The sequence below is a fragment of the Ascidiella aspersa genome, chromosome 3 (genome assembly GCF_963924565.1).
Source record: "Ascidiella aspersa chromosome 3, kaAscAspe10.2, whole genome shotgun sequence".
NCBI classification, from domain to species: domain Eukaryota; kingdom Metazoa; phylum Chordata; class Ascidiacea; order Phlebobranchia; family Ascidiidae; genus Ascidiella; species Ascidiella aspersa.
The window spans coordinates 22,871,624-22,991,776 of record NC_139449.1 but is presented as its reverse complement, the minus strand read 5'-3'; the positions used below and the strand labels follow the sequence as shown (position 1 = coordinate 22,991,776).

The 120,153-nt window shown below is 37.2% G+C and overlaps 8 protein-coding genes and 1 pseudogene across 10 annotated transcripts; 5 read left to right on the top strand and 4 right to left on the bottom strand.

Annotated features, from left to right (window-relative positions):
• Nucleotides 1–24,640: 24,640 nt before the first annotated feature.
• LOC146160922 (uncharacterized) lies at nucleotides 24,641–32,150 on the top strand. Its single transcript, XM_083384003.1, has 8 exons — nucleotides 24,641–25,231; nucleotides 27,501–28,084; nucleotides 28,451–28,655; nucleotides 29,037–29,228; nucleotides 29,376–29,489; nucleotides 29,621–29,769; nucleotides 29,948–30,210; nucleotides 30,380–32,150. Exons 1-8 carry the CDS (start codon nucleotides 25,046–25,048, stop codon nucleotides 30,820–30,822), a joined length of 2,136 nt encoding a protein of 711 aa, XP_083240129.1. The 5' UTR covers nucleotides 24,641–25,045; the 3' UTR covers nucleotides 30,823–32,150.
• Nucleotides 32,151–32,242: 92 nt separating this feature from the next.
• Nucleotides 32,243–34,439, top strand: LOC146160921 (uncharacterized). The gene is made up of 2 exons (XM_083385432.1): nucleotides 32,243–32,499; nucleotides 32,669–34,439. The coding sequence occupies exons 1-2, from the start codon at nucleotides 32,247–32,249 to the stop codon at nucleotides 33,109–33,111; spliced, it is 696 nt and encodes a 231-aa protein (XP_083241558.1). The 5' UTR covers nucleotides 32,243–32,246; the 3' UTR covers nucleotides 33,112–34,439.
• Nucleotides 34,440–35,458: 1,019 nt separating this feature from the next.
• LOC146160920 (DIS3-like exonuclease 2) lies at nucleotides 35,459–52,140 on the bottom strand. 2 transcript variants are annotated; one of them, XM_083383603.1, is made up of 24 exons: nucleotides 51,774–52,140; nucleotides 50,208–50,309; nucleotides 49,720–49,885; nucleotides 49,387–49,491; nucleotides 49,048–49,185; nucleotides 47,492–47,590; nucleotides 47,086–47,206; nucleotides 46,430–46,545; nucleotides 46,051–46,208; nucleotides 45,276–45,420; nucleotides 44,993–45,101; nucleotides 44,127–44,347; nucleotides 43,414–43,611; nucleotides 42,389–42,525; nucleotides 41,908–42,013; nucleotides 41,738–41,815; nucleotides 41,074–41,160; nucleotides 40,252–40,399; nucleotides 39,253–39,392; nucleotides 38,416–38,520; nucleotides 38,073–38,138; nucleotides 37,871–37,926; nucleotides 37,373–37,499; nucleotides 35,459–35,740 (listed from the first exon to the last, which is right to left on the bottom strand). In XM_083383603.1, the coding sequence occupies exons 2-24, from the start codon at nucleotides 50,279–50,281 to the stop codon at nucleotides 35,678–35,680; spliced, it is 2,763 nt and encodes a 920-aa protein (XP_083239729.1). In that variant the 5' UTR covers nucleotides 50,282–50,309; nucleotides 51,774–52,140; the 3' UTR covers nucleotides 35,459–35,677. The 2 variants fall into 2 exon arrangements, with proteins under 2 accessions (XP_083239729.1, XP_083239728.1); XM_083383602.1 differs by lacking the exon at nucleotides 51,774–52,140 and adding an exon at nucleotides 50,424–50,628.
• A 5,150-nt stretch (nucleotides 52,141–57,290) lies between these two features.
• LOC146160919 (neuronal acetylcholine receptor subunit beta-3-like) lies at nucleotides 57,291–65,330 on the top strand. The gene is made up of 13 exons (XM_083385051.1): nucleotides 57,291–57,411; nucleotides 57,558–57,693; nucleotides 58,398–58,474; nucleotides 58,541–58,655; nucleotides 58,793–58,980; nucleotides 60,152–60,304; nucleotides 60,752–60,885; nucleotides 61,283–61,337; nucleotides 62,188–62,301; nucleotides 63,360–63,530; nucleotides 63,601–63,747; nucleotides 63,806–63,953; nucleotides 65,038–65,330. The coding sequence occupies exons 1-13, from the start codon at nucleotides 57,295–57,297 to the stop codon at nucleotides 65,328–65,330; spliced, it is 1,848 nt and encodes a 615-aa protein (XP_083241177.1). The 5' UTR covers nucleotides 57,291–57,294.
• Nucleotides 65,331–67,081: 1,751 nt separating this feature from the next.
• On the bottom strand, nucleotides 67,082–69,874 carry LOC146160918 (aldehyde dehydrogenase family 3 member B1 pseudogene; annotated as a pseudogene).
• Nucleotides 69,875–81,422: 11,548 nt separating this feature from the next.
• LOC146160917 (3-oxo-5-alpha-steroid 4-dehydrogenase 1-like) lies at nucleotides 81,423–84,286 on the top strand. Its single transcript, XM_083385526.1, has 3 exons — nucleotides 81,423–81,629; nucleotides 81,868–82,086; nucleotides 83,881–84,286. The coding sequence occupies exons 1-3, from the start codon at nucleotides 81,423–81,425 to the stop codon at nucleotides 84,265–84,267; spliced, it is 813 nt and encodes a 270-aa protein (XP_083241652.1). The 3' UTR covers nucleotides 84,268–84,286.
• A 4,254-nt stretch (nucleotides 84,287–88,540) lies between these two features.
• LOC146160916 (E-selectin-like) lies at nucleotides 88,541–95,397 on the bottom strand. The gene is made up of 15 exons (XM_083385050.1): nucleotides 95,349–95,397; nucleotides 95,122–95,207; nucleotides 94,657–94,758; nucleotides 94,100–94,217; nucleotides 93,288–93,425; nucleotides 92,746–92,872; nucleotides 92,469–92,563; nucleotides 91,990–92,178; nucleotides 91,127–91,318; nucleotides 90,591–90,777; nucleotides 90,086–90,196; nucleotides 89,767–89,842; nucleotides 89,544–89,619; nucleotides 89,262–89,422; nucleotides 88,541–88,759 (listed from the first exon to the last, which is right to left on the bottom strand). The coding sequence occupies exons 1-15, from the start codon at nucleotides 95,395–95,397 to the stop codon at nucleotides 88,541–88,543; spliced, it is 1,926 nt and encodes a 641-aa protein (XP_083241176.1).
• A 6,273-nt stretch (nucleotides 95,398–101,670) lies between these two features.
• Nucleotides 101,671–106,965, top strand: LOC146160915 (b(0,+)-type amino acid transporter 1-like). Its single transcript, XM_083385049.1, has 9 exons — nucleotides 101,671–101,767; nucleotides 102,250–102,501; nucleotides 103,032–103,238; nucleotides 104,474–104,610; nucleotides 104,949–105,096; nucleotides 105,603–105,790; nucleotides 105,949–106,059; nucleotides 106,342–106,437; nucleotides 106,750–106,965. Exons 1-9 carry the CDS (start codon nucleotides 101,671–101,673, stop codon nucleotides 106,963–106,965), a joined length of 1,452 nt encoding a protein of 483 aa, XP_083241175.1.
• A 330-nt stretch (nucleotides 106,966–107,295) lies between these two features.
• Nucleotides 107,296–114,366, bottom strand: LOC146160914 (uncharacterized). 2 transcript variants are annotated; one of them, XM_083383610.1, is made up of 10 exons: nucleotides 114,296–114,366; nucleotides 111,819–111,922; nucleotides 111,106–111,251; nucleotides 110,444–110,605; nucleotides 110,243–110,373; nucleotides 110,015–110,117; nucleotides 109,774–109,905; nucleotides 108,614–108,699; nucleotides 108,385–108,471; nucleotides 107,296–108,292 (listed from the first exon to the last, which is right to left on the bottom strand). In XM_083383610.1, the coding sequence occupies exons 1-10, from the start codon at nucleotides 114,304–114,306 to the stop codon at nucleotides 108,193–108,195; spliced, it is 1,062 nt and encodes a 353-aa protein (XP_083239736.1). In that variant the 5' UTR covers nucleotides 114,307–114,366; the 3' UTR covers nucleotides 107,296–108,192. The 2 variants fall into 2 exon arrangements, with proteins under 2 accessions (XP_083239736.1, XP_083239737.1); XM_083383611.1 differs by lacking the exon at nucleotides 114,296–114,366 and having other exon boundaries at nucleotides 111,106–111,247; nucleotides 111,819–111,892.
• Between the last annotated feature and the right edge of the window lie 5,787 nt (nucleotides 114,367–120,153).

Sequence of the window (120,153 nt, the reverse complement as noted above, 5' to 3'; positions counted from 1 at the left end):
ATCGCCCGTCGTGCAAATCGCATTAGTGTATTGGTTTCACCACGCTGTTTTAAATTCACATTAAAATCAGCTTAGTTGAAACTAGTGTTCAACTCTCGAAAAGTACCTCTGTACGAGCTAAGAGACGACTTATTAAATTTACCTTTTTGACCGCTAGGTGACAGGCAAACGCAGAAGTCATTTTGTAAGATTATGTGCGTGCAACCCGAACAGGATCATTTTAAAGACATCTGTAAAGCTAAGATACGCTTAATTAATCAATGCACATATTCGCCTAAAAAACAAAACAATTGTGAGCGGGACTTGGGCCTTGCTTCAAATACAACCTCTTGGAAAAAGTTGTGACAAACGAAGCTTTCCATTCCCTTGGAAAAAACAATACTGACAATATGTTTACTGCCGTAATGCCCCTGAAAGTATCGGATTTATTTTATTATTGTAAAAATATTGCAAGCTATTGGGAAGGAATTACATCTTGAATTGCTGCACAACTATGAATTCCTGTGGTAAAATCCAAATCTCCTTTTTTTGTGATAATAAAAATAAATGTGCGTCCAATTACTCCAATTTATCACTCTCACACGATGCACGATTTGCAAATTTGGTGTTTAATAAACCATATACTATGCTTTCAGATGAAGTATTGCATTATGCCCAATAAATAAATAATGTAATCTGTAAAATTTACATGTGTCTTACTGTGGACCAAGAGGTATTCAAAACTAAATCGCACAATAATTGTAAATATTGTGGAAAGTTCATTACACATGGATTATTGCATGGCGTTAATTAAAACGCAAATAACACACCTCCGGGAACGTCGCGGCACAACTGGCATCGTCTCGCGGTACATTGGTTGCGGAGCACTGGTCTAAAAACGTGACACATTCTGTATTTTAAGAAAAAGGACCTAAGGCCTAGACGAGATGCACATCCCTTTCGACAAAGTGTGGAATGTTTTCGTACTTGATTCGAACTCCAGAACGTGACTGCGACAGACATTTTGCTACAGAAGTGCTTTAATAACGCCATCCGCTGTTTATTACCAGAAAGGGACTTGGTGAAATTCGAACACGACTTTAGAGGATTTACTATCATCGTAATTAGATATCACGTTTTATAATAATTCACCGATAATAATACGGATTAGCACCTGCAATTATACGACAAGCCACTATGTATGTAAATTACTTTATGGGCATTAGACAGCTTACCGAGGTTCCTTAAACGCAGGACTAGTCGCAAATGAGTGGATATTGTTTTGCAAGCAACATACGCAACTGTTTTAAATCAATCTGTCACGAACGAAGTTTACTTTTCGACTTAAGTAAAATAAACGCATTTATAAAAAAAAATTATCTTTTTTAAGCTACTATACCAGTTAATAAGTTAATGTTGTGGATGCAAAAGCCGCACAATTAGTGCAGCCATAAGGCGATCCAAAGCGTCGTTATAAAACACAAGATGACCATCATCGTCATCAACAGACAATCAATTGGGTTGCCAAACAATACTGAGCAGATAGTTGTGTGGACGATGAGCAAACAAAAAAGTTGCTAGAATTTTACGTTTTAACGTTTTCGTCCACTCATAAAGGCTTCTAGTACATTGATTAATGCGTAGTGGCAATAGCGCATAAAGGTAATTATTAAAGAAATACAGAGCACTGCCATCGTGCCTTATCACACGCGAAAACACTGCAAATAAAGCTACAGGAATTGCCGAACTTTAACACGTTGTGGTGATAACGTTTTAAAGCAGGTATACATATATAGCAACTTGATAAACATTGTAATGACCCCTTTGCGTGACATGTATGTTTGTGAGTCGCGGTGAGGTAATTTGTTAAATCAATTTGAGCTTAGCGTTTTTGAAACGTTCATGTGTACCTTTGATAATTTATTTAAATTTCGACGTAAATTTATAATAAAGTCTACCGTAACTGCGCGCACGACGTTTGTATTTTTAACAAAAAATGTATAACACGTGTGAATCTTCGAAATATGAAGATAGGGCCATGGATATCCTATATGCTCGGTACAAAAGATTCATATTTTAGAAACACAAACCAATTACAAATCAAAATACTTTAAAGCTATGTTTATTTATGTAAAGCAGTGCTCCTAAAACTACTTTAGGGCGCAATCACTTTTTGCAATATATTTTTTTATTGGGACCCACTTTTGCCGAGAATTTGTTACGGTGCAATTGTCGTACTCTTTTAACCTCGAGAGCAGCGCACGAGACCTCCAAGAACGCCGTGGCGCACCAGAGTGAAACTAACGCAAAACGCTTTTTTGACAGGCCATTCTTTTAATTGCTTGTAAGGCTTTATTGCATATCCCACAGATTTGTATATCGTCAAAGCACTGTGGGGTTTATTTTGATAAATAAGATAAAGCTAGTATAAAAACAGTAAAACATACATGTTTTATGTTTCAATATTTTTATTCATTTGCCTCCTGCGATGCACCAGGCAACCTTGCATGGAGCAACAGTATAGAGAGGCGCTATAGTAGGGTATGACAGACAAAACCAAAAACACAACGACAAAATGCCATTTAATTACAACAAAACGATTTATACAAAATATTGAAAGGTCACTAAAAGTGCACGGCCACCTAAAAGAGTTTTGCGGTTGACCAATCGAGAAGCACAAATCACAGTAGGCTTATTTGTGGGCACAAGCTGCAATTGGAACATTTTTGCAGTTATTTCCTATGTAACGAAAACTCGAAGAAAGTATATTTTACGTTTTCTAATTTTTGTTTTAAAGTTTTATTGGTGTCGAAACAAACTCTTACAAGTTTGATTGTGGTTAATTAAATATATTAAATCACAAATAAAGGATAGCAGGATGCGATAAAAACCAGGTCCATAGAAACGTTGGAAACGTTTTTATGTCTTTATTATTCAAAACTTGGTGTATCAACTTTATTTTTTTACTTAATTTATTTTATTTTTTTTTACAACTTTATTTTTTTTACTTTTATTATTTAGATACATGTTATATACCGAGCAACAGCATTATTTTTAAGTTTTACAAGGATGCTTTTATAACAAAGGCAAAAATAGAAAAGTAAAAAAATACTGTAAAGTTGTTGTTACCATTAGCATGCTTCTATGTACGATGTAGTATGTGTTGTTGATGAGGTTGATTATCGCAACTTATTAACCTCCATGATGAATCCCTCATGTCGGATCGCATATACCATTGGTAGGCAAACTTGTTTTTATCGCAGCCCAAAATGGTCTTTCTAGAGCTGTTCACTACGTAAGATTAATACGGAAACAGGGTAAGATCAGAATTTTGGTTTGGTTGTAGTTTGCAAATAGTTCGTAGGCCAGTAAAAATGGCCCACATTTTGGCCGCGGCTCACAGTTTGCCGACCACTGGTATATACGATATATTTATAATCACCAATGGGCATTGTTGTAAACAACAAGTCATTTCGAAATCACTTAAGTCTTAAGTCTAAGTAATTTTAAATCCAAGTTTAAGTCATTGTCAAAGAATTAGTCAAAGCATTTCAATAAAAATATTATATTTTATAAAAATTGGTTTGGCGTGTTAAATTCGTAGCCAACAATTAAGAAGTTAACATTTATAACGTATAAAAAAAAAATTGGCTTACATAACACAACATTACTAAAATGTATTGGGTTAAAGGTCAACTTAAGTCAAGTAATTTGTGTAAATGTTTTCTGTCAAGTCAATTTATTTTAAAAGGGTGACTTAAGTACACTTTAGTCAAAGTAACTTTATGACTTAAACCACTACTACACGGTCTAAAAACCATGTCGTCGCACCATTCCTAACATTCTTAAAGAAATTGTAGGATTGCTGGTTTCGTCTTTCAACGCTAGATCAAGCCACCGGATCTATTTTAACAATCGTGGGTATACATGATATGCATTTACAGCGTCGATGCGAAGAATTTGACAAGGATGGCAAAGGTCAGTGACAGGATGTATGCTTAACACTTCAATGATCTAAATCGACCTTTGGATTAGCAAGGGTGAACAACCTATGCGAAACACAAACACACACACTAATTGAGGATCGAAAGATGTTCAATTAGCACAATTGAGCAAAACAAATCTTCAATATTAAAACGTCAGTTTTGAAACAAACGGTTGTGTAAACGAAGGACCGAAAGTACTTTGTTCCACGTAACGTTGATCATTGTTTCGCACAAACAGTGCTAATTGAATACATTAAGAAATTGCAGAGTGAAATTTCAAACGAGAATACTTAGTATATTTATTAGAATACATTGCTAATGCATTTTTATTGATACATTTTGTATTTGACTGCATATAAAAGATCAGTTTTTTAACCATTTACGCCACCCTAAAGTTTTGACAAAGTATTTTATCTCTTCCAATCAAACCTTATTAATGCCTAGCTTAACGTGATGGAGAATAGTAGAATTGTTGTTGATGATTTGTGTATATTTTTCAAAGCGCGTAATTTCCATCGGATTTGTCGTTTATGGTGAATAAAATGTATCAATTTTCAAGTATCAAAAATCAAAATTACTTTTGTTGGTGGTAAATTCCAGTTAAACTTACTATTTGCAGAGCATCATGCATTGAACAGCTACACGTAAACCAAATGCACAAGTTTCTAAAAATATACTATCGTGCGTGTCCACGAAGCGCCCTTCAAGGAGATCAGGAAACATAAACAAAGAGAAAGTGAAACCACGTTCCCCAAATACCACATTGCACTGGGAAAATTCCGATATGCCGAATTGTCTTGACTATCAGATGTGAAATGTCAAGCATGTTGGGTAGGTATGTACACAACAGCACCAACACAGGTTTTAGCAATGTCAAATTATGTTTGAGAAAGCATAAAACGCAAATGACATTATGCATGGAAAAGCAAACTTAGCTACTAGAACAAAATCATAAAATAAGAGAAAACTTTAGGAGAGTTTCGTTAAAGCCACGTCGATTTTTTTAAAAGATTAACTGTGATGTGACGAAGTTTTAATGATTAAAAGAAACAGACACCATGATTTGGAGCGTGGCCTCAAAGAGTCACATATACCAAAAGGCGATAAATTCACAGTCGTATACTTCGTACCAACTCTCAATAAGATTAATCCATCGATGTCGTTCACATTTCCAGGGATCAAGCAAAAGGCAAGTAATCGCCCATCGTCAATCGGCGAAAGGGCGAACCGAATTGCGTCGCTATTCAAGGTCAAAAGTCCGTGTGATGCCGAGCGGGTGTGAGCGTTTTTTCCATTTTGTCAAGACTCTGTCCAAATGCGGGGTGTGGCCTTTTTTGCATGACAATGCCGAATGGAATGCCAAGTTGCGTGCGAGATAGCCACCCCTATAGTGGCGGTCAGATGCCCCAGACTTGCCGCTGCTTGCTGAAAGCGTTAAGATTCCCCCGAATTCGAGGAAGAGCGATGCTTTGCAGCTTTACCCGCTTAGTGTCACTAAAGAGTTTGCATTTGTAAGTCGTCGGTATTTGCCGTCGGTATAAATGACACAGCATCCGAAACCTTATGTGATTTTGCGTGTTCGGCCGATATAACTTGACTGCACTCTCTTCTCGAAAATGTAGGTATTCAAGTAACACTGTCATAAATAAATCACAAATATCATTATGCGTAATATTTAAAGAAATATATTTTAATGATATTATTACATTAAACCTTGATGAATTTCAAATAGTTAATTGCAGCCAATTCCTATTTTAGAAAAAAATACAACTTGTTTTAGAAATTAACAACAGCATTTTGTTAACGATGGGCAGGCTTTCATATACCGTACTTGGTTTACAAAGAAAATCACGCCACGCTACCCAAAACCTGACAAAGATATTTTTAAATAAAAAGGTTTTGTTTGGAAAACAACTTTCCCGGTCTACCCATTTATTTCTGGATCGATATAATTTGAAAGGGCTAGCATTCAATTTTTTAGTCTTTATTTCTTGGACATCCTTCGGCTGTTTTTATTGTCGCCCTAATGCAGCAGGTTCCCTATCCCGTCGTCTATTTGCGCAATTTCCCGTTCGGCAAAAGCGTAATTAAAAAGTAATTATTAAAGAGTTGTGTGCCGAAGATAATACAAGCAACCCGCGTACGCGTCAAAGTGTCGCAGCCCAACGTCAAGTCGCCGATAAATTAGTCCTTTCGTGTTTTGCGCAGCCGGTATCTGGTGCTTGGCATGAACCCCTTGAGTGAGTTATCGCCGCAGCCCCACTCGAGCAAACCTCAAGTGTCCCGAAATGACAACAGCGCGCCTCCGGTATCAAACCCTCTGTTTAGATAGCAATATAGACGTCGTATCTTTGTATCGGCGACGGTTGAGAGAGGCGCGCGAAGGTAGGAATTTGTTTTTGAGCGACATCGCGCAAATGCCCAAGCACATCATTTAGCGCCTTGTTGTTGATTGCGTCGAATGCGTAATAGCGCCCACCGCACGTGTTGTTTTTGAGCGACATCGCGCAAATGCCCAAGCACATCATTTAGCGCCTTGTTGTTGATTGCGTCGAATGCGTAATAGCGCCCACCGCACGTGTTACTTGCGTTATTTAAAATAAATTTCGTACGAATATGACATGGGTCTAGAGTCTAGACTGTAACATCCAAGCTTTGACCGGTTTCCACCGTTTCTCAATTCTCTACGGTTCCTTTGGCGTATATGGTGTTTTCTTTCTTGTTGTAGGATAATATATATTTAGCGTTTTTATTTTGAGCACAATAGTTATATTAAAGGAATTTGCCAATTTAGTAACTATAGCGGCCTTTCCCGTTTGACGGTGAAGTTGTAAGCCGAAATAGAACGCTCATCGAATAACTTTCAGTAACATCTGATTTGTAAACTATTTTCAAGTGCTTTGATGACATGATCTTCACACTATATCTTCATCATTTATTTATTTGTTTTGCTTTTTACGCCCAAAGCCAATTTTGCTTGAACTATACCATTATTTAGTGTTCAAATACTATTACAATCAATCACCCAACAATTTAATGCTTAGTGGTCGGGACCTCGATATTCTGTTCAATTTAAATTAATTTAGAAAGTGGATTAATAAAGATTAAAACTCTGCGTATACATGTTACAAACGAGACGTACATTTCAGTTTAAACAATATTCGAGAAACTATACAGGGTATCGGTATTAGGAATTAGCGCAATGTGCACGTTTTCAGTGAATCATACTTAGCCGTGCGTTAAGGTTAAGCGATCAACCACCACTAAACAAAAAAACACAAACTGTATTTCGTAATAAGATTTTTCGGGAAGAACCAATAACGATTTTTTCGCCTACTGACTTTAATGAGCAAAATATCTCAGGGATTCCGCAGATAGTTTTTCGGCTTCCCCCAATAAGCACTTAAAATCAGATTTGAAATTCCGATGAAATACCCGGAATCATCTTTTTGCCAAATGGGATGACACTGTTATTCGCGGTTCAAACGTCTTAGCTGGAACGCCTATTATAAAAATCTATATAATCACAACGTTAAACATGGGTCCACCCTGCGCATTTTAGGTTTTATGCGCAACGTTAGGTAAGTATGCCAGCACTATTGCGAAGAAAAGCTTTTGGTGAGCCAAGGCTATCATTGAGGGGCCTCTGGTAGACGGAGACCCAGCCTTGGAGTAAGACAATATTTGCGCACTCTTGACAGTGCCTATTCGAGAGGCCGTCCTTACGGCGGATGCGGCGACCCCACTTCAACCTATAACACAAACCTGCCATGTCGCGGAGTTACCCAGCGCTGTCGCAAGACGATTAGCCACCCGCCTTACCCCTAGCATTTGCCGTCGCATCAAACCGAGCACAAAACTGTTTGCAATTACTCGTGATAAGCCATTTTTGTTGGCGGAGGCTAACCAAGAAACCATGTGTGTCTGGATCGAAAGGCGAACAAACGAGATAACGCTTTGCGGGGGTTTGGTCGTGTGCTGGCCAACGCCCAAGGGGTTATCTTACTGGGAGTAACGCCTGTTTTTAAGTGCCTTAGTCAAACATAACCATATAGGCACGTGCAATTTTTTTTAACTGGTGCGATTTTACCCGATTGTGTACTGTCTCTCTAAGGGTTGATATGCTTTTATTTGCTAAAATTGGATAGATTGTCAACGCAGCCACTACGTGTTATCGCCCAGATGTTATGCAAGTATACGGGTTTTTGCAAACTACAGCAAGTTGTCCTCTTTTCTCCCTCCCTAGCTTTCTCGAGAAGATGCAAAGCATTCTTGTGAAAGGTAACCTTTTCAAAATACAGGGGGATGTACTGGGGATGGAGCGAGCTCAACGGAAATCCCGCTGGAATTGCTGGGTTCGCTAGGTGCCGGCTTATAGGGATCTCGTGGGGCAGTTGTTTGTGCGGCCGGGCGTCGATAATGAAGGTCCTCCGCACAATGACGTACACGGCATCGGCACTTGCCCACAACTTGTAATCGCGAAATGGACATTTTGTGATCCTTTGTGCGCTGAATAGAGGCGGTAATTCGAAGAGTGCGTGAGAGCAGTTTATATTTGGGTCGCTTGAAGGTGAAGTTTGAAAAAAATACCACTTGTCTGTATCGATTTGGCATTTCCAACGAAAAAAGCACAATTCGCCGTTATAATGACCATATACACCAAACATGTCAAAGGTAATGTTAATATGAATATTAAACATTGAGGTTTCTTGTGTTGTGTGGAGTAGTAGCATCATTTTTGTCGAGCTGTAAATATTGCATTATCTCTTATAACGTCATGTGTAAACGGCACCAGGTTAAATAAGCCAAGCGCGCTGTCCTTATGTTTTCCGTCGCTCTTTCAATATTGCGGTTGGACAGATATACACAATTCATTATGAGCGTGTTTTCCATTTACACATAAAACAAATCGTTTACCCGATTTCCACGTAAGAAAAACACAATAATTTTAAACACATAGGACGCTGTTACAATTACCTTGTTAACAATATTTTTTGTATACAACCTAAGTAAACCGACTGATTTAATAAAACGACATGAATCATTATCTAAATAAATTGTTACTTTTAATATATATTTCCATAACGTAAATTAGACTCACTTTGTATTTTAAAGACATAGGTTTTGCAATTTCCCATTAAAAGTGTATGAATCGACACTTACATTAAAGAATTACCCGATAGTAGGGGTCAGATATTGCCTAAACTAAAACGTGAAAGAGTAAGTTCTGCAATATAAAATATTTTTTTTCTTCTGTATTCTAAAGCAGTGTTTCCTAATCAGGTGAATATTTCACTCCAGGGTGAATAACATTTTTGCAAGGGTGAACCAACCAAAAGGGGTAAATAAGGGTGAACCGTCAGAAATGGAAGATAGCTTGCGAGAAGGGTAGATATTCTGGGTGATCAACCTGTTCAGTAAACAGGCGAGAATTTGTTTATAGACAAGAGTATACTGAATATAGATGCTATAGGAGTGACCAAAACTAAAAAAGTAGAAGCACTGTTGTAAAGGACACTGCCAGCACTATGTGGCTCATGCACTTTGGATTTACGGAATCCACGTTGAGTCGTTTACATCACAGCACAGCCCGCTGCCACAGGCGCTAATAACGAATGATTTGTTTGTGACGCCGACGCGTCATTAAATCGCGCATTGCGATGAAAGCAAGCAAACATATGTCGACTCGTATTGCGGAAGACGAAGCGATTATTTGGCTTGCCACTTCATTAGATGGCGACGAACCGCAGAAATATCGAAAAACGCCGCCAATGTTTAATTATAATTGATTAGGAAAGGTATGTTCTGTTTGTGTATTTGGGAATAAATTCGATAAAGCGATTTAATTAGTCTTACGACACTATACGTGTTCCTGTAATATGTATTGGCACGCAATCTATTAAGGAGATAGTAAAAAACGTAAAGCTGCAATTGCTGTTAAAAGTAATTTCTTTTGCAAAGCATATTGTTAGAAAACTACATGTTTATTGTAAATACAGAATTAAACGGGAATCACCAGTTCAGTTTAGCGATGAAATAGCAGGAAAATTGTAAAACCTTGAAACGAATAGCACCGGAATTAATAACTTTAAACCCCGCGCCTATTTCGTGCTGCGTAAAGCCTGGTATCAGCTTATTCGTCACGCAAGCTCCTTTAAACGGCATGAGCTTTCCTGAACTTTCCATTAAGGGTAGCGCCACGGGAGACTTTAACAGCAGGAATGCGGAAGAGGCAGCAAATATAAGTCTAATCCGCTTGGCTCAGAAAGTTTTTATTTTCTGTAGTTTGTTCTTATAGCAATGATTGTAAAAGAACAATAAACTATATTTATGCGACAAATTATATTTCTTCTCAATGTTACGGCGCGCCTCACATTTATTATTCCCATAATACACCATAGCCTATTTCGTCTTCCTATTCCTTTGTCTATTATACCCTGGATTGGGGGGGGGGGGACAACGTTTTACTCTTTACCACCAAACGCGAATTTGTGCATATCGTTTTTATAAAATTTCACATTTACCTTACAAAAGCTAAACAGGCAACAGCACGAAACAAATGACGCATACTCCATTTAAAAACTGCAGCTTGTCCGCAATGACAAGCAGTTTGCAGTGTACGCTTGGGTAGACTGTCATCGTTTCTCTTTAAACAAGTAAACGATATTAAACTCGAAAAAATATTGTTTGGGCTCTTTTTTCAAATGTAAAAACATTTTGCTTACGTGTGGTGGTTCGTCGGATTAACTTGCTAATATACTTTGCCCAAATGGATTACTCAAGAAAAGGGCAAACAGGCACCAACCAGTACCCCTTGTGGCACTATTACCCTTTGTAGTCTTTCACTTTTTAGTCAAGAAAGAGAATGATTATCTATAGTTTATTCAGTGTGCTTACCTGATGTTTAACCGACCTCTTCTGCTCATTAAAGGTTAAGCGTCAGTATCCGTGCGGAAAACAGGTAAATATATGCGTGTTTAAAGCCATCGGAAACAAGTTCGACTTGTTTTACGTGGTTAATGTGCTGCGCATAGTCGAACCGCACCCACAACAATTACCAAACATTTTCACATGATTTTTCGATTAGTTTATTACTCATCTCCAACTTATTTTTCAGCGATGTACAATATAAACCAACGGCAAGTAGGTCATGCTGTGCTAGAATCGGGAAAAATTATATTTAAATCCATCGTAACACTACAATCAAATATATAGGCTTGAGCATTTACGTTAAAAACGTCAAAGTCTGAGTTCTAGTGTTTCAATTTAAAAACAAGCACCATCTATACTTTCGCAGAATTTTACAAAAAACAGATCCAATGTTTCAAGTAATGAGACACATAATAAAACTGCACATTGCTATAATCCGCAAAAGTCAATTGTGCTACATATTAATAAATTACCTTAAAGATAAGAAATAAAAAGATGAATAATTTAGCCTACTAATTCATGTTTGTTAATAGGATTGGCTGCTAATACTCTTTTTTCAAATCCAGATATTAAACCCTAGGCGTAATATTATCCAGTAGGCAATGTCGAATTGAGTTGCTCCTACCACATAATTGACAGGCTTATACCGAGTCTTACTATTTGTTTGCGCTGGTCTTATGCAAATCCTAGATTAAATAATAAAACGATTTCCCAGTGCCCTCAAATAACTCCAGGCTAGTCATGTGAACAAATCACTGGGCTCGAAACTAAAATCGAAGAAAGTGTTATAAGAGTGGCGCAATAACTCATCCGAATAATGACGTTGCAATAAAATAGTTGAATTGGCAAGTCTGCATAAGAGTCGACAGAATTAAATACACAATGTTGCAAAAATACGAAGCCAAAACAGTTAAACGGTTTCTGAAAGGTAGTGAAGGTTTAAACGTGTTTAGATACGATTGTTTACCGGCAGAGATTTTTCGAACGACATTAAATGCAGCCATTTGGGTTTGCGTAAACAGTTTTAAATTACATTTAAAAAAACAAATCTTTATGTCCGACTTCAAGCAACGCTTGCCGGAAACTGTGGTTGGATAGTCGTTTCTCTAAGCTGTTTTAAGGATTAAATGGAATATCTGAGAAAAGGTCAGTTTTTTTCCACAGTTATTGGTCAACTCTAAGTCCATTGGCCGAACCACGTAAATGTTGCACCATTTTGTCGTCCTGGCGAGCATAATCGGTTTCAACTACCTTTGGTAAGGCAAACCGCCCGAGGCATACGGCGAATCTTTAGCTGCGCATATAGGTACAAAATCCATCAGCGGCGAAGTCCTATTTACTACAGGCTAAGTCACAACGACGAACAACGCAGGTCGTAAATTGCGTTCCAGTCGCTTGCAAGGTAATTGCGCTGTTCGTTTACCGAGCAGCACAACGTGATCTTGCATTTTGACGTTGTTATGTCGAAGGGAGAGAGTTGTTATTTGGATTTTTATTTCTTCACAATATGTAAGTCGTAGCGCAAAGGTATACGCCTGAATATAAACAGAAAGATTTTAATATACAATCAGCGTATATCGATTAGTCTAATTGTAATAAGGATCGATTCGTTAGCAATTTAAATAACGTATCCATCAGCAGCAAGAGTCTACTCAGAAGAGGCAAACAAATTAAGCTGCCAATTTGTGCCAGATTTTGTTGTCAGTTAGCATTCTAATGAGATAAAGTTTATGTGCATGGATAAAGCACCCCCATACAGATTTTTAAAACATTACAGCAGTTAACCGTGCAGTGTCGACATTAAAAAAGTAAAAAAAAATGTTATAAGTGTTGCTTTCATTTTGATGTGATTTAATATAACAAAGTTCAAGCGTTAATGCAAATATGTAGCCTACAAATGATGTGCAAAATCCAATAGATACGTTTTGTGCATTTTGCTGACCGTACGATGTACGTTAACAAAAAAACGCTCTAAAAATGGTGAAGTATTTTAAAATGGCTCGTTCACAATTGAAAATTTCAAAGCCACGTCGCGCATGCCCAATGAGTTACAAACTGTGGGATAGTGCTGATTCATATTTTCGCACGAAACAGGAATGCCCGGTTTTTCAAATTATTGGAATTTTTTATGGATTATGCGACATGCTTGGACGAATTGCAACAACTGGCTAGAACTTCTATATGATTTAAAAAAAATTGTTTTGTGAGATAAGAATTAAAAAAAAGTAAATATTTGAAAACTTTTAGTAGAATTTGGTTGGTTGGTATGAGAACGTTTTGTATTTACGACGTTAAACCATGTTGATAGACTTTAATTATTTATTATTGCAAAAAAATTTCAACATCACACTATATGAAAGTAACTCGGTTCTGTACCAAAGGATGCAGAATGTGATGTGTGGTACTTCCCGAAATGACGTTGATCCAACGCGATGTGGACGATTTGTCATCTTTCACGGGAAATTTTCTTTCCCTATACCGTCAGCCGTCAGCAGCCAAGCGAAAAAAACAGCTTACTATTTTTTTCTCCGAGTTTACGATTGTGTTTTTTTCGGTTTGCTGTCGGCCCGCACAATGGTGTTTACCGCGTATTGTTTTACGCGAAGAACAAACGTTCTGATTGACGTTTTGTTTCCGGAACGCCTGGCATGACGTTGATGGTGCGTGGACGACCCCGCTATTGACGGAACGGTTTTCATTTGCCGTTCACGTTCTTTGCCACGAAGAATGTTCTCTGGGATTCGCACCAACCGCGAGGCGACAAATCTATTGTTTCAGGCGGGAAGGGAAAACCGTTGTTTTGAATGGAGCGTGGTGATTTATTACCGCGGTTTTCAGCGAGTTTAACTTGAAAGTGGTTTGTGAAGCTTCAGGTTTAGTGTTGCTGTTGAAAGAACTTTACTACAAAGATGAAAAGTATAGATTTTACGGCATTCTTGTCTGCTTTTGTACCATTCAATTTTATCGACAAACCAAAATCTTTTTTTCCGCCATTTAAAATTATAATCAGCAATTGGTAACTCAATTTAACGCAACTCTGAAAAAGGTAAATTGAATTTTACACGACTTTGAAAAGTTTCCTTAGGGTTAATATACATTTCCTCTCCCCCAAACTTACTACACCTCAGTCTGTTTTACTTTCAAAAAACTGTCAGCCACGGGTCACACGGCGTTGAAAGGCTCCGAGAAGCCCCTGCGTTCCCAAATACCCCGAGTTGCGTCACGCTACGCCCATGGTCTAGCAGCAACTTCATTGTGCGCCGGGGAAGCCTGACTTATTTCGGCTCGCGGTTACGGTTGCCATAGCGACCGAACGTAAAACAAACACGAACTTGGGATGACGAGTTGGGCAATATACTATTGTGCGCATCGGATGTCGAAAATAAAGTCGAATTGAATGTAGTGGGGTAGCGCGTCTAAACGGGTGCGGTGTAAATATTTTTCGATTGCTTGAATTGGAAATCCCTACCTAATGCTTCTTTCACACAATGTTATTTAGCTACTTTCTGTTGCAGGTAAACTCCCCGCCACATGACTTGTTTTATATAATTTTACCAACAGAGAGATATTTGCTTGGTCCAAACTATTTATTTAATACTATTTTCTCTGTTGAAAAATTACGAGTTTAAATATCTTATAGCATGAATCAAAGGAGGATTTACATAGTAAGTGAATGAGTGTGTAAGTATTACTACGCGAAAAGGTTCTATATGCGGTGTCATCTCAGAATTAAAGGTTTTGAATTTCACCAGAAGACTGGGTGAATTTATTTTGCGTTGACTAAACTGGTGCATAACGTAACGGAATGACAAAACGAGTGGTTTACAAAACATAAGTTTAAAACCTGCCATTTATTTTGAAAATGCCTACCACGCAAACGACATAACTGGGGGCGGACGAAAAGTTTGTTTTCCCCGCAATTAAGATAATTGCTGACGCTACGTACTTACGGTAGACATTTTTATGTCAAAGAGGACGTTTGATCTCCCGTAAACAATTTAATGGCTTGTAGTATATATTCGAGGATTGAGTTACTTAAATTCTGGTTCTTTGCCCTTTTCACGTATTATAGAAGTTTACAAAATTATTTGAGTAAATGCGAAAAAAACTGTTCTAAATGCAATACAGCTTTTGCGAAAAAAACTATTGTATTTACCCTTAATCTGCGTTCGATCGTGCGTGGCTCGCTGGCATTCCCACGCATGTCGAATCCCCCGCAAAGGCGCTATACGACCGCAAATTTAAACAACAAACTCAACCTCGAAATAAATATAATATAGCCCAAGTCGTAACAAATTGCAAAACGCGCACCGTGCTTTGAACGGCTGCTGGGTCGCTGGCACACAGGCTCCATGCCTACACAGCCTCACAGCTAATTAAATTTGCCCGCAATGGTATTTTAGGTGACGGAACGACATCAAACATAGGCAAAGTGCAATAGTGTGACAAAAAAGCAACAAGTTGGTCTTGCTAAGTGAATGACCAGCTCGCATGGCAAAACGGACCTAGACATCAATTGATCTGTACCTTGTTGTTTTGCTATATGACCGTGGATAAATCGTAGTCAAAATATGGCCATGGCCTTATTTAATCGTTAATGTAAATTATGATAAAAAAGGATCAAGTCGTTTGTAGAGCATCAATTTAAAGCAGCTGTCGGCGACCTACGGCCCGCGGGTCGGATCTGGCCCACGAGTCCATTTCAAATAGGCCTACTTTTTCTCTATTTTACCTATACGCAATTGGGAAAGTTTTCGCGCTGCGCGCCAATGATCTTTCTACGTTTGGTTGGTTTACGTTTGGAAGCTGTCTTTTAAAATCGATCAGCGTTTCTATACCGTTGCGCTGTGGAAGGCTGCCAAATGCGTCGCGGACAAACGGAATACGTAATTAAAAATATTGGGCATATATTTGTTAACATTTTTTTTATTTTCGGCAAAATAAAAATTTGCAAGAAATAAGAAATGCCGGTATAAAAAAAAGTCGCGCTCCTTCGCTCGCCAGGTGCGCCCGGACACAAAAAGATTAATAACACTGAACTACATTAATTATGAAGGTTATCTCGTTTCTTCAAATTAGTTTTATTACACTTTTCATTCGTAGTATCGATGACGACCTGTGGACTCGAATTTTAAACCAAACAAACGCTTCTTGTACACTTTACTGCCTCCGTAAGCAATTAAATACATTTTCTAAGTGCGTGAAAAGATACGAGGCCCGCCTGATTAAAAGTTGTTATAACATTTTAATAGCACAATTCTTAAATAACATTTTGTGTTTGGTTTTGGCCCGCGACTAGCAAAATGTTGCCGACCCCTGATTTAAAGCGTCCGGTCAAAGATAAAAGAAATGCCATCCTGTGTTGCATTATAGATTGCCTAAAAAGTGTTAACGCAAGTGTTTTCGTTTTTTGTAAATCATACACCTCCCATAATTTATAATAAACTATTTGTATCCTAATGTATTAAAATTTGTAAAAAAAATAGGAATTTGTTTAAATTGATTGTCATGCCTTCTAAGACTCTAAGTGATCCGTAGCAAGTCACTTATAGCTTGGCACGTGGATTCAGTCCCATGCGCACGTTGTTCTTCAGGCTGCGAGATTCCGTGAATTATACACTATCATAATGCATGCATTTCGGCTTTATCGGCGGTTAATTACACGTGGAGCAATCATTTCGATAACTTATCCGACAAGAATCCAACAACGTTGGCCGTGTTGTCCGTAGGTGGTGTTAATTGCCTTAATAGTCGCTGGCCTGAGTGCGAGACTAAGTGCTTAGCTGTCAGGCTGATAGGTCCATTGTTGCGAGATCAGTTCTTGTGTTCAGGATGAGAATGCGTGCACGATGTGAGCCAATCGCGGTAACTCGATACTCGTGTTTACTCGGATCTGTCTCAATCCGATATTTATCCGTGCCCGGGACAAGTCAACATTGCTGTGCGCAACCCGAATAGGTTTAAAAGAAACAAGTATGGCAGGAACGTCGGAGTGGGAATAGCTGTTTACTTTCGCCGAGTAAAGAGAAATCTAATATATTTGGGAGTTACTTAAATTTCCAAATCCACTGACGTAATGGTTACTATAGAATAGATGATAAAGGCAGCCAATGATTTCAGATCTGAATTTCCTTATATTCATAGGATAACTATACGAATTGCGTAAATACAATTTCGGAAAACGAAGAACTTTAGATCATTGTTTTCGAGAGATGTAATGACAATATCTGTTATAAAAGTTAGTTACAAGCATTTTATTGCATATAACTTATTTTTAACCGTCTACGTAAAATCATGACTTTATCGTCATTTTGGGTCGTTAAAATGTCACGATAATTTAATTTCCACCTCCAAGGCGTTGCTATGGCGCCAAAAATCAACAGAGATATATAAACCGGGCGCAGTAAAAAGGCCACGTCCACACATCTCTATTGTGCCGATACTTCGTCGGTAGTTTCGGTCAGCTTTGCTCGACTTGACTTGAAAGAATAGAAGCGTGGGGACCGATTCGAAGTGCGATGGGGCAGCCAGCCAGACCCATTCAAGACGGCAACCCAATCCCTACTAGCCACTTGTGCGGGGGCACGATCGGCTCATTGAGGGGCGGCAATTCAACACTGGCCCCCAGCAGTTGCTGCCTTTGTATTGATAGCGCATACAGTCGACGATCCAAACACGCAGTACCTTGCGGGCTTTATCGTTCGCCACCGGACGTGCAAATGCTTAAATGGCATGCAACCGTGTTTTGCTTTTGGCATCGCCTGCCGCTTTAGATGCGGGCGACGAGAAGCTTCGCTCGGTTTGACCACAAACAGATTGGGAGCCCAGGAGTCAAGAGATGCAGCACGCAATCGTTCCAGGATCGGTGCTTCTTTTTAAACTGCAAATTCAAGAACACCTGCAACATTTTACTGCGGTTTTGGATGGTTTAACTTTAGTGTATTCTTTGACAATTTTTTTCTATAGCCCTTGATGGTTTAATTGCAACCGATATGGTTTAAGTTGTATTGCTAGATAAGATCAAAAACGTCATCCAATTCAGTTACCGTATGTGAAAACCCTAAACGCTGCGGTTAATTCATTTAATTGTATTTTCTTAGTTTTGTTCAGGAAACTCTTAAACTATGGAGTCCAAATACAAATCTCATTGACGTTTCATCGGGAAATGACTTGTTTTGATACCCGCAAAAGCGCCCGTAACCCATTTCGTCGCGTTGTTTCAACAAGACCTTTTGGCGCTTGCAGTGTAAATAAAATCGCCAGCAAGTTGTTTTGGATTGCGGCTACTTTACCAGTGCGGTTGCTGTTCTGTTAACGGGACAGTGATTGTATGCCGTAACTGAGTGCTTTAGGGTGGCTTTGCGCCGAAGCCAAATTCCACCAAGATTTCTGAGTAGTTTTATCGTAGAGCTTCGGTTGCCTAGGGTCGCTATCGGCTAATGGAGTTGAATTTAAGGAAGTAAAACAAGGCGTCTTTGAACCGAATGCTTGTAGATTTAACGTGCGTTTCACGGCCTTCCTGTATTTGCTCAGTGTCCTGGTGTGGAAGCGACTTTGATGCCGGTTTCAATGCACTTTACATAGGCCGACAGAAAACGCTGCCGTAAAAGTAAAGTGCGTTTTATGAGAGATTTTTTTTGTTATATTCGTACCATGTATGACACCATAGAGTATAGACTACATATTGGTCTAAATGGAATCAGCATGAATTTCGTTGTTCGTTAGTCTTATAAACACTTGGATAAATCGTTATCGGACTTCTAAAATACTTAAAAAATTTATATAATACTTAAAAACTGGTGCACGGTCCAACTAAAATATTGTATAACAGCAAATATGCAAAAACGCAAGTTTTTAACAAATTGAATTGACAAAGCCAGTAAAACTTCCAAGGCTCGGAAACATGAGCAACTGAATATAAAAGATAGTTAGCATACTACAAAGACAAAACGCCGCAGTAACATTTGTCCGCCCAGTTGTTTATCGTTCTGCTAGCGGCCGACTTAACTGATAAATCTCGTTGTTTCTCGCTGTTTATGGAAGATTTTACAGGCTGGGCTGAACGCTTCGCAGTCTCCCCAGGGTTTTTACCGATCGAAGTTAAATGGATGGCGAGAACACGGGGGAAATCAAATTTTAATCGAACCACGCCTCGTCTAAAATCGACTTCCATTTGCCTTGACAGCCAGAGTGCAAGTCGCTGTGATAGCGTCACGTCGTTGAAAGGAATAGGCCATTAGCCTTGTGTTGTTTCTGTTGCTACGAGTTGTGTGTTTCAACGATATAGTTTAACACAGAAACAAATGTTTTAAAAAATCATTTGCTATTTAGGCTCGGCTATAATTTAAGGGACTAGATTAAACAAAGGACGTAAATCTATTGTGTATTTGTGCTAAACCGTCGGTCTCACTTTAACTTGTTACGCGCTACAAGCTTGCGTCGAAGTATCCCATCAATTTTGTCACTTTGGGTTTACTCTGTTTTATTGCATTCGTGCCGTAACGAGCCGCTCGGCAAATACTTGTAAAATTTTCAATTCGTGATGTATTAAATTACAGCTGCAGCATACTGGTACACTGGGCGTCACAATTTGTTTTAAAGGTTGCTGTTTAGAAAACCAAGGATACAATTCCATAATAACTAGATATAAGTAGGAAAGAAAATGATCTGCGATAACAAATTAAAAAAATGTAAGCGGGTTTATTTAGAAAATATTTTGAACTGTAAGTCAAAAATCAAACTTCTGCTAAAAATTAGTTGGTTTATTTCTTAGCTTCACTATGATTAAAGTATAGTTTAACTAGATTTTTTGTATATCTATTTGTAGAATATACGTTTTCGAGAATGTAAAGTAAGAGGTGCCTTTGAATTCTCTGTGTTGAAAAACAACGTTAAAACAAACATGGTTGCTTTTTCATGGCTGATCCCGTAAAGCCCAAAATTGTCTTAAGGCCTTCATATGGTCGCGGGTATTTTGTTCGCTGAAATGATTTTCCCTTTATGTATAAAGCCTGTGGGGATTATTTATAATTCGTGCACATTTTTGGGGGATCGGTTAACGTCTGATTGATGCTTTAGTGTGTAAGATACCTCCAGTTCGCCTTTGTTGGAGAGAGAGTAGATTCATGTGTGGGCGTTAGGGGAAGTTTAGTTACGCTCAGGATGTAGGCACGGAATTGGGAGAAAACGTCGATACGATTTCGCGTTTATACTCACTGAGCTACTATTTTTTATATACGATATGGCATATAATATTTCTGTAAACCAATCACCCCAATCTATATAATGTGTTGTGTCATTACCAGTTAAAATTTTCGGCTAAAATAAGAATAAGAGCTTGTAATAGGAAATAGTTGGTATTACTTTTAACAAGATTTATTATATTGCGCGCAAAACAGCTTTCATGGGTTTGTGCAAAGAATAAAGTCGCTGGTCGCTCGACAGATGCTGCCCCGTGCGTGAAAGGAATACAGCGAGCGAGCGATCGCGTTGCGTTGTATTGCTTCGAAAAAATAACTCTAAACAGAAAGAAGGCGGCAGGGTAAGTCGGTTCAGGCGGAACCGGCGCCTGAAAAAGTTCAGTGTTTTTTCTCGCGGGTGGATCGCGGTGCGTCAGGGTGAGTAGTCAGGTCTGCAGTCAGCCTGGGTAAGGCTTTATGCGTTACAGAGACGGCCTGACTTTTAAAAGTAGCGTTGGCGGTTTTACACAAGGCGCGAGTGGTCGCTGGGAAGTAGTATCCAGAAAGCAAGTCGAAGGAGAGTATTTTGCGAGTTGAATAGTTCAAGGCGGGTGAGGAGAGCTCGGTTCAATTAATGTAATAAATAACACACATAGAAAGGTCAGCACATACAAGTTATAAAGGCCAGATAGTACAGTTTTCTAACTTCGTTGGGCAAGAGAAGGCTACGAGCAAAGTATAATTAAGTATCTTAAAGTTGAATATTATTTTCGTACTACAGTACAATTAAGCCTAATGGGTTTTACAAATATTCTAAAATCGTGTTTGCTGTCATGTGTCATACCAGTATACGACATCTAAACGAGGAGTTTTGATTGAAGCAAGAAATGTTTAACGTTTAGCATTAAAACATTTGCATGGAAGCACGTCATGCTATTTGAACATGGTGCCACATAATTGCCGTTTAGTAGAATTAGGACTTATTCTGACCACATGAATGAGGGCCAGGCCTGTAACCGGGCCTTGTCGTAATTGACCGAGGCCCAGAACCTCTTACACATACCGCAGCACGCAAAAGCTCAGTCAAGCTTTGCAAGCTAAACTTAATCGCATTTTTGATGTGATTGTTTTGAACCGTATGGCACTTTGGTTATCTTACAAGTATACGGAAAGGTTGGTAGTGTTTTTCAAAAAAATGACACGCAGACGGATTTTAGCATAATTCGTTTTCAACGATTAAACATAAAAAACCTTGTTAATATTGCAGGTTGCCTTTGCTAGACAGATCGATTTTCGTGTCTACACAAGTATAGTAAACGTTTCAAGCTGTAATCGGTGTTAAATAACCACACGAACGAAAAACGGTCTGCTTTGGAAAATGGGCTTTTTATCTAACCAAGGTGTTAAATTTTATCATGTGCGGGGTTGGAAAAAGATACCTTGAGACGTGGTTATGTTCGCTGCCATGATATCATTCGACAGACAGGCCTCCTTAAGAAAGCAGTTTACATTAAGCAGAGTGAAACGTGAAGCTAAATGTAATGACTTTTACTGGGTCTGTGTCAAGGAGTGCCCTGCGGCCTCCCGGCTTACTTGCGAGTTGCGACGATATCCTGACAAAACGCAGCCCTCTCCCTTCATTGGTTTAAATGTCGTGCTGAGTCAGCCCGGCGAAACAGACGCCATTAATGTATTGGATGGTACTGTGTTGTTGTATTTTATTTTAGGCTGTGCCCCGCATTACGAGTTGTGGATTGTATCATGAATTAGCGTAGACGACGTTTCCACGACTTTTGTGAGGACAATTTAAATCTAAGAAATAGGCCTGTAACATACATTTGTGTAAATACAGTTTTTTCATTGCGCAGACTGGAAAAAAACGTTTATTTTCGGCTGATTTTTTGCCTGGAAAGAAATTCCTTTAATGGAAAAACGCCTGATCTATTTACTAATGAATTTAACCAGGTGCAAATATAACCGGTCAATCGTACCACAGGCACCGAGGGCCGGACGTCTGGACCGTGGGGTGTGGCCTACGTGCACCCCGTACCCGAGATGGGGCCACGCCCCGAATTCTCGCCATCCCAGAGCGATTTTAACTTGCTCGGTTTAAAAGCGAAACCGTTCCGTGACGCCTTATGGCAACAAAGCGATCGCAAAAATCTGACGCTTTTCTCGCCCCAGGCTAAAATAAGAATCCCGGTTTGGCGCTCCACGTATCGCTGTCAGTACATCGTTATTCTACGAGCGTGAGACCGAGTCGAACCTGTTTTCTTTAATCGGGTGGTCCGCCGGAGTTCACTGAAACACGAGTGCGTACCGCTGGTGACTACTTCAGGCTTTTCTGCAAACTGGCAATTAGACTTGTTGATTTTAAAACAAGACCTATCGTAGACGATGAACGCCTGGCTAAATGTAAGAACGTTGCTTTCCTCAATGTTTTTTTTTTTTGGCTGGTCTGTTAAAAAATTTAGCAAAATTGTAGCGGAGTTTTCTTTCTTTATATAAAGACTGCACGGGCCATTAATTGCTCCATAGTAAAAGAGAGTTTCTCACAAGCAACTGGCAATCTTCATTTTGCACACACACGCTTGCCATCCAAGCGTTTCAACTTGAAAAAGTGTTTAAAATAATCTGCAGCAAATTGTCTCGGGTGTGGCGGCCACCTCCCTCTGACTAACCAATGAGTCATTCCGGCAATATTTAGTAATTCAAGAGTACTAGCAAGATGAATATAAAGCAATCTAAGCTATCGCACGCCAAACTTTCAGATATAAACTTCAGCGTGATATAGGAAATATTTTATTACTGTTATACTTCGTTTTCGTGAAAATTGATTTGACATTCATAGTTATATTTTGCTAAAACCATTACGCTTTTAATATTACTCAAAGCAACAGTATATTTATGTTGCAAGGCACGTTCCATATTAGTCAACCCTAATATTTCTCGTTAGTTTTTAAAGTTATGATATTTTATTGTGAAGCAAATGATATCGGTCACATGATGATTGTTTGGTGCATTCAAATTAATAAGAGATAAAATAGACAGGCAACTTACAGATCCACAAACGCACAAGAAGCGTTTTTTGATCCAGTGAAGTGTGCGCGAAAGGATTACTTTTTCTATGCTTTAAACAACACCGGCGTTCCCCACCAACAGATGTACGTCATAACGTGGGCGTTCTAACCACCTCACTCGCAAGAATAAAGAATCTTTGACAAGCGCACGTCTCATGTCAGTTCCACCGTCGGCTTAAGTTGCAAAGCCGAGTTACCCCCAAGGAAATGTTAACTCCCGGAACAGGGTAAACCATCACGTGACCTTCCGTATCCTAACCCAAGCGTGACTTACGATGGAGCGTGTCGTTCGGGTTCGATCGAAGGCTTGATGCGTTGCGCAGCTCAGAGTGGCTGTACGACACCTTTCATAACAGGCGGTAAATGCCTAATTGTTCCAATTTTATTCATATGTCGTGGTTGAGCATATAGGGAAAGCACAAAAAGTTGATTCTCCAGTCGATGTCATATACAATGCTGCATTTTTTGTTTTGCAGTAGAATTATGACAATATTTAACTACACATATCAAATTGATGGGTTTGATTTGTTTTTAGGTTGTGACAATTTGGGTTGTTTTAACTTAATATGGTGGACAGTATTGCGCTGCCACTATACTTGTTTGAATCCGCGTATATTGTTTTGGATCACAAAATGTAAAAATAGCTATCATTCAGCGGTAATTCGCTCTTTCAAGTTCAGTCTGGCGTTAATTTCTTGGGGAGCGGGCCCTTTAAAAAGGACCTCAGAGAAAAAGTACGATGTAATAGTAAGTCGCAAAGCAAGGATACGCCCTACTTGCCACCTTTGCCATTATGTATTGTTCGAATTCGACGTTTTACCATCAGAACTTCGTCGCAATATGTAGGTCGACGTTACTTGAATAAGGCGATTTGAAATCGATTTCTAATAGTATGGTGCAATGAACCTATATTAGCGTATTCAATTTTTGCAACATAAAGAATAAGCGAACAGCTAGAAGGTATGAAATCATCTCACGTTTCCACTACAACAACGAACGGATGATTTTACAGTAGAATGACATCAAAGGTTCCTCCGCATAATTGAACAGCGAAAGCAGCAGACCAGCAAAAAATACCTGAAATCGGATTTATTTGAAGCTTTTTCTGTGATCGACAATCGCTTCTTATCATCGCGAAACTTTTCTGTAAAGGAAGCCGACGCTCTGTTTCGTTGAACACAATCAACTTGTTTAGTTACGATGCCGCTGCGGCCCCCGAGGATGAAGGCACCACTGACTTTCGTGTCGTGTGTCAGAACACGAGGCGACTTCTATTTCCCTTTAATGACAAAGCGGGGCGATTCTGGCGGGGATCCTTTTTTCTTTAGAAGTCGTCCCGTCGTCGTCGCTGAGTGGAAAACGCATTCGCACGACCCTCCTTTTGTTTTAAAAGTCTACGGGATTGAGTTGAGCATTTGGGGGCGACGTGTTTGTAACGAGTCTTTAGAGTATGTTTCCGCAATAGATGTTATCCTTTGTACGACAATTTTGGTTGTGAGCTATGTTTTGTTGTCAGAACGGAATATTGTTCGTTCTCCATGGTTGATTGTTACTGATTAAGTTTTTAGAGAAAATTTAAACTGTTCATTTTCTATGTGGGTTGTCAGTAAAGCTAGGTATATAGAAAAGGGATATGTCGCTACATTACACAGCATTAAAGGAATTATTTTAAAGTTATCACCAAAAGCAACGCTGTAATATTATTATGCTGTACTTCAAACAGTGAGAATAAACTAGGCCGAATTTGTATTGAAAGGTATTTTATTGGCATAACCTAAAAATGTTGCAAAGATTTCTGCCGTCGTTGTCAAATGTTTTACTATTTTATCACTATATCGTTGCAGAGATAGACCAAATAAAAGCGACGTAGATACGACAGTGCAATAGTTGAATGTGCGCTAAAAGCAAGACCTGGCCGATAAAACGCGAAGCAAAAAATTGGTCACATGAAGCGGCCAAAGGCCACGGAAAACAAAAAGTGCGGATCATGGATTTAACTCGCGGCGAAATAACGCTGGACGCAATTCACAAGTCCGTGGAGTCGGCACTTTCCAACATCAAGTCGCAACACAAAGAGGTAAGCAGATAAATATACGGAAGATATCTGGAAAATGATATGTTAACATAAATAATATATACTCAAATTCAGCTGTGTCTCGGGTTTAAATAAGTAAAGAAATCGTAGAAATGGAAATAAGGTTTTAAGAACATCGTTATGCAAATCCACGCGGTAAATCTGTCATGTTTAATTTGTGTTATTAAACAACGTATAGCAGCTGGTCTGCCCAGAAGGTGTCGCAGACATTTTAACCAATGTAAAATTTAATATACATTTCCCCTTATGATGTTTGGCAATAGGCAACAAGTGATTGCATATAAATTAACTGAATTGCACGCGGAATAACCAAACTTGCGTTCGATAAGGAAAGTGGCGTTAATGATGATGTGTTGTTAATTAAACGTCGACCATTATGTGCTTTTCCCACAGTGACAATGTTGCCGTATCGCCAAAGGTACTTGCACATTGTTTGTCACTCAATCCACTGTTTATCTTAGCGTGTTTGATTGGCGCCTTATCATCGACGGCTCTTGCTTAATTCAACAGTAGCGCTGGTGGTAAACGTGCTGATCGCGGGAGAGCGCACAGCCCCTTATTTTGCATGCGGAATGCCTTCGTGCGACTGTTAAGTTTTAAACAAACCCGCGAGATCCAAATACAGAAGCTACAACGAGCAAAGTTCAAATTAGCAAAGCAAATACTGAGAAGTGAGAAAACACGTTACGCGCGTTGTACGATGGTAAAAATAACTGCCCTCTAATCCACAGTAGGTCGGACTCTGGTGGGTTATTTGCTCGAAGTGGTGAGAACAAATGCATGTGTCGCGCTAAATTGGCCTAACAACAAAAAACACTCCCCCGGGTAAAACGGCGCAGCTGTCGCGATCGGGCGCACCTGTTATGTTACTATTCAGCGTCGCCGAACTCCACAAAGGTATCGCTTAGCGGCATTGCTACAAATCGTTGTACAAGACGACTGCTGCCGCGGCGACTCCATTGCGACACGCTCCGCTCAAATGCCTCCCCATGGCGCCTAAAATTAGAAGTTGACGTGTCGCGGTCATAAGGGCGTGGAAAGCGGAAGGGGAGTCGCCGCAATGGTCTTGCCATTAATGCAGCGCATGTTGAGCCGTCGAAGTCAAAGGCAACTGCGCTGTGTTGCGTTGCGAAGCACCCCCCCGGCCACCTGCTCGCCTTTTCATTCGTCTTGTTGGCCGCGATGTGCACGATTTAGTCCCAAAGCCTAGTATTTAACTTTCAGGGTTAGTCTCCTTTGAGGGCGTGGATAGCATTAATGTAGAAACGCCGGGATAACCTGAATCTTGTTTTGAATAATAAATAGGTTCCCTTCACGTGAAGGAGACCCCTTAGCGGTTACCTATAGCTTTGTCGACATTTTCTTAACATGCCTGTTCAGGGCCGACAGTTTAACTTTGCAGCCATAGATCTATCTATTATTTAGTAAACAAATATCCTTATCTGCGACTTATATTTACAGAATTGGTAACTAAAATGTTAAAACGACTATTAACCCTTGATTAGGTCCGGTTAAACATTTCAAATTGTTGCAAAAAAGTTTACAAAATGTTTGTTACGATATTGTACCTCCTAAAATATCCCTCCACGAAATAGATTAAAAAGAAACGCAGTATTTCATAAACTGCCCATGTACGTTTTTGAAGATATTTGACGTTATTCATCTCTTTCCTAAAGTTTAACGATCTACTGCTCAATAAAGTTTGCGCCATTCAATTCAATTAAACCACAAACGTTTTCAACATTATTGGGTAAAGTTCTTAAACAAAGGTAAGAAGGATTTTCTTAGAAAATTTAATCCCTCCTTCTACGTCATGCCCAACCAAGTTTATTTGTTGAAAAAACAAAATCGAACGCATTAAATAATTCATAGCCCTAAATCAATGCCTTAACACAGCATGGCGAGCCGCACGAACCAAAGGCACAGCCGAAGTAGATGTGCTTTGCATTCGACCAATCACCTCCTGGAAAAGGTTCTTCGCGGTTTCTGGTACCGTAGCAAAATTCCAAAATAATTGCCTAAAACCTTAATCGTTGTTATTTGCGTTCTGTGTTGTGATGACTCTTTTCCTCCTAAAAAGTCGGCGAAATTTATGCAGTTTTGCAAAAAAACCACGGACAACGGAAAACAAAGCCACGGTCAAATTAAAGTTAAATTGCAGCCAGTTTTTTAATCTAATGGAAATACGATAAACGGAACGATATCCGAGCCTCCTAAGTTTCGATGGTGCAACAAAACTTTTTCTTCGCAGATTGCCGATTCGGCATGCGACGTCAAGCAACTGGCCGAGTTGGCCGCGCACACTTGCGAACCCATCAGCGACACCGTGCGGAAACACGCGGCGCCGAGCCTCAACGCACTGCGCCTCATGCTCACACTGCACGAGTCCGTGGTCCGCGCCGCCATCACCGGGTGCACGCGCAGCGAGTCCATCTCGCGACTTGGCCAGGAAGCCGAAGACGCCCAGCGCAACGTCAGGAACGCCGGCGTCTGCACACTGCCGTCAGTCTTTCAGCAGCAAGTGCATATTCAGAAGCAGCGTTCGCCCCTTCCCCTTGCCGTCCGCTACCCACCGATCACCAACGTTTCGTTGTCGCCTTCTGCCTCCCGCGGCAGCGCCAGGTTAGCGTCGCCGCTGCGCCGTAGGACTTCGCCACCGTCGCAACCCGCATTCGCCGATGGTGATGACGTGGCTGTGAGCGAACGTCACGACCGGTTACGTCGCTTCGTCGATGACGTGGATCGACACGTGCGCACTTTGCAAAACACGCTGTCCACCTTCTCTCAGCGTGTGCTAGTGCCCTTACAAACCTTCTGCAAGCAGCAGCGGACAAGGTCAGTCAGCATTTTCTATAGTTGTGTTTGTTTTCTAATCGTGATGAAACGATCGAGTATGTTAATCTTTTTAACAACAGCGTCAACGATTTTTGTGACTAGTCTCTTTGAAAAATGAATTCGTATTTATACTAACTGCTAAAATTTTTTTTATACTAAAAGCTAAAATTAAGTATCCAACTCAAACACGCCCATACCATCAACTGACCTACAGTATTAGTCCTTAACATACTCAACCTCACTAAGTCGAAATCGCCCGAAAGTTTCTCTACATGAGCACAACCGTTATAGTGTGTAATGGTTGTCACGCCTTCCCCGACTGAGTCGGACCAAAATCAGGCTTACTTACATTTCTCTACGTTACAGCATGTCTAAAGGTCAACAACAGCGGGCTAACAAAGATAGGGCCAAGGAGAACACGGCGGAAGACCTTGACAAAAACCCGGTCTGCGATCTGCACCAGATCGAGTTCGCCATTGTCCAAACCCTAAACCAGATCCGCCAGCTTCTGTGGCCTCCTCAAGACAGTATTGACGTCGCGATCTTTTCAAACCACGGCGTGTCCAAGAAGGTAAGGCGGCAGAACATGATTTGGCAACTAAAACAAGTGATGTGCAAACAGTATTTCAACTTTCAGAGGTATTTAACTTTTCTTTAATAAATAACCGCCTTTAAAGATTTAAAGGAAAAGTATTGTGTCATTTAAAATTTTAAAATATTTTTTATACAGTCGATTTATTATTTTCAAAAATATTACCGCAAATAATATCCCTGGAGACTATAATACGGAAAACAACCCCGCACGTCGATAGTTTCTGAAAAGTTGCTTTTGAGTGTTTTTATTTTATTTATAAGTTATAATGACAATTTTTTCTATAATAAAGGTTTTTTGCCAAAACTTAACCAAATATGCTATTTAGTTTTGCTCATCAGTCCTTGTTAACAATCTCAGGTCGCGGATTTGGTCGATTGTGATAGATTTGCTATCTTGCGCCTTCTACCGGACGTTTTGACTAAATTCAATGACGTAACGGACAAGTCGAACTTCTGGTTAAAACGCGACGTCCTCGACACGAGACAGGCAAAATCTGGACTTCACAGAGCTCACAGAAGATATATCAAAACCGAGAGGCTTTGGCAAGAGGTATTGTTGTGCTCTGTTATACAATTTATGTAAATACTGGCTCCAAAAGTGAGGAAAGTTAGAAATCAACAGTGATTATACCATATTGGCGGTAAACTTAGGTAGCTTCATGTACTGGCCTTTTAGCGATTTTATATTTTTAAACAGGCGAGACAGCAACACCGGCAACTTCTCAGCGAATTGGAACACATGATCTCAGAAGTTCACACCAACTCCACTCGTCTGGAAACATTGGAGCACGACATCGACATAATGCGAGAAGTGAGAGCAGTTTAAATAAGTGTAATTTTACTCACTCTGTTTAACTTCTTACAGTAGTTAATTGAGTACTCTTATTAACTGTCATCCTGCTCTTAAAGTCCGTCGGTTTAACTCGTTACTTGGTGTTTTAGGATTTGGAGCGATCCCAGGACCAACGAAAAACGCTGGAGATTACTTTGCGCAGAACGTCGGAAAATGTAGACCACTTGAGGGCGCGTCATCGAGCGTTACGCAAACGAATAATAATGCTTGGGACCAAAATCGAACAACGCGACAGAAAGTAAGCAAATTTGACAGTACTTGATTTGTGTATTTTAGACCAACAACAGGCAATTAACATATCTCTAAAACTACTTTCTTTCTTCACCACAACGTTTTATGCCGACACAATACAGATTGAACAAATCATTGTAAATAAAATTTTAGAAAATTGTATATATAAGTATTTTTTTTCGTAGCTACGAGTTCATGGAGTCCCGGGTTCGATCCCAACGAGCGGATCTTGATGCTATGCAAGAAAAAGTGAGGATAAGCGAAGAATACGCCGCGTCCTTACAAGAGAAAATGGAAAGGTTCTACAACAGCAGAGCTGCCTGGAACAAACGTTACCTGGAGAAATCCGATCCCGAAATCCTACGAAATCGACTGCAATCTGTGCAACTACGAATCCCGCTACCCGCCGTCAGAGAGAAGACATTCGTCCTCAAATCTCGGCTAGACAGTACGTAGTTTTAAGTTATATAATACAGTTTACTTGCAATTTTTTCTGTCCCATAATGATATTCAAATCTGTAAACTTGTGTTTTAAGGTTTCATTGGTAAAATACTCATGCAAAAATATATACCAATAGCCCATAGGAATATAAACATATACCCGAATTTCCTCACAGACTTGCGTGAGGCATTCGCGTACATCGAGGGTGGACTTGAAGACAACGGCGTGCACTGGACCACACTCTGCCAGCACCTGCAGTGGCCAGAGCAAGTGGTCTCAAATCTCGCCCTGCCCGACATTAAGACCCGGGCACCTCAAGCATCTCCAGCTCCACCCGCTAAGGACCTCACTGACAGCGACGACTCATCATCGACGTCATCGGCGTCGTCGACATCCGCCGGCAAGTCACCGGTGCGGAACGAGTGGCGCAACGCGCAAAGGATAATCAGCTACGTGGAGCGGCGCTACCCCAAGGAGCCGGCTCGCCAGCGATCGTTCATGTTGCGAATGTGGCTGACGTGCAATGGCCAGCAGGCCAATATCGAACAGCTGATCGCCGCTTTGCAGGCTTCCAAAGTGCCCGACGTGGCCGCCTACATCCAGCGCCTGGTTCGATGAAAATTTAATTTTTTTTGTTTTGCTGCTTTTTGTTCATACTTTATTTGTCGTTTGCAAAAATGCCTGCCCTGTAGTTTCAAAAAGTCGGATGAATTGAATAAAGATTCCGGCTTTGTAATATATGGTATTTTCTTCTCTATATAACTTATTATTCAGGGTGCAAGATGTGTTTGTAAGATGTAATGACTTTACAATACAAGTTTTTTTGTCAGTAGATCGCTGTATTTTTATCCACAGTCAACCTTATTTATATCAAATCTTACCAGTAGACGATATCTCCATAAAATCAAATGTCTTCCAACTTTTGCTTTCAATCATTTAAACTTGAACAACATGTAGCCTTTTATTTTTTTTATGCCGTACTATTATAGTGTTCTTGATTCGTTGTGGTGTGCTCATACTGTGTAAACGATAATGTGCTTGTGAGCTTGCCCACGTTTTATTCTTTGTGAAAGAAAAAGTAGAAGGCCATTCTACCTTAAATTCAAACTACAAAACTCTGATCTAACCGCCAACATCTTGGTTGACCCCTCCTAAATGTTTAAATGGTTCTTCTTGCTAACTTGATTCTAGGTTCATTGGGCATGCGCTGCCTCAAAAATCAAGCGTAATATATCATACACCCATGTTAAAAGAATCTGTTTTTTGTTTTGTTATCGTGATCAAATACCATCGAATTTGTTCGGAAACAGCCACATATGCAGAAAGGCTGCTACTTGTAAACTGAAATTTTAACTTGCGATATTGAGCCATAAAGTAGCGTTTATCTAAATCATATTCACCACTATGCTTTGATTTTGGTACGTCAATCAACCTGCTATGATATTAGTAAGCGCGCAATCATATTAACGACGGTGTCAAAATTTGAAATTTCCTCGTCGTATAGAATAAGAACTGCTATTAGTGTCTATTATTATTATTCAACCTGCTGCCAATTAATCGAAGTTGTCGTCCAATCGTAAAATACCCTTAGTGCAATTTGCATACAACCTGCCGTCCACCAAATGGCGTGTAGTAGTTTGCGCCGTCCACTGCTTGACCTTGAATCGAGGTGTTTACAATATTTTCTACCGCGAGTGTTTATGTCCAGTAGAAACCTGGTATCAAGTCATAGCCTAAGTGTTGTCATCTTAATTACGTAAAAAAAATAGATTTTTTAACAATATTTATTAAGTTTAAAAGTAATAAAAATAAAATATACTGGACGGAAAGCTTACTTGCTGTTGTTGTTGTTCTTTTTTGATTACTGTTATGTGTGAGAAATGTTTGCAACATTGGTGATAAAAGTTTGACGTTTGCCATGCAATCGTGTCAATAAATCTTAATTAGTTAAACTGCTTGGTCATTGATGTTTGAACAAATCATTGTAAATAAAATTTTAGAAAATTGTATATATAAGTATTTTTTTTCGTAGCTACGAGTTCATGGAGTCCCGGGTTCGATCCCAACGAGCGGATCTTGATGCTATGCAAGAAAAAGTGAGGATAAGCGAAGAATACGCCGCGTCCTTACAAGAGAAAATGGAAAGGTTCTACAACAGCAGAGCTGCCTGGAACAAACGTTACCTGGAGAAATCCGATCCCGAAATCCTACGAAATCGACTGCAATCTGTGCAACTACGAATCCCGCTACCCGCCGTCAGAGAGAAGACATTCGTCCTCAAATCTCGGCTAGACAGTACGTAGTTTTAAGTTATATAATACAGTTTACTTGCAATTTTTTCTGTCCCATAATGATATTCAAATCTGTAAACTTGTGTTTTAAGGTTTCATTGGTAAAATACTCATGCAAAAATATATACCAATAGCCCATAGGAATATAAACATATACCCGAATTTCCTCACAGACTTGCGTGAGGCATTCGCGTACATCGAGGGTGGACTTGAAGACAACGGCGTGCACTGGACCACACTCTGCCAGCACCTGCAGTGGCCAGAGCAAGTGGTCTCAAATCTCGCCCTGCCCGACATTAAGACCCGGGCACCTCAAGCATCTCCAGCTCCACCCGCTAAGGACCTCACTGACAGCGACGACTCATCATCGACGTCATCGGCGTCGTCGACATCCGCCGGCAAGTCACCGGTGCGGAACGAGTGGCGCAACGCGCAAAGGATAATCAGCTACGTGGAGCGGCGCTACCCCAAGGAGCCGGCTCGCCAGCGATCGTTCATGTTGCGAATGTGGCTGACGTGCAATGGCCAGCAGGCCAATATCGAACAGCTGATCGCCGCTTTGCAGGCTTCCAAAGTGCCCGACGTGGCCGCCTACATCCAGCGCCTGGTTCGATGAAAATTTAATTTTTTTTGTTTTGCTGCTTTTTGTTCATACTTTATTTGTCGTTTGCAAAAATGCCTGCCCTGTAGTTTCAAAAAGTCGGATGAATTGAATAAAGATTCCGGCTTTGTAATATATGGTATTTTCTTCTCTATATAACTTATTATTCAGGGTGCAAGATGTGTTTGTAAGATGTAATGACTTTACAATACAAGTTTTTTTGTCAGTAGATCGCTGTATTTTTATCCACAGTCAACCTTATTTATATCAAATCTTACCAGTAGACGATATCTCCATAAAATCAAATGTCTTCCAACTTTTGCTTTCAATCATTTAAACTTGAACAACATGTAGCCTTTTATTTTTTTTATGCCGTACTATTATAGTGTTCTTGATTCGTTGTGGTGTGCTCATACTGTGTAAACGATAATGTGCTTGTGAGCTTGCCCACGTTTTATTCTTTGTGAAAGAAAAAGTAGAAGGCCATTCTACCTTAAATTCAAACTACAAAACTCTGATCTAACCGCCAACATCTTGGTTGACCCCTCCTAAATGTTTAAATGGTTCTTCTTGCTAACTTGATTCTAGGTTCATTGGGCATGCGCTGCCTCAAAAATCAAGCGTAATATATCATACACCCATGTTAAAAGAATCTGTTTTTTGTTTTGTTATCGTGATCAAATACCATCGAATTTGTTCGGAAACAGCCACATATGCAGAAAGGCTGCTACTTGTAAACTGAAATTTTAACTTGCGATATTGAGCCATAAAGTAGCGTTTATCTAAATCATATTCACCACTATGCTTTGATTTTGGTACGTCAATCAACCTGCTATGATATTAGTAAGCGCGCAATCATATTAACGACGGTGTCAAAATTTGAAATTTCCTCGTCGTATAGAATAAGAACTGCTATTAGTGTCTATTATTATTATTCAACCTGCTGCCAATTAATCGAAGTTGTCGTCCAATCGTAAAATACCCTTAGTGCAATTTGCATACAACCTGCCGTCCACCAAATGGCGTGTAGTAGTTTGCGCCGTCCACTGCTTGACCTTGAATCGAGGTGTTTACAATATTTTCTACCGCGAGTGTTTATGTCCAGTAGAAACCTGGTATCAAGTCATAGCCTAAGTGTTGTCATCTTAATTACGTAAAAAAAATAGATTTTTTAACAATATTTATTAAGTTTAAAAGTAATAAAAATAAAATATACTGGACGGAAAGCTTACTTGCTGTTGTTGTTGTTCTTTTTTGATTACTGTTATGTGTGAGAAATGTTTGCAACATTGGTGATAAAAGTTTGACGTTTGCCATGCAATCGTGTCAATAAATCTTAATTAGTTAAACTGCTTGGTCATTGATGTTTGAAACCGACACAAATGTAACCATGAGTATTTGATATTCTTATACATCACTAAGACCGCTAGGAAACTATAAGATCCTTCAAAGCGATTTGCTTTGGTGTCGTTATAAACAAGTTGGTTTGAAATGACTTACTATTAAGTTATGTGGTAAAAGGTTAAGTCTACACTCTACAGGGCGCTCATTTGAAAAATTGAATTGTAATTGTTTTTCAACCAATTTCAATGTTCATGTGAGTTGTAAAAAAAAGAAAAAAATCTCTCTGCGCATCTAAAAAGTATTTTTTCACCGCAATCATCTCGATCTTAATAAATTTCCACAGCTCAGAAAACTTGTTACTTCAAAGATTGCGTTATTCGGTTCATCGTGCGTGTGTGAACATTTTTTTCTAAACTGGGGTGCATGAAATCCCCACATCGCTCAGAACAGATTGTGTGGAGACTTCGGGTTGCCAGCACTTAAATTAACGTGAACCTGGATAGGGTGGTTGGGAAAGCAGGCCAGCTTCAATGCTCTCATTAAAGTGATTTTGATTCTTTAAAAGCAAAACGTTTTTTTTTTGTGTTAGTCACTAACAGGTGATCGACGAGGTATGTGCAAGTGGCCCGTGGTCTAATCCGAATACACATATTTGGCCCGGCAGTGTAAAAAGTTCCACACCCCTGTATTATACCATAACCAACCCTTTAATTGGTCAAATAGACCCTGAAATGTGACGTGAGCCAGAGTGACCTTCGAAATAACCCTAACAATAGTCTGCGGAATATTTTGTTCAAAATCAGAAACACTTTGGTCCTATTTGGGAACTTGTAAGCCTGAATTCCATAAGCTTTCAAGCTTGATATGACAGCTTTGCTCATTAAATGGATATTTTTTGTTAATTCCACTCAATATTAAAAATATATTTTTCCTTTTTCGTACAGGATATTGTGCACCAATACCAAACAGAACAACTTTATTTTAAGTTTCTACTCTATAAGCAAACCAAATATTTAAGCGTCGATTTTATTCCATTTGCGTTAAGACGGTTATAAAATAACCAAAACGTAAATAACAAACGCATTGCTAAAAACGATAAGAGTCGCCACGCTATCGTTACGATAGCCAGGCCTTGCACACGAAGCTTAGTTCGACACAGAGACAAAACGTACAAACAACATATAAGTAAAACCACCAGGTTTACATATAAATAGTGAAAACGAGATGTCAGATCTGATTACTGCGAAGAAGCTGTCGCAAGGGAGATTGTCGGGGCAACCAGTGGCGATTTTACGGAGGTCTGGAAAGTAAAGAAATAGGTCTGATTTATTGTCAAGTACACTGTGAGAAATGCGACGTTTTAAGCATTCCTAAACTAACGTGTATTGCTTGCTGAATCGGCAAAACGCTAATTAAAAGGATACGTAACGCGAAGCACATGATATAAGACATTCGACTATTGTTCAAAATAACGGCATTTTTAGTTTAATTTAACAGAAATTGGACTTTGTAGCGTAAGTATTGCGCTTTTAGGCTGAAGTGAATAGATTTATTTAAAACTAAAATGAGTTCACGCAAGGTGCGAAATTTGTTATGATTTACACTGTTCAACTTGGCTATAGGTACAATTTTGGGGACCAACGCCTAGGTGTCCCTTTAATACAAAAATGAGCCTAAATAAAAACTTTAACAACACCATTTTAAAATAAAGTATAGAACGAATTTACTGTACGACGGAGTACGGCTATCCCGTGGACCACAACTACGTGGTAAAACTGGAATAATAGTAATATCCCGCGGCCCCCTAATATTCGCTTTTATTTTTATGGTAAATTTAATTTGAAGAAAAGAACTGGTGCAATTCCACCTAAAACACTGTACGCTCTTGTACAGTATGTATAGTAAGTGATTGGAATAAAATACTGTGTAACAATCACTACTAAAAAGTAGTTAAAAAGATATATTCGCGTTAGCAATACAAAAAACATGAAAAGGAAGTTTTTTTTTGGAGAGCTTTTTGAACCCCCTTGCAGACCCTTCACGCCCCCAGTTTAAGAACCCCCGTCAGGAAAATTAAAAAAAAACATAAGGCCTTTTTCGAATACGTTTTCATACCAAATCAATTCGAAGAGTAATAAAGAAGACTGTGTGTCAAAGCTGACGAGTAATTTTCATCTATACTGAAATAAACATCTGCAAATCTACTGGTAATAATAGCACAAATTCTGTTTGATATATTGCCTCTCACTGTTTGATTGCTTCAGTATAAAGCCTAGCTACAACTGTACAATGGCGGAAAAAAAGGATTTGTTTAAACGTACGTTGGTGAGAAACTTTTCAGTAATACCTTTATAGAGTACTGCTAACCCTAATTAACATTTGGAAACTTCAGGACGCTATAACTTAAGAAAAATCAAATCTGGTCGACTTGGCACTTCGTCTAATCCAGGGTTTCCCAACCTTTTTACAATCTCGTACCACTTAGACGCTCTGTAGTGTCACGCGTACCACTTCTTGAAAAACAACTAACTTGATCGAATCGTAATTTATTCAAAAGAATGATGTTGGCCTACTAAAAATAGATAGCATTATTCAACGCTATTTGTAGTTTAAACTATAAATCAGTAGATGATATCTATCAACAGCAATCGTTTGACATAATTAACGCCCACTGTGCCACAGTGTTGTACGACTTTTCAAAGCAACTGCGCTACTCTTCGGGAATTCTTTTTTCTTTGTAAACAAAATCAGATAAACAAAACGCAAAGTTGTGAATTCAAGTTTTTGTGAAAAAATGAGGCTACTTGTGTACCGCCCGAAAAACTTTCGCGTAGGTTTTTGGTCTAATCGCATACACAAATTTGGCACGTATAGCTAAAAGGGTTGCACAATCCAGTTTGTTGGACCTAAATGTGGTTTGCTCTCTACTTACCGTCACTGAACGAACGCTTTCTGGGTCACTTTTCTCCAGGACCATTGGAAGGATGTCGAACACTTGGATAACTTGTTCGATTCCGCTACAGCTGTCGTATGAGGGTCTCGTGCCTTTGTCCTTTGTGCTATGAAACAAATGTGAAGACTGAACAGTTGTCTTATTATAGCTAGTGGAAATTAGTACACAGTAGGTCTTCAACAGACTAACTAACCTAATCAGTCGATTAATTAAGAACATTGATGCAAGCCAGGCTAAAAAACAGCCTATGGCGAGTTTCAAACTCACGACCTCCGGCCATACCGGTATAGCCTGGCTTGCATGAATATTCTTAATTAATCGACTAATTGGGTTAGTCCGTTGAAGACATATTTTGCAATATGAAAGCCGTTATTGTTAATCAACGACATCAGAAGGGTAAGATCACAGTTGTTATACAGTGTACACTTATGCTTATGAAGCTTTCATTTTAATGAAAATAAGATTTCAAATATTTACATTTCTGGAAGAAGAGGCCGCTTGTTGTCTTCAGTCGGCCATTTTAACTTCACAACCTACATAAATAAATATATATTACTTTCAATAAAGAATATCGACAACAAATCACCTAAAGGTCACGCGAACCAAGAAAATATTTAAAAACAAAACAAATTAATTGAAATACAAGTTAACAACACTAAATTGTACGAAAAATGCGTACATTAACTTGAAGATTTTTTCCGGTAACCTTTTGCTCGGCCAGCTTGTAAGCAAGTATTGGAAGTTTCTGTGAAATAATGACAGGGTTATTAAGTTAACAAGTGTTTAGCACCAAACTCGTGCCACATAGCGAACCGACGTTTCAAACTCAATTACTTGTTTTTAGCCTTAACTAGTTATATTAAACAAAGTGAACATTTTCATTCAGATTTTAAATAAAAAAAATTATTGAATTTTTTTTTAAATGAACGAAGTACTTATTTAAAGCAAAATCTAAACAATATACACAGCGATGCATAGCAAAGTCACTTAAGGAAATTGAATACCATAGGAATTAAACTCACGTCAAAATAAACCCGTTTCACGACGCCATATTCGACTGAAAGAACGTCAAGGCTCAGATCGTTGACGTACATCACCATACCACGACATTCAAGTGGTCCGAAGTTCTAAACAAAAACCTTTTGCTTTATTTGAAACTTTACAAACAAACACTATACTTGGTCAGCATTTGCCGATCGATAACTGATCCGCGATCCCAAAAATATTGCAATGGTTAAAAATCTGGTTTAACGCCAAGCATTTCAACCAATAATTTTGCGATTTCTGCGTAGCCATAAATTGGTAATACAAAACTATTTTAGAAAAATCATGGTTTAACTTGTTAATCACGTTTTCTGTGTATGGAGTGGCAAGCTAAATTATAAATACAATTAAGGTTTTCAATAAATCATAAATTCCGATTTAGTGGTAATTAATATCAACGATTAGTTTAAGTATAGATTCGAATATGCATTTATGCATAACTGATTCAACTGTGTTGTTAATCAAAAGTCAGGTTTCACATTTGCTAAGTCAGGTTTTCACATTTTGTCAAATGTAAATTTGTTTTGTGAATGTGAAAGCATTGCTCAACATTTCAGGTTAATGAAAAAAAAACATACAAAAATATTACTGGCGATTAAGAGTAGGAATGTGCAAGTCTTGTTTGGCATTTTACGTCATTATAGCCAATGAAGTTACTAGTTATATGCAAACTAAAGTTTCTGACCTATTAGTAATTTAAATTAATCAGTTGGTTCAGAAAGACCCCTTAATTTCTCTCGAAAGCAGGGCGCATGCGAAAACTAAAACTATAGTAGCAAGGATAAACTAATAAACAAAACAAGAAAATTGCTCACATTAACGAGAACATTAAAGAAGAGGTCGCCGCTGGCTTCTTGCGCGCTCTTCGAGTTTGTCTTCCTGTGATTGCACAACTGCGCTTGCGAGTTGAGGGAGTCGACTTGCGTGTTCATCATCTTAAAGTCGGAATCGTCACCTGAAAAAATCTGAGTGTTTAAAAAATGTTTTTTGTTGAATTATATTGTAAAGAAATAAGAGGAGTTTTTTTCATGAGAGAGAGAAATGGAAACATAGTATTAAAAAAAATTAATTCAAGAAAAGTTCGACAAAACGTACAAAGTTAAGCGGTTGGTCACTCTATTTTCTGCTTGTGAAACTTAGTTAGCAACCGGGCCGCGAATCAAGCAAACTAATCCATGTTATCCTAAAAAAATCCAATGTTAATAGTGACTAACGTACAAAAACAAACAACAAGTCAAGGCAATGTAAAATGTTTACCGAAGTTTAACGCTTGCAGATGTCTGCAGAGAACGGCGGGTGACTTGCACAACGCATCTTTAAACAGGGGATGCCGATTTTGTTAAGCGAAATACATGTTTTAGTAAATTTCAAGAAATAGTTTAGGCTTTTATAACTATTTTTACAAAACAGTGTAAACCAACTGATTCGAAAGTAAGAACCGTTCACTTGTAAAATTTATATTCCAGCAAAAAATTATTAAAGTACCAACGTTTGACCACCTATTCGGACATTCTTTTTCAGGGCAATATAATTACAACTATTTGTTTTGTTGGTTTTATTTTACTGTTTGTCTGGTATATATATATTTCGCACATAGTTGCAATTATATTGCCCTGAATAAGACTTCCCAAATAGGTGGTCGAAACATTGGTAATTTAACGACATTTTGCCGGAAGAACAATTTTACGAATGAAACAATGCCTGGTAGCAAATGCACATTTTCCGAAAGAATCTTTCTTTTACATCTTAGAATCAGCAAGCGATTCCTTATCTCTTATATTCACATAAGTGTTTCTAAATTTAATGGAAATTACCCAACACTGCGGCGAGCTGCCGATGAACCACGAGGTCGGCGTATCTCCTGATGGGCGAAGTGAAGTGAGTGTAGAGTGGGACGTTGAGCGCGTAATGACGATAGCGCCTCTGGTCATCGTACACACCGGCGCAGAAATACTGGGCCAGCTGAAAAACGAAAAAGCGATTAGCCAGAAAACGACAATGCCAGTTAGGATGACTACATCGGGATCAGCAACGAATAACCATTTGGGAGTATTGTTTTTCCCCTAGGACATGAAAACTAATAAATAATCTGTGCGGAAAGTAGTACAATGGGGGCCTGTAAAACAAATATCGCGGAGCCCGATTTGAATCGGACCCCGAAGGAGTCGGTTTATGTGTGTGGAGTCTTTAGCAGTACCTAGTTCGGAACCGATAAACGATGGAAAATCCGACTCCAGAGTCCAGGTTTAAACTTGTTATTTCTAAAAGTGTTTGTTACGACCCTCCGCACTTCGATAAGATTCGAGATTAAAAACAAATTATTATTTAATGTTTACCCAAACGAAAATATCCTATAAATGGTGAACTGTTCGTTCTTTTTAGTTGAATTAAATTACAAAGTTCTAGACAAAATTTTGTATCCGGGCCACGGTTGTAAGAACCTTTTTATCGGGTATGTAGCAAATTTGAACACAAGCTTGCCGGCAACATAACCTTTGGCATGATTTTTAGGTAAAAAGTCATTCCTAATTTCAAAACAGGTTGACTGTAAACCTCTAAGGAGTAGACATCTATACCAAAACGAAACCTGTGTAATTGACTAATTCAACAAAAACAATTCGTTAAAAAAACGTTACCTGTTGTGGTTTGATGGCAAGCATGAAAAGGGCTTGTTTGCGGCAGGTCGAGTATTCGTCATCGCCGGTTGCCTGTTCCAACGAATGCTGCAGCAAACAACAGAGGATGTTAGCCCTAACCAACGGATTAGCAAAACATAGGAAACAAAACTAAACAGCTTTTCATTTTCCCTTTTTTATAAAGTTATCATTACAGAATATGAGCGCAGCAAAAAACAAAACATCAATGTGTAATTGCAAGCAGCGCAGCACAATATAAATAGAGTTTCCTTTTCAAAGACTAAATCTAAATTCTCCGGCCTTGTCAGGAACAAGCAAAGCAAGAAATAAAACCGCACAACTCTAATTAGGGCGCTTCGTCTCGGTAAAGGTTTTATGCAGGCCAAAATTTTTTGGGCCGGTTTACCTTCAATGGGCTAAATTACAAAATATACGTATGTGTATATATAATCAAGAACTAGCTTTACAATATGTGCTTTTTTATCTTTGCAATAATATGTGTTTTTTTCGGTACACTATGTACGAATCTGTAATGTAGCTGTGTACACACATTAACTGAAGATGATGTCGAGCTACTAGACCTTTTTGGCTTTGCAATTCATTATCATGCTATGTATCGTATATAAATCAAAGTTGAAAGCGTTGTAAGCTTACGCAAACTAACCGACAGTGTCTCGGAGCTTGTTGCATCAATAGGAAGACCGATCTCGTTGCAATGCGAGACGACATCTTTCATCATTTCCTAAAAATGAAGATAAAAACTTCAAAATAAAATAAAACTTTCCTGAAGAAAAATTCAACGCGCAAAAGTTGTCACTGCGCGCTAACGCTCACCTCTTTGGGCTCAGGGTGACAACGCAAAAACGCCTGAGAGGGCAGATTTTTAAAAATCCTATGCGCCACGGCGATGTTGGCTAGCAGCATGAATTCTTCGATGAGCCTAAAAAGGTGAAATCGGTTGGCAATGAACATTTCAAATTTTTTTTTCACTTCAAGACGTGACGAAAATGTCTAAGAATCAGGCGGTGCATTGTAGATATACTACTTAGTGAAGGCAGCACAAAACCCGTTAAGAAACCCGCTGTTATTTTTTGCGGAATTTGTGTAGTCTTCAATTTACATTCTTTAGGTGATAAACTAAATAAAGTTTCCTAGATTCGCAGTAAAATAGAAGGCTTAAAAATCACAACATAACAAACACAAAGCACAGCCAAAAACTGAAAACGAATGAACACTAAATATTGTTTAACAGGTGATAAAACAGGCTTATATATGAAGGTGTCGCAGACACCAGGACCTGTTACCACACTCTTACTCGTTGCTTTTCTTGTACTGGTACGGGTAGCATCCGATGGGCAGGCCTTTTTCCAAGTCAAGTGTAAAGGCGAGTCGAACCTGATCAAGACGCAGAGCGCCGTCCCGCTTTCGCTGCTCGCGGAGGTTCTGAGCGATCTGAAAAAAAAAACGGGTTTGAATTCGTTATTGCGTTGCTTCATGAACACCAATAGATAAATTGTTTCTTGACTGTCCAGTTTTTACTGGTCAGCTTTTGCTACGTGAGATTAGTTTACTATTGGTCAAAAAATCGATGTTACCATCTCAGTTGTAGTTTTCTGACGGATTCTACCCAGTTGAATTCCATTCTGTCCGATGTAAATTTCTTTAAATGTAATACTTTTTTATCGTGTTAAATTTTTTTTTTTTGGCGATCTTCTGATAGGTTCTAAAGTTAAATTCTTCCTTTTAATACTGTTTATTATTGTTAACGTGTTGTTTCTGAAAAGTATTGCTTTACTCGATGTAAAAGGTAACACGACAAAAAATATGCTTTAATCAAGATTGTCGCCTAATTGTCGGGAAATAAATAAAACGAAGTAAAAAGTTAAGTGATTCGGGTGTGTGTTCACTTTCAAATGATGATTTATTTAATCGTATTTGGGTGAAGTAGTAAATTTCGCAAAAGTGACACAGGAACACAATACACCGGCCCTTGGTAAAATAAACATGTTGTTTTATTCAAACATTTTACCAGTTTTCTTTACGACCAGTGTGAAAATTTAAGTCAAGGAAACCTGAATTTTCACACTGATGTTTGGTAATATTTATTGTGCAATACAAGATATATTGGCGAATCGTTTGAAAAACGGAGAAATTTCGATTTTATTATATTCATATAAAATAGCTTTCTTTACATTCCCAACTGAAAATGACATTGTTTTAAAGAGATAAAAATATATTGTTTCTATTAGAAGTGTTTTCATTTCTTTCGTTAACAAAAAAATTGTCTTGCAAACTAATAACGGCGGGCACGTGTCTATCTAAAGCTCGTCACCAGCTAACCTTGTGAAGAGTGAGAACTTTTTCCTTGATGACGTTGAGAGAGTAGCCGCCACTAATGTCGGGGAACTCCTTTTCCTGGGCGGCTTGATCGGGAACGGCGAAGTCGCGCTCGGGTTTTTCGATGAAGGACTGGGCGTGGTCGTAGCTCAGCTTGGCGCACGAGTTGATCACCGAGCGGCCGAACCATTGCGAGAAGACCTGGCACAAAGTAAAACGTTCGTTCAACCTTGCTAGTCTGTTCGCCATAAAGATTACACAAAATAAAGCGACCCGATCCAAGGAAATATCAAAAGGAAGATGCAAGTTCACTTTACAATTGTAGTAAAAATTGCCATGTTGAATTAACACACGACCGAAGAACGGTTGGGGCACTGTCATGCTTTTAAATTGTTTATATAATAGGCAGACTGATTTCGTTAAAACTTCACAAGAAAATTCAATTTTTGATCCGATTAATAAAATGTTGTTCAACCTACGTTCAGGCGACGTACACTTAATACAGTTTCTAGCACTACTTGAAACATTAGCGATGGTCCAGATTCAGATTCATCTTATTTTGCGATCTAAGAAACTCAAGATAAAACAGTACAATAACGAAAACTAAAATAGCACACGAACAGAGAAAACTATTCGGTCACACCCATACAATCAACCTGGCTTTCCCGGTATAAAAACGAATCAAGCCAGCAATCCGCTCCAAGACTCCTGCTCACCTTTCCCTGCTCGTTAAGAGTCCAAACAACGGAGAAAGCAAGTCGCTCCTGGCCGGGATTCAGACTGCACAGCTCCTCGCACAGCAGTCGTGGTAGCATGGGCACGACCCGCTGTACCATGTATACCGAGGTGCAGCGCTGGTTGGCCACCTGGTCTACCGCCGTGCCGGGCTTCACGAAGTGGCTCACATCAGCAATGTGCACACCCACCTCGTACTTGCCTGGAAAAGGTGCGGGAAGACTGTTATGGGGTTGTCGCGAGAAATAAACACACTGAGACAACTATAGGCGATCTTTGTTTCAACAAATTTTAGAGAAAGGCGAAGTTTTGAATCAAGTTGGTGTATAGTTGACAACTTGACACGCTTTGATTTAAGTTGAAAGATATCTTTCACTTTTACTGGAAAAAACTCTAAATGCCCGAGTACACATCTTTAGGTCGCTTATGGTCCACAAATTAATCGTCGACAGCTAAAAGCGGCTTTCATTGGAATATGTCAAAAATACATTTATCCCATGAAAGCTGATTGAAGTTACTGTTTTTTTTTGGCAAGTTTGTAAAAAAAATGTGCCCCAATCAAATTATATCGGGATGTGATGTTATCCCAGGTAGAAGTTATAATTTAACAACTAAATACGAGAGGGTATTTGAATGGCCAAGTTACCAATAAAGCTACCAAATAGATAAACTGTTGCTATCAGTCTTAATGTTAATCAAAATAGCTCTCCCGCCGTACATTGTACGTAGGAATCAAAATGTTTTAAAACAAAAACAATTAATTGCCAGAAGGGTTATTTTGATTAAAAATGCAAAATATCTCGTCACACAACGAGCATTACCGACTCAATGCAAAAACACAAGCTACCCTCTCCTAAAGCTTTGCAGTGCAACGCGTCGTCCAAGTCTCTGGCGCTCGAAGGATCGATGGAAAATATGCACTCGTTTGTGAAATCACGTCTGCGTTCTCTTTCGGCCTGAAAAATCGAAGCATTCCGATATATTATATTTTACTTATAAAACATATGGTCATTTTAGTATATACTGTATACAGTTGACCCTTTCTTCGACAAAGCAAAATTTGCAGACAGATAAATTTAGACTTTACGGTGCACTGACATAAGTACACGCCGTAATAAAAATCGACCGACCTGTGGTACGGACCAGGGCAGTTGCTTGGGGAGACAGTCGGTTACCGATTCGTTAAATTCCTCAGAATCGACGTCATGATCGAACAGAATGGCCCGCGTCTCGGCCTCGATTTCGCCCATGTTTCCAATGCATTCGCACAGTTCCCTACAAAACCAAAGCACTGCGTTAAAATCGTCGTCAAAGGCGACGAAAAAAGGCGCGTTAGGGTAGCAGTGGGAATAAAAATCTTTTGAAGGGACGCGAAAAATTAAATAAATTTCAAATAATGTTTTTTATTTTTAAATTGAGGTAGAAATTCGTAACGAGTACTGATGTCCGATATTGCGTAATACATTTCAAAATCGATACTCCATATTTTGGCCAAGTACCGTCAATCCTCTCAAAAACCAAGTTGCATGATTATCATGGTGAAATAAGCAACATTGAATTAAAATGAAACGTACAAACGTGATGCTTTTCAAGCAAAAAATCGCGGGCGTTGGGAAACAGTTTCAGTTATATTACAAACCATACCAAGCTCAAATGATTACTTTTAAGTAATTTGCTATCGGATCGACATCAATACCACCCTAGTTTGGACGGGTACCGATACTCTCACTTGGGAGTTAGATTGCAAAACCCAGTGGATGTTATTAAGTGAAATTTTCAAATAATGAAAACATTGTCAACGACGTGTAACACACTCGAAACCCGGATGCTGACACAAATGGCACTAAATTACGGACGTTTAAAGTCAAAATTTAAAACTAAATGAAAAACTTTGGCCAAATCTACCCTTGGGGAAACAGACTTGTTTTATCCCAATCTGTAATTTTCGCGGTAAACATCACGTTGGTGTAATTCTGCTTGTTGAGTTTCGCCTCCACTTGTTGTTTGGGGATGTAAATTCGCGGGAACGTGGAGTTGGTGGATTCGAAGCGGTACTGGTTAGCCTATAGAATTGATATTATCTGGTAAATACTTTTGTATTGACTGATGTAACATAAACAACCTAATTTATAAAAATATAAAGTACTAAAATAAAACTGTTATCATTTTTTTTACATTAACAACAAAACGAGAAATAACTTTAAAAATATACCTCATCACAAAATTCACACATATAACAAATATATTGCGCTTATATCATAACAACAACCCATAGATATCTTACCTGCTTGGTCAGCTTGCCACTGGCCATACGATTATGCCTCCGTTCAAGGATGGCAACTACATGTCCCGTCTTTCTGACGTCTTTAAAGTTTGTTGTCCTCGAAAAGTTGTTCTTACCTGTCATTACAAACAACATTAAAATCTCTAGGTAAGGCAATAGTTAAAATCCCTTATTTTAGGAAATGTGATAAATGACTGACACAGTTTTTAGGAAAGAGTTTGCTGTTTGGATTTTTCGGTGTGTAAATGTACATCAGGATGCGAGGGGCTCTTATGTCCATTTACTTTTAGGAACATTTGACAATATAGGATTGGAGCAGATACCCAATCAAAAGTGGTAGTATAGTTACTAGTTCGATACTTGGGTTGTATTGGTGCTGATCGATACCAAATTAACACAGAAATTTGGACATGATTTGTGATCCAACTACATTTAAAGGTAATTTATCAGACAATAGTAGGTTAAATGTTGGAGGTTACTGAACTTCTGAACACTAAATTTTGGCCTAATAACCTAGATTGTTTAAGCATAGTAATAAAGTCGTTTGTTCATGGATTATATTGCAATACTTTTTGTCCAAAATATCAATAATTATCGATATCGGAATAAAATGTCAAGTATCGGACATTACTCTTTACTTTTTAAGTTACCATTACCTGGGGATGTTGCTGGATTTCCATTTGAAGCATTCACAGACAATTTATTTAAACCTTCTGCAAGATCACCAGAAGTGTTATTTGATACACCTTCCCTGTTGCCACCCTTGTCTTCTGGACGCTGGAAAAATGCAACTTTATTGATGCAAAAATGTGGTGTGGTAAGTTAAAACGACACCTGACCATGAAATAGGTCTCTTAATGAGAACATGTCTTTTCATACAAATGTTATTTAATGTTAAGCACCTTAGGAAGAAACTGCAACAAAGGTGAATTAGTATTTGTAAATTATCCCATCTTTAATGTTGGCTACACTTACAGGTGGAAACATAAACCATTTTACATAAATCACCCTGTTAATTCTTATATACTTATTAAATGACTCTTACAAATAAAGAAGCCTTACCAGCCATTGAGATTCGTTGTTAACCTTTACAGCAACAACATCGTTTACTAAGGCTCTATTCCGAGCAAGTAAATCGACAATAACCACATCTTTGCCATTCTGCAAGATAACATTTAGTTTGCTTCTGAATCGTTTGTTATTGTGTACATAATTTGTAACATTTAGTATTAAGCAGGCATTAGGTGCCTGCTCCACAAGCTGTAAAGCAGTCTAAATTTGCAAACACAATTGCCACCATACCTTAAAAAAACATTTACTGCTGGTTTTATCCGAACAAATACCCAGCTTGTTTAAATATCCAAAAATTATGTCACTGTGTGTTGAGAACAGTGTTCTTTTTTATACAATTTATTTAAACAGGGTGGGCCAAAAGTAGGCTTACCGTTATTAAACATTTCTGAGGTAGCATTGAATGACCACCACGCTCACCTGACCTGACACAAATGGATTTCTTTTTTTTGTGGGTGGGTGGGGGGCTTTTTATAACTGTAAGCCTACTTTTGGCCCACTCTGTATATACATTATTCATAAACACAATTTTAATCTATACATACTTATTTTGTTGGTACAATGCAATTAAAGGAAACTAAAAGATTATTTCCATGTGGCCACAAAAATAATAATGCTATTACCAGATATATGAACTGTAGAGTTATTTATATGTGATATGGTGTTGTATGGGCAGGGTTGCCATACCTTCCTTATTTCTAAGATTTGTCCTTATTTTAAGGGGCCAGGTCTTAGAAAAATTAAATGTCCTTATTTCTAAGAAATATTCTTATTTTCAAAGTGTGTCATTATTTTGTCTTATTTTCAACAACTGCAGAACTTTGATTATTTTCCTTTGGTACCCAGTGTTAAATAATATTCTAAAATTATGCTTTGCGCCGAGATTTTATGACATCATAAATGAAAAGGTAGTCCCGTGGCGAACAAGTCTCAATATTTTAGTCTTAAGTGGAAAGATAGGTATAAGGCAGTGGTACAACTGTTTTGGCTGCTCTACCAGAATACAGCAGCTGACAAACATTTTAGCAGAAAACAGCAGTACAAGGTTGCAGCTGTTTAGGCTTCAGCAGAATAGGGTGTGTCAAAGGCAGCATTTTTTTGCGAAGTGATTGGTAATGGGAAAATTTCATAGCCACATTTCACCTAGTCGATCCCGTTATGTGTCGGATTTTTAAAATAGCGTTTTTCAAGCAACATTGACAGGAGGAGACCGAAAAACAACCAAAAACCTTGATAAATTGCTGGAGCAGATTGTTTCTGGCAAAAAGTATGGAGTGTGATATGATATGGCTCGTTTAAATACAATGCATGTCCAAAAACGTTTTTTAAATACTAATCTAATTTTTTGGTTGTCCTTATTTTGGGGTCCACTTCGATGGCAACCCTGTGTATAGGATTGTTGTGTGCGACATTTATGACTTATTCCTGTGTCTGTATATAAGTGTGACTCTCGCAGTAGTTGGGCATTCATAATTTGTGTTCTAAGACAATGTGGTGTGTTACGTGAACAGCCGGTAATTACTACACAAACGGAATTTAAACCAAACCTCAGCACTTATAAAGGCAAGACGAAAGTTTTTAGAACTTATTCGTAGATTTCCTGAAACAAGTTCTCCACTTTCAAGACCCTTTTTAACATCTGCTTCAGACCAGAATTCTTCATAATGCTTTTCGTTTTGAAGTGTCTAAACAAATCACATGCAATATCAAAAAAAAATTTTCATAGCCAAATCAAAAGTTATTTTTATAGTAAACCATATTTCAATCACTGCATAATTGACAGAAATATACTATGCTTTACAAATATTTTAGTGTATTTACAAGTTAAATATTATTGCACTATTTAGTATAATATATTATAACTAAACAAACATAAGGATACATACTGGATTTCTATCAGGGGTGACGTGTAATACTCCAGGCAATGATACAGTCTTGTAGTTGTTCCATAGTGCTATCGCTTCAGCACTGGTAGACATTTCAACCTTTATCTATTAACAAAATCGATTTATTATACTATGTTCCTGGACTTAATAACAACTTGTTAAGCGAAAGTTGAAAATAACAAAATCAATTCAAACAGGTATTAATAAAATTGTTGGTATTGCAAATACTACTAAGACAGATTTCACAGATTGTATCAATGCTAACTTTTATCTTTTTTGGGAAAAAATATACTTTACAGACAATTTCAACAAATATATACGTTAAATAGTCACCAAGTTGAAATTCTTGGTTGAAACACAAGTGTGCTTTTCAACTGTTCCAAATAATTTAGCAATAGGGTCAACATTAAATTTTGGCGCATTCAGTCTGCAAAAAAATGTTACTACTCTGTGGTTTGGACCCGGCCACACTTCATTTATGTTGTTCTGTGATGTGTTGCTAAAAAACAGTTTTTGTTATTAGTTTTTATAGACATCGATAATAAAACAAATATCTTTCATCAAAAATGTTACAACTAAAAATAGGGTTTGAACACAATTTTATACACATATTTTTAAATAAAATGCAGTTAAAACAAAAAAACTAATAGTGCACATCTTATAGAAAAAACATTTAAACATTGTTACATACATTAGTGTCTTCTCTAATAATTTTGTTTATTACACCAATTACAACACCATTTAAATAAAAACTACTCATAGCCATTTTAACTAAACTATAAAAGCATTTTGCCAAGATAACTGCAAATAATGGTAGTTACCTTTTGTTTGAAAACATTTTTTTGGAATTTTGGCTTGGTGAAGACTTGCTCAACTTTCCTTTTCGTCCACTCATATTTAAAGATGTTATAGATCTTGATGTTCTAAAAAATATAACAAACATAAGAAGTGGCCTTTTTCACATTATTTGTCGCACATTTACAACTTAAGCAAAGTTTCAAACATTGCTACAAACTGAAATAATTCAAAAGTCTTACCTAGTGATCATTTGTCAACCTTCCTTATGCCTTTTTTTGTCAACCTTTCCTTATGCCTTTTTTTTAAACACTTATTCATAAAACCAATATACTAATATCTTTTTATCATACATTCATGTTAGGTTTTAGAGCACCGACATAAAACAGATCATTTTATTTAAATTTGTTGTTTTAATTCTGGAAGGTAGCTAAAAAAAGTAAATTGTAACTTTTTATATTTGTGTGTTTGTAAAACAAATCATATTCTGCAAAAAACAAAATATTAAGAAAAAATACAGTACAGTTGTAATCTAGACTATTTTGGGAGTTTAATTTTATATGCAATAAACAGGTAGTTGAACCACTTTATTTTTCAATTATTACTCATAATGCAATTTATACTCAAAATGTTTAATAAGTGTTCTTGTGAGTTTTTATCAAGCCAGAAGATCGAGAATATTTTAGTCGACCGCAATCAAACAGAAGCTGGCTCGACCTGCTCTAAACAATAAAAAAGCTATGTTTTATTGCTGTGTATGGAAATTTTTCCCATTCTTTTTTTGCGCTGTGTAGCGTTTAACACATTTTTGGGCGCTGGTCTAAAATCCTACAACACATTTTTGTCCGGGGTTTTTTATTGCTTTGGATTAGGGTGCTAGTTAGTATTTGCGTTTGTGTTGGTCAAGTATGATTAACTCCAATATTTATTTCTCAATTTAATGGTGAAAATAACAACCCAAATAGACGTTAAAAGCGACATGCTTTATCACTTTTTAACGTCTATTTGGGCCGTTATTTTCATCATTAAACTTATGAACAGATCCGTATATAGTATTTCTCAATTGATACTGTAAAAAAGTGGTAGGATTTTATTCCAGTCAGCGCCTATTTTTGTCAGTTATCAGATATATATATATATTTATATATATATATATTTGGTTAATCTCCCAAGTAGCCTTATACCAACTTTCATTTTATCTCTGATATCTGTATGATTTGCATTTATATTCGGGTTCCTCTCCGGGAATGTTTTGAATGGAAAATCCTGGGATTTTCCACGAATTATCAAACCCGAATCTCGGGAAATTTTTTATAATCCCTGTTCAACATAGCAAAAACTTTAAAACAACTTAAGTCGTTGCCTGAATGGCTTTATTTTCGAAATTAAGTTTATTCTACCAATAAAAATGCATGCACTTTTTTTTAATAAAAACAAATAATGGTGCAACCTTTAATTCAAGAGGCCTTGTAAAATTGCAGAAGCTATACCACACAACATTAAATGAGCTTAATTAAATGATTGGAGCTAATGTAAAAAAAAGTTTAAACATCATAATAACGTAAATACACTAAAAGCCATTGCAGACTCACCGAATCTGTCGATCAATGATGCAAGCAGAGCAGGCTAGAAAAACAACTAGCCTGCAGTGAGATTTGAACTCACAACCTCCAGTCAAGCCGGGACCGTCGCTCTACCAACTGAGCTATGCAGGCTCAAAGAGGAGCGAGTCAAGAAACAACCATATGCCAATGCTTGCTAAATCTTTTAGTACAAGCAACTTCATATTGAAGGGGATTCACAGTACCATATCATTTATTCAATGAAACATATGTACACACAAATGTGTGTTAACAACTGGAGTCTAGCCCTTCTGAAGCTGCTTTTTGACAAAAAAAGGGTGTGTACTGTGTACATATGTTTCATTGAATAACGTAATTAGGTATAATTTTAATGTTGAGATTTTCCAGTTATAACTCACTCACTATAACAAGATGCACGAACGAGAGAATGCGTCAAAATCACAAGAAAAAAGGACGACTAATTCAGCAAAATTTTTACGAAAGCGTTGTGTACCTCTTTGTTTTAAGGAATCGTCACCTATGGTTTTGAATGTCAAATTTATTATGAAACAATCCAAATTTATATGCTTATTCAATCAGCTTAAAAACACTTAGCACTGAGCATGCAGCAGAGTGGGTAGTGGTAGTGTTTTTATAATGATAATTTAAATTTTCATGCCATTTACAGGGCCGTTTACCACAATTATTACTTCATAGCAGACATGGACTAAAGACGGCCCGCAGGACTAATCCGGCCCATCAAGCAATTTAATTCGGCCCGCGGCTTATTTTTTGTAAAATAGTTTTTTTCGGTATTTTTGCTTAACTTTGATAACCAAAGAGATTATAATCTCTTCGTTTATAACGCATCTACAACCCTGTCCTAGCCCAGTTTTTCATGAAAATGTTCGCTAAAAAGTCTAAAAGACACAACAGTAAAAATAAGCACTACGTTTTATATTTTTGGTTATAATATAGCGAAAACTTGGGTTGGCTTCATCTCCTTTTTTTAAATGAATATTTATTGCCTTCTGGCAGAGTAGCATACCACATCTCTATTTAACCGATTTTTTTAATATGAAAAGGTAACCGGTTCCCGTTACAATTTTAACTACCGAATGTAAGTAAAAGCTAAAGAAAAATATAAACAAGTCATTTCAAAATGACTGTCCAAGTCAAGTCGTTTGTGAAATAACTCCAGTTCAAGTCTTTTCGAAATATAGCAAGTCAAGTCCCAGTCCAAGTAATAAATTGCCCAAGTCAAGTCATTATTGGAGCAAGGTATCTTTAAGTCAAACCACTAATATAATAATAAACGATAACCAATCAAACTTGGTAAACTCGTTAGTCGTCTAACAATTCGGGCTTCATTGGTTGCCGGTATAATGTTACACACGGTTGAACATAGTTGCCTCCTGCGGAAAGACTGATGCGCAGGGAGCATTGTGGAACACGAGTTTAGATTGTTAAACTTATAATAGTTTGTTCAACAGAAGAGCGTTCTAAATGACGCTTTCGTTCCGACTCCAAATTCAAGTGCGTATCTAATTCACGAGCAGCCACCAGATGTTCTGGTGATTAGAATTGTAGGCCTACTAGTTGATGAACGAACAACCAGTTTCAAACTATAGATCACGTTAGCATATAGCTGTTAACAGCACAAGTCGATAGCTATGAAGATGTTCGTGGGCCAAGTTAAGATGCACTAGTCAGCCCGTAAGTAACTCTGGTGAGTCCCGAAAGGAACTAGTTCTAGGTCCAATCCCGATGACTTATGAAGCCGAAACGAAATGCCAATTAAGATGTAACACTAGGGTGTGAGTTAGACGCAGAATGCGTATAACAAATGAATCTGCCACAACGCTACATTGCAAATGACACAGAAATAATCACATAAGTGCGAAGCATTGACCAGCTGACATCACAAAACCCTACAACATCCCCTGCAGATATTAATGTTACAACTTGCTTTTCACCCTTTAGTGAAAATATTTTTGACTTTTTGTCTTTACTGTACTTTTTGTCTGCACTGAACAAAACTTTAGTACCGGTAGCCTATAACGGTCTTCTTCTAATCTCTCTCTAATGGGTAAATATAAGACCCAACAACTTAATAAATTCGAATATATCGAGAAATGTGCATCAGTGTTATCTGTGCTCATGTCACAGGGTAAATTAAAATTAAAGTTTTTATGTGGCCCGCCACAAAATTTTATGTCTCTATGTGTACCGTTGTAAAAAAAAATTGCCTATAGCCCTGTTTTATATTAAAACCAACTACGGCATGTCAAGCTAACTATAGCTGTGGCGAGACAAAAGCCTGATTGTGTAGTGCAAACACAAGGCGTGAGTGAAGGCCCCGTTTAAAACAGCGTACAAAATACCGAAATGACGCAAACTTTTGTGATCAAAAATGTAAAATATTCGCATGTGCAGAGGAAGCCACGCTTATTGAGAAAGCGGATGTATGGATCTTCCCGCAATTGCAATACAGGTTGCAAGGAGGTTGCAAGGAGTTTTGATTAATGTAATTTTATAACTACACCTGCTACGGTATCCCTTTTCCTTACATAACTTCAAAAATATTTAGTAAAACAACAATAAACTTTCAAATTCACGAATGTATGTGTTGTGATATTTCTATTACCGTTTACCAATTTGTTTTTGTATTTTTCAAAAAGGACTATTTGTGCTAATTGCCCGGTGGCTAGCAAAATGGAAACCGCGACAGAGTTGAAGTTTATGGAATACTTTAAAAAAAAGATAATTAGAATAAAACGAAGAAAGTAAACCCGCAAAAAATCAACAATAAAAAAATCAAAGCCAATAAGCTATGGCCTCTTATTGACTACTAATACATGTTGTACTATCCTTGTGTAAGTTTACTAAAGCCGCATGTACGACGTTGTAACGTCACAAACAATTGTACTAAAAACCATCTGTTTCGAGAGAGCTGCGAAAATATCAAAGTCTAGTGCAGGGGCCGGCAACTTTTTTCTAGTCGCGGGCCAAAACCAAACTCTGAAAGGTCCATGGGGCAGCACAAAATGCTATCTACGAATTGTGTTATTGAAATGTTAGAACAACTTTTAATTCGTTGGGCCTCAAATCTTGTTTTGCACTTAAAAACTTGTTTAATTACATTTAAGGAGGCAGCTATAAGTGTTGGCGCAAACGCGAACAAAAATGCGTTTGTTTGGTTTAAAATTAGAGTTGACACGTCATCATCCATACTATTAATGAAAAGTGTAATAAGACTACTTTGAGGAAACACGATAATCTTCATAGTTAATCTAGTTCAGTGTTTATTAACCTTTTTATGTCCGGCGGTACCTGGCGAGCGTAGCGAGCACGATTTTATTTTGGTGTACTGGTATTTCTTTTAAATTTCTTCCAAGTTTTTATTACATTGCCGAAAATAAATAATAAAAAATGTTAAAAAATATATGCCCAATATGTTTGAATAGGCTACGTTTTCCGTTTGTTCGCGACGTTCTTGGCAGCTCCACTGCGCAACGGTATAGAAGCGCTGATCTTGGTCAAAAGACAGCCTCAAAACGTAAACGAACTGGTCGTAGAAAGATCATTTGCACAAAGCGCGAACATTTTTCGCACTTACGTGGTTAAAATAGTCAAAAAGTAGGCCTATTTGAAATGGAATCATGTCTAGTTTGTTAAAAAGGCGGGCCGGTTGAATTACATTGGCGGGTTGTAGGTTGTCGACCCCTGGTCTTGTGGAAATTGTAGGTCGATTTATAGAAGAACTCTAATATACTCTGTTTCACAATAGATTTATAACTGTGAGTTTGGTGCGGGAAACTTACGTTTTGCGATGTGAAAGCCTGTCAACGTGCCGTTAATTTTATACCAGTGGGCAGTGCTGGGTGTCAACTTTTTTTGTTTTTTAGATGTTGAAACGTACGTGGCCCATTTTGCCCTAATGCACATAAACCAAGGAATAAAGTAAATTAAAATCCTATTCAAATTGGCAAAACAGTTCAGATTTCTGGAATATTTTTGCCTAAAACAGAAAAAAAAACTTTGCTTCTAAACAATAGACAAGAGAGCACGTGTAAATTCGCGTAAGTTACGGTAATCAATAAGACTAAAACGAAACTAAAAATAAATAAAAAACAAGGATATATTTGAAGTCAATACTATTTTTGCTGTGTTTTTTCTCTCAATTCATGTGGCGGGCAAATTATTCGTTACATAGAATTTAAACGTTGGCAAATGTGGTTATCGAATATGGAAAAAAAAGGTGTGCGAGTGTCGTGAAATGGCCATCGTTCGTGCCTCTTAAAAATCTGTTTGACCGAAGCGGAGCTTGTGCAACTAACTTAAAACAAACTAAATGGTAACATTATAAACACAGTTTGTATCAACGTGGCGAAAACAATTGTTAAACTTGGGCGAGCTTTTTCTTTCGTTTTATTAGTTTATTTTGTTTTAACTCTTCCTAAGCAAATTTTCTTTACGGGGTTACTATTTACGTCCTAAAAAATGGATTTTCCTCTTTACCAATTAAAAGAGAATTGACCACTGTGCCAAGAAATTATGAGAGCAATTCATTTTTAAGTCAAGTCATTGACATAAAAATACCAAGTTTTGTTAGTTTAAAGTAATTTTTCGAGTCAACTTAATTATCCAAAAATAAAAAATAACGCAACCAAAAAAACCCAATATACAGCAAGTAAACTGTTTTACGTGCAAAAATTGAGATAAATACCCCAATTTTGAAAACAAATATTTAATGGAAACATCAAATTTTAACCCAGTTTAACAAAATGACCGAAGTCCAAGTCATTTCATTTCTCCAAAGAAGTCAATTGAAGTCTTGTTAGGTAAAGGACTTAAGTTCCATTCAAAACAGTGATTTAAAGTAACTTAATTTCAACACTGCATAACTCTATAAGATAAACTTAAACTTTTATGGCAAACACTGAAGTTAAAACTATGAATAAATAATGAGTCCTAAACGTTGCTCCTATTATGTTTATTTATAGGTGATATACAGGTGAGCTGTCGATATTCATCATTTGTATATATAAGAACTGACTCACTCAATATGTCCAGTATGTCCACATTTCCACACATCACTAATGTAATTCACCGTCCAACGGTTCTCCGTCTGAGAAAAGCATTTTACACTAACTTTGCATAAACATAACATCACGGAACACTAAATGTTTTTCGTGAATATTAATGAGAGAGAGGTTTATGTTTTTCTTGTGTCCGTTTATAGCGTCGCTCCAAAGAGCAAACGAGCTATCATTTGCGGTAGAGATATATCAGTTTGAAAATCAATTCGTGTCGACTCTTCAATATGATATGGGATTTTGTCGTGTTCAGAATGTTACATTGGACGCTTTGTTGATCAATGTTTTGACTTTCAGTAAGGCGACTGTTTTCCTTTACACAAGTGACTGTTTTCCTTTGCACAAGTGGCGAACTATGTAGACTGCAACATGTTTTTGATGACTGGACGTAATTATTCGAACTATTCATTATTTTTTTTATCTAAGCGAAGGTTTGTTTTAGTTGGGATATAATGCTATTTAAAATTACCGCAGTCGTTTTTCTACTGGTCGTGCTGAATGTTCGGCAGGTTAAATCAGGAAAAGGTGGGAAAGCTGCAACTAAAGTTGGTCTTGTGGGAATTAGTCAGGTAACACTTTATAGACTTTCTTGTCAATTTATAAAAAAGTTTCATATAAAGTTATTATAATTATTTACATAACCAGTGTTTGGGCATAATAGAGTAAACTAAAATACAAATTTAATGTAAATACAATATGATTTTTTTACCGACAGGTGGTGTCCGGTGGTCGGGCTGGCACTCAACAAGGGGATAGCGGAACGTTATCACTTTATGATGCAAGAAATTCATCTGATAGTTATAACCAGCACCCCATGGCTCGTCTAAAGTACGATTTGTTAATAAAAAATGGTGGGTAAAGAATTTATCCCATCTATGTTTTAGAGCTTGAAAAAAGCATTTAACCTTCAATAGTGACGTTATTTAACGTAGTTTATATAAAAAAACGTGCCTTTGAATAGCTGTTTTTGTGTAGTTTAATTTAAAAAATACGTTAATTATATATTTTTTTCTAAGTTAGTGTTTTGTTCAAATGGGGTTTTATTAGTTACCATTTTTTTTATTATTTTTTTTTTATTAGTCATCAAACGAGTAGTGAACAGATTTCCTAGCACGGGAGTTAATATCCATTTGTGTGTTGACTACGAAATACAAGTTACTTCATCTGATATAATGGTTTCTGCTGTGATAGGATATGATCGTTCCAAAACACTGGCATAGATAGTTGGTGTAAATAACGCAATTGCGCTCAATATCAGAAACAGTTGTGAGTGAGTACAATAAGCTCACCAACTTTCCAGGAGCATTCCATCTACAAAAGTATGTTACAGCTCGTTTTACATTTTAGGATGACGAAACTGTCTTGGCTTAAAGCCTTAAACCGACGGTCTACAAGTTTGCCTTACGTATCTTTTGTATTATTGTTGCAATGTCAACTCTTTAAAAAATCAAATTGATGTCTTTTTTTTTTCAATTTAATTTACAGTGTATATTAAATACGCCTGCGGTTTATAACAATGTTTCTTTAAATCCAATGGAATATAAAATATTTTTAGGGTATGATAAAGCGATTCGGCCGGTACTTAATCACACCGACCAAGTTCTGGTGGAGTTGGATTTCACCTATGTTCAAGTAAGTAAGGATTCAGCACTGTTACCCACAAAAACAGAAGGGCTGACGTGTAGTACGTGTTTGCAGGCGCTTAACCTGGACGAAAAAGACCAAACGTTGAAGAGTTTATTGCGGTCGAGGATTTACTGGAAGGACGAATTTTTGACTTGGAATCCTGAAGATTACGAAAACATTACAAACAGTAAGGTTTATTTTAAAATAAAACACATTGCTGTAACCAACATTTGTAACGTATCAGCCCGGAATTATTTTGATCTTGGTTCTATATTATTTGTTCTACATACTTTTTCCACTTCCCGAAGAGTTCATTTTGTATAGTTCGATTGCCAGCCAACTCGTTCTGGGTGCCCGACATTGTGCTCTACGAAGAAATCGGTGTGAAAGACTATAGTCCACGCTTGCCGTACGCTGAAGTGTCATATGACGGAACCGTGAGATATTTGGAGCCCACCACCTATGAGACGACTTGCAGTGTCAACATCGCACATTTTCCCTTTGATTATCAGGTATTATTGATTTGTTATTCGAAAATAATAAGACGCAAACGACAATCAGAAGAGTTATTCTTTAAATCAGCCAAATGTTAAACCTTTTTATATTGGCCACAATTTTTATATTTTTATGAGTTGTTTTAAAGTTTACCCAAATATTTTCTTTTTCTTTTTATCTAACTTTCATATCAGAAAATTTAGTCGACACATCAGGAAGGACTTTTCACAATTAAAAGAATACATAAATAACAATTGTTTCACAATTGCATTGTTAAAGCTAAGCGAAATCTGTTCGATTTGTGTTATAAATGCCGAATTGGGCAGAAAAAAAACAACTTAGAATGTTAAAAAGTCACTAGTTTATTGTGTTTTGCAAACAGGAACCGTGTGAAAGAGTGATACCGTGTGAGGATTTAAAAACGATGCGAATAGCTAATTAAATATTGAAGTCAAAGATGATTTTCACATAATCGCCTCAGAGCGAACAAACGTCCACCGTTGCAATTTTGTTTGCAAATAAGCCCTTAATAAATAATTCATAAACATAAAGCATTTGAGAAAATAGGCGGTATATAAACAAGATATAAGAACAAAAAATGGCTTTATGTCGTTTATACCTATGTTTATTATTCCACGTGAAACGATTTTTTTGCCACTCTATAGGTAGAGGTATATCGACTGTTTCATTATTAATGAAGGAAAAAGGTCATTTTACTTTTTCATAAATAATATAAACCATTGCTTCACAATGATGGGTCGCGACCCAAGGTTGGGTCGACATCGTTTAGGTCGCTTGTCAAGATACAAAAGAGCCCTTATTAATTATAGACATAAAAAAGGATTAATATTGAGAACATTGCAAGTATCACGGTAGTCATACGTTTAGTTAACACGAACTGATTAACTATAGTTTGCACACCGTATGTCAACATACAACAAAGGCATTTTACATCCAACTTAAGCCCTTTTTTTACCTCCATGCTCGTTTTTGCTTTCGTAGAGCCTATAGGATCACTTTTGAAAATACTTAGTAAACCATAATCCTAATACCAACGCGCAATTACCGTGGAAGGTTTTGCGGGCTGTCCATGTCCCCAAAAACTATATTTCTTGCCTGTTATAACCAAGGCACAGCAAAGAACATTGTACAGCAGTACTTACGAGTGCAACTTTACGCTTTATACAGGCTTGTAAGATGACGTTTACAACCTGGACGTTTCCTACGTCACGACTTGACGTTAAATCTCGCCGTTCGCGTAATGAGCTTATGAAAGACATCCCTATTTATTTTGTGAAAAGCGGCGAATGGGTTCTGGACAACATCGAAGTAGCTAAAATCGTAAGTTGTAATATAATGCACCAAGTAGATATTACAAAAGGATAATTGTGAGGACAACAACACTATAATTGTTCCACCTGATTAAATGCTCCTTTTCGCTGTTTTACTAAGTTAACCGAATTTAACGTTTTAAAATCTGTTGAGCGCTCTAATCAATATAATAGTATTTTTTAATAAAACGAAACAATTTTGGACATCTTGTTCATCGAAGAAGGCGATAAAAGAACATTTATCGCCAATGTTAAAATGGCCATCAATACCCAAGCGTCAAACTACAAAAAAGCGATAGGAATTTTCTTTATGTGTTTTTACAAACGTTAAACATTTGTAAGCCCAGTGACAACCACTTTTTCGCTTATATTTTTGGTGTGTTTAATTGTATTTTGTCCGTTGAACGTTTTTTATACTTAGGTTTAATTATTTAAAACGTTTTCGCTTTGCACAAAGTCGCAAAGTTATGCTACGGTCCTTGGAAATGACGATATTTCCGTGGAAGAGTTTAAAGAAAAAGAAATTCTACTGATGGACCCACAGTTAAGCGTGAAAGAGGTTGCTCCAAGACGTATGACAGAGCTGCATTGGTATGTCAATTCTAATAAAATATGGCCAACATGTGTCGTGCTGAAAACACAAAAATAGGGTTTTAGTGAAATTCTTTAACTTTCGGAGTGTTTACCGTTACTCTCTTAACTGGCCTTTTATATATCCCGAAAATAATTCTATAGTTGTGACATGTAAGAGTTTTTTACAAAATCGTTAAGGTCGGTATATGACGTACCAATTGAGTCGTCACTTTAGTTCGTCACCAGATTTGGAACGCGATTCAGTGCAATACATTCGTAAACTTTTTATTGTTAATGCCATTCTGATTGATCCAATTATGTACAAGTTTTATAAGAAATACAAAATTTCAAAATTATATACAGTTTATTTCGATAACTTACAATTATAGCTGTTAATTTTATGTTTTTCATACAGGTCTAATTTGGAATTCACTTTCATATTCCGACGAAATTCGTCACTTTATATGCAGGTTTTTGAACAAATGTATTAACAAAGTACCGGTATATTTAAAATGAATATTCTGATGCCGCTATAGGCATTCTATCAATTATAAAAATATTTTTCTGGCAAATATGTTTTATTAACAAAAAATGTTTGCCGGAAGAACATTTTTTTTCAATACGTATATTTAAAAGTTTTTATTTCTATACTTAAAAGTAATTGTATTATGTAAATAAAGTTGAAGGTACACTAAAGCTGTAAACCAGTGATTCCCAAATTGTGTGCCGCGGCACACTAGCGTGCCTCGAGAGATTGTCAAGTGTGCCGCAAAACTTTTTGTAATTTTGGAAAATAAGTTTTTTGTATTACCAATAGGCATACACGCAAGTATTTTAGACTTGAATACACACTATCTATTACAAATTATTCATATTGAGACATTTACATTTAGTTTGTCGTGTGTTTTAAGGGTAATTGAAAAATGACTCTATTGTTGTTCTGTTAAAAGTGTGCCGCGAAATATTTAAGATGTTTTTAGTGTGCCGCGAGCCAAAAAAGTTTGGGAACCACTGCTGTAAACAGTCAATTATCCGTCTTTTTGCACAGTAAATAGTCCAGGGTTGCAAATAAAAGGTAATTTAAAAAATAATATTCAAAAACTTAATTTTATCGTCGCAGAATTTGAGCTCTAAAATAATGCTTGTTGCCCGAGTTACTTTATTTTTTATGAAAAAAAACGAAGATTATGGCTTTGTAGGCTAATTTGTTACGGATAGACAAACGGATAAAGTTTGCTTATCGTAGTTTCTATTTAACGAATTCTCTTAGTTCTGACAAAAAATATATAAAGTTTGTTCCTGACATATTTATTTTCTTAGAGTATGTTATTTCCTGCCCTTCTCCTAACTACAATCTCGCTGCTTGGTTTTTATCTTCCACCAGACAGCGGTGAAAGAATCGGATTGCAAATTACAATCATGCTTACTTTTATGGTAACGTCTAACAGTTTGCGTTCAACGAGCCATTTTGAGTTTTAAACAAATTCAAGTTTTTTTTACGAATATTAAATTAAAATGGGCAGTTTTAAACCAGCATTTTCATTAATCCTCAGGCATATTAGATTTGTTTACTAAACAAAATTTATTTATATTCTAGTACAGTGTTGGATCCAGGTGGGCACGTGTCCCCTCCCTCAAACTGCATTTTTTTGTATATTTTAACTAAGTAGATGTGAAATTTTTCCGCGCTTTCTGCTACGTATAAGCCTATTTTAGTAAAATCGTTTTAGCCCAAATAGGTCGTGCGTGTCATCGCACCTTTGAAACAACGTTTTTTTTTGCTATGCGCGAATCAAAAACATCTTTGTAATATAACTTTTGTATTAAGAGTAACACCTCTCCAACATAGGCGTAGCCAGGGGGGATTGAGGGGCCATGCTCCCTCCCAAAATTTATAAAAACAATTATAAAAAAAATATTCTTAATAATTTGTTTTTTTTAGCATTTATGAGCAGTACCATAACATTCGATCACAGACATACAACACATTTAATTGTCATACATTGTTACGTCACAAACGATATAGTTAATATTACGTTTGCTAAACATTAATGTAGTTTTACTACTTTTAGACAGTTTTTGCTCTTCTAATGGTTTTGGGTATTGCGTTTAACACTCATTCAGTTGCTGCTCGAAAATGTTTGCTAGCATTGTTTTTGTGTTCGTTACAGGAGTTAATACAATGACAAAAGCTAAACAAAAAAGTCCAAACTTTTTGCCCCCCCCCCCAAAAATTTTCGGCTGGCTACGCCACTGCTTTCCAACCTAAAACTTCAACGAAATACGAACTATGTCGTGTTCTTTAAGTTACTTCTTAATAAAATCAAGCTCATAAGTAACTTTGTCACATCACGTCTGTAAAAAACACATGACCCCCTCGCATATTACCCTAGTATGACATCATTATTTTGTAATTTGAGAAAACTCCTTAGTCATAATAACTGGGGTGATTTGATATTGAATTGAACATAATATACATGCATGATGTGTAGGTTTTTCTCCTAACCGTTGGAGACATGTTCCCAGCCTCGACTGGTCCTTATATTGGCGTATATTTCGTTCTATGTATGGCCCTATTGGGGATAAACATCATTATGACTGTGCTTGTCCTTCACCTTCATCACATGCCATGCGAAGCTGTAATGGATGGGCCTAACGACAAGGTAAGTTTAACTTTTCAATCGAAATTTGTTCAGATTGGTTGAATTGACAATATGATGTTTTTTCATTAAGATGGAGTACATAATTAACTTCAAAGCGGTGCCCTACTGGATAAGATTTTTTCTTTCAATCTCCGGCTTAACTCAGGAATTGAAAAACTTTAAACTCACCGAAGAAGATCCAAACGGGTCCAAATGTGATTTGAAGGACAAAAAGAAGGTATAAGTAAAATATAAAGCTAAACCACTATTTTTTTTAAAGTATTGCTTTTGTACAGGGCTTATTCTCAAATGCGATAAAACCAATGTGGTTAGCCTGTAAATCATTCTTTCGGTCGAAGAAGCTTGTCGCTGTTGCAAACTTCAGTGGTGGATCTAGCGACGTGGAAAAAGGAAACGGGACTACTAGCAACTGTCACAGCTTAAGTGCGGCACCATGTGGCAAATTGCCAATATTCTCCGTAAACCGAGAATACCCTGATCTGACTGATTCAGCGGCGAGAAAAAGATTTGAAATCGAGCCAATTATGCATTCCTACCCCATTCAAAGAACAGGGGTTGGCAGTATGAACACAAGGGGTCACGACGCGGACGAAAAATTGTACACTCAAAACGGTATTTGATTTGCATTGTGAAAGTTTAGCATGTAAAAGTTTATCGTAACGAAACGCACGTTGGATTTACATAATTGCTGAACCTTAAACTGGGTAAAGCAGATTTTATTATATAGGTATTTAAGTGGGATAACAAGAGATATTGTAAACATTAGGAGACTTATGATTCATGACTACAAATTCTACCTTAAGAATTTCACAAGGTTGTAGAAATTAATATAGGCTACGTATGGCAAACATTACAAACTAATTAGAACGTTATAAGTTCTTTGGATACATGATTGTTTTAGAAATCTAAGACTGATTACAGTGTCTAAGTTTTCTAAATTATAGTTTATTTCTCTCAGGCCAATCAGATAATAATTTGTGAACGATATGTAATATGTATATATATGAATCTTTGTATATGGCCGTATTTGTCCTAATTCTAAATAGAGAAATCAGGTGGCACTAAGTACTTTGAACTGATGAAGCACAGTTGTGCGAAAGCTTGTCGAGAATCAAATACAATTTGTCTTTATACAGTGCCACCTGATTTCTCTGTATATATATGAAAATACCACAACTTGGCACTTTACAAACGTTAATAATGAATTAAGGACTATATACTAAAACCGAAAATTATACGTATTGAATGTGAATGATATTCTGTGACTTTAGGATGTAACGGATTGTAACGCGGTTACAACTAATTTACAGAAGTCAATTTATCAGTCTGACGCTTGGTATTTTATGACGATATAATTTGTTTATGTTCGTGTCAAAACTGAAAAGCAGTCTTTTATAATTTTGAACGGAACATGTTTCACCTGAACTTTATTTACCCTTAGTAATCTAATACGTAGGATGGCTACAGAGAAATTATAACGGATTGAACTTGACTTCTTTTCACATAGAAACTGACTGCAACGTTTCTGTGATTGCCAACGCCACCGGGCAGAAGCGATCGGACTCAATCTACGTCGATATGTGCGGTGACGTCAGAAGTCTTCGTAGTGGCGTGACGTCAATGACCGGTTACCTGCATTATCATCACGGCGAGCTCAAGGACCAGAAGCGTTGCGACACGATGGAGGAAAAGTGGAAAGCTGTTGCTAGGCGCGTAGACATTCTTTGTTTGCGTCTCTATCTTGTTCTTCTCGTTATCTTTCACGCAGCCATCCTTTTTGCAATTTTCTGGGACATTTAAATGGTGTAACACGAGCCGCGTTTGCTTTCCAATTTTTTCCCAATAAACGATGCTCCCACTAGATTGGGAGGAGAGCCCGTACGACGGGATACATCGAACAAGACGTTTACCGTAAAAATACACCAATGATGTATTTTAGTTTAAAGTTTTTTTTTTAAGTTTTGCTACACTTTATAAGGCAGATCTGGTTCCTTTAGAAAATTAAAGTTGAATGCAAGTGCAAAATTAAAAGCAATTTTTTTAGCTGTAATTGTAAGTGTATATTCTGTTTACGATTGCCAAATGATAATGTTGTGGTGGAGCTGGTAAAAATAGGTAAATGCTTCAAGAAGCATAGCCTATTTTTGTTCGTGCAATTGGTTATGAGACAGATATTAAAGCGGTCGGTAGGTTCGCCACAATAGGCTATCTTCTTTCCTTTTATTGAAAACACAAAACATGGTCGGGATACGCTTGGCACGACGGCCGACGTATCATCGGCAAAGAGTAATGAATTTTTAAGATGGGCTGCAAAGTTTTAACAAACGTAAAAATGGTTAAAACATACCAAAAAATTTAATGTGTCAAAGGTGCACCAAGCAAACAAATGAAGCAGGCAGTCGTTGAAAACTGCTTAATAAAGCAGTATGGATAAAATAAGTTTACTTTTTGTTCTTTTTGCCTCCTTTATCTTCGTACCTAACACCAATAATTCAGCTTGTGGACGAGTCCGCGAAGATGTGTCAATTTAAACCATATCAAATTTGTTACGCGAATATTCTGGTTTTAAGCTGCATATTTGCGAACATGTTTGCTCAAGAACAATGTATGCACGTTACAGTGCTTATATCAAGTTCAGTATTCGGCCTAAGAAGTTTTGTTTCTGCTTGTTGCGGCCTTGTACCATTTTGAGCAGTCAGGCCCAAAATAAAGGAACCATTCCTATTATTTTTCGTTATAGACCTTTTTTGAAACAAGTAGATATACTACGCCAGTGGATCTCAAACTTAAAAAAAAATTACGCAACGGTCCCCCGTAATTTCTTAAATTGTTTAAGCCCCCCTTATAAATATACTCAAATAAACACAACATCACGAACAGTTTTAAAACCGTGACCTTACAGCCCACCGTGTCAACGCAGCAAGCTGTAGAAACGTAATTCTTATTAGCACAACACAGCACTATGACATCACAATGCCCCATTGATCTCTAAACTTGTTACCGTGTGAATGAACAACTAATCTTAGCTTATAATCACGAGCGTAAATACGTTGAAATTACGTTTACGTTGGAACGCAATATCACTTTGCGCGTATAGGTCGAGCCTGAGTTTGACTTCCTTTCTTTTGTCCCACAATTGGGCCTATGTACGGCTTAGTTAATATTATTGTGTTTGTTAAGCTTGGTTTGAAAAAGTAAGTTGCCTGAAAAATTCATTGCTCAATTTTTTTTTGTCTTCAGGAGTGTCGTGTTGAGTTTTTGTTAGGTGCCGGGGCCATAAACTAATTTTCTGCCTATTTATATATTCACGATTTGCGCGAACTTTTGACGTGGTTTCATTACGGCTGTTGGGCCGATGGCCCCCAAAACCCAGTTTACTGTTTATCGTTATTAATGCTATTATATCGAATAAAGAGTGAGCCGAATAATGATTGTGTGCTTACGAAAATTTTCTTTGAACTATATGAACGCAACATTTTCCTTCTAACGGAAAAAAACAGTTTATTAGGATTGCTAAAAACAATTTTTATTCAAATTACTCAACTGCTTGATATTCCAAATGCACAAACTTAAACGATTTTTGACAATATATTTAAAAACATTTTTTTATGTAACACTTATAAATAAAACAAGAAATTATTGTGTTACAATTTTACAAGCGAATCTTAACAACATTTTAAATGCGAACAGAAATTGATTGCACCAACTTTTATGAAGAGATTAAGAGCGAAAGGAAATATAAATGCTGATTAAAGGCAAACAAAACAGCTGAACATAAGCTTAGGGAAATAGCGACTTCAGCAAGTACAATTGCAAAACAAAGGTTTGTGGTAATTGTCAGTTTCTTCATTGGATTACATCACACCGTCATAGTTTTAACTATGGTTATTTGGGAATCAACTCAGAATGTACAAAGAATCAAGCTTCAGTACAAAACTACTTAAAAAGCACTCTTGAGCTAATACAATTTAGTTCATTTATTTAATATTAAATACAAAAACTGCTTATAAATATACTATAAAAAGCAGTTAAATATTATCAAATTATTAAAGTGGAAAAATAGGCAAGAAGGAGCCCAATAACTCCCATCCACAAGAGGCTTTTTAGAAAGCCAAGAATTCCAGTTGACCTTGCCTTCTTTTCTATTAAAAACCTTGATTGTGTAAGATTCCAATCATTGTAAGGTGGATAGCGCACCTTAAGAAGCATTTCTGGGGTTCCATCAATAAGACAAGCTCTTTTGTGGGAAAAAGCATCAAATCCAAACTTTCCGTGATAGTTTCCCATTCCACTTTGTCCTACACCACCGAAAGGCAAAGAGTTAATAGTGTATTGCATTGTACAGTCGTTTATGTTGACACCTCCGCTGGAGGTGTTGAAAAGCAGGTTGTCGATCACACTTTTGTTGCTTGTGAAAGCATAAATAGCAAGAGGCTTTTCTCCTTTGTTGATAATTTCAATGGCTTCTTCAACACCAGAAACAGACATAATCAAAAGGATGGGACCAAACATTTCTTGCTGCATATAGACAGAATCCAAGCCAATATCAGTGATAACAGTAGGAGCAACATAGCGATCCTTTTCAACAATTTCCCCACCATGTGAAATGGTGCCTTCACCAGACTGAATTAGACCTTTAAGCCTTTGTACCTGGCGATCATTAATGATTCTGCAGTAGTCAGGTGACTGTTTGGGATCTTTTCCATAAAACTCACCCAATACCAATTTAACTTCAGCAATAAACTTGTCTTTAATGCTGGATTTACAGAGAATGTAATCTGGAGCTAAACAAATCTGGCCAGCATTTACAAAGCGTCCCCAGCAAACACGCCTTGCAGCTGTCCGAAGATTGCAGGTTTCATCAATGTAACAGGGATTCTTGCCCCCTAACTCTAACACAACAGGGGTAAGGTGCTGAGCTGCAGAGCTCATGATAATTTTACCAATCGATGTTCCTCCGGTGAAAAAAATGAAGTCAAACCGCGTGTTTTGCACAAGATCTCCAGATTCAGATGCACCTAACACCACAACAGGGTAGCACTCTGGGTCAATATACCTTGGAAGAAGCTTCTGCATGATCATAGCACAATTTGCAGCGCACTCGCTAGGTTTAATAACAACACAGTTGCCTGCAGTTATTGCCGAAATAACCGGAACAAGTAAAAGGGAAATCGGAAAATTCCATGAAGCCATAACCAAACAAACTCCAAATGGCTCCTTTTTTATGAACACACTTGACAAAAGAGTAAGCAGCTCTTTTGATTGATATTCATCCTTGGTCCATTGATCAATGTTGTCCAGTGCATTTACTATAGCATTATTTGTCATCACTATCTCACTGGTAACAGCTTCCAAATTAGGCCTGTTAAGATCAGCCTTCACTGCAGCAGTAAGGGCAGCCTCATTTTCACCAATGAACCTTAGCAACCCTCGTAATTGTTTTTTTCTGAAGGAGACATGCTTGGTCGTTCCTGTTGCAAAAGCCTTTTTGGCCTGAGCAACTTGTGTAGCACACTTATTGGACATAATGTACACCTGAATTCAAAAATAAGGTACAAGATATATACATGCTTAATACAAGGTGCTTAACAACTACTAGTATACAATAATTTTTGTGCAGCAATTAAACTTAGGATAAATTTATTAGGCAATATGCAAACAGTTGAAAACTAGGACTGTGTTATACAACAAATAGTTTGTATTATATAGGAGTTAGTATTACTAAAAGGCTGGAAATTAAATAGAAAAGAATATTAATCAAACAATTTACTCATCAAGTGAGTTAAATCTGGCAAGTTTATGCGAAGGTTCAGTTAGATGAAAAGAAGAGTATATAACTCATCCAGCATAGGTTTAAGGAAAACTCTAAAAAAACAATTTTTGGCGCTTATGGCAGCAGGTTTGCTGAGTCGGTACAAGATTGAGGACGTTGTTAAGCTTCTTTGGAAGTCAGACTAAATTAAATAAGACTCTCGGGTCACTAGTCCTTGTACAGTGCTATCGTAACTTTGGAACCCAAGGTGTACAGTTGCACACTGTCTAGAGAATGACACTCCCTAAGAACCCTCTTTTCTGTGTGTAGATGGGCGGAACACAGGTGACATGTGTGTCTGCATTATGTGGTGGGTGCTCAACCACAATATTTTGTAAAAAATCTTCTGTGTACATCTGTATTAGTAAAATCCAAAATTAAATTTTGGCAAAGGTTAAATTGTGGTGCAACTCCTGCTCAGCTTATTTTTTGTTTAGAGTCAAGTCAACAGATTTCAGAAACTTCGAAAAGGTGGTGGCGTTTATTAGAAATTCCTTTAGTGTGAGTAAAACCTTGCAAAATGGAGTCCACGGAATAGACCAAAAGCTAGCCAACACACTAGCTAAACGAAGAAATTTCAAAGGCAAAAAAAACATATTTAGCCTCATTTTTTTAGAAAAAAAATTTTACCACAACAATAAGAATGATCTATATTTACAAAATAAAAATTAAAAAATTAAAAATTAAAAAAAATATTAATATTCAAAATTAATATTCGCAACAATTTTTAATAAAAAATAATTTACGCAACTAGAGACCAACAAAATCGCATAGCGCTTGATAATACCTTTCCAACGATGCCACACATGACTCGGTAAAAGTTGAGGCCATACGCTTTTATCGTCGATAACCGATCATAAAATTCATAAGCGATCGCGGTAATTTTTAAACGCCCGTCACTTGCCCAATTCAAAGTGCAAGTGAACGAAATTTTATCAAGACATTTCTACAAGCCTTATAATGCCATAGAAAGAAAAAAAAGTAAAAAATTTTAATGTTGAAAATATTTCAAATTTAGCATTTGTTATGCGTAATATCGAGTTTTTTCATCCCACCAACATCCGACCAAAAAAGACCCAAAAATCAATTTACGCAACTAGAGACCAACAAAATCGCATAGCGCTTGATAATACCTTTCCAACGATGCCACACATGACTCGGTAAAAGTTGAGGCCATACGCTTTTATCGTCGATAACCGATCCTAAAATTCATAAGCGATCGCGGTAATTTTTAAACGCCCGTCACTCGCCCAATTCGAAGTGCAAGTGAACGAAATTTTATCAAGACATTTCTACAAGCCTTATAATGCCATAGAAAGAAAAAAAAGTAAAAAATTTTAATGTTGAAAATATTTCAAATTTAGCATTTGTTATGCGTAATATCGAGTTTTTTCATCCCACCAACATCCGACCAAAAAAGACCCAAAAATCAATTTACGCAACTAGAGACCAACAAAATCGCATAGCGCTTGATAATACCTTTCCAACGATGCCACACATGACTCGGTAAAAGTTGAGGCCATACGCTTTTATCGTCGATAACCGATCCTAAAATTCATAAGCGATCGCGGTAATTTTTAAACGCCCGTCACTCGCCCAATTCGAAGTGCAAGTGAACGAAATTTTATCAAGACATTTCTACAAGCCTTATAATGCCATAGAAAGAAAAAAAAGTAAAAAATTTTAATGTTGAAAATATTTCAAATTTAGCATTTGTTATGCGTAATATCGAGTTTTTTCATCCCACCAACATCCGACCAAAAAAGACCCAAAAATCAATTTACGCAACTAGAGACCAACAAAATCGCATAGCGCTTGATAATACCTTTCCAACGATGCCACACATGACTCGGTAAAAGTTGAGGCCATACGCTTTTATCGTCGATAACCGATCATAAAATTCATAAGCGATCGCGGTAATTTTTAAACGCCCGTCACTTGCCCAATTCAAAGTGCAAGTGAACGAAATTTTATCAAGACATTTCTACAAGCCTTATAATGCCATAGAAAGAAAAAAAAGTAAAAAATTTTAATGTTGAAAATATTTCAAATTTAGCATTTGTTATGCGTAATATCGAGTTTTTTCATCCCACCAACATCCGACCAAAAAAGACCCAAAAATCAATTTACGCAACTAGAGACCAACAAAATCGCATAGCGCTTGATAATACCTTTCCAACGATGCCACACATGACTCGGTAAAAGTTGAGGCCATACGCTTTTATCGTCGATAACCGATCCTAAAATTCATAAGCGATCGCGGTAATTTTTAAACGCCCGTCACTCGCCCAATTCGAAGTGCAAGTGAACGAAATTTTATCAAGACATTTCTACAAGCCTTATAATGCCATAGAAAGAAAAAAAAGTAAAAAATTTTAATGTTGAAAATATTTCAAATTTAGCATTTGTTATGCGTAATATCGAGTTTTTTCATCCCACCAACATCCGACCAAAAAAGACCCAAAAATCAATTTACGCAACTAGAGACCAACAAAATCGCATAGCGCTTGATAATACCTTTCCAACGATGCCACACATGACTCGGTAAAAGTTGAGGCCATACGCTTTTATCGTCGATAACCGATCCTAAAATTCATAAGCGATCGCGGTAATTTTTAAACGCCCGTCACTCGCCCAATTCGAAGTGCAAGTGAACGAAATTTTATCAAGACATTTCTACAAGCCTTATAATGCCATAGAAAGAAAAAAAAGTAAAAAATTTTAATGTTGAAAATATTTCAAATTTAGCATTTGTTATGCGTAATATCGAGTTTTTTCATCCCACCTACATCCGACCAAAAAAGACCCAAAAATCAATTTACGCAACTAGAGACCAACAAAATCGCATAGCGCTTGATAATACCTTTCCAACGATGCCACACATGACTCGGTAAAAGTTGAGGCCATACGCTTTTATCGTCGATAACCGATCATAAAATTCATAAGCGATCGCGGTAATTTTTAAACGCCCGTCACTTGCCCAATTCAAAGTGCAAGTGAACGAAATTTTATCAAGACATTTCTACAAGCCTTATAATGCCATAGAAAGAAAAAAAAGTAAAAAATTTTAATGTTGAAAATATTTCAAATTTAGCATTTGTTATGCGTAATATCGAGTTTTTTCATCCCACGAACATCCGACCAAAAAAGACCCAAAAATCAATTTACGCAACTAGAGACCAACAAAATCGCATAGCGCTTGATAATACCTTTCCAACGATGCCACACATGACTCGGTAAAAGTTGAGGCCATACGCTTTTATCGTCGATAACCGATCCTAAAATTCATAAGCGATTGCGGTAATTTTTAAACGCCCGTCACTCGCCCAATTCGAAGTGCAAGTGAACGAAATTTTATCAAGACATTTCTACAAGCCTTATAATGCCATAGAAAGAAAAAAAAGTAAAAAATTTTAATGTTGAAAATATTTCAAATTTAGCATTTGTTATGCGTAATATCGAGTTTTTTCATCCCACCAACATCCGACCAAAAAAGACCCAAAAATCAATTTACGCAACTAGAGACCAACAAAATCGCATAGCGCTTGATAATACCTTTCCAACGATGCCACACATGACTCGGTAAAAGTTGAGGCCATACGCTTTTATCGTCGATAACCGATCCTAAAATTCATAAGCGATCGCGGTAATTTTTAAACGCCCGTCACTTGCCTATTGTTCCAAATGATTTCTATAATCCCATATAGTTTTAAGAAAAAATGCCTTTGTTCTAACAACGTCCTCGCATTCATTGTCATTCTTTACGCTTTTAAAAGTCTTTGCGCCGGCTATTGTTCCCGGGGTAAAGGGCTGTTATCTTTTCGCACCAATTTCTAGAACCAAACATGTAAAGCGAGAAAAGATTCTAGGAATGTTCTCTTTAAAAACTAGGTTTTGCTGTTGATAATTCAAATAGCGAAAAAGTTGTGAACATTTGCTTGTAAAACGAAATCGATATATTCAGGGGTTGTACTAGCGTGAAATAGTATTTTGATGTATACCGTTATTTTAATCCTTAGTTTTCCAGGTTGAGTATGCGCCATATCGCAATTTTCTTTAATAGGAGCTTCTTACTCAATACAGAAGACAGTTTACTTAAACTAAAAAAGTCAGTTGCACATTGTAATTTAAGCATGATTTTTGTAATTGTTTGAAATTAGAAATAGTACATACTAGAATGATGAAATAAAATTTAAAATCATAAAAAATATTTAAAAGTTAGATTAGAATGAATTTCCTGGGTTTAAATGTATATTAAGTCTAAAATGTGAATTGCCAGTTCAAAATATGTTTTACCTTAGGTAAGATTTTGGGTCAAGATGTCGTACTCCTATTTTTAAGACCAGATCCAAAAATATGTTTAATATTTCTGGTATTTTAGAGTTTTAACTTGGTTCAGCCTAGTTGTTTACCCAAAAGTTGTTTACCCAAAGTTGTTTACCCAAAGTTGTTTACTCCGAAGTTGTTTACCAGTTTTTAATTTGTTTGTTAGCATGGTCGGTATCAGCGACTGATCGGCCCGCTCGGGCTCAAGCGCCTGTAATCAATGGCTCAAGCAATCAACGAGACGCCTTCCATATAACGCGTGTGTAAGCACGTTCTAATTCTAGTCTTTACGACATTCTCTACAGTGCAAATATACTGTCAAAATATTCAAAGATCATTACTCTTACTAATCAAGAATGTATATTCAAACCGACGAAAGTACTTTCCGCTGGAGCAAGGTAAGAGTAAAATGAAATTTGTATTATTATTTTCTTAAAGTAATTTACATTTTAAAAGTAGCTTACATCCTGTTATTTATCACAGGTTAGAGCCTTAGTTAAAGGTATTCGGCCTCCAGTGAAGTCCTATGGCAGAGGAATTTGCGGGAAGCAAGTGAGCTGGAAGGTTCCTTTACCGAGTTCCCGCAAACGGCTCCTCTATGTTTCCGACAGCAATGCTCGGAACTTGGTTGAGCCCTGCCTCGTAAGGCCATCGTCCAACTTTGCGTTCGACGTTTGTGGCCTCAGTATTCCCGGGGGTACCACCAGGCATGGTATTACCGAGCTGTCAAACAGCCGAATACTGGATGGAGTTGCTGCCGTCGTTATTGGCCTTGGCACTAACGACGTGGTCAACAGCAGCCCGGAGGAAGCATCAGCCTATCCTTCGAGGTATTGTTTGATAATGTTTTATAAGTTTACCCTATAGACTTATTTCTTTTTACTATATTTCCTTTTAGACTTATTTCTGAGATCTTGGAGGATACGAGAGCGCTGATCCGCCTCACTAAAGTGTTGTATCCAGGAGCGAAGGTTGTTACACGTTTCTTAATGTGTAGTTTTAGTGTGTAGACAGTTTTTCATATACAACTAATCATTGTAATTTGTTGCACTTAGATCTTCCACACCGGAGTGCTGCCCCAGTTGACGCCCCAGGGCTGCATGGTGCAGCAGCTGAACAGCGCGATGAGGATCGGCGCCGAGGAAGAAGGGGCGGAGTTCCTCGGCCTGGACGTCCCCTTCGCAAATGGGAAGTGGTCCGACAAACTCCATATTTCCTTGAGTGCTCTCCGTGTTTATTTTTTACAGATTGAAGAGAGAGTCACCAGGATCTTGGCCGAGGAGGAGAAGAGAGCTGTCCCGAACCCCCTGATGCGGGCCCTCAGCAACTTTCCGACTCTTCCCACAACGGAGGCCCCGATTCCCCTGATGCGGACCCTCAGCAACTTCCCAGCTCTTCCCACAACGGAGGTGAGAGTATTTGCTTGTATATGTGGTTTTTAACACAATTTTATTTTTTACGTTTTGTGTGTGAAAGCGATTATAGTACATTATAAACTTAAATATCCCTATTTCAGGTGTGTCACAAGACGACCATGGAGGTAGATGTCGTGCGCACCACACAAAGTGCTGTTTCGCCTGTGGTAAGTGAAGCAAATATATTTTACCTATCTTTTTTGCAAATATTTGATGATAATTTTCGTATTTGCAGATCTTTCCGAAGGCATTTAGAGGGAGCACCCCTGTTTCGTCGATGCTGGAATTTGGTTTTTCCGCAAATGAGGTAGGTCTTAAGATAACAAATTAATTCAACTTTATGCTATTCAAAATTATATTTCTTAAAGGGGAAGAGCGGGGAGTGGAAAATCATGGCAACGAGAAAAAAACAAGCAATTGAAAATAATGAAGAATTATGGTTTTGTAATCAATGTTAAAAGATGTAAAAATTAAATTCTTGGTGAACAACAATTTTAATATTTTAATTCATATTAAAAACATTTGACCTAACACAAATAACCCAAATTTAAAAGTATGTTTGCTTATTACTGTTATCATTTGGCAATAAGTATAATGTATCTTTTACATTTGTGGAAACTATCTTCAGTAAGAAAATCAAGTTCAAATAATAATTTGCAATCGCTTATAGTTAAAATGCATTGTTTCTGAGGTAAAATAACGGATAGGCATACAACTAAAATACACTTACCCTTGTAGAATTACTGCCTTGTGCGACGTCGTTTTATAAATAACTTTTGATTATTTTCTTTATACTAAAAAGCTTGAACAGAACAGCGAGAATTTATATGATAGCATCACCCTTAAAGAAGCTTCTTTCCTTCGCAAGTTTAGATCGAAAAGTAGGTGCGAAAAGATAACAGCCCGTTAGCGCGAGAACAATAGTCTGGCGCAAAGACTTTTAAAAGCGTGAAGAATGACAATGAATGCGAGGACGTTGTTAGAACAAAGGCATTTTTTCTTAAAACTATATGGGATTATAGAAATCATTTGGAACAATAGGCAAGTGACGGGCGTTTAAAAATTACCGCGATCGCTTATGAATTTTAGGATCGGTTATCGACGATAAAAGCGTATGGCCTCAACTTTTACCGAGTCATGTGTGGCATCGTTGGAAAGGTATTATCAAGCGCTATGCGATTTTGTTGGTCTCTAGTTGCGTAAATTGATTTTTGGGTCTTTTTTGGTCGGATGTTGGTGGGATGAAAAAACTCGATATTACGCATAACAAATGCTAAATTTGAAATATTTTCAACATTAAAATTTTTTACTTTTTTTTTCTTTCTATGGCATTATAAGGCTTGTAGAAATGTCTTGATAAAATTTCGTTCACTTGCACTTCGAATTGGGCGAGTGACGGGCGTTTAAAAATTACCGCGATCGCTTATGAATTTTAGGATCGGTTATCGACGATAAAAGCGTATGGCCTCAACTTTTACCGAGTCATGTGTGGCATCGTTGGAAAGGTATTATCAAGCGCTATGCGATTTTGTTGGTCTCTAGTTGCGTAAATTGATTTTTGGGCTTTTTTGGTCGGATGTTGGTGGGATGAAAAAACTCGATATTACGCATAACAAATGCTAAATTTGAAATATTTTCAACATTAAAATTTTTTACTTTTTTTTCTTTCTATGGCATTATAAGGCTTGTAGAAATGTCTTGATAAAATTTCGTTCACTTGCACTTTGAATTGGGCAAGTGACGGGCGTTTAAAAATTACCGCGATCGCTTATGAATTTTATGATCGGTTATCGACGATAAAAGCGTATGGCCTCAACTTTTACCGAGTCATGTGTGGCATCGTTGGAAAGGTATTATCAAGCGCTATGCGATTTTGTTGGTCTCTAGTTGCGTAAATTGATTTTTGGGTCTTTTTTGGTCGGATGTTGGTGGGATGAAAAAACTCGATATTACGCATAACAAATGCTAAATTTGAAATATTTTCAACATTAAAATTTTTTACTTTTTTTTCTTTCTATGGCATTATAAGGCTTGTAGAAATGTCTTGATAAAATTTCGTTCACTTGCACTTTGAATTGGGCAAGTGACGGGCGTTTAAAAATTACCGCGATCGCTTATGAATTTTATGATCGGTTATCGACGATAAAAGCGTATGGCCTCAACTTTTACCGAGTCATGTGTGGCATCGTTGGAAAGGTATTATCAAGCGCTATGCGATTTTGTTGGTCTCTAGTTGCGTAAATTATTTTTTATTAAAAATTGTTGCGAATATTAATTTTGAATATTAATATTTTTTTTAATTTTTAATTTTTTAATTTTTATTTTGTAAATATAGATCATTCTTATTGTTGTGGTAAAATTTTTTTTCTAAAAAAATGAGGCTAAATATGTTTTTTTTGCCTTTGAAATTTCTTCGTTTAGCTAGTGTGTTGGCTAGCTTTTGGTTCTTTAATATATAGGCACTGATACAACTTTCTTCTTACAATCAAATCAACTGGTATAGTTTTGTAATAATGACTTTAAATGCAGCACACGTCAGGTAATTATATTATCTGGAAGCATTTTATTGGTACAGTTGGATTTCGGTACGGAATCATTGTGGGACGGCTCTTAGCATTAGTTCTATTACAAAAGTCGTCGCTGATCTAGAATACTAACCCTTTTCTTACAGTAACGAACAGGTTAAAAAAAATTAGCAAGGAATAAATACAATAATAACACCTGGCCCACCCTTACCAAAATACTGTTAGCAATATAGCGCCCGGGACCAAGCAAATATCATGACACTGACAGACTTTTAGTTTACGCCTATGAGAGTCCATAGTCCGATATGAAGACTTATTAAAAATATATTTTTTGTTTACATTCTGCAGGTTTTAAACAACGTTTACCGCACCGTTAAACATATTGTTAACGTGCACAGATCTACTGTTTATTTTTATTTTATAAGAATTTTTATCAAAAATCGCCACACGAAAAAGCAATCGCAAACCAAAAGGGTTGTCTGGGCCTTTGGGGGTTCGCCGTGTACTATTTAATTAAGGAAAAAAATATACAAAAAATTGGCAATGAGACAAAGCAAAATTACGCGTTGATTAACAATTATGTTTATGATATTTGGTCCAGCGTACTAAATGTGTTTATGATGTCACTATTGCGTTTGTTTCCAATTAATAGCCAAAGCTCAGTTTTTGGTCGTCCTTTTGAAAGAAATAGAACTGATGGTAATTTTACGACCGTTGCAGACCTGTTTTACAAATCTCGCTAATATCTTTTTTACACCATTAAATGACAAATCTCCTACCTGAATAATTAGAAATTTTTTCAGGGGGGGAGTACCTATGATATTAATGAGTACCGGTAAACAATATTAATAATCGCATTTTGAAACTCTAGAGGGGGCAAGTAGGCTACCAAACAGAAGAAATAAATTCGTTCAATGTAAACCCATATTGGCATTATTTTATTCAGTAGAATAAGAGTGGCCCAAATAATAGATAAAAGATTCATTCTTTTATTAGGAAACGTTTCGGCAATTTCTTTTGCCATCATCAGTGCGGTAAGTGAGGCTAACATAATAACGTGTCACTATAGAGACGCTCGGACGTTTTAGAACGCTATATAAACAAAAAAAAGGAAGTCGCAAAGTAAAGAGATAAGAACTGCAACGAAAAAGTACACCCGTAAGGCAAAAGTAGGGCAAAGATAAAACAATGAGGTCAATGGGAAGCAACCAGTGTTGTAATGACTTAAGTCAATGACTTGACTTATAGTGCACTTAAGTCACTGTTTTTAAATGACTTGACTTGACTTAAGTCTTTTGGGCAAAATGACTTGACTTGACTTAAGTCTTTTGGACAAATGACTTGACTTGACTTAAGTCATTTGGACAAATGACTTGGGTTAAAATAAATTGTTTTAATTAAGCAATTATTTATGAAATTGCGTTATTTATCCCGATCGTTGCACATAAAAACAATTTGCTTGTAATATGTTGCTTTTATGTTGGTTTTTACTTGAGTTGCTCATAATAATCGAAGGAGTTTGCCGGTTTTCATAATTATTATTTTTTTTTGACAATGGTTGGACTTCAAGTTGACTTGCTCTAATTATGACTTGACTGGGACTTGACTTGAGCAACCGATGACTTGGACTGGGATTTGACTTATTATTTATTCAAAAAGACTTGACTTGAATCCCTGATAAAAGGATTGTGGTTTCGGGGCCTACCGGCAGTGTTCCCTCTAAGAAAATTTTGTACTGCGCAAATATTTTTTGTAGTGCGCAAGAACATTTTAAGGCTGCGTTGGCAGGGGCCCGCGGCAGATCAATGTTTTTTGTATTGGGGCGAGGCGTGAAAATTTTAAAGTTGACATCACAAAGCATGACGCCATGAAACAAATATTTTCAATAAACTTGTATGTGCAACTGCAATAGAGTTAAATATGTTCATGCATATGACAACAAAGCGGCCTCGCTTAAAATAGAGTGAAAAGCTATGAAGGAACTATTTAAGATAAAACTAACATCAATTTTGTTTTAAAACACGTATAAAACTTTGCTTTGGAAGATTCAAATTACGGTTTTCATGGTTATGTTGGTAAAACAATTCTATTACGCAACTGTTTTTTTTTTTTTAGACTAGAGTTTAAATTGCCACTAGATGACAACACAGAGCAAATAGAGTATTGAATTCATTTTTTCAAATAATATTATTCTGAATTGATACGCGATAGTCAGTTAGAGGAAAATGTAGCCGGAGTGTAATGAGTCTTACTGTTACAAACGTTAGCCTTTTAAAAACATGGGATTTTAAAACAGAAAAAAGCAATAGTTTTAAAATATGTTGTCCGTATTGTCGTTTTTTGGCGTGTTGTTTGGATGTGAATTTGCGAACCATAGTGGAAAGCATGGATGCCGTTACATTTCTTGACTAATCTTCAACATGTTCAGAACGCGGTCAATGGCATTCAAGTGAAAAAATGGTTAAAAAAATATTTTTGCAGGTACTCCCTACCGGTAAAGGGCATGTCCGAATTTTACCGGCTTTTCCGACATCAACGAGTGTATTTTTACTATGATTCAAGTTGCATATTTGCGCACAATTTCGAACGACAACCTCAAGTGTCCTAAGTTAAAGTTGCTTGTTTTAAACTTGTTTTAGACGCTGGTTGTCAGCAAGCAGCATACAGACAAATATAAGCAAGTACAGAACATATTTTACGAAATGACTAGAACTTCTCCTAAACAAGAAATGGAGGGAAGTACTTTTGGCTATAACTGCCAGAGTTACGTTTGATTTTATTCCAAAATATTTTTTTAGAATATGGCATTTAGGTATTTTGCTCCAAATAATTTTGCCCTTTAAGCGCCGATGAAACACACGAATTTCAAATTTTAATTGTTTCAGTTTAAGTTTAATACAGTCTTCATAAATAAGATTAGTCGTAATTGTTTGCCAAGTGCTTGAATGTTGCCACGTCACGCATTAAGCATGACGACACGTGTATTTTCATTATTAATTCTACATAATTGCCATATGAAGTCCAAGAAGATCCCATATAGGGCAATAGGCGATTATGTTTTGACTTGAATCAAAACATTGCCAAAATTTGCAGAGTAGGTTAAATTTAATATAGCCGTTTTTTTAGTCAAAAATTGTCGCACCTTTTCATTACGTTATGTCGTTGCGTACTATTACTGCCTTTAACGAGCATTTAGACTCAGACTGTTCAAACGGTGCTTGCCAGACATAAGTGACGTGTGCAAAGTAATTGCCCCGCAATTAAAATTTCTCCCAAACTGATTTAGCGTAAGCGTAACCGGCAATTATAAGTAGTAGGCGACGCTTTTTCCAAGCTCTGCGTTTTCGGTGATGCGGCCATCACTCGCTATTTGCTCGTAGTATACACTTTTTATGCCTTGTATTTCATATGAAACGCACACAAGAGTAACAGTGTTAAATAGGTTTACATTAGTTCAGGTGATTTAAGTAGGATTATTCGACGTTTAAAGAATAACACAAATTCAATCAGGCAAAGCATACCAAACGATGGTTATTTGAAATATTCACATAAAGAGACTAAAGATGTATTTTTTTTGTGACCAAAATTTTAATTTGTCATGAATTGTCTCATAAATTACTTCATTTTGATTACGGCAGAAAGTTCTAACAAATATTCGCTTTTATATATTTGAAGTCATTTTCGTCATTTACTTTGCAAGGTTGAGTAGAGATGTTGTGTATAAACATTTAGTTTTAAATGATGGTTTTTATATTCATGTTACTTTAATGTTACAGGCTATTGACAAAACTAAGAATTTATTTCTTTTTGTAAAATGGCCGATACAATACTTGGCCGTTTAGTTGTGGCTGTGTGGCCAACAATTGACCAAAAGCACCGTGTTGATGTTCTGGCCAGTCTCATGTTAGATTGGGCTTGTCTTGCCCCCTTGGTAGTAATTGGTGGAATGATGCCTTATGGAAGATACGGCCGTTCAAGTAAGATGCTTCAAATCAATGCACGACTTGGCTGGATCCTTCAAGTGAGTCCTATATTGAGAATTAATATATAACACGCAGATCGTGCAAGAAACAAATTAAGTCGTAAATTCGTTCTGCAAAACTCATTTAGATAAAAGTATTCTAAACGTGCCTCGTAGTTATACTACTGCCTTTTCACGAAACATTGTATTTTAAAGATAATGTATAATTATGTTACTTGATTCCAAAAGTTCAATGTATATTTGTGTTTCAATTAATTCAAAAACCCATCGTTGGCAGGAGCTGCCTTCCTTCGCGATTCCACTTTACGTTCTGATGACGTCATATTCCGTTCAAACTAACCTGTCGATGACGTCACTGGTTTTGCTGACGATGTTTATGGTTCATTATGGGTACCGCGTCATAATTTACAGTTACTGCATTCGCGGTGGCAAACCTTCGCCACTGCCATTCTTTCTGGCAGCAACATTTTTTTGTACCACCAACGGCTACATGCAGGTAATATGTGGTGAGAATGCCAATTTTTTTATTATTTAATTTGGGAAGAATTGCAGCATTTTGTATCACTGGGCTTTCAGGCAATTGGTATAAAGTGTGTCACACGAAATATATTTCTTAAGCTGGATAAGAATCAAATTATATGCGGTTTTTAAGTTAACCGAAAAGTGCATAGACAACATTTTAGCAGGTTATATGTACCCATCTGGATCGACTTTTGCACATAATGTTTACTTTGTTTGTAACACACACATTTGCTTTGATTTGTCTTGATTGAAGTTTACCTCCACACCGGTTAGTTATGCTCGTAACCTTTTTTGGATGTCGTTGGATGAACAAGATCTGTACCGATACACAACTTATGCATTTCCGTCTGCAGGCCACGCTTAAATTGTGTTCAATTTCGAACAACTTTCTTAGTCAATAGTATAAATAATTAATGTTTGCGTTTGTAACATTATCGGTTGCGGCAATCAGTTGGAGGTTGGAACGGACTTTGGCTTGAAATATTTGGGTTACCGAGTAAACAAGCGCTCGGTTCAGCGGAGGGACACGATAGGTTTTTGCAATACGCTTGTTTGATATGACCTTATAGGATTAACCTCCTGTTGAACCCGCGCGTCACTGATAAACCATCAAAGTCGCCATGGATTCCAATCGTCACTCGTTATCGGGTGTTCAAATCATAACTAGTTTACAGCTGAATCTTTTTATATCGGCTTCCGCGTTGTGTCAGCAGGTTGCAGGTGTGCAGTAATTGTTTACACTAAAAACTGTGGGTTATTAATTTCCAATTAAAAAAAATATTTACAGTAAATTTGAACTTCTACTTCTGGAGGTATTGCCTTGTCCTTATCACCAATTTGTCCTATTCTGAAGTCCTAAAACAATATTTGGACGATTACCAAATAGATTCAACATAATGCTGTGGGCGTTCGTGATAATGAGATGAACGGCTTACTTATCTTTAGACTTTATGTTTTTCTTAGCAGTATTTTTATTATATACCCGCTAGGCGCGGATTCAGATTTTTGTTGGGGGGCCTATCTAAAGTTTTTTGAGACGATTCACAGTTACGTCAAATCGTGACGGTACAAAGTTGTATCTAAGACGTCATAAAGTAACGTAAAGAAGAGCGCACATTTCGTTTGTGTTTAATTCGGAGTGGGAGTTACGTTTAACACAAAGGGTTTTTACCAGTGCGATGAAACTCACGACGGCGGCTAAACCTATAGTATATTAAAATAGACGATGACATACCAGAAACATAATCCAGATTTGCACGGAGGGCGAAAAACTTTTGGATTTATAGTGAAATTCCGCCCACAATAACCGCATTATATAGATCGCACGAGCAGTGAGCACAAAAACCCACTTCAACCTCAACGCGACAAACGAATATATGCACTGCCAACAAAACTGCGTGCTTTAGGCATAAAAGACACGTTTGTGTACACTTTAAAAGTTTGTTCAGCTCGACGTGTTTGAATGACTTGCGGCTATGGCTCCTGGTTCTTCTTTTCAAGGATGTTTGATAAACGATGGTTTGTCGATTTAAAAAGTTCAAAAGGTTACACTCACTTATTTTATGATCGGGCTGAACTTTTCAACCCAGTATCATAAGTTAGTAATCACGACGGGGATTATCGTTATAGTTTCGAACGGTAGTAGTTAATGTTGTCACTAAACATCAGTTTGTATTTATGGAAAATACCTCAAAGCAACTGCATGTTGCCTTCTTTTTAAATTTTTAAAATAACTGTTAATTTAACAAAACCTGCTCACTGTTTGCAGGCAAACTACTTACTCAAGTATTCATCGTACCCGGACAGTTGGCTGTACGAGTGGAACTTTATCCTCGGTTTTCTCATTTTCTGTTTCGGCTTCTACACCAACACTCGGTGCGACACCATTCTACGAAACCTGCGGAAGCCAGGAGAAACCGGCTATAAAATACCCAGAGGCTGGGTGTTCGAATATGTGTCCGGAGGCAATTATTTCGGGGAGGCGGTCGAATGGTCCGGTTGGGCCCTGGCTTGTTGGTCACCCCAGGGCTTAGCCTTCGCAGCATTTGCCACCACCTTCTTGGGCGCACGGAGTTACTCGCACCACCGATGGTACAAAGAAAATTTCAAGAATTACCCAAAGGATCGAAAGGCATTTGTACCTTTTTTATTTTAATTATGCTTTGTTAATGTTCAAATTACGTTTTGTTTAGCATAATTTTTCGACACGGCACGTACATGAAATATCGTCTATTACCGTCATAAAATGTAGGTCATATTTTGTACGACTTTTTTGTTCAACCTACGTAATTTTAATACACAAAAAAACCTATGGCCAATGCGATTGTTTCTAGGCTATATCTTAGGTACCACATACTTAGTAGCGTTACTATAGTATACTAAAGTAGCAATTTATGAATCTTTGGTTTTAGCGATAGACTGTCGTAGAACTATTATTAATACAAGCTGGCATTTTTTCAATGTATTCTGGATGAAACATGACTGTTGCAACGTGCGCAAAAACTTTAATGTAAACACGATTGTAAACATGCGCGATTGCACGTCAAGTCGGAAGACACGATTCGGTAATAATTAATTAAACTGCAAACACTATATTACTTACTTAGTGGAGAGAGATTTATATATAATAGACTCTTGCAATACGACTGAAATTACAATACCATGACAGTAGAAATAAAACACAGTTTGGAATCAAACCTAAATATGACTTATAACAGGTTTGCCATACCGTCCTTATTTCTAAGATTTGTCCTTATTTTGAAGGGCCAGGTCTTAGAAAACTTAAATGTCCTTATTTGTAAGAAATTTCCTTATTTTCGACTTGCGTCCTTATTTTGTCTTATTTTCAACAACTACAGAACTTCGATCGTTTTCCTCTGGTAACCGGTGTAGAATAATTTTCTAAAATTATGCTTTTGCGCCGAGATTTTATGTCATCTTAAATGAAAAGGTACTCCTGTGGCGTACAGGTCTCAGGATTTTACTTCTAAGTGGTGATATAGGTAGGGCAGTGGTACAGAAGTTTTGGATGCTGTAGCAGGATACAACAGCTAACGACATTTTAGCAGTAAACAGCAGTACAAGGTTACTGTGGTTTAGGCTACGGCAGAATGGGGTGCATCGAAGGCAGCGTTTTTTGCGAAGTGCTTGGTATTGGGGAAATGCACTCGACTCTTCGATTAAATCAGTAAAGCTATAAGCAGGAGTGGCTAACACTTCAATCGCGATCGACCGTTTGATCGACAAATTTCACCTGGTCGATCGTGTTATGTGTCGGATTTTTAAAATAGCGTTCTTCAAGCAACATTAACAGGAGTAGACCGAAAAACAACCCATAAACCTTGATAAATTGCTGGAGAATATTGTTTCTGGCAAAAACATGAAATGTGATATAACACGGCTCGTATAAACATAATGTATGTCCAAAAATGTTTTTTAAATGCTAATCTAATTTTTCGGTTGTCCTTATTTATGGGTCCATGTCGATGGCAACCCTGCTTATAATCAATATTAGTCGAAATAAGATTTTAATCGAAATAGGACATCAACCGCGAGAATGAGGTGTAACCTTAACCGAAACCCAAAATCCCCTTCATCACTAACTTTATCGACTATTTCAACCTTAACCAAATACACCACTCATTGCTCACCCATAAACTAAAACAAGGACAATCAGTCCGGTTTCAAAACAGTGGCGTCCAATTGGAATCTTATTCCGGTGGGTTAAAGTCATGTCTCGACGAGTATAGAGCTTATTAAGTCCGGCATAATTCTGCTTATTTCGTTTTGTTATGTAAATATACAATTTCGCTTTATATATTGCTGCCTGATAAGGTCAGTGTGTATTCCCTTTAAAATTGTGATACGGCCTGCCTCGTGCTAAAGGGACGAGTAGCGAGGGCCTTTTATCTACATATATATTGCTTACCTTTATAACGAAATATTGTGCGTGGCTATCATGCAGTTGAAATAGACCTCAAAGTAGCATTGGAATAACAACGGTAACCATCTTTGCGAATAAATAGATATTACAAAAATCCCAACACACGATTTAATATAGAATTTATGGACACCCTTCAGCATTTGTTTGTTTTTAGTTTCAAATATAGGCTACCAAACAAACTCTAATCGTATAGGGAATTGAGCTCGAATAAAGAGATCAGAAGGATGAGTATTCAAATCACGTTCGGGTTATCAACTAGTGGCAAGCTTGATTTCGTGAACGTGCTGTGATGAATGATGCCAGTATACGTACATGACAAACTATATAAGATTTTTATGCAATCTGTGGTATTTTGTAATGTTAATTGCAAGTTCGTGATGTAAAAACTGGCTATCTTGTCAAGCGCTGTAAAATAGCTTATAAGGTTTGACAAATAAAATAACAGGCAATTTTGTTAATTGGGTTTTACGAGGAAAGAACTTCGCTATATGTTGTGTCTAAAACAAGTAAACCTAGTAAACGTGAGGTTACCGTTCAATGTCGTGCACCAATATGGTAATGATATACTGCCCAGGGGCGGCATTATGAACACACCTCGCTAAGTTGAGTGAGTGCACTAACGACGCACGAGCCCGTTGAGTCGACTTTCGGTATGACGAAGCCACTTCTCGCCAACCAAATCTCGCTAAACACCTCGCCAACCAACGAACGGCTAAGACCACCCGGAAAGCTAACGCTTAATTTGTGTTCTAAAACCCTTACTGCTGTAAATAAAACTATTTATTAATTTATTAATAATAAACGTTTATAATAATGCCGACACCTAATGGATGGCATAACAAAGAATTCATAATTAATTTGTGAATTCCTCGTGCCTAATTGCGTGATTATGGGTTTAGGCGATCTCCTACCTAACATACCATGGAAGCAAAATCCTTTTTTCCGGTAGAAGTCAATTATTTGCCGTAAAATGCTTTTTAACGCTTCCACCACGCTGCATACAAACTTCTCTTTTTAGTGGATATTTTGTGACGTCATATTTAGCGTAAAATTTGAGTACCCCTGTCAAAAACAAAAGTCGGCGTCTATTCTACAAAATGATTTAGAACCAACTTTAAACGTTTTATTTTTTCAACCAACTAAATTAACAAGCAACAAATTTATACAATAACTAATTTTATTGGTGCTTGTGGGTCAATTTATTGAACATATATATTCAATGCTTATAGACTAAATTATACAAAAATATGAACATTTTTTATAACAGAAAATAAATTTTCATCAATTGGTAAGTATGGTAACGTCTTTCATTATTTGATATGGGTTTGCACTTAAGCGGATTAATTTGATTATGTTTTTAGTTCACACATCTTTTTCTACCAGCATCACATCGTTGTTCCGACTCCGGCCAAAAAAATAAACCCGAGTCCGTCTCCCGAGTCCTGAGTCCGACTGCGGTCAAATGTGCAATTTTGTCGAATCCCGAGTCTGGCCCCGACTTTACAGCCTGTATTCCGACAGTTTTCGTAAATAAAATAACGTGGATATTTAGCAATCCATAGGGATGTCGTATAATTCATTCACTCACAATACATTGTTTGGAAAATATTCCACCATATGCTATTCCACGTTTACAATTTCCAGTTGGCGGCCATATCAGTTTAAAAATTTGGTACTGCTCATGCGCATGTCGGACTCGGGACTCGGGTAGTTTTACGTGGTCTTACTCGAGTCCCAAGTCCGACTCCGACTCCGTAGCCCTGGTTTGCTTGTTAAAAATCAATACATCAGTGGCATTTTTATACTGTCATATAGAGACAAAGAACATTAAAATCTTCTTAGTTGTGTTGTTTCAATTGCTCTTAGTTCTGCTTATTTTTTCCTCTTATTGATGTAGACTACGTTAAACCATTTATCTCCAAAACCATGGAAATACTAAACTTTGAGTATTTTAAACATGTAGAGTGCCAGTTACCGGTCATAAAAATCCAAGAATATATCATGAAACTTAGATTTAAAGAAACGCTTCGTGTACAACATACCAAACGAAGTTTGCGCTCTATCTTGAATCATTTAGGTAATGTTTTATCTAATTGGAAATAAATAGAAATTATTTTTCTGTGTTATAGACATCGGGGAATAAAACACCTACAATATACAGTTGGTTTAAGGCACACACCTCTGCCAACTATCCCAGGCTAAAGCTATATATGAACACTTTTCTATATACCACAAATCAGAAATTGCAAGACAAAAACTTTATTTCCTATTACCAAAGGGTCCTAATCGGATTAGGAAGCTTTGCCGAAAATTCAAAGATAATTTAAACGACGAGCTCAATACACCATGGAAGATAAACGAAACAGTATTAAATAGAAAAAGGTAAAACCAACATAAAGCGAGTCGTAAACCAATCAGAAATCAGTAAGGTCTCAAGGAGTCAATAAAGATGATCAACAAACTTCCGGGTTCCGACCAGACCAGATTACTCCTCGTGCTCGTGGAGAACATGATCGCAGGGGTTGCCGCAAATCTTGTCGCTCACCTCCTGCGAGAAGTCCTCGGTGAGTGCCTCGAAACCACCCTCCAGGGCCGTGGTGATGAGTCGGTCATCGGAACCGGCCATGGCGGACAATTCGACCATGTCGAGCACCACTTTGCGGGCGGGGTTACGCGACGGCGGCTGGATGGGCAGCACGTACACCTATGAGCACAAGAGTTTACCAAGTTTAGCTTATTTAATTGACAAGCAAAGGGAATCCCATCCCCGATGGGTTTCGCCATCGCTTCATTTAAGACCAGTGAAGGCAGCCGAATGCGCTTTACTTTATTATAGACATTACTTGAACTTAAAACTTGGTCTGTTAGAAACTCTATTGCAACAAGAGTTAAAACGTGTAAACTAATGTGAATTTTTCGTACATACGATTGTTCGAATCCTAACAAAACCTTCTTACAAAAAAAACCTTTTATTAATTGCACACCACAAATAATTTAGTGTTTTGGGGCTAGACTAAACATCAGAAATGTAGTAGCTGTAATGATGACCCTACACTATACCCTAACTGTACTGTATATTGACTTTTAAATTTAACAAATAGGCAACTAAACAAGTTTAAGAAATTAACATCTATATATAAGTAGGCCTAGCTATATTCATAAACTTTCGCAACACCGTAGAAATAAAGTCTTCGTAGATAACGTACTGTGGCGATTTCCTGGAGACGCTTGGATGGCTCGATGACTGGATCTTGCGAGTTTCCGTCAGTAATGAGGAGTACCACGTTTCTTGCTCCAGGCCGCTCACCGTTGCCCTTCTTAAGCATCACATCAACCGCGTGATTGATCGCATTTCCAGTCCTTGTGCCTAAGTTAATAGATATATTCGGAAATTATTATGCATCCAATCAGTTTGCTGGTAAATTTTTTAACATTGCTTAAGCAGCAAGAAATTGTAGCCAAAGTCCACTGCCACAATAGATGCTAACCTGAACCATCGTAGGGAATTTCGTCGAAAGCCTCCAAAAGAGCATCTAGGTTGTCAGTGTAGTCGTCCAGCATAATCTGTGAGTAACACGTTTTTTTACTTTAAAAATATCTTAAAGTAACTAACTTGCTCATGTAGGCCCCGAGATAAATATAAGACTGAGCGGAACGTGCTACCAAATCAAACATTTCCTAGGTTACCTGAGTTGTAGTTTCATAGGTTACCTGGGTTGTAGTGTCGACAACTTTGTTGTATCTATAGATGCCGTAGTGACTTGCGTCGGGAGAAACGCTGAAATCACTGCAAGGAAAACACGATAGGTTCGTGCGTCAAGTATGGAACAAATGCATTATGCACAAGCAGCATGATCGAAAAGTGTCCATAAAAACACAACGAAACGTAACCATTCTCAACTCTGCATATTAGGCTGCTACACAGGTATCGCAAAACACAAATTTGGGAAGTGTTTTTTTGTCACTTAACTAACAACATATGTCAGGTGTGCAGCGGCAAAATCGTAAAAAATAGGATACTAGTGCCTACTCTAAAAAGTTGCGCACAAAGTTCTTCATCTTGATCCAGTTCTCGGCTCCAACCGATGAGGAGGAATCAAGGATTACAATGAAGTCCATGACTGCATAAGGCGGACACGATACAACATTTTGGTCATTATTGGTATACCAAAACGTATGTAGCAAAAATATGTTTAGCCTTTATCATTTATTTTTGCCAGCATTTTTGGAAAAAAGGATGTTATCAAAGAAATTTGATCGCAGGGTTAACCTTTATTAAATCGGGCCAGACCTTGTGGCATCATGGACTAATGGGATTGATTACGATTAGTTTAAAGCATTTTTTTTAAATAGAAATAGGAATTTAAATGGATAGGTGGTAGAATAAATCCGCCAAGATTTAATGAAAGGTTTTTTTTTTTTTGTTAAAAAAATGTTACAGTTTTACACTCCACCTTTTGTCCTAATATGCATAACAGTTCTCATCAAGTATGAACTTTTTTTTTCTGTTCTATTCAAATTAAGGACAATACTCACGAGCACAACAAGGCATAGGCCTGTCCCATGCGGTGTTGTTCAGACAAAGGTTGTCAGTAGATGTAGGAGGGTAGAGGTTGTACGTGGGAGTAGTGCAAACGAACTCACACCTCGAGGTGGCAAAGTTATCGTTCGAGCACGTGATTGATCCGTGGGGAAGGGTGGTTTGTTGTTCGCACGTGTTGGCTGCGCAAAGCATAAACAGATAACATTCTAAGTAAATTCGAGCAAGCTGTTTACCATAGCCAAGCACGGTGAGGGGCTAATAAACATTCTTCTAAATTTAATGTTGATAATATTGTTCCATTGTTATACCCTATAAAATATAATATTGGTCAGTTTTATGAGTTGCGACTCTGCTAAAGGAAAACTTAACGATGCCAGGATCAAGCATTTATAAACAATTTAAGAAAACAAATCCATTTATCATACTTCAATTTTATTGTCCATAACAAGTTCAAAACTAATTCTGTGTGAATTCCAATAGGTTATTTCTTTAAATGGGGAAGATAAAATAAGTTTGAATAGCACTCACGTTGACAAACTGGTACAGGTCGATTCCACGACATAGATCCATCGATGCCTTCAACGCAAACGCTGTCGAAGTCTCCGACAAGCCTGTGGTAGTCGTCGCAGATGAACTCACACCTGGATCCGACAAAGTTGCCGTCGCTGCATATCGTCCTTCCCATAGCTGGGGCACCAGGACCAGACGGACATTGCTTACCTGTTCAGTGAAACGTTTATCGTAAACGATAGCACTTAAGTGGCTTAACTGCTTTTTTGATGCTGGACTAAGTAACAACTTTAGTTCTAGTATATATTTCCATTTTTCTATAAAAAAAAGCAGTTTGCCTGCCGCACGACTAAACACTTCTATATACGTCGACCTTTGGTAAATTTGTTGAATCTACTTTGAAGTACTTTATACTCGCAGTGGAAAGGGCTGCGGAGTCGGTTAGAAATAACCTGAGTCCGACTCCAGCCAAAGAATGAACCCGAGTCCGACTCCCGAGTCCAACTCCGGTTAAATGTGCAATTTCGTCCCGAGTACGGCCCTGACTCTACAGCCTGTGTTCCGCCGATTTACGTAACCAAAATAGCGTGGATCTTCAGCAGTCGACTTATAGGAGTGTCTTACAATTCATTCACTCACAATGCATGGTTGGAAAATATTCCACCGTATGGTATTCCGCGTTTTCAATTTACAGTTGGCGGCCATATCAAAATTTGGTACTGCGCATGCGCATGTCGCACTCGGGACTCGGTTAGTTTTACGTGGCCTTACTCGAGTCCCGAGTCCGATTCCATCAAAACAAACCGACTCGGACTCCGCAGCCCTGGTTGGCTGTCTGTTAACTGTCTGTTATGTTTTTAAAACTATACATATTATCTTACGCTGGCATGTAGGGGCGGGGTTGGACCAAACGCCACGTCCCGATTCGGCCAAGCAAATGGTTTGTTGGTTTCCGATCAACTTAAATTCCTGTTTGCACTCGAAGCTGCAGATGCTATCGACGTCCTCGCCATCTGTGCATTCTACTGCGCCGTTCGCTGGGTTCACTTGTTTCGGAGAACAACTGATCCCTGAAAACAAAAGTATGCATTTTTGTAATTGCAATTGATAGGATTATAATTGCAACTTTTACAATGAGATACCTTATAGCGCACAAGTAAATGAATTAAAAATTAACAATACAATTAAATTAAGTCATGAACTTCATATTATAGGTCAAAAACGAATCCATTAAAAAAATTACAGGAGAAAATCTTATCTGGTTTGCAAATCTTTTTATAAGAGATCTTTTTTATGTTTTCCGTATAACGAAGAACATTTATATTCTCACATAAGTTTAAACAATCTCAAGTCAACTAACTCTGGCAGGTAGGAGCTGGGTGCGACCATCTTCCATTTTCCTGACAAGTGGAAACAGTTTCTCCTTTCATGCTGTAGCCCACATCACAGTTAAACCTGCACATTAACGACTCACGTCAAAAGAATGATATACACAACTCACGTTTAATACAAATGGAGAAATATGTAAATATTTGACGTAAAACAATATACCTCAATACGGGACTTGATATTTGTTGTAACTTAATTCGGACTGGACAAATAACGTTTGAATAGAAAAGTGAGTAAAGTTTACTTACACACATCTGCTGTTGATTCGGTTTTCGTCATTGCATTTTACTCTACCGTTAAGCGGCGCGCGGTGTGCTGGATTGCAAACCGCTGGGCGACAAATAGGGGCAGGGTTATTCCATTTGTTGTCTTCTTCTATAAAATAGAATGAAATACATTTAAACAGCAATAGAAGTATTTAGTTGATATATTATATGACATAACAAGGTTATAAATCCCTCCTAGTCAGGCGTAGTGAGCCATGTGATTCCTAGTAAAAGGTGTGGTAATTTATTGTTAAATATTTGTGGATTACGATTTCTTCTTAGTCCAATTGTCAGTTATTTAATCGATAAAAATGTGTTTTAGTCATTTATTTAATGTCATAACTTTTTAACGCTATGAGAAAGTCCAAAATAAATCAGTGCAAATTGCATCCATGGTTATTAATGACCATAGTTAAAATGTGAACTATTTTATGGTGCCTTGAATATTATATTTTCAGATCTATTTACGCTTTTACATTAAATACGGCAATACACTAAATATAAAACTTTTGCGGAAAACTCACTACAAACAGATAATTCAGCTCCTACAATCTCGTAGCCAGGATTGCATGTGAACCTGCACTCGCTGCCAGCTTTGTTGCTATCAGAGCAGGTAACTTTTCCGAATCCCGGGTTGGTATGCTCTGGTTGGCATCTTGGTGCTACAAACAAAATATACGCAAGTTTAAACAAAAAAAGTATGTGATATTTATAATTGTTATCTATATCCTTTTGCATGTTCGTTGAAAGACAAAAAACGAAGTCAGAAAAATATAAGGAAGCGTCCGTCCTCGCCAAAAAGTAATTGCGGTCTAATATACAACACTTTCACACTTACAAGGGGCAGTATACAACATAATTTTTAAAACACTTCACAGGTCACAGCTTGATGAGTTCTTACAATTCGCAAAATAACTCGGTTACCTAAAAAAAGTCTACCATCGCGCGGACAATGCCAGAAGGTTACGAAGTGTTATTAGGTGAAGTTTTCTGTAAAACATTGATGTTTTACAACTTATACACAATTGAGCCTGAAAAACGTCCGGCATTTTTCTAGATAATAAAATTGTAAAAAAAAAGACCAAATCGATCATGATATGTTGAGACCCGGTCAGTTTATTACGTACAAAAAAAATAATTACTCTAAATATATATATCGTAAGTACGAGTGCAGCGTAAATATCTTCAATATATAGTTAAAGGAGATAGAAAAATGACTTCCGGTGAAATTTGATTTTTTAGTAAATATGGCGTTAAAACAGCTAGATCGTTTTATTATTTGTATTAAAACAATAACTAACAAACATTTTTTTTTATACGACTAGATTTCACCTACTTTTGTCTGTGCAAGACGTGAGATCCATGTTACAGGCGTCGGTGTCGCAGCAGCAGCGACAGACGGACGAAGGAGACTTTTCGTTGCATTGTGAGGGAACCCAAGCTCCACGAGGATTCTGAATAAGAAAACTTTGTTTAAGTCGCTATAGGCTATACCAGTGGTTCTTAACCGTGGTGCCACGACACCGTGAAGTGCCATTTCTAATGCTCAAGGGTGAAAATATTTAACAATCTTCAAGAATCTGATTTTTACTTAACTCTTACAACTTTTGTTTAAGAGTAGAATGGAATAAAACAATTATCCTATACATTGAGTAGTTGTTCGAGTTCCGTTTTTTGTGGCATTATAGTAAATTACTTTATGAAAATTCTTAAGGGGTGCGGAAATTTATATATTATTGCCGAGGGGTGCCGCAAGTCATGAAAGGCTGAGACAATCTGAGCTATACGCTCATTGTATCGGTACTGTTATGTATGGCGGTTGTTTTACGTTAAGTAAATAAACATATTTGTAGCGATGATAAATCTCGGCGGGCCAAACGCTGTTGTACGAACCTGTACGTAGTTGTTTTGACAAGCAAGCTTTTGCTTGCATCGCTTGTCGACCATAATTCCCTGGCCCCAACCGCCATGACGAAGCTCGGTCTGACACGATTGCTGACAATGTAAAAAGTTTTTGTAAAACCCTTCTATTCCGACCAGGAAAATCGGAAATATTCGGATGAGGCAGTCCCATTTTGCAAATATCTTGCGCTGTTATTAGACCAAAACTGCCACATTAAACTGCAATGAGGTTATTTCGACGTTTTCTACCAGCGAATCGCGGCTTATAACAGTAAGACCTGCATATTAATTAACGTTAAAAAGATATACTTGTTTTGAATATTTTATTGAAAAACAAAACCGGAAATTGACGCTATATGTAAACCAACACCTAATAAAAAATATATATAAATAAATTGACTAGATAACGACGGCGTTCCGAGTGTATTTGCAAAACAGATGCTGAACTAAACTTACCTCATTGGATTGGCACTCTTCAAGAAATCCTTTGGCCAAACAATCTTCGTTGCCCTTTCCGTTCTCACATCGCCAGCATTTTAGGGCTAAAAAAGCGCAAAATTAGTTGCCGCCTATAGCATACGAAATGAACAGCTTAAGTACATAAAATAACGACTGTTAAAATAAATCGTCTGCCTAGAAAGTCTTAACTTGAAAGTCGACTGGAGTTTCTGTACACCACTAACCTGTGACAGCCGATAATCCGAACAGTGTCAATGCGATTATTAGCTTCATGTCGACTTTAAGTCTGCTTCAAATAACAGAATATCGACTCGTCGCTTTTCACCTGCTTATATATTCAAAAAGCAGGCAATAAATCACGCTACAATAGTCGTTTTCACCGTCTCTACACCGGTTGATTTGCGAACCTCGCCGTTGCGCTGAAAATCGTAATGGGGTCGCGTCGAAGCACAGCAATAAACAAAACAATAAACTACGCAGGCATGCTAACCTGTTATTACTTTATTAGCGATTAGCAAATGCCGCGGGTCGATCTACGACGCTAATTGCTGGACTACGCAAGGTACAGGACGTCGATCTTCTACCATCGCCGAGCAAGGTCATTGGGTAATCGTTTTACGTTGCTACGTATGCGTGACCGTTGTAAATTGCAACGGGTTTGTTGGTGCGCATGCCTGCAGTGCACACCATAAGTGTCGGGTGAGTGTTAAGGAATTGCAGTGCAAGTCCACTTACGGTAACAGGTATAAAGGTTAGATGAAGGTACATGACCCCTTTCCTTTGAAGTTCATGTTTATTGCTAAAATGCCCAGCGGTCAGCACCTGACATTGTGTAAAATAATTAAGAGCATTGGTGTTCTAATGTAAACAAAATTAGCGGGCAGAGTTACTATTGGGCGGACTTCGTTTGTTTTGGTTTTGACATTCACCCTGACAATCCACCAAACTACTACTTATACTGTATTTATGAAACATGTAAGAAAGAAATTATAAACCAATTATAGAATTTTTTTTATTAAACAGCAACAACGCTTTTAAAACCAAACCAATTCGGGTGACATTGAAATATGTATTATTTTGACAATTATACAGCGACGTGTTGACTTAAATCCAGCATACGAGGAGCAAGAGTTTAGATGTATTAAATATTTTTTACAGAGGGCATTTAGAAGTTTTCCACCCATTTAAAACAATTCGTCAAGGTATTGCAAAGTATTTACTTTTGTAAATAAGTGTTAAAATTACAAAGTTTTTTGAAAATGAATAGATTTCCGAAAAGAGTAATATTGCGGGGCGACCATGTGCAAATCTTGAAAATGTAATTTCTTTAAAGAGGAGGGACAGTTTAAATTCATTAGTTATTAGTTTTTTATTCTGTGGTTCTTAAACTTTTTTATCTTGCGGTGTCTTTCAAAATCTTTGATATTTCGCGTCACACTTTTAACAAAACAACAACATATTAACTGTACCATCGCCATTAATAAACGACAAACTATATGTAAACGTGTTATTATTATCAGTGTTGTAAGGGATAGTGCCTATTCAAGCCTGCAATGTTTGCGTGTATGTTAATTTGCAATACAGAGGATCATTGCTTTAAAGGCATTTTCGCCTAAGGTCGCAGAGAGATATTTAACGCACAGTAAACTCACGTCGGTGATACGGAATGCATCATTAAATTATACCTGTCTTTTCAATAAAATGTTATTTTTCATCAAGTAGCCTATGCTGGTCGAGAGTAACTACACTTTATCCAGTAACCACATTATTTATAATCAGAATTGTAGATGTCAAAGCTAAGTACCCCCCTGAACTTTAATAACGATCACAGATATCGAGCAAGCATTGTCGTTGTTTGTTTTTCAACTCCCTCCTCTCTGAACCTGCATAGCTCAGTTGGTAGAGCAACGGTCCCGGCTTGACCGGAGGTCGAGGGTTCGAACCTCACGGCAGGTTAGTGGTTTTTCTAGCCTGCCCTGCTTACATCATAGATCAACAGATTCGATGAGTCTGCAATGGCTTTCGGAGTTTAATATAAGGTTTAATTCTGTTATTCTAACCTTTAGACACAATAATAATCCGTGAAGTGAAGGGATCTTTCTGCAGTCCATGTATTAAGGTCATTACCCCTTGCGACTGACTCTGGCTATATTAACTGTTATTCTCGGTGTAGTTCCAAGCTACGCAAAACGCAGGTTAAATATTTGGCATAACGTCTGGTAAAATTAAATAGGTAATCCGTCAAAGCCCAGAGACATATTTCTAGGTATTTGGGGTATCGCAAACTTAATTGGGAGAGAAGTTTGTCAGAGTAAAGTGCATTTATGACTGCTCGCATTTCGTATTGCGTCTTTTGTATAGCCCTTCAGACAATGGTGGTAACTTTGCTAATATTAAATTTTTGTCCGTATAAATTTGGTTACCAATTTTAACAGGGTTGATCACAATATTTAGTAAGCCTTTGTATATTCTCGCTTAGATTTAATTTTTTTCAAAAGTTGGTTTGTATTTGCTTTCGACAAAACATTTTCGTAAATATAGCCTACTATTATTAAGCGTATTTAGCTTCATGTTGTAAGTTTTGCGTTCGGACGCCGAGACGTGTGAGACCGTTAGGCAATTTGGTCGTTCATGAATATCAACACCTGCTGATAAGTAAGCGTTGTTTAATAAACATTTTTTTAACTAAAATGATCAGTATCGTATTGTTTTTATGAATTTAATTCTACCCTAAATGTTCAACAGTTTTTATTTTATTTTTGGAAACCTAAAACAATATTGTTTTCTTTAAATCAAAAACAGCTTATATATTGTTTTCTTTACTTTATAAAAAACGATTGGTATGGCAAACCACGACCATTGAACCCGAAGTTTTAGCAATAGAATAAATCGTGTTGTGCGAAAAAACAAACAATTTTTTAAGGTATGTGACAAAATGTGTTTAGGTGATTTAAACAATATCCTCGAGCGAACAGATTTCACCTATAACAAAATGAGAGTGACAAATGTAGGTTCGCATTTCGATTAAGTTTGCCCTACAATAAATGTTAAGCCTGCTCGAATACAAATTGATATTTTTTTTACTTATCGCTAAATTAATTCTTGAATTATTTATCTAAATGTCTCCTACTTTGGTCCAGAGCACTCGTTATAAATATTAGCATATAAATTGCCGCTAAAGTGTGCTACCGAGCAACTGGTACTTTAAAAAAGCTGAAGTTCACTGTTAAGTGCGTACTGCCTTGCTTTTTCCAAAAGCTTTGAAGTATATTTCTTATTAATACTATTACTAATAGGAATATAAATCAATGAACTGAAAGTTTAAAATAGAACTAAACATATTTTAGGTGAAATTAAAGCATTGAACTTAGCAGCAAACATTTTGGTAGAGATTGTTTTATAGCAAAATACCGACTGACCCTTATGTTTGAGAAGAGCACACATGCATCATAGGGTGCAATAGGAACACATTGCACATTCCAATGACAAAGCGTTGTTAAGCAACTGGTGATTTCAAAAAAAGTATGTTTGCTGAGGGACATGATTGCATTAACCCACATCCATCGGTGAGTTTGTTCTGTTGTCTGCAAAATAGGCAGTTCTGTGGTACAGAACACAGAGAGAGTTAGTATTGTGTTTGAGTTTGTTTTTTTCAGCAGGGTTAAGGTATCTTTACAGAAATTAACTTATGAAATTAGGTTTAATGGCGTCTCCCAAGATACGTAAATTAAATGTCAGATCATTCGTAACTTATATGTCAGATCACAGCAAGGTTGCGGAGTCGGACTCGGGACTCGAGTAAGACTAGGTAAAACTACCCGAGTCCGACATGTGCGCATGCGCATAAACAAATTTCGAAACTAGTTTCCATGAGCCCTACGAAGGATTGCGGATTATCCATCTCATTTTAGTTTCGTAAATCGGTGAAGTATAGGCTGTTGAGTCTGAGTCGGGCTCGGGTTGTTTTTAACCGACTTCGCAGCCCTGGTTGCCAGTGCAAAACCAAAAATAGAAAAATGTTTGGCACGCGAGTTGTTGATATTTTGAAGTTATTCATAATTTGGCACACTGTATACGAAAGGTTTCCGACCCCTGGCCTAACTAAAACCTCCAACCAATGTGCTGTAAATTACAGCCATAGGTGTAAAATCTGTAGTTAGTGTAGGCTTCATCACAGTTTTATGTTGTACTTATTTTGAAAACTTGGCGCTATACACCCTCCTGCTCTCAAACAACGATTTATATTTGCTTAAGGGCTGTTGTGGTAACCAAAATATTTGAGATGCATATGCTTTTCTATTGACACGTAACTTTACTTTGGATTGACTGCAATCCATAACAGTTTGGATTATTTGAACGCGTACTGGGTAGAAACCATGGGCATTTGTTGTTTTTAAGCATTCAAACTAAGCAAGCAAAGGCGTCCCGGTACACAGTCAATGCATTTTCGAGGGAATAGTTAAGTAAACTATATGCTCATTTACAGAGGCTTTTTCGAACTTTGTACATGTTAAAAGTCGACTATGCTAACAAACCAACCTCAACATGTCAGCTGAATATACGCAAATGCGTGTGTTCTATTGAGCAGGGGTCCGCAAATACGGGGTCGCGACCCAAATTTGGGTCGCGGGACCATTAAGTTTGGGTCGCGAACGCCTTAATATATTTTAAAAGCGGCCTATATTAGGTAAGTTTTTTAATTGTTTTCATGAAGAGCCGTCTTACTTTGAGCGCGACTAGAATTGTCAAGCGAAATATATACACCAAGACCCGTAAAATATCGTTAAACCTTTGTTCAATCCAGGCTATGGGAAAGAGCGCTCGCAATCCAACACTGTTATGGACATTACCACACCAAACTGATCTGCTGAGCCGGAATCTGGGTGTACTTCCTATTATGTGTTTTTTTTCCTTTTTTTAGCTCGTTTTCTGTAACCAAAGCGTCGTGAGCACGTTGTTCTCCTAAAATTAAAATATGCAAAATTTCAATACGATAAATGGTAGCCTAAAAGCGTTATGTAATGAGCATTAATGTCTCTACTAATATTAAAATTTTTGTCAACATAAACTGCTTAACCAGGTTACCGGGATGCAGTTTTTGACGAACTTAACGATATAAACAATCTATTATAAAACGCTTTACGCAAATCTTTATGTTTGCGGAAATATATTTTTCGTGTGGTCAAGGGTCGTCCATCTTTTTAAATGAAAAGTTTTGGTAACTGAAACCAGATGCAGGCAATCTGGTTGCGCTTGGCGCATTGAGTTAGGCTGGACAAATCAGGGTGTTTAACGACCTTGTGTTAACATGTCGCATTTTGGTTTACAAATACGTCAGGTCTCCTTATTATTAAAGAGTTTGCCAATTTAAACCAAACAAACAAAACATATCACCGAATAAGAGTTATTATATTAAAGTGCTTAAACGCCACACGTTTTTATAACAAAAATGTTAGTGGAAATTTAAAATGCCAAGAACTTGCTGAGTTTGGTTTGGCCCGCGACTTGGTAAAGGTTGCCGATTTCTGTCTTAAAATGTATATTGTCCCCTGAAAAATCCTTAGATCCGCGCCTTATAGTGTTGAGTTTATAGTGTTGAGTACCCTAAAACGATTGCGAGACGTCGGGCATTTTTGGTGACCAGTTTAGCCCTGCAGCACCAAAAAATCATTACCCACCTTGCCAGTAATTATTGCACTAAACTAAGTAGCGGACGGGGGTTGAAGGGGTTTGAGTTGGTGGGGCTCCTACCCCAAGAACACATATTGGTTGCTAAATCATATTTGTCATCCGAATGAGACATCACAAGTAGTAAAACTCGAGGCATCTTTTCAGTTGTGTTAGAGAACCCTTTCTCTTTTAAAATTAACAAAACACATAACATAGATTTGTCATAATAAATAGCAAAGCTATTTTGTTATAACCATCTCGAAGAACTTGGGTCGCGAGACCTCGGTACTAGTAATTAGGGGTCGCGCCAAAAAGTAATTGCGGACCCCTGCTATAGAGTATATAATGAATATGCGCATATAAGGCAGTATAGGGTTATGATATAAGCCAGATGCATATAAGCCAAAATAAGGTAGGGTATATTTTGGTTAAAAAGGCTGTTTTCTAAAATAAGTGTTTAGACAGGCGAATTGCATGAACCTTAACAGTGCATTAAATACAATACAACAAATTGGAAGCGTTATTTGCCTCGTAGAATACTCATTCCAACTCTACCTCTCTATTTGCAACCTTTTACCAGTACCGTACTTAAGTTAAAGTTTTTAATCACATCAAGATTTACGTCTTTTGTATAAACAAGACTCCTTGTGATTAACATTTCTTTGCTACACTTTCAGTTTCTTGAAATGTTTCATTTATATTAATGATTCAATAAACATGACTGAAGAGCCGCATGCGGATCGCGAGCCGCGTGTTGGACACCCCTGACCTAAACTATCATAAGTCTGAAAGTAGGCCTACCAAAGTAGCGTAAACGAATTTATATGATTTCATTCGTAGAATTGGTTATAGACGTTCATATTGGAAATAGCAAATATGACTGCTGGTGATACCATTTCAAACAAGAGTGATGACAAGGAAATAGCGCTGGAAAGAAAAATCGGACTCGCTAGAGGAACAAGTGTAGTTGTTGGTATGTAGCCATGGGCGCCCACACCTGGAATTAAAAAATGCGAATATTATTATTGTTTATAATATAGCTTTACTGGGCTACTAATGTAATAATATTGATGTATATGAATTTTTACTGATACAAAATCGTATGTAGGCTACATATTAATGTCATAGGTACCGGTAGTTAAGTTAAATTATGTGTATATATTCATATTGCCTCCCACCTTGGAAAATTTCCTGCGGGCGCCTCTCTATGTAGCCCATACTTATCTAATGATATGTTTTTTTTAATGTAAACAATTCTTGTTTCATATATAAGCATGTACCGTAATTAACCCTGGCGTTTAATGAACAAAACTTTTTGATTTATTTCAATTATTTGAAGAGTAAGGTTTCGTGATATCATTTTCATCTTGTCTCATAACTTTAGAAAGTAAAGATAGGTTTGCAAATCATGGGTTTTTTAGGGAAACTTACAAAGGAAAAACTATTTTTGTGCAGGTAGCATGATCGGTTCCGGGATTTTTATTTCCCCAACCGGCATACTGCGCTATAGTGGCGGCAGTATTGGTTTGAGCCTCATGATTTGGGTGATCTGCGGTTTGCTGGTAATTCTCGCAGCCCTTTGTCTCAGCGAACTTGGACTTGCCTTTCCCGAGTCTGGAGGTCTCAACACGTATTTGCTCGAGTCCTTCGGCTCCGGGCTCGCCTTTCTCCATTCGTGGAGCTTCTGCTTGGTGATACTTCCTGGCAGTAAGTAACGTTTTGATTTGTTGCACATAAATAATGTCTTATAGAATATAACACATATTAAGCAAGAAAATTTTGTTTGAAATGATTGTACAAATACAATTGTAATCAGTGCGTTTTTTTTTGTTTAATTAATATTAGGCTAATTTGTAGGGGCGAACGGTTATATGCTACACTGATTTTTTAACTTATTTTTTGTAAATTGAATGGAATAAAACATAGAAGCAGTAAAACACTTTTTTGGTAAAATTTAGTATATAGTTTAAAATGCATTTGGCTGAATAATAAATAATTTTAGGACAAGAAAAAAGTTTTCTTATATTTATGCCAATATAAAAAACTATTCCAAAATTAATTTCCGTATAAGCTATCATAAATATAGGATCACCTCCCAATGAGCGATTTTGTTGCATTAACCTTCTAATGGATGACCATTACTATATAGGGTTGATTACCGCATCGTTTACTGCATGATGATTTTATAAATTGTTCAACTGGTCACGAACGCTCTTCTTACTTTACGTTTTTCGCAGAGGGTGCGGCTCTAGGGTTGGCGGTTGGCGAATACGTAACAGCGCCATTCTACCCGGCGTGCGAAGCCCCAACCTTGATTATCCAGTGTATTGCGGTGCTGGTAATATTAAGTGTGGCACTGCTCAACGGCCTGAGTGTTCGAAATGCTGCCCGACTCTTGGTGGTCTTTACCGCCGCCAAAGTCATAGTCCTTATCATTATATCAAGTAAGTGAAAGACATTTACTTTTGAAATGGATTGTTTGAATCTAAGCATGGGTTCATTATATTTAAACAGACCTTTTTTTTGAGGATTTTTTGGGTTTTCCATACTGGATCGTAGTGTGTATATTCGATTGACATAATATCAATTTCTGTACTTTAATATGACAATTTAATGCATTTTTAAGTATTAGCAATCAACCAGTTTATATATATATATTTTTTTTTGTAAATAATGTACTTTTAGCTATACATTTAGGGATTTTATTAATTACTATTCACAGAGGGCAGTTACTTAGTGTATCAGAATGGTGACATGCATTGTTTGGGAACAATGCGCGGGTGTATAAGGGAATAATTAACTTCACGGCAAATGAACGTAACTTTGTTAATGAATGATCACACCGTATCAAGTCCTATACACACTTCGACTGATTAACTTCATGATTTGAGAGTTTGATTAATTAGTAATTGATCAGCAAAAATGTTTTCCCCTGACGCAATAGTAATCATTTGTTCTGGGAAAAGGTCAATAAGTACCTTTGACCGAATAAAACCTAAAATCATCTCCAGAATGTGCCCGAAGCGTCGGAATAATAACTTGACTCGTGGAATTAGACAAGTAAAGCCTAAATAACACCTAAAACTTTAGAGAGGAGGCTGGAGACAAAAGGGGGCTACCGATCTGACATCGGCCGTTTTGGTATCAACGTTCAGGCGACGTTGTTTTGGCACTGGTCCATTTACCCCTGTTTGAGGTTAGAGGTGAAAAATGGGACAAAAATTAGGTCATGGTTGAAATGATAAGGCGAGGGGAAGTAGTGATGAAGTTAGGGGTAGGCTTTGGGTTTGGGAAAAGTTTATTCCTACATGTTTAGATCATATTCCGATTTAGACGTTATTACGGCTATTAAGTATTAACTATAGGCCTATTCCTATTTTGGTTTTATTCGGATGTGTTTTATTCGGCATTGACGTTGTTCTAAATTCGGTATTTTGGCTTGAGTCCCCATAATTTACGGTTTCAATTATAATATGAGATACTTTCATAATGACGTTCCGTAATTCATTTTTTCTGATGGTGAATGGGAGGCACAAAGTTTTGAGAGTCGATGAAAAAGTGGACACGACCCACGAAACGTTAAGAACCACAGGCTCGGACTGAGAAAATAGTACGATATGTACGTTCGATAGTAATCGATTTTGTTAGGCATAAAATTAAAGGTTGTATTCTTCACCAGTTTCAGCTTTCGTCTATCTCGGTGAGAACAGTGCCGTGGCCGAGGCGAACTTCAACAACGCTTTCGACCTTGCTAATCCCGTGTACGGAACGGTGGATCAAGTTGGAGTTTCCGAAGTGACTCTTGCTCTCTACCAGGTTTTACCAAATAGATTGTGGCGTTGTCCACTACTGATAAAACCTCATGGCTAACGTTTAGATTGATGTTACAGACTATTTAATTGTACAAAAAAAACAAAAAAACAAGAAATCTAAGTTCTTGTTTTTTTGATCGATTAACCAACATTTTTAATTATTTGTCTGGCCCGTTGCTTGACCAAATGTGCACTATACATATAATCTATATTATACCTATGTAAAACTTATTTTTATTCTAAATTTGCTTCCGGTTAACATACTTTAATGCATAAACAAGCACTATCTTAAGGTTTTGATAAAAGTTTTCGTCAAACTGATGGTTGCCTGCCTACATATAGGGTTTGTGGCCATACGCCGGTTTCGTGAATCTCAACTTCGTCACGGAAGAGATCAGCAACCCGAAAAAGAATCTTCCGCGTTCTATAATTTTCGGAGTCAGCCTTGTCGTGCTAGTTTATGTGATCGTCAATTGCGCCTATTTTGCAGGTGAGTGTCTATTGCGGTTGAATACGACCTCTGTGTTCATTATTTGAATTAGTTCCCAGGAAACTAAAACAGACTGTATCGATATAGCGCTAACCATTGTACGGATTCAGTGGTGCTAAAATGTAACTTTCAAGACGAAAAAGTTGAACAGACGAAAAGGTTAAACAGGCAAAAAGTCGTTCATATTGCAAAATACAAAAAAGTCGTAAACGCTATATTTCTTTTGTCGTTTACTCTTATGCTAAAGATATTTCTTTGTGTTATGTTTACATCAAAATAACCGCGAAAATATGCCTCACCTGTTTTGGTTATTGTGTGTTTAAAAAATAAAAAGTTTATTTGATGGCAAACTAAGCACTTTTTAACGACAGACTAATTTAACCCCTTAGCAATGGTACATTGCTCGATTTTGCCACTTTGGATTGTTCTTGGTTGATAAGGGTATTTCAATCCATTAAGTTTGTCACGGCATTATAAAACTCAAAACGCAATCTTTGTTTGTGCAGTGCTGACACCTTCAGAAATCCTGCAGTCGCGATCTGTTGCTTCCTCGCTGGCCGACAAAACCATCACTTCCTGGTCGTGGATCGTGCCACTGGGTGTAGCCATTTCAGTCATTGGCACCATCAATGCGGGATTCTTCGCGCCCGGTCGTATGGCGCACGTTGCTGCCAGGCGAGGCTATCTGCCTCAGGTAAAACTACACTTGATTTGTTTTTTCACAAACAGTCTGTATTTGAGCCTGTTCATTCGAAAGGTAGCCTGGTCTGTGACTGAACAAACTAAAGAAAAGATATCTGAGAACATTTACAATAATTTGCGTAACACCAAAATAAAGGAAAAATGTTTTAGATTTTATCGATGATCCAAATTAATTACCTGTCACCGATCGTCGCAGTCTCACTACTTGCCATCTTGGACGTAGTATTTATATTTCCCTCCAACATCGACTCACTTATACAGGTAAGTGATTGTTGTTCTAGAAGTTTAGGCCTATATCATAAGCAACATTTTTACTTTATGTATCTGCCGATATAGCTAAACACAGAACTAAACGTAAAAACATGGAAGCAGAGACATGACATTCATGCAATTTTAGATGTTCCTATGTATTTCATTTTAGGAAAGTGATTGTTAAAAACATAATCTTAACTTTTTCAGAAGTTCATGTCCCACGAAAAATTCCCTATTTTTAAAAAACATGGGGCAATAATTCCAAATATAGTCTATTTTGTTTTTACGTAGGGCACGCAGTTTATGGAATGGCTTTTCATTGGTTTATCTTCTCTCGGTTTGATCGTTACGCGATTCACAAGAAAAGAAGTTGAAAGACCATATAAGGTAACTTCACACCACTTGTATTTTATAAGCCTGTGGATCTTTACCGAGTTTTATTATGGAGCTGTAGATTAGCTTGGTTTATCCCCTATTTTTTGTTGCAAAGCAGTTGAAAACCGTTTCAAAACTGATAATGCCAGAGAGTGGCAAAATAATTAGAAAACAAAAATAGTCGACGAAGTGTTTTTTTAGCTCACACTCCGGGACTGCAAATAAGGCTTTAGCAAAAAGCTATGGTATTTGGAAAATATGTGCTTCAAGGGTACGGTATCAACGTAGTGCTAGAATATGATAGTTTTATTGTTTTTCTTACAGGTCCCAATAATAATCCCCGTGATAGTGGTTTTGGCGTCAGCCTATTTAGTTATAGCACCACTGGTCATCAACCCCGATCCTTTCGTGCTCTACGCGTCTTGCTTCACGGTCGGTGGCTTAATCTTCTATTTCCCTCTTGTGTACTTTAAGTTGCAAGTTCCTGGCGTCGACCGCGTCACTGCCTTCATGCAACAATTTCTTAATGTCGTACCTTAACGTGTAGTTTTCGATGATGCAGACTGTATATAAAGACGTAAAAGCCTCCTCTTTTTTCCGGGTAAAGTTTTGTGCAGGTTGCCTGAGGTAGTCACTGTTCGAGCACTTATAGTTTGCTTTGCCTACGAAATTAAACTGTAAAAGCAAACTTTTGATTCGACCTAATAAAGATATTTTAGTAGTAAATGTCAAGACGTTTAGTCGAAAAAAGGGTTGAATACACCTTAGCAAGTACAAAATAAATTTATAGACAATCACGACAACACACCATCTAGTTCTTCTTTGGTAAATCGTTCACTGTTTAAATAAAGAATGCAAGTGTAACAGAAGAGTTTATTGCAGAATTGTGCTCATCGTTTTATGGGTAGGTCGCACAATATCAGACAAATTTCCGCACAATATTAGAGAAATTTGCATATCGGAAATGTCGAACGTTGAAGAAATACCTGGCAATACTATCAAGCTTTAACGCAATAGAATTCAACAAATATACATCCAAAACAGGACATTGTTCCCATTTCTTAATTGGTACATTGGTCCGACGCACAATGTAGATAAACAATTTAGGTGGTTTGGTAGAATCTAGGACGCTAGTTACAGGCAAAATAGCAACAAATACGTAATTAGAGATGGTATATGATTAAGAACATACAAAGAAATAATACTCAAAAACCATACATGCAACCGCAGGCATGAATTTTAGGGTTGACCTATGTTTTGGTTTTGTTGAGACGAAGCTTTACTGATGATTATAGGTAAGAGTGATTGTAGTTTGGACGGTGCTCTTGTGTACCAGTCTTTACGTTCATATTATAACAAATTTAATATTGTTTTGTGAAAATTCATTTTCGTTAATAAAAACTTCTTTTCATCCACGTAATTTTTAGAGGCGGTGAAATATAACCCAAATTTATGTCGGTTATGTTTAACGCAATCGAGGCTTATAAATGTATTTGACATACAGTAAAAAATATATGATCTAACCTCCAAACTATTTCGCCCGAATATTTATAAAACGCGGCAAAGTATTTTCAGCATATAAGTGTAAAAAATGCATATCTACATGTAACTAACAACGAAAATTAGAACGATAGGCTCCTTAAGAACGAAAATCAGTGAATTTTGCATAAAAATGGTGAAATCTCATTTGACAAAAATATATCCTATTGCACCACAAATAATTGCACAGAGAAATCTTAGAAAATGTTTCTTTTTGTTTAATAGTCATTATCCCAAAACGAAGTCATCGGAAATTCCTTTTAGTTTCTGTCGGTAATGTGTAACCTCCACGCCTTCCCAGTTTGCGTGGTTAAGAGGTGTAAAAAATCTAAAAAAAAGGCACGTAATATTTGGTTAATAATAATAAGTGGTCCTTCTGGTATATTAACCAACATAAAAACATGTTAATTAACTGCTTACTTTTCCATAACTTGATTGCTGACAGATTTTTCGTGATCCGTAATACCGTTGTGCAAAACATCAAGGTTTTTTTTCAGATTAGCCAAACTAGGAAAATTAAAAACAATGCACTGTTGATTAAATTTGAGGTATAGAATACTGAACGTTACAAAAAAATACATAGCACATTTAGACGATGTAATAAAATTATGTTGAGTTTTGTACATCAAGGCTTCAGCATTACATCTACCTTGCCGTGCTAATTAGGGTTGTAGGTATTCCTGGCTGAGAAAGTGCGAAATAAGTTGCTAATCTTGATATATCAACATGTTGGCCCTAAAATTAAAGCAAATCAGTTATGTTTGTAAATACGTGCAAATCAAAAAAAGGAATGCATTTCAAAATGTTAAACTATAGGACCTTTACTTTGCATTGTCAATCGTTATCAACACGTAAAATTGAGCAAAGAACCAGCAATACAAGCCTAAAGTACTTAAAATAATTCTGAAAAATGTCATTTCATAGATTTACTTCTACAAATTAATGATGAATCCCAGAAAAAATCAGATAATTCGTGCCTAAAAGGTTACGGTTACCATGGATCAAACTTCACTGCGGTATAGCCATTTTTGTCTTTAACTAGACTAGTCTTTCGCTTTCACACTTGAGAGCTTTCACGCGCTTTTGAAAACGCGTCAGCTAACACGTTTTTGGTTTGGCTTTGTTCGCCGGCATAGCCTACGCTCTATAGCAAGAGAGAGATGTCACGCGCTAATTTGTTTCAAGCGAGACGCGATGCTCTCAAATAGAAAGAAAGTCGTTTACTCGCAATATTTAAAAATGCTCATAGCAATTCTCACTTTTGAACGGCGGAAGTGAATAAGCTAAGGTTTGTGGCTCAGTTCTTCCCATTAGCCAAAAAAGTGGCCGGGAATTTCTGAAGAAGTCAGTAGCGTCTGAGCCAAGTTCTCTGACAACCTGTATCCACTAGGAAGCAGATGTCGCCACGGAGGTAGGGATTGGAAGTATATCTTCGCTTTGTTCCTGTTTACCAAACGTGTAGCTGTAGTGCCATGTAGTGCAACGTTTAGGGAATAAGTTAAACTGTTATGCCATTTGTAAATAGATCTTCGCTTTATTTAGTCCTCTGAAAAATATGTTATGCTAACCGTAACAACCCTTTTTGGTTCCACGGGGATTAACACATTCATTTTTCATGAAATTGGTCTATCCACGAGGGTAGCAAATTTACAGAGACATATTACAACGTAATATTCAATAGTGATAAACAGTCTACAAAACTGGTATATACTTAGTTTATCCTGGGCAATGCCGGGTATTTCGTCTTATTAATGATACAGGAAGGTCCAATAGACATTTATAAAGAGCCTAGAACATTTAAGGTACTACCTGACAATATTCTGCAGCTTTCTTACAGACACTTCTGATACTTTCTGGTGCAGGATGCCATGACGCTGGACCACGATTTGTAAGCAAGCCCATTGACAATAGAGATGCATTTATTACACCTACGCCCTTGGACTGTAAAATTTAAAGTTTGGTCAATAGGCAAATTAATAGGAAGAAAAAATATTTTTAATTCCATTTTGTAAAAAATCTTACATACAGAAATACACATTATAATACCCACCTGAAAAAAGGGAATGTGGTTTTGTAGTGCATTGTCATTCATTGAACCCCTGCAGTAAGTCAGAATGGTGTCAATATGTACAGTGGATTTTTCAATTACCTTTCTGCAAAGAATATACATATAATAAAAATTTAAATAATTTGAATAGTTATCATATTTACCCTTTAGCACATTTTAAGGAAATATGTAAAACATACATTGTGATGATAAAATGAATTATATATTTACCTAAAGTTCTCCAGGGGATATCCAGTGATGCCAATATATCTCACCTTACCAGATTCCTTTACTTTTTGTAGAGCAGGTAGTGTTTCATGCAGTATGACATCAAGACTGGGTGCAAACTCCATATCATGTATCTTAACAACTTCATGTTATCATTTTTTACAATGCAATAAAAATAATTAATGAATAACAAAAAAGTAAAACCTGAATGATGTCAATGTAATCCAGCCCAAGTCGCTTTAAACTTTCGTCCACTGATTGTATGACTTTTTCAGCACTAAAGTCAAACATTTTGTTGAATTCAGGTTCATAGCGCCCAACTTTTGTATTGATATAAAATGCCTTCCGTGGAAGTTTAGGCAAAATCTTTAAAATATAAGAAAAAGTTTCCTCACTCATGTGTTGATTACTCAAAAAGCAAATTTAAGGTAGATGTAGTTTACCCACCCACAATTAGAGATCCAGTTTTAAAGTTTCATGCAGAATATCAATGTATTTAACAAGCTGTTAGCCAAAATTGACATGTAAGGCACTGTGTGTTTCTTTATGTATTTTTATCTTTTTTGTTTTGTTTCTATGTTAATTTCTTTATATGTATTATGAGAATGAGCTTTCAAAGCCAAGTAGGTTAAATAAATAGACATCATAAGTTAATGTGATAGAAGTGTGTCTAAAAAAGTCTTTATTAAAAAGATGTCTGTTTACTCGCATAGTGTACCTATGCTTTATATGTTTTATAATAACTTTGTTTTAAATTAATTTGCTTAGTTAAAACTACAATATCACACTGACTAACTACCACCTTGAGCAACGTTTGCGTTTGTTTTTTAACCATGGGAAAAAAAGTGATACTTAAGTGTACTTACTTCACCCAAAACTTTTTCACTTTTACCATGTCCATACCAAGGTGCTGTGTCAACCATATTGATTCCTTGTTTGATTGCCATTTCTGTAACTTGAATGGATTCTGCATCATCAGTTGATCGGAATACACTACCAAGGGCAGAGCTACCTAAATAAAATCTTTAGAAATAAAATAATGTATAAAACCCACTAAACTTATATATCAATTAAGTAAAATGATATAATTTTGGAGGAACTTGGCAAAAATTTAATGTTTTACATAACGCATTTAACCAATAAGTACATGCACTCTGGCAGAACGGTAGCATCTTGTTGCACAATGCCACCCAAAGAATCAGCCAGAAGAATGAAAAAATTAGCGCAAAAAACGATTTTTATTTTATGTGAATAAAACATTTTTCATGTTTTTAAGATTGACTCAACACCTTAAGAAAACAAATTAAAAAAAGGCATGTGGTTGTTTTCACATCAATGTTATATATTTGTTAATGTCACAAAAAATGTTGCACCTTTGGCCTTTTAAATATTTTAACTCTTAGATAACTATTGCTTGATTATTCACTTATATATATATATATATCGCTTAAAAATTAAAATGTTCATACAGTTTGGGCAAACACAGCATGCAACTTTAGGGGAAATAACAGAAAATTTTGCCCGAAAAAGCTTGTCACCAGAATAAATGTTCTGCCAGCCTGATTATAACCAGTCTCACCAAAAGTCAGTTTAGGTATAATCATATCAGTGTCTCCAAGTTGAGAGTATATTAATTGAGAAATCACATCCTTATCATGAAAATCTGGGAGGTATGTTGGTGGTCTGTAATATATATTTAGGGTTGTTAGGTAAGGAAATTGTTTTAATTTAGTATTACAGTAATATCTGTTGTTTTTCGGTAAATCATTTTGTCATGATCAGACATAAAAAACAATTTAACAAATCATTAGAAAGAACCAATGAAAGCCACAAGGAACAATTAAATCAGTAAATAAAGAGACTTATACAAGTTACAGCATATGAAGTTTTGCTATATTCCACTGAAGGTCATTTCTGGTAGTCACAACCTTAGTTGGATTGGTAACTTTAACATAGTTATTTTTTTTACCCATTTGTATTCCCATATTTTACTCATTCGTATTCCCAGCTCGGGTGTGCATTAAACCAGGGCTGCGGAGTCGGTTAAAAAAAAACGAGTCTGACTCCCGAGTCTGAATCCGGCCAAAAAAATAAACTCGGCCAAATGTAAGATTTTGTCGAGCCCGAGTCCAGCTCTGACACTACAGTAGGCATACCATAATGTCCTCTTTTAGGGGGATTTGTCCTCTTTCACGAAATATCCGATTTTTTCGCATTTTGAGTTAGTTGTTCATATTTTTTTTTGCGCTAGCTCTAAGTTAATATTTAATTTTTGCAATGATTCCAATGGTTTCGCTGTGTTGTACACCAATCCTACAGAGCTGTACAAACTCTGTTTTTGCCAACTTTAACATTGAAACGGCAAAAAATTTCCGTGCTCTGCGCGAATCTTTTCTACTTAGATGTTACCTTTTTTAGCACAAAGTCTCTTTGAGTGCCATTGCATGTTTTCATATCATTGAAGGTATAACGGCCCTATTTACAATTTTGCTAACTTTTAATTATAGATAAACGATAAAATTCATCCACCGTTCGAACTATTTTTATCCATGTTTTATTTAATTGGATAACAGGCTAGTAACAGGGGACTCTAAACTTTTTCGCGCAAATCGATAATGTTTTTGCAATATTTCTGCTGTTGTTGTGTGTTATCACATCTTTTGAAACACGATAACGCAAAGTTTAATTTTTGTGCTTACATTTTTATTTGCGCTGACATTGCAGCTTTACAACTGTGGAGTGAATGCCCTCACGATACGTTTGTCAAAATCATCTTGTGCACGAGTAATTTATTGTGTGTCCAATGCTAAAATCCTCCTGAATTTTAAGTTTAGCGCCAATTAAACCCAATTTTTTTCGTGCTTTGTGCGACCGACGACAAACTTCACTATTTTCAAGTTGTCTCGATGATATTTAATTAAAAATGACGAAATGCTTTTCGTAGAGAGGGGGGGCACAAGGCATGGGAAAATTACCAAGGGGGACACGGCTAAAAAATATTAAGAACCACTTGTCTATGGCATCAGGTGGTTCTTAGCAGACGCTTTCTTTAAATTTAGACAAAAACAAAGCAAAATATAAGCTATACATTATAATGCTGAAAAGGAAAACTCTGTTTACTGATGAGCTATGCCAAGTATCCGTGTTTCAGAAAGGGACGTGTTAATTTCGTGGCTGAATGCAATACTTGGATATGGCATGTTTTTTCTCAAACGAAACAATTCTACTTCGTTTTACTTGCATGCAAGAAAATGTCCTCATTTAAGGTGCTGAAAATATGGTAGCCCTACTCTACCGCCTGTATTTTACCCATTTACGCAACTAAACTAAGGTGGATTTTTTGCAATCCACTCATATTGATGTCATAATTGATCCACCCGCATTACATGGTTAAGAAATGTTTCACCAATTGTTATTACTCTTTTACAACTTACATTTCGCCGCCTTAAGAGTTTCAAAATTTGATACTGCACATGCGCATGTCGGACTCGGGACTCCGGTAGTTTTACGTGGTCTTACCTGAGTCCAGAGTCCCGAGTCTGACTCTGCAGCCCTGCATTAAACCCTCGTTGTACACCTGTACATCAATAAATATTAGGTTCTACACACGACACCCGAGATCTTGAAAAGAGGCAACAAAATGCAGGGTGGCACAAGTGTACAAATAACAAAGTTCTTTATACTGTATATCCTGGTTGGAAAGTAAGGCCTGCGTGTTTCCAACTAAGCTACGGTCATAGCCGCGCATTTCATGTAAAATAAAAAAAAAACGCTTCAAACTTTTGTTGTGCTAAGGATTTTTAGTATTGTAGCCTACTCCATTTTCAACCGTGCAAATTTTACAAATAACGTTATTACAGTGGCGCAAATTTGGGCAGAAATGTTATTACAGCCGCGCAATTTTAAGCTGTAAAATCGTCTCCCCCGCACAAAATCCAAAGTTTCCAATCTGGCTGTATAGGAATGGCTTACATGCAGCAATAGGTCTCTCCAAGACATTAAAAATATAAAACACATAAACAAGAAAGATCAAAATAAATTTTAAACAAAACTTACAACACAGCCATGGTTTCCAAACAGAAATGCAGTGCCGTAAGCTTAACCTGTTTTCAAATTATGTATTACCTAAATACAAACATTTATAAGTATTCAAATTTATTGCATTTAATAAAGGGCAAAAAAATGGGCGCTCTTTCACTATTGTACGTGAAAAGTTATGCAAAAAACAAAACAAAAAATACCGCATACCACAACGCATATTGTTTGGGTTAGGGTTAGCGTTTGGTTGAAGGTGTGTCAAGTAATATTATGTTTATTATTAATAATAACTTGACGCACCCTCAACCAAACGCTAACCCGCACCTTAACTCAAACAATATGCGTTGTGGTATGCGGCATTTAAAGAAAGTTTTTTTTTTATTAATTTTTACGTACATAAGTGAAAGAGCGCCAAAAAATGTTGAACGTTAGTTGGCGATGCATCTAAAATACATAAAACCGCTTAGTGGTAAGAGATGGCGTCAGGGACTACCCTAAATAGCGATGAATTGAAACCATAATTAATCATTAGTGTTGATGCGAACTATTGAATGCTGTTACTGTATATTGTAGATAGGGATGCTCAAAGTAGAATATGGAATCCTTGGATTCGAATCTAGATGGGATTCGAATCCAATTCTGCCGTTTATTTCGGGTAATTGGAACCGATATAATTTAATGTTTTACCGCCGATCGTAGCGCCTAATTGTACAAACGCATGTGGTAAGTTGGCCTGTCGCTGCGGCGACCAATTTATAGTGCTTGCTTGAAATGTAACATGGTAGTGCAGTGTCAGCGTTTTTTCGGGTGACCAATTACCGCGTCTCGCGATAACGTTCGTCAATTAAGTGTCAATCAAACATTATTGGGCGAGCGACTAACGTGTAATGCCAGGCGTGGAGTTCGCAATTGCCCTAAATGCGTTAAGTTGCAAAAGTATATTATGTTGTAAAACGTGCTGACTGTCTACAAAATGCGCTATAGGGTTACTTAAGGTCAACTTTAGGCCAATATTCAGCGAGGTTATGTAGTTATGCACAGCGTAATTGTCAAGAATTCGTTATGTCAATAGTAACTTTGTATTCTTTGCAGTACATTATTTGACTGCATAACAGATCATGTTAGTCAAAAATGAAGCACTAAAACCCAACAATGCTTTAAAAAACAGGACCGAATTGCTTAAGTTTTGGCAACAACCTGGACAGTTGATATAATACAGTTTACAGAACTGCTTCAAATGACAGTTGTTAAGAATGTTAAACATATTGGAGATTTTTTTATTATGTACACATGTTAGCAAATTGTTTGGGCGATTTATTGCTGTGATTGTAGGCTCTGTGGGGTAGATTAAGAGGCGCTGGTCTAGAATCCTACCACATTATTAAAACAACACACAATATTGAGTTAGGGTGTCGGTTAGTGTTTGGGTAAGGGTGGGTCAAGTATTAATATATTCATTATTTAATAATAATACTTGACCCACCCTAACCCAAACGCTAACCCCGCACCCTAACCCAAGTAATTTGCATTGTGGTAGGATTCTAGACCAGCGCCGATTAAGATTAATCCCTTCCCCAAACAAAACCAAGGTTGTTTTATTTGATAAAAAGATACTAGGATTCGCTATTCTGGATTCGTTATTCTAGATTCGAAACCTATTATTCTAGAATACCTTGGGATTCTACTTTGAACATCCCTAATTGTAGATGTACCCCGAAACTGAACAAAGTTTACGTGCGCAGTACGGCACGTTAAGTCAAGCGATAAGCGGTAAACAACATTTAATTATGGGGAAATCCCCCGATTAGATTTGCGTCCTACTAACAAGAACATAAAATGAACTAACAAACAACAATATCTAAACATTGGAAACCTAAAGGAATATAATCTATAATAAGTATTTTTGACTAAATCTTTTTTGTCAAAATTTTCGTTTAATTTTTGTTTTGTCAACTAGATTTGATATTTGCCACTCTATTGGGCAATTTGGGCATGCATTTTGTGTACCCTATGCGTCGCGTCTTCTAAATTATAGATTTTGCAGATTAAATCCAAACAAATGCATTTTTTCTTTGCCACTTTCTTAAATATAATTAGACTTTTTTTAAATACACAAAAATCCACTACAGGTCCCTGATTTGTAATACATCGATTAAAAAGCACACGTTTTAAGAACAAAATTGTTGGTGAAATTTAATACGGCCAACCGAGACTTCATTGAGCATGGTTTTTGCCCTCAAACGAAAAAAGTTGCCTATACCTCCCGCATTAGTGAACCATAGGCGTAGCGAGGGTATTTTGCGCCCGGGGGCAAACTATAAATTTGGCGCCCCTCCTCCATGTTTCATCACATTTTCTATTAAATTAACATAATATACCCTACTTCATACGGAAAACAATTCAAATTTTAGTAGAACAATGTATTTAAAGAAGAAGCGTTATACAAACTACAGCATATGACTCACTCACTGTCAAACATGAAATGATTTACATAGTCTACAATAGATAGATTTATTGTTCTTAATTTTACTGTCGCAAACTGGTCAATCACGTCATCGAAATCTGTTGTTTCCAATGTTTTTCTTTCAACGCTAAAGAATAGCAAGATCACTGAGACAATCCTGTCCCATTAATGCACGCAGATACAACAAAATAAGTTTTAATTTGCTGAACGTCCGCTCACAACTTGCAATTGAAATTGCTATTGTTAACAGAATTTGCTGTGAAATGCGCAGATTGGGAAATACGTCATCCCCATAAAACACAATAAAACCAATAAACTCTAAAGCAGGGTTTCCCAAACTATTTTGGACCACGGACCACTATTTGTAAATCTGTTTTTCGTGGACCGCAATACAAAGCAAATAATAAATAAATCCGAACTTTAATTTTTACGAAACTGACAACATCAAGGACGAATGCCATTGATTCTTTCTGCTTCGTTTCACTAACTTTTGCGAAGGCAAACGGTTGGAATGATCTCAACAAAACCGCAAATTCCGAATGGCGATAGTATTATATTATTATGTCATAGACGAGGAATACGAGAATTTTTTTAACTTTTTGACTACAACAAAGGTGCAACACGTAAGATTTACGATACTGGATAGCAAAAGCTTTTGAAATCATTAAGTTGTGAATAACTGCGGAAATCATATATGAAAGAATACGTACTGTACAATATGTTCGACTTTTCAGTTTCTTGTCATATCGCCACGGACCACCTGTGCAGTCGTCGCGGACTACAGTTTGGGAAACCCTGCTCTAAAGGACCCCAAAAGGAGTTTCTGGTAGAATTTCAGTTCGATTACTAATAAGCATTCGGCAATCACCAATTTCAATGAAAAGTTCGTTGCCGTTGATGTCCGTGTCGTAGAAATTTGCAAAATCTGAACAATTTCGACGCAAATTGCACCCTCGTCTGTGTCAGATAGAAGAGTCTTAATGTCCAGCAAAAATCCAAATTTATTGTTTAGATCGTTTAGTCGTGAAAAACGTGTTAACATCTCATCTTGAAGCCGATCAAATAGTTTCTTTAAAACGCACACAATTTCTTATTCTGATGAAAGTCCTACATCTTTTGCCAGTTCTCCAGGCATTCTCTTACGTCGCCTGATTCTTCTGTTCAGCTAAATATCCCATATCGAGAATTTTGTTGGGGCCTGTTTTACAGCAGCTTGGCTCAAACCATTACGAAACGAGTCTTGGCTTTTGGCGCTGATGTGTGTTTTGCAGTTTTACGCGTTTTTATTAATCTTGTCGACTATTTTCCATCTGGTTTGTTTTTTTGTCAGCGGAGTGCATCGAAGTAACAAACAAAAATATATAATACTTTGTGTTTTTCTATGGTGACAGTGTTTGTGCCCATAAGAGTGCCAAGCAATTAGGGGCGCGAGCTCTAATTCAATGTTTAACTTTATGTAGTGATTTTAAGGGTTTAGTTTGGTTCATTCTGTTTTTTATGATATCCTATACTGTACAGTAAATTTACAAGCTTTTATAGTTTGTCTCCATCTTGTCTTCATCTTTTAACTTTAGGTAGGGATTTTAATGGTTTAGTTTGGTTCATTCTGTTGTTTATGATATCCTATACTGTACAGTAAATTTACAAGCTTTTATAGTTTGTCTCCATCTTACCACACAATAAGTCTAAAATATTTGTTTTTCTTTCAAGCACATTTTCCGCAATTCTGGTGAGTTGTTTTTCTGGTCAATATGCTTTAAAACCAGGGAACTTTGCGCAACCCTTAAGTTTATACGGTTCCCTTCTATCAACTGCTAAAATAACTTCACCCAAACTCTAAATTAGACAACTAACTCTAAGGTGAACGTTTTAAACACTGTGTAGCTTTATTGTGGGTGACATCAGGCTTACAGAGGTTTGTAGACGACTAAAGACATTGGTCATGGATTTGCGATTTGCGAGTTTCGCTACTAAATAATTTTGAACAGTTTTTCAGTTGCTGGACTATGATTACTACATTTTACGATCCATTACGGCTATGTTTAGTCGAAACAATATGGTATAGTTGTAAGTTGTGCAATTGGGTTGGGCACCACTACTACGCCTGTACAAACTTCAAAAATGTCGCTTTTATTTATATTTGTTTTTTTCCTGTTTGGTTGACAATCGTTTTAAGCACAAAGTCTCTGTGAGTACCTTTGCATGTTTTGCGAAGATATAACGTGCATAGAAGATATAACGGTGCTATGCAAATCATAGTTTGGCTAACTTATAGATAAACGATAAAAGTTATGCCCCTTTCCAACTATTTTATGTAAGATAACAGGTTAAAAACATGCACGGAGACACGAACCTGTTTTTACCTAATTCAACCAAATAAACTGAACATTTTCCGCGCTACGCGCGACCAACGATACACTTTACTATTTTTTATGTTGTCTAACTAATATGTAATTAAAAAATACCCAATTGGTTTTTGTAGGTGGGCGCAAAGCGCAGAACAATTACCAAGGGGCGCGGTTTAATAAAGGTTAAAAAAAAACTGACCTAGACGAAACCAGCTGCACGCAAAACCAGTATCTTGGCTGCTGTGAATGGCTGGCAACAGCATCAGTCTGGGTATCAGATGACGTCTGCCACGCAGCCGCTGGAGCGATCTTGCTTGTGATCGTTTTTTGCTTGTTGTGAAAATTTTGTAAGCCTCATTTTGGCGCCCCTGTGCTTTGGCGCCCGGGGACATATGTACCCCCCGCACCCCACTAGCTACGCCTCTGTAGTGAACTATTGTAAACAATCTCTGCGATAGAGAAACGTAGGCAAGACTGAAATCGGGTATAGAACCCCTGACTCCAAAATTGTAGTTCACTATTGCAACTTAATTGTAGTTCACTATTGGCTTAATCAAGCGTTTTGTTTTATTTTAAACATTCTTTGAGTCGACAGTGGTTCCCAAACTTGTTTAACTTGCGATACTGTTAGGCTACACTAAAAAAAAAAAAATTTGTGGCACGCTTTATAGCCTAAAAACAATAATATTTTTAGTTAAACTCGCTTTATTACATAATGGGTAATACCATAATATTATCAATTATGAGAAAGCGGCCATAGGTTATTTTACGTCACAATACAAATAGAATTAAAAAAAACTGCTGTTTCCGGTCGGAAAATTGTGAAAGTGAAATGGAGTCTAAATACATTCAGTGCAAAAACGTTTTATTTTTAATTTAACCCTTTTCTTTGTAAATTTTATTAATTTTAAAATATAGACTAATATTTTTTTTTTTTTTTTTTTTTTTTAGTTTTCATGGGCTATCTAAAACTAGTTCATGGACCCCAGTTTAAGAATATCTAGCCCCCATCTATACAGCCAGGTCAATATAGAACCTTTTACAATATTCGCAGAAACGAGTGT

Excerpts from the sequence above, each read along its gene's own strand:
- LOC146160921 (XM_083385432.1), top strand. The coding sequence starts at position 32,247 with ATGGAGTCCCGGGTTCGATCCCAACGAGCGGATCTTGATGCTATGCAA. Across the intron at positions 32,500-32,668 it reads CCTCAAATCTCGGCTAGACA|ACTTGCGTGAGGCATTCGCG; the intron begins GTACGTAGTTTT and ends ATTTCCTCACAG.
- LOC146160917 (XM_083385526.1), top strand. The coding sequence starts at position 81,423 with ATGGCCGATACAATACTTGGCCGTTTAGTTGTGGCTGTGTGGCCAACA. Across the intron at positions 81,630-81,867 it reads GACTTGGCTGGATCCTTCAA|GAGCTGCCTTCCTTCGCGAT; the intron begins GTGAGTCCTATA and ends CATCGTTGGCAG. Across the intron at positions 82,087-83,880 it reads CCACCAACGGCTACATGCAG|GCAAACTACTTACTCAAGTA; the intron begins GTAATATGTGGT and ends CACTGTTTGCAG.
- LOC146160922 (XM_083384003.1), top strand. The coding sequence starts at position 25,046 with ATGTGCGCTAAAAGCAAGACCTGGCCGATAAAACGCGAAGCAAAAAAT. Across the intron at positions 28,656-29,036 it reads ACCACGGCGTGTCCAAGAAG|GTCGCGGATTTGGTCGATTG; the intron begins GTAAGGCGGCAG and ends TAACAATCTCAG. Across the intron at positions 29,229-29,375 it reads CCGAGAGGCTTTGGCAAGAG|GCGAGACAGCAACACCGGCA; the intron begins GTATTGTTGTGC and ends ATTTTTAAACAG.
- LOC146160916 (XM_083385050.1), bottom strand. The coding sequence starts at position 95,397 with ATGAAGCTAATAATCGCATTGACACTGTTCGGATTATCGGCTGTCACA. Across the intron at positions 94,218-94,656 it reads GTCAAAACAACTACGTACAG|AATCCTCGTGGAGCTTGGGT; the intron begins GTTCGTACAACA and ends TTTCTTATTCAG. Across the intron at positions 92,179-92,468 it reads CCCAGCTCCTACCTGCCAGA|GGATCAGTTGTTCTCCGAAA; the intron begins GTTAGTTGACTT and ends TTTTGTTTTCAG.
- LOC146160914 (XM_083383610.1), bottom strand. Across the intron at positions 110,374-110,443 it reads ATTACATTGACATCATTCAG|ATACATGATATGGAGTTTGC; the intron begins GTTTTACTTTTT and ends GAAGTTGTTAAG. Across the intron at positions 110,118-110,242 it reads TATCCCCTGGAGAACTTTAG|AAAGGTAATTGAAAAATCCA; the intron begins GTAAATATATAA and ends TATTCTTTGCAG.
- LOC146160920 (XM_083383602.1), bottom strand. Across the intron at positions 49,886-50,207 it reads AAAATGTTTTCAAACAAAAG|CAACACATCACAGAACAACA; the intron begins GTAACTACCATT and ends ACTGTTTTTTAG. Across the intron at positions 43,612-44,126 it reads CTCTTAACGAGCAGGGAAAG|GTCTTCTCGCAATGGTTCGG; the intron begins GTGAGCAGGAGT and ends ACTTTGTGCCAG.
- LOC146160919 (XM_083385051.1), top strand. The coding sequence starts at position 57,295 with ATGCTATTTAAAATTACCGCAGTCGTTTTTCTACTGGTCGTGCTGAAT. Across the intron at positions 63,531-63,600 it reads TGGATGGGCCTAACGACAAG|ATGGAGTACATAATTAACTT; the intron begins GTAAGTTTAACT and ends TTTTTCATTAAG. Across the intron at positions 63,748-63,805 it reads ATTTGAAGGACAAAAAGAAG|GGCTTATTCTCAAATGCGAT; the intron begins GTATAAGTAAAA and ends GCTTTTGTACAG.
- LOC146160915 (XM_083385049.1), top strand. The coding sequence starts at position 101,671 with ATGACTGCTGGTGATACCATTTCAAACAAGAGTGATGACAAGGAAATA. Across the intron at positions 104,611-104,948 it reads TGACTCTTGCTCTCTACCAG|GGTTTGTGGCCATACGCCGG; the intron begins GTTTTACCAAAT and ends GCCTACATATAG. Across the intron at positions 106,060-106,341 it reads ACATCGACTCACTTATACAG|GGCACGCAGTTTATGGAATG; the intron begins GTAAGTGATTGT and ends GTTTTTACGTAG.